Source organism: Marmota marmota, unplaced genomic scaffold (assembly GCF_001458135.2).
Source record: "Marmota marmota marmota unplaced genomic scaffold, marMar, whole genome shotgun sequence".
Lineage (NCBI taxonomy): Eukaryota > Metazoa > Chordata > Mammalia > Rodentia > Sciuridae > Marmota > Marmota marmota.
In genome coordinates, this window is record NW_026000108.1 from 39,226,399 (window position 1) to 39,364,597 (window position 138,199).

Sequence of the window (138,199 nt, forward strand, 5' to 3'; positions counted from 1 at the left end):
TCTCTCTCTCTCTCTCTCTCTCTCTCTCTCTCTCTCCTTCAATTAATCCAAAGCAGCTTCACTTTTTCCTGCTTTAAATTGTGAGTAAGTGGAAGATTGGGCTGTTGGTGTTGTGATCGGCTAGCCCAGCCCTAATAACAAGTCAATACTAACAAAAATAACACCTAATACTTTCTCACCACTTACATTCCAGCACTGAATGTTCAGAGTGACAGGCGTCATCTTATATACTTGACATACTTACCTCATTTCATCCTCATAACACTTAGACATAGGTGCTGTTATTATCCCCATTCTGCAGAAGAGGAAGCTGAGACTGACCAGGTACACACAGCTGGTCAGCGACAGAGGCAACATTTAAATTCATGTTATTTTTATTTCAAACCCTGTGCTCTTAACTTGTGTGTTATTTATGGGGAAAGATCTATTCTTTCCAGTGAACAAAGCTTGGTTCCACACCAACTCATGGTTTGTGTTTAGATTTTGCACCAGGTAGCCAGGGTGGCCACACGACAAAGCTCCCCAGAAGGATTCTCAGAAAGGCCCATTGTTCTTGTTTTCCAATCCTAGGTGGCGGAAGTCATGAAAGAACCTATCTCATGGAATTGTTGCAGGAACCCGACAAGAAAACTCATGCAAAGTGCTTAGCTCACCATCCGGCATCTAATAATTGCTCAGCATATGTGTAATAAGAATAACTAATATCTGCAAAACAGTACCAGTCAACCTATCTGATAGATTAGTTTACCAGCTGTTTTCTCAGCCTTTTTGCCACTCTGACCAGAAGACCTGGCAAGAATTTCACTTGGTGCTCACAGTTTCAGAGGTCTTAGTCCATAGGAAGCCAACTCCACTGCTCTGGGCCCAAGGTGAGGCAGAAAATCATGGCAGAAGGGTGCAGAAGAAGAAAGGAGCTCAGGACAGGGCAACAAAGAAGCAGAGAGTCACATTCACAGGGACAAAATGTAAACCCTAAGTGCACTCTCCTCCAGCCACACCTTACCTGCCTATTGTTACCACCCAGTAGATCCCTACTAGTGGATTAATCCACTAGTTACGTTACAATTCTTATAATCTAATCACTTTGCCTCCTAATGTACTTGCATTGTCCACACATGAGCTTTTGGGGGACCCTCATATCTAAACCATAACACCAGTACAGATTAAAAACAGCCGGTAAGGACTCTGAATGGGGAAGTCTTGATGAAAGATAAGACAGAAGAAAACATCTGGATCATGGCCCCTTGGGAGCTCACTGCCATGAGTTCCTAAAGGAAGAGATGGCAGAAACATTCCAGTTCTAGGACTGGAGAAGCCACGAGAACAAAGTTCTCCTACTTGGTGATTTTTCTTGGTATTGGCTCAGAACCCACCCTCACTATGCCAGGGAATGAAGGGGACAGAAGGGCCACTTTGCCCTCCTTCCCTCCTACCTACAGAGCTATCCTAGTTAAATGAAGTTAAAATGAGCTCAACACCATCTCTCAAGAGAAAAAATAAGCCATTCAAGGGCAGCAGGGGGACCCGAAATGCCACACGGCAGTTGTCAAACTCTGTTCCACGGAACCCTGCCTCAGGAGTTCCACAAATCTTTTCATTAGACTTTCACTGTTTATAAACATTGATGTGGCTGTGTCCCTGTAGTGTGCTGATTTTAAGTCCTTTGGGTATAGACCGAGGAGAGGGATAGCTGGGTCAAATCATTTTCCAGGGAATCTCCACACTGCTTTACAGATTGGCGGCACCAATTTGCAGTCCCACCAGCAATCCCCCACATCCTCGCCGACGCTTATGGTTGCTTGTATTCTTTTTTTTAATTGTTGTTATTTGTATTCTTAATAATTTCCATTCTGACTGGAGTGAGGTGAAATCTTAGAGTAGTTTTGATTTGCATTTCTCTAATTGCTAGAGATGTTGAACATTTTTTTTATATATTTGTTGATCAATTGTATATCTTCTTCTGAGAAGTGTCTGTTCAGTTCCTTAGCCCAGTTATTGATTGGGTTGTTCATTTTTTTTTTTTTTTTTGGTGCTAAGTTTTTGGAGTTCTTTATATATCCTGGAGATTAGTGCTCTATCTGAGGTGCGTATGGCAAAAATTTGCTCCCATACTGTAGGTTCTCGCTTCACCTCATTGATTGTTTCTTTTGCTGAGAAGAAGCTTTTTAGTTTGAATCCATCCCATTTATTGATTCTTTATTTTATTTCTTGCACTTTAGGGGTCTTGTTAAGGAAGTCAGGGCCTAATCCAACATGATGAAGATTTGGGCCTACTTTTTCTTCTATTAGGCATAGGGTCTCTGGTCTAATACAATTCACAATAGCTAAACTGTGGAACCAACTTAGATGCCCTTAAAAAGATGAATGGATAAAGAAACTGTGGTATATATAAACAATGGAATATTACTCAGCAATAAGAAAGAATGAAATTATGGCATTTGCAGGTAAGTGGATGGAGTTGGAGAGCATCATGCTAAGCAATGTAAGCCAATCCCAAAAAACCAAAGATGGAATATTTTCTCTGATTCATGGATGCTGATCTATAAGGGGGAGAGAAGGCTGGGATGAGTGGAGGAACTTTGAATTGAGCAAAGAAGAGGGAGGAGAGGGGGCATGGGTATAGGAAAGATGGTGGAATGAGACAGACATCATTACCCTAGGTACATGTATGATTGCACAAATGGTATGACCCTACTTCGTGTACAACCAGAGAAGTGAAAAATTGTGCTCTATTTTTATATATGAATCGAAAAGCATTCTGCTGTCATGTATAACTGATTAGAACAAATAAATTTTAAAAAAATTAATAATTTCACCATTTAAATATACTTGGCTTAATCATCATGAAACATACTCAAGTGTGTTATAAATCAAATTCTAACTCATTGATAACCTCAACTGAGGTAGACTGGAAGATTAATTTACTTTTATGAAGATCTCAAAAATGAAAGTTCCCCTACTATTTTTGCTTTTTGAAAAGAACTCTGGATATGGCAAAGCAGCTCTTTAACAACAACAAAAGAAATAAAAGAAAAGAAACCCAAGAGAAAGCAGAAAACCATTTGAAACCGTGCTCTCGTGTAAGCTTAAACTTTCTAAATCCCATATTAAGAAAACAAGTTTCCAAATGTAAACTGAATGCTGAGACTGTTACTATGATATAATCCTCGATTTCAAAGTTTCTGGTTCATTGAACAGTCTCAATGTTCTCATTAAGAAACTTTATAAAATCCCATATAAAGGGAATGTACAGTAATAAAATGCCATTAAAATACCATCCACTAAAATAAAATAAATACCATACATATAAGTCCTACTTAAGGTTGCCCTGATCATTTGAATAATGAGGTGTGGAAGGTGAAATTCCAAATATGAGTCCTTTAACCTGAAGGCAACAGAAAGTCATGAAAGTTTGTCAAAGTAGGACTCTAATGCAGTCAGATTTGTGTCTGATTAAGACCATTGTACTGCTCCTGAGTCTGTTCTGGAAGATTAGAGTCCAAGAGATCACTTTGGATCTGTCTCCCCCTTGCCTGCTAAGACCACCTTTCTCTTTCCTGCCCAGATCCCCGCAGCCCAGCCCCATGTGCTTCTCTGAGATGCCGTCTATAGACTCCCAGGAGAGGTGACGATTCAGAGAGCTAAAACAGAGGTCTCATCTCCTTCCCTCTGTGAGAGTCACCACACAGTGACCCTGCTTCAGTGCCAGCACAACTGTCACCTGTCCTCTAGGCAGTACTCACTTAGAAAGCAGCACAAGCAAGTCTTACTAAGATGTCAGGGCGTCTTCCCCTTATCTCAGCTTGGAAAGTTCAGCCCATTATCCCCTTTGCACTCTAGCATTCTTTATTGTAATCCATGGATCAGTGAAACCTGCTGATGACAAGCCAGGAGGGAAAATATCATGGGTAGGGAGGGGTGCAGACAGACAGAACATTGAGCTGGCCCTGCCCTTTTGGGACAATTCTAGAAAAGGAAGGAGTAGATGGTTAGGCGAAAACTTAGAAGAGAAAGACAGCTGTAGAACTTTTCACTTTCACTTAAATGTGTACAAGATTACATTCTATAATTTATCTTAGTTATGAGGAGCCATTATCTTTATTAGAATTTTCAAAATGCCTGTGGTCACTCCCATGCACTGCAGACTCACTATCATTATATTTCATACTACTTGGCCATTATACAAGTTAAAGCCATTTCAAAAATAAAACCTCTGAATCACAAAACACTTCGGCATTTACATGGATGGCATATTATTTCAAGTAAGAGGAAGGACAAAATAAGTGGATAATCCCCCAAAGCTACTTGTCAGTCTGGGCTGTATTAGCACCTCATATGTTATCCTTCATGGGTTTAGGGATCCTGAATAGTTGAAAGAAGAAACCTTGTTATTTGTGTAACTTTCCAATTCTATCTGAAAATCCTATCAGCCTGAAAGAAGATGGGCCGTAGTTAATGCTGAAGCTGAGTCACTCCTCAATATTCTCTCCACGCTGGCACATGTTTTAAAATTCCCTGTAATAAAAAAGATTCTTAAAAAAACAAAATATATCTGCCTTTCCTGAAATCTATTTTTAAAATAAATTCCATCAGGCAGCCTCATCTAAATCTTGGTGTGACAGAAGTCGCTCACTAACAAGTCATGCCGGGGAAGAATAACACGTTATTTCTCCCTGTTCCTTCCAGCTCTGCTTTGCAAATTTTCTTTATTGAATATTCTCACACTTCCATCATTCACTTCTTCACAGCTCCTGTTCTCAGAATGTCACTGTAGATTTTTGGTCCAATACTTAGCTCCCCCACCTATGCAAATGGAGAAGAGAAAAATTCTGAGCTTAATATAAAGTTCTATTATATGGCCTCTAGTATGGAGTTAGCAGAAACAACTTGAAATAAATGTCTTTAGCCAAGATAATGTGGGAGTGCTCCAAAATGCAAAGTAATTTTCCAGAAAATTTAAAACAGTAAATAAGCCCCTGTTCTGTATTACTTTAGGAAATGTCTTCAGAGTTTTTGTTGACAAAAATTAACAGCTTGCAAAGAATTGTAACCAAGACTTGAATAACAGAAACAAAACCAGATATTTGCTCTTGGGTAGGAGTATGAGAACTAAAATTATGCTTTGTCACCTTAGCTGACTTGCTGTGGACTCTCTCTCTATGCCTCCCAGAATAAGAAAGTAGGGTTTTCAGATCTTTGATTTAGACCCTCCCATCAATTTCTCAAAGATGTCATTTTCTTTCCTTCCTTCTTTTTCTTTCTTCCCATCCTACTTTGCAACCTGAAGAAGCTAAATAGAAGCTGGAGTCAGCTGTCTTCTGTTGTATGTTCTTGCACTGTAGCCAATGCCTGTATTGTGTATTTGATTCACTCAACACTTTCTGGGCACAAAGCTTCAGAGGTGAACAGGACACTCTTCATGGGGATAATTTCCTTCACGCCCTTTGAAGATCCATTGTTCCACTGACCCATTTTACAAAAAGATGAAGGACCATTTGACTTCAGCCTTGGCTTGGATTCAAGATAATCATTGGCAAGTTTTGGGTTTTTGTTTTATTTTTACAAAAACCCATGGAATCAACAGATGTCCATTAACAGATGAATGGATTAAGTAATTGTGGTATACATACACAATGGAGTTTTATTCAGCCATAAAGAAAAATGAAATTATGGCATTTGCTGGTAAATGAATGGAAATGGAAAATGTCATGCTAAGTGAAATAAACCAGTCTCAGAAACTTGAGGGTCAAATGTTTTCTCTCATATGTATCAAGAACTAAAGCCAAATAAAGGAAAGAAGGAGGGGGAGGATTGGATATCATAAAGATATAGGAAAGATCAATAGAGTAGAAGGATATTTAGAAGGAGAGAGGAGAGAGAGTAAAGGGGAAGAAATGCAGATTGAATTTTTAAAAAACCATGCTATGTGCACATATAAATATACCACAGGAAATTTCACCTTTATGTATAAGTGGAAAGAACCAATAGAAGAGGGAAAGGAAGGTCAGTGGAAGAGGGAGAAGCGGGGAGGGAGGGGGGAACAGGAAGTGAAACTGAATTCCATGGGTGTACGAATTTGTTGAGGTGAACCCAACTATGTATAACTATAATGCTCTAATTAAAAAAAGAAAAATAGTTTAAAAATACAGTTCTAGTTTTCTCCGACCCCCCAGCTCCCCTTAGAAAAAAACCATGAGTAAATAATGGTATATAAATAAAATAAAAGCAAGATATGCACAACCGTTTTTCCCATTTTTAAAACTTTGTTCTTTTTAGAAATATATGACAATAGGGTATATTTTGACATAATATATATACATGGAGTATAACTTATTCTATTTAGGATCCCATTTTTGTGGTTGTACATGATGTGGAGTTTCACTGGTTGTGTATTCATCTACATACATAGGAAAGTTCTGTCCAATTCATTCTACTGTCTTTCCTATTCCCATTTTCCCTTCATTCCCCTTTGTCTAATCCAATGAACTTCTATTCTTCACCCACCCATACACACCTTTTTGTGTGTTAGCATCCACATATCAGAGAGTACATTTGACTTTTGGTTTTGGGGTGTTGGCTTATTTCACTTAGCACAATAGTCTCAGATCTATCAATGGATCTAGCAAAAGTCATAAAGTCATTCTTTTTATGGCTGAGTGATAATCTATTGCATATACCACAGTTTCTTTATCCATTCATCTGTTGAAGGATACCTAGGTTGGTTCCACAGCTTAGCTATTGTAAGTTGACCTATTAAAACATTGATGTGGCTGGGCATGGTGGTGCATGCCTATAATCCCAGTGGCTAGGGAGGCTGAGACAGGAGAATCATGAGTTCAAAGCCAGACTCAGCAAAAGCAAGGCACTAAGCAACTCAGTGAGACCCTGTCTCTAAATAAAATACAAAATAGGGCTGGGGATGTGGCTCAGTGGCTGAGTGCCCCTGAGTTCAATGCCTGGGACTCCCCCACCCCACCCTCCCCACCCCCAAAATCATTGTGGCTGCATCACTGTAGTATATTGATTTTAAGTCCTTTGAGCATATACCAAGGACTGAGATAACTAGGTCAAATGGTGCTTCCATTCCAAGTTTTGCAGTCCCACCAGCAACGTATGAATGAACCCTCAAGGACCAGCATTTGTTGTTCCTTGTGTTCTTGATAATTGCCATTCTGACTGGAGTGAGATGAAATCTCAGTACAGTTTTAGTTTTCATTTCTCTGATTGCTAGAGATGTTGAACATTTTGTTATATATTTATTGACCGTTCATATTTCTTCTTCTGTGAAGTGCCTGTTCAGTTCCTTTGCTCATTTATTGACTGAGTTATTTGAGGTCTTTTTGGTGTTGCAGGTGGCAGATTTGTACAGGAGAAAAATCGGGGGGTGTTTTTAGGTCATTTCCACTAGAGGGCACCAGACCCTGTACTTGTGTCCTCAGTCACCTCTGCAGCCACCTGTCTTCTCCACCTCTCAGTTTCCCTCTTTCCACCCCTAGCCCGAGGATTCTGAAGTTTTTCAGCACACATAGCAAGATCCAGAAGAACTTGGACTTCCTCAGAATTCTGAAATAGACTGAACTCTCCATATGGATAGAGCTCCAACCTGCCTTGAATGGGAGTCCTAACACCTTGAAGGATTCAAGGGCTCTGGAGACAGACACACTTGAGTCACAGGTTTCCACAGGTAGGTGTGGAGGTACCAGGAATCTACAGCAGTAAACAAAACCTATCATTCTCATCATGCTGCGTCCATGGTTACCACGTGGCCTGCCCATTGTGCTTCCTGACAGCTTCCATACATTACAGACCTTATTTAATTGGTTAGTGGAAACAGAAGTCCAACTTCCCCAAAGTTGGAAGCCTCTCTTGGCTTCCAGACCAACACTACCAACCCCTTGGGTAGGCATTGCTGTCGATCAGTTTTAGGCATCAAGACACTCATTACAAAACGTGTTTTTATGTGTAAGGCCTTTTCCCTTCTACCCAGGAACCACCAGGAACACACCTACAGTGAAGAGACTGTTGAATGTGTTCATTGCAACCAGAGGCCACACATCACCAACAGTGAGGCATCTCAGTGACAGGGTTTTAGAACTTAGAGGACTGGAGCTTTGGTTGGAGGAGGGAGCGGTCCAGGTGCAGGGCCCTGCCCAGGACTAGCTGTCAGGCAGCAGGGATAATTCTGCTTGGGGATCTTCCTGAATTTACCTGCCAGATGAGGGTGAAGCTAAAGTGGCAGTTGGTCAAACAGCAACAGTCACTCAGACTGCAAACTGGGCGGGGTGGGGTGGGGGCATGTTTGGATCTTGTGGTTCATACTGTGACCTTGTTTTTGCCTATGTGTCGATAAGATTATGGAGTGGACATGTTTTTTTGTCTCATTTCATCATGGTCACAGCATGACCTTGTCCGAGGCTGGTGTTTTGTGAGATTATGTCGAGCAAGAAAACCCATGGACCAGCTCTGAGCGCCAGGCGGTTCCTGACAGCATCTAAGTTCCTGACACATAGGCAAAAACAAGGTCACAGCAGCTGGCTCAGGCTGTAGGCAGTTTTTCCTTTTCTCACGCTCTTCAGCCTTGTCTTTCATGCCTGGGAGATGTTATGGGAACAGATAAAGCAGTGCAGTGTGGTACCCCAGGAGTTCTGGATGATTCCAATAACTAGCGATTGCAAGCTTATCTTTGTTTTGCAGTTGTGTCTGAATCTCCCTTGAGGTCCTGGGAAGAAGGGCCCCTTCACCAAATGCCACCTGTACTTGTTAGCATTCTACCCCAGCATTATGTCCACCTATACTGAAGGTGTCTAAAATTCTATCAGAGATCAAGGTCAGGGCAACAACAGAAAGGGCACAGAATCTGCAGGTTGCAAAATAGGAGACCAGTAAAATAGAGGAAGGAAATCAGGGAAGGAGAAGGCAAGGAAAGACAATGGAGACCGGAAATGAAACTGACCAAATTATATTGCACGCACGTAGGCATATATAACAATAAATCCCAACGATATGGATAATTATAATGCACCAATTTAAAAAGTTTTAAAAGAATCTGTAGGTTTCTTATCAGCTGGGGGTATATTTATGGGGTTGGCCTAAGTCCCATCTTGCCCTGAAGGTCAAATGCACAGACAGGACCAGCTGTTGCAACGATACCCAAGGCTAGAAGCTAAGTGGGAAGTCTTCAAGTCATTGTCTTCCACTTGTCCCTCTGAGATTCATGCCCCCCTTTTCTTCTACATTCTGTCCAAGTTCTCATCTGACAGCAGGTTTTATAGCAAATTCAGATTTCATAAACCATTAGATTCTTCAGATGATATGTGGCTTAAAATCCAGGTCAAATAATGAACATCCTGGAACTTATAGCCTTCACCCTTCCTTCCACATAGCCTCCTATGCCCAAGTTGACACAGATAACAATACAGGCTGCTGATATAGCTGTATTGTTCTCTGGACTTTGAGGTACCAGACAGAAAAATATGCAGAAGCAATTTCTTTTTAAGGCATTTCAACAATTTATTCTATGAAAGAGGGCAAGGCCAATAGTCTCTTTTTCACTCAGGTTTCCTAACTCATGAAATAACAAACAAAATCTAATCTCCTCGGATTGGAAAGACAGCAACTCTCAACCTGGAGATGAACTCTGAAGTGCAGAGACCTCGTGTGCTGTGAGGTATCAAGGCTCACTCTGAAATTTTTCTTGTTTATTTTTAGTTGTCTCAGCACACAAAGTTCTCTCTGGCAAGTTCCATTAAGAAAGACTCTGAAATATGATTACAGTTGAATTGGCTCACAGGACTTGGTTACAAAACTTCAACCATCAAATTACTTTGCTTCCAGCCAAGTCAGATCCAAGTCTTAGTTTTCATCCACAAGCCCCCTGTCATGAAGAGGTGGGGACAAAACAGGACTGCAACCTACATTTGCCAACCTCCTTTCTCATGAAGAGCTTCTGTGGAATTCCATGCCACCTTCCATACAGCCTATATGCTCACTGTCGAGAGAGGAAAAAGTGCAAGATGTATCTGTGTAATTTATAACTTGAATATGACATCCCAAAGTTGTGACTAAATACTTTATTATAATCACATGGGAAATGGACACAAAATTAGAAATCATTTTTTTTTTCTTTTTTTACAAAATCCAATGTCATTTCTGACTCCGGTCTCTTATAACCACAAAGAAGTTATCTTTTATTTCCTTGTAAGGTCCTCATGTTTGGTTCAAAGCACCTTAAATCAAATGGGCACTTAAAAATGCAAACACAGGTGGTTAAGCCAGTAAAATCACCAGACACATAGCTTTAAGACTCTCAGGCCCTGATTTATTTTGGAAGTCTGAATATGTTCTAATTACTTGGTAGTAAACAATTTGTTAGAAATGACATATTTGATTCATAAAATCTATGGTTAAGGTCGTTAACATACTGGTTCCTTTATCATATGAATTAAAAAGTAAAGCTCTCAGTCTAGTGCTGCAACCTAATGGATTTATCCCTTGATTTAAAAATTGCATCATCCATAGAAGGGGCTAGAAGGCAGGCTAGCACAGACAAAAAGCAGGCAGGGAACAAAGTGGGGCCCTAAGGAAGAAAGGTAGAGGTTCTGTGTAAGAACACCACTTTTACCTTGGTGCCTTGGGGGTGACAGGCCTTTCTATAAATGCCATTTGACCAGTGGAGAAAATGAAGCCTAAAAAAGTACAGTCCCAAGGTCTTCTCCTTTGGCCTTCCTGGCAGACTTTCCCCAAAGTGTCTGCTACTGCTCAGTCAAGTTCAACTATGTCACCTGTAAAGAGGACAGGCAGGAACCAGGAAACCTACCACTTAACGGCATAGTCCCTGCTCTTGGCCTGTGGGGTTGTACCTCCATAATTGGGTCCAAGCAGGTATCCAGATAACAACCTCCAGTCCACGCATGCACCCCTGGGAATAGAAACCCCCCCGCCCCAGGCTGCACTCTGAGACCACCAGGCAGGGACCTGAACATGCGGCCTTCTGGGTAGGCAGTGGTATGCATGCAGCTCGGGGTTCCCACAGCTCCCAGGCCAAGCAGCCCAGGCCCAGGGCCACACCCTACTCCTGCCTAGAAACCAGAGGTTGATAGAACCCCAGGACCGAAGCTACTTTCTTACCTCAGGAATGGCTCTTTCATTTCATAACATAAAATCTCAAAAAATCCACTGTGATGTCTAATTAGCTACCCCTGAATTCTATACACTGATTTTTCTCCATGTGCCATCCCCCAGATGTCAGTTTCTAGATTAATTCTGTTGATCTTTCTCACTCAAAACACGGTGCATTATTTCCAGAACATTGATTTTTCTCAGCCTTGACAGTAGCACTGCCTTTATCTACCACAGTGACCAGACTCTTCTTTACATTTCCACTGTTTGAAAATCAAGTTTGGAATGAATCCCTGGACGCAAGATATGTCACTGATTCTCACCTGGTAAAAGGGACTTCAGGTCCACGTGTGTAACAGTACCCAGATGTCATTCTCTAGGAAGAGAATTCCTATTTTATTTATTTATTTATTCTTTTGCAAACAGTTTTAGAGGCAGCGTGTTAAACTGATTGAAATCTCACGAGATTGACAGTATTGCTTAAAGTGCTTAAATTGGTTACATAAAAAAAAAAGAAACAAAGGTACAGATTATTTTAAACAAACACGACAAGACTTTCTTTTCTTTTTAAGCAACAAAATCAAGTGAATGCCACACAAATACAGTAACTATTTTGGTTATACAGAAATAGGAGCCAAAAATAAATTAATGTAATACTAGAAAACAGAAATTTAATTAGGCAGAAAAATAGGAAATAGTTTTCTCTGACCCATGCCATTTACATGAGTTAATCACAATAGTGCTGAAAAATGCCTTGACCATATAATAGCAAACGAGGGCAAAACATTTTGTGCACAGTATTTTAATACACATGAATATACAAAGTTGATCAAAATGCAATGTTTAAAGATAAAATCCATCTGTAATAAAGCTACACTCCAATATCTAAAATAAGTCCTAAGTGCCAGTTAGAACACAGTTCTCTGTTAGGCTGTCCATGAAACTAAGGGTATTCATGAAAATAAATGCATAGGACTGTTTCCATCATTTTTTCCATTTCAGCTTAAAAGCAAAATATACCAGGCCACAAAACCAAATGACTGGCTTCCTATTCAACTAACGCCCTGATCATGTTCCTTGCACTCCACGTCAGTCCACTTCTCATTGCCTTGGAACAGAAGACGCAGCAACAAAACGGGACTGGATGTCAGCATTTTACCAAAATTTGCTTTTTAAAAAAAGACTTTAGCATACTGTACCATAATCTACGCACTAAACTAGTAAGTAACCAATAAAACAAATAGTTCTTTTTTTTTTTTTTAAGTGTAAAACACTGTAACTTATGTTTAGACACCCAACAGCTAGAGAAATGCAGCAGGCCTACTCACTCCTGCTGAAAGAGGACACACAAAAACCCTGGCCATGGAGGGAATATTGCTGAGCCTTTGTGCTATCACTGTGACCTTGGAATGGTCTCACGCATCCCACACCATTCTCTGCATTATGCCTGGAATGAGGGGATAAAAAATAACAAAGTGTTTGCATGCTATTGTCTTTACATAAAGAAAAATGATTGGGGTGGTTGGGGGATGTAGCTGCCTAGTTTTTGTTTCGTTTATTGAAGAGGAAGAGGTGAGGAATTACCAGAGAACTCTAAATTTTGAGAAACTGATGGAGTGTTGATAGAAGAGTGTGTTTTGTCTCCTTCCGATCCTCTTTTCTGTATCACACAACCATCCAAATGTCTGTGCAATAGTTTCCATACTTTAATTCCCAAAATGTATTCATGAATACTGAATTATAACTGACTTTGTCTATTCAAAGCAATCACTCCAATTAAATAACTGGGAAAAATTCTTTACAGATTAAAAAAGTGATAAATGTACTGAGCCTATAGTCATACTATTTATTACTCCTGTAGCATTCCAATTGAAACATTTTTGCTTAATAAAGTGGATTCGAGAGTTGTTTCAAAGGTAATTTTAATAGTTTTTTTCTTACAAAATCACTTCCAAATATTAGAGATCAACCATCATTTTCTTAAACTTTGTAACTTGCAATCAAGTATATGGACTATCTATAGTACAAACTTTTCCCTATATCAATCACCTTCAATTGGAAAGAGCCTCTTCTTAACTCACCTCCCAGGTAAGTGATTACCGCATATGTTTCATGGAGGAAAAGAAAAGACAAAATATTTATAAACATGAATTTGCCTCTAATCAAGGCAAGGTACATTTTCGTCACTTGTATAAAACAATAACATGAAGATCACCCTGTTTTGTCTTCTCCAGTGAAGAGTAAAACATTTCACTTCAAGCATGAACAAATGAAGTGTTGGCATGCTTAAGTTTTGAGCAATAAACAGTTCAAGATATTTCAAAAATAAGAAATCCAGTTTTCATCTAGATAAAGTGCTATCCTCTTCATTGTTGCAAAATGGCCACTAACATTTTCAATTTCAGATTTAGTTCACATTATGCCAAGAGTTTGCATGTTTGTTCTCAGACGGATTAGGTAACAAAATAACATGTTCACAGTATATTAAAGTGTATGGAAGTCAACTGACTTCCCAAAGGAAGTCGTGATTTCTGACTCATGGTATTTGTAGGAAACCAAAAACCAGTCCAACAGCAAAAACACCAAATTGACCCTTTTAATAAAAGGTACCAATACTCAAATGCTCTAATAAATACATAACAAGTGAAAAGTAAAAGTAACTATAGTGAGATGAGGTTCTTCCAAAAATCTCTGTCTTGTCAAGCATTCTAGGAGTCTGAGCCAAAGAAACCGCCGCCATCTTGTCCATTCCTCCACCTGCCCACTAACACGTCCGTGGACCCACCTCATACCTCAGCTAACTCCAGCACTCCCTCCAGGAGGATTCTCTGTTTCTGCCCTGGGATTGCCAGTGCCTCAGTAAACAGACAGAATATGTTTTTAAAAAAATTAAGCTGTACAGTGCGGCTCATGGTTGTGAAGGTGTAGTGCTGTTGTTACTCCAGATACGGAAGGACGTTGGTGCTGACCAGCTGGCTGGCTAAGGAGAGATGTGCCAGAAGCAGTCAACGGGGTGTCTCAGCCTTGAGATCACAGACTACGAAACACCAGCAGGGTTGGAAAGAGAGCTTGAAAACCTTAGCAGTGCCAGGTACAGGATAAATACGACTCACAGGACCTTAGAAAAGTGTCACTAAAAATTAACAGCATTGAGTTATTTTCCTGAAACTTGGTTTTGGTAGAAAGATTAAGAAAAGCAACTTTTCACTGTCCACAAAAACTCCTTCCTCTTGGCTTTGCCTGCCCTGAGCTCCAGAACTGCTTAGCCCCTGGAATTCTGACAGCTAGGTCAGCACAGCCCGGTGCAGACACTAGCCACCATGAACAGCTCCTCGTCACCCTGTGCCACGGGGAGGATGATTTTTAGTATCGAGGTTACTCACTTTTAAACATTTAAACAATTCCACTTGTACGAACTTAAAGCTATAGTTGCAGCCCTAAAAGGTGAACATCTACCCAATTCTTCTGTCCTTCTGTCAGAAAAGAGGCAGATAAGCTAGAAAGGGGTAGTAGCAATGCTTCCAGGGACAAGTTAAAGGAATGCATTGGAAGGAAACCCCAGAAGCCATTTAGGAAGTTTAGCAAACACTGAAAATAGACCATGGCATTCATAGGAAATGCCACTGTAACTCAGCAGACATAGCTGAGTGGCTTAGCACTCACCCAAACCTAAAATTAGCAACTGTTATTCATATAAATCTTACTTCAATCTGATTGCAGTTAACTCTACTTCAGACCAAAATAAAACCAAGAGTAGTGCTGCATGTAAAAAAAAAAAAAAAAAAAAAAGGGAGAAAGTTTAACACAGCCAGATCACTGAATGGTGACATTAGTGGGCTGCTGGGGAAGGAGGAGGTCTGCAGGGGAAATGGGTAATAGTGCTTTGAACAGTTTCCCCTGCTTGAATTAGTCCCACAGTTCTTTAAGTTTATTCTCTTGACTGATAGAATAAAATATATCCAGATTCTGAATTTTTTGATATATCTGACGTCAGGCCATAGAATTCTTCAATAGCTTGAGCATCTATTTTCTGCAACAAAGGAAAAATAAAACAATACAATTATTTACCTTGATTTCTGAGCAAAGAAACACTAATGGAACATACAGAAAAATGCAAGAGTCACAAGTTGTTATAAAATCACAATTTGATACTTTTTTGGTACCAGGGATTGAACCCAAAGGTACTTAACTACTGAGCCACATCCCCAGTTCTTTTTATAGTTTTGAGACAAGGTCTTGCCAAGATGCTTAGGGCCTTGCTAAGTTGCTAAGGCTGGCTTTGAACTTGTGATCCAGTGTGGAACTTTTGATAACCAATGGATAATTCCACAGACAGAAGGACATATTCACAAATTAGAAATCACTAAAGAAGAAAGTCACCTATTCATTCATCATCAAATATACACAAACACCCTTTGAAGAAACCAGGGGTTCTGTCTTTCAGCTGGTAAACTGAAGGATCTGAGAATAACTTTATTTCATTCAGACCACCAGAGTTAATTTCTTTCAGTGTAACTTACTCAAAAGTTACCCTAGTGGGTTAAAACAGACCATGTCCTTAAATGTAGAGTTCAAAATCAACAAAATCAATATATGAAATGCTTTGCTGTAATATAGATTTCCAGATCCAACAGACTGAAAAATATCACACATATTTTAAACAATAATCAAAATAAGAAAATTTTTTTATTAAAAAAAAAAAGAATTTTAATAGAACTCTGAAGTCTATTATTTGCTCTGTACCTGAAAGGAATTTAGACATGGTAGGAAACAAGAAGCACACATCCTTGTGACTTATGTTGACACACACAGGGAGAGATGCCATGTCTGTGGCATCAGGTAATAAGAACACAATAGTAACAAGTGCATTGTCCCATATTCCCCTCCCTTTCCATGGAGCATGGGGATCAGCAAAAGTTAGTTTTAAAAGAAATTTAAGTTTTCAAGTCAGATTATGGGAAAACGGGCCTATTTTAGAAAACACCCACACATGCACATCCCCCCCAAAGTCCCATCTGTACCCTTTGCCTACTGGAGAACAATCCGCATACTAACCTCTACAATGTCGTCATCAAACAAAAGCCAGAAGCCATGACTTTTCACAATAGTAATATAATGCCCACGATTAGGTCCACTGGAAAAGAACAAATGAAAGAAAGTCACGAGGTAAACGTTTATTTCTTTATAAAACTCTACTTTGCTCTTTATGAGCAGTGTCTTAGGGGGAAAAAAAAAAAAACAACTAAGGCCATCAGGATAAAGAACTTGGTACAGCCAGGCTCAGTGGCAGGCACCTACAGTCCCAGCTATGCAGGAGGCTGAGACAGGAGGGCTGCTTGGGGCCAGGAAGTTGAGGCTGGCCTGGGTAATATAGCCAGTCCCCACCTTAAATAATAATAGTAGCAAAAAGAACAAAGCATAGCTTTGTCTATACCCACAATTCATAGAGGAGCACCTGGTAGGGAAATACCAAAATGCACAAAGGGAATATGCTCTAAGGACTTAGATTCCAGTGGGGAAACAGGCTTTCAGATCTGCAAGTATTAACAAAGAGTTCCTGTCTACCTGTTGTGTGCCAGGCCCTGTTCTGGCTGTCAGGGAGAAAAACAGTGATCAACACAAAGTCCCACTTTCTTGGGACTTGGTGCTAGGGTTTGAATGTGTCTCCTAAAGGTCCTATTAGACACTTAACCTCCAATGCAACAAGAGTTGAGAGGTGGGATCTTTAAAGGTAACTGGTGCTGCTATCGCGAGAGCAGTTTGCTATGAAAACGAGATCAGCCCCTTCTCTCCCTCTTGCCCTCCTCTCTAGGTGATGTCTTCTGCCATGTAGGATGGCAAGAAGGCCCTCACAGAATGAAGCCCCTGGGCCTTGGACTCCCCAGCCTCCAGAGCCATGAGCCAAATAAACCTCTACTCACTTAAACTCCCCAGTCTGTGATGCTGTTAGAGCAGCACTAAAGGGACTGAGGCACTGGGTGTGGGCTGGGTAGGCAATAAACCAACCAACAGTTAATACATTTCAAGTGGTGACAAGTGCCACGAGGAAGAGTCAGTGGGGTAACAGGACAGTGAGGACTGAGGGGCAGGCGTTACTTGATAAAGAGCAGTGAAAGGAGGTCTCTCTGATAATGTGAGATTTGAGCAGAAGCAAATTTCCTTGAAGGACACGGGGACATGGGGGGAGAGCAGTCATGCAACTAGTGATGGAAGTTTCAAGACTGGGAAATACCAAGTGCAAAGCCCTGGGGCAGAGTTAGCCATGGCGTGTTCAGGAAGAGCCTGGAAACCTAGCAGCTGGAGCCAAGTGAGGCCCAGGAGGACAGAGGGGAGACAACCAGAGAGGGGCAGAAGGGCAGTGGTGCAGAAAGCATGGGGCCTCATGGCTAAGAGTGCAGACTCCGGGCTGCAGGAGTCAGGAAGACACCCAGCAATTCTGAGGAGCAGGATGATCTGATTTAAGTCTTAGAAAGATGCTGAGGAACCATAATACATGATAATGAGTGCTAAGATAGAAAGGTTGGAGTTTTGCACTGTGGAAGGAGTACAAAGAACAACTGCTACTGTGTTGTTACATGAGATTTGCATTCTAAGGGGATTTTCATTCTAAATCTAGAGTTGTTTTTTAATGCACCACTGAAGTTGAAAAGCTGAATCCCTCCACTTCTTGAAACACAAAAATTCTGCAAACAATTCTTCCTGTCTCTCTCGGCCTCCTCAGGACACTCCTTCCCTCTGCCTCTGAGCTGCGGGCACTGGGCTCCTATTCTCCCATCTGGGCCTGCGCAATTGCATTCCTGGCCCATTCCCTCCTTGGCTGTGCTTGAATGTTACCTTCCTAGATCAATGTCACCCACCACCTTACCTAAAGAGGTGCCTTGCAATACCCGCCCTCATCTCCCTACTTACTCCTCAGAGCACCAATCAAAACCATACTTTATCTGGCAGAAGTTTTATTATGGTGGTGTGGGTTTACTTCTGTGTTATCTGTCTTTCCCCCGGACCCTATGCTTCACGAGGGCAGGCTCCTGTGCAGTCTTCAGATCCTGGCATGGAACCCACACGGCAGCAGCTCAAACCCCAGGAAGTCACACACTTCCCATGTGAGGCCAGCCCTGCTCTGTGTGCGGGAAGGAGCTTGCCTCAGGGAAGGAGTTTAAAGCATCCTAGTGGGTAGCATGTGTAACTTGGTACCAACTCCCCTTGCTGCCAGGGCTGCTATGACCTTCGTATCCCCATTACAGACAGGGATGATTCCAGAACCCAACTTCCCACAGGTCCCCCAAGCCCTCCATGGGCCTCTGACTTGCTCTCACCAGTGCTCCCAGGGATCAGCACTGGGTACCCACAGAGATCCAAACTGAACGTGCTCGTGTGCCCTGCACATCTGAATGCTCGTTTCTCCAGCCTCCCTGGCACAACTTGAAGGTCCACACTGTCGTCACCACAATGTCCACCCCCATCATGCTCCACCTGCTCCAAGACCTCCCTCAGCTCTCCACAATGTAGAGTCTTTGTTCTTTAGAAGAACAGATGCTAGAGCTATTCTTCAGGAGAACACAAAGCTGGTTCATAACCGTCAATAAATATAACTTACATAAGACACATAAGACATAAGAAAAAAATATACAGTGACTTGAAGTTAATATACTCAGAAAAAAAAAAAAAAAAAACAGGGCACATCATATGCAACGCTACACTCTCTGAGCCCACTCACCCTAACAGAGTGAAAAATGGACCAGCCCATTCCCCACACTGCAACAGTCTCCTCTTGGAAATGGTTTGCTCACGACTTACTACCTAGGCGGACGGAGAGAAGACTGGCTCTAGGACACTCCCCAAAATAAAGAGATGGCAAACGGGATGGGGGGGGGGCTTTCAATATACTTTTCTGTGCTTATACCAAATTATAAGATAAAAAATATTTGCCTGAAAAAACCTTCATCTAAACACTTTACTTTTCCATTTCTAGAAGCCTTCTCTCTCCGTTCTCTGATTGTACCCTTACTACAGAATGTGGGGAAAGTCTTAACACATTGCCTAAAGAACATTTTTAAGAATAGAATTTTAATCACTCCAAATACCACAAAATTATTAAATCTGTCCTCTTGCTTCCAGTCTTTATTTCTATATCTTAAAAGAACTTTTGAGATCATGCAGCAGATGTAATCTAGCTTCTTAAAAATTAAAATCATAGCATAAATTTTATTTTTCCATTTTATTTTAAATTTATCTTAAGTATCATTGTTACCAATGAAGATTTATTAATTATATTCTTTATAATTGAATTATAACTGAATTATCATTTTTGTGATCCTATTTATGTATACCTATAGGATGTTAATGGAGTCAGGTACCACGTGATATGTCAGCTAGTGACACACCACACATACAACAATAGTCCCTTAAGATTACATTGCCTGAATTATGAAGAATACAAGCAATAATAAGTGTTGGTGAGGATGTGGGGAAAAAGGTACATTCATACATTCCTGGTGGGACTGCAAATTGGTGCAATCACCATGGAAAGCAGTACGGAGATTCATCAGAAAACTTGGAATGAAACCTCCATTTGACCAGCTATCCCACTCCTAAGTTTATACCAAAAGGACTTAAAATCAGCATATTATACTGGTGCAACCACATCAATGATTATAGCAGCTCAATTCACAATAGCTAAACTATGGAACCAAGCTAGATGCCCTTCGACAAGGGAATGGATAAAGAAAACATTGTATATATACACAATGGAATATTAATTGGCCTTAAAGAAGAATGAAATTATGGCACTTGCAGGTAAATGAATGGAACTAGAGAATATCAAGCTAAGTGAAATAAGCCAATCCCAAAACACCAAAAGCCAAATGTTTTCTCTGATCCATAGTGGGACGGTGGGGGGATAGTGAAGAATGAAGATTACATTGCCTATAACAATGTAAAGCAATGTCACAGCCTTAGTTTTAGGAGTACACTCTACGATGTTCACACAATGATGAGCCATTTCTTAGTACACATTCCCACTGTTAAATGACACAAACGTGTATTCTTTTTTTTTTTTGAGGTGATCAATGAGAGTATGGATGACATTCCCAAAAGTGCTGAGTATTACAGCCCAGTCAGAGGTGCCTGGGCCTGTTTTGGTGACAAACCCCTGTGTTATCATGTGTACCCGCTTCCTAGCCCACCTTTACCTGCCGCAGTGAACGACCACGGCCACCAGGTCATACATGCGGTCCAGGTTCACAGCATCGCTGGAGGTGTTAAAGAGCCGGAGTTCCAGAGGGAAGACCACCCGGTAAGACAGCTTGGTGTACCTATGGAGCTGCTCCATGTACTTGAACCGCTTCAGGTGCAGGGCCAGAATCATGGGCAGTTTTTTTACCCTCATCCTAAGAAACAGAAAACCAGTTGCACCCAATAACTGTTTAGGGAACGAGAACACGCTGTCGCCTCACAAACGTGGGTAGGAAGGATTCTAGCACATTTCAAACTGGCCAATAACCAAACAGCTCACAGGAAGAAAAGGATTCCGGCTTATAGAGACTGACTAATGCTGATCCTCGGCTAACTGGAGCAACATCACAACGTGTGTCTCTGTTTGGTCAAAGTAGATGCTTCTGAATTTACGTACTAATAAAAACACACGTGCAATTGCTCCGTCACTGTCCTCTGCCTCCCAGAGTAGAATGTATTTGGACAATCCATCCCTGAGATATGGACAGGAAGGCTGAGAGCTTTTGAGAAAAGGAAGCTGGGAAGAGGACAAGGCGGGAGGATGCAGACCAAACTCCAGAGAACCTGCAGAAGATGCTCGGGCACACACTCCTGGTGTTAGACACGAGGGGGCCTGGGCTTATATCTACCCCTTTCTCCTGTCATCTGGAAAATCAGACCCCTTTTGTGGTTCTCGGTTTCCTCACCTATAACGCAGGCGTTGCCTCAGGGGTACATTTCCCAAACTGGGCTCCAGAGAACAGTGGAGTTTCCTATGGCTATGTTTGGACAGGGATGCTTCCTATTTCAAAGTCTTCCATATGCATTAGCACACTGAAGTTTTGAGTTTTTTACTGCAATAAAGGAACTATTCTGGTTTGTTTGAAGCAGCGTGTCCCACACTCACATAAACACAGAAAGCCTTTTCTCATGGGATGATCATTAGCGTTCCTCAATGATCACAGCAGTAATAGCTTAACAGACAGCACTGCTGGAAGGGAGGAGCTTGGTTACCTCCCAGGTCCCCCATGTCGTGAGTGTGCTGAGTCAGTGTCAGTGCTGCTCAGCGTTGCACATTTTCAATGCATATTGTTTGAAAAGAAGAAATTGAGTCTGAGGAATCAGTTAAGTTAAAACTTGTTCATAAAAAGAAGCAAAATAAAAACATCAGTCAAAGAATTATGGGGAACCCCCTCTTTTATAGGAACATGTGACATTTTAATGCATCAAACCTCCAGGGCTCCTGAGCATGGTGGCACATGCATGTAATCCCAGGAACTCAGGAGGCAGAGGCAATATTGCAAGTTCCAGGCCAGCCTCGGCAACTTAGTGAAGTCCTATGCAACTTAGTGAGGCCCAGTCTCAAAATAAAAAAATTAAGTAAAAAGGGTTAGGGATGTAGCTCAGTGGTAGAGTCCCTGGGTCCAATTACTAGTAAAACAAATAAAGAGGGGCTGGGGTTGTGGCTCAGAGGAAGAGTGCTTGCCTAGCTGGCGTGAGGCACTGGGTTTGATCCTCAGCACCACATAAAAATAAAATAAAGGTCAACCTACAGCTAAAAAAAAAAATAAGTATTAAAAAACAAATTTAAAAAACCCTGCAGGGCTGAACAGCAATCTTCTTCATGCCATCTGCCTTAGAAGACCAAGAAGATGGGAAGCAGAGACAAGCTCCCTGTCCACTAACAGAGATCTGCTTACTACCTCCACTGCTGCCCGAGACACTGATGGGCCTTTTGTAAGTTTTGTTGAAATGAGGAAAGATGTTCATATCTGGGGTGGACGGCTAAGGAGTCTGGTAGAAAAAAATTATTTCAGTCTTGATCCAGACCCTCAAGGGTTTTAAACAGAAGTATTGAGCATGTGTGAGCTACCTTGGAAACTCCAGAACCAGCAGGAAGAAATAATAATAAAATTTAACTTGCAGTAAGGCTTCATGGGATGACTAAAACACTGAGCATCTTGGCTTCTGGGGGCAGATAAGGAGGAACAAACGGTTATCACAGAGTGTCCAGAAACTGTAACTGTCAGGTGCTAGCAAAAAGACAGGGAGCTCTGGGTTCTATATCAATTAAGAACACAATAACTTTCTTACCGCCTAGCTCTGTAACTGATGTGTCCTTGACTCCCTCACAACTTCTTATTAGATGATGGGTTTTTTTTTAAATCCCTGTAAATAAGAAGTCCCAATGTCTAAATAATACTAACAACAATAATATTGGGTGTCTACTACATTATGTACCGTGCTAAATACATTTATCTTTAATGTATTAAGAGGACAAGGATTATATTTGATCCCCACTTGTGTACCCAGCATAATATCTGGCACACCGTGGCGCTCAGTACTGGTTGAATGAGTGACTAAATAAGTGAGCAAACAATTGGACAGACAGCTCTCCACGTTTCTCTGGTGAGGAAGGAACTGAACAGCTCTGTGGGCTGTGTGCCCACCTATGCCACCCGTGTCACAAAGCCACTTTGGAGCCAAATCCTTTACGTACCTTTTCTGGGCCTCCTGTTTGCTGCAACATGTTTCACAATAATATTTTTGTTCGCTGCACAGCGTTTCTGTGTTGCTGAAGTCTCTGCAGAGAAAAATATTTTCATGTTTTAAAAAGTCCAAACGGGTTGGGGATGCAGCTCAGTGGTAGAGTGCTGGCCTAGCGTGTGCAAGGCCTGGGTTCCATGCCCCAGCACCAAGGGGAAAAAAAGTCCAATGTACTTGGCATTCTACGGTTTACACCCCGCTATTACCTGCAGAGTGACTTTCAAGTGGAAGTAGGGAAAACAGTAATCAGAGAAGATCCCTCGTAACAGCAGGGCCATTATGCCATTAGAGCATGTCTACCGGGTTGTGTTAACAAGTTCACCACTTCACCAAGAGACTTTAAAATACAACTTTATTTAATGGAACACAGATATAAACTAGGCTTGCCAACAGATTCAGGGGGGAAAAAACCAAAAAACAAACCAAAAAACCATCAGGACTTAACAGAGAATACCTGTAAGCTGGAAATTGAAAATTGTTAACAGAAAACTACTGTAGTAAAAGCCCTCCTTAATACTCATCAGATCTGAAAAAGGCAATCACATAAAATAGAAGGTGTAGTTAATAAAGACTCGAAGAGGGTCAACATTTTCAAAGACCACAAGAGTAAAGACAGTGGAATTTAAACCACATATAGATGGGGGCAGCAGCTCACACCAATAATCCCAGTGGCTGGGGAGGCTGAGGCAGGAAGATCACCAGCCTCAGCAATTTAACAAGGCTCTGAGCAACTCAGTGAGACCCTGTCTCAAAATAAAATACAAAAAAGGGCTGAGGATGTGGCTCAGCTGTTAAGCACCCCTGAGTTCGAGTTTTGGTACAAATAAATAAATAAATAAAATAAACCACATATAACTTCCCTTACTTTGAACTAAGAAAACCCCCAGTTACCAGGAGGTGACTGAGTCTACCCACCCTGTCCCTCACGGCTCCCCCACCCCCAAGAGGAGAAAAACTTCAGCCTTCCTACTTTTGAGAACAAAAGGCATTGTATCTGTTCTCTGTGTATTCATCTTATCACAAGGTTTTACTCTGCTACTTAAGGTTTTCATTTTTTAAATGTCACGGCCTTTCTTTTCTGGTCAAGATTCTACTTAACATTTTTGTGGTCTGTTTCAAAAGACTGAAAAAGAACATTGAGAATATAATAATACTCTATGGTTTTGAAAATACTTGTGACATTTCCTTATTCAGAGTGTCCTACTACCAGAATGATCAGATTTTATTAAATAGAAAATGGCATTTAAATGGGTGTTAATGGCTCTACACAGAAAAAAAAAAAATCAAAGAAAACACAAATTGCTCATTCCTTATAACCCTAAACAGTCCTCTGGACTAGGTCCTGGGGATTCACAGAGAATAACTGCCCTCATATAACTCATAGACTAACAGAGCCATGTGCAAATGAGCCACTGATCATATGAAATGCTTGGTGTGGCCAAGACATAAAGCAATGGATATGGGCCGGGCATGGTGGCACATGCATGTGATTCCAGTGACGTGGGAGGTTGAGGTAGGGGTATCTCAAGTTCAAGGTCAGCCTCAGTAACGTAACGAGGCCCTAAGCAACCGAGTGAGACCCTTTCTCAAAATAAAAGAATAAAAATGGCTGGGGATGTGGCTCAGTGGTAAAGTGCCCCTGTGTTCAATTCCTAGTACCACCCCCCATAAAAAAAAATCACAATAAGCTATATACATAGTTACTCTGCCCGCAGCACTGAGGAGTAAGTCAAACTCCCTGCCATAGCTGCAGGCTGTGGTCATGAGGGCCCATTACTCCTCTGACCTCTTTGCCTCAGCTGTGGGAGCCTCGGGCTATACTCTTCTAGCCCTGCTACTTCCTCAGCACCCAGAGCTCTTCTCCAAGGCCGGCATGGCTGCTGGGCTGGCTAGCCAGAGCTCAGCCTAACTATGCTCTTTGGAGAGGACCTCCCTGACCACCCAGCCCCTACCATGTGGCTGTCTGGTTTTCTTCAGCACCTGTCTGCCCATCTGAAACCTTCCTTCTGTTCATCTGGTCACTTGCCTCTCCTGTAAGCAGGCAGTGGCTTTGTCTCACTCACTGCCATATGAATGAACAACCAAAGACAGAAAGGGAAACAGTTCAGAAAAAAGAGAGATGAACTTGATCTGGAGAAATTCAGGCTGTTTCCTCAATGGGCAAAATCCAAGTTAGGTTCTCACAGAGGGAATGTGTGCCAGGGGACAACAGCAAAGGAACGCCACAGCGCAGAGGCAGGGACACAAGGCACAAAGGTAAGGTGAGAACATGGGGTGGGGATGTGGCAGGAATGGCCTCTGCAGTGAGTAGCACAGTCCCCAGGACGCTACCATGAGGCTGTCATGGACCCTGTGGCTCTGCAGGCCACCAACAGCTCTCATCAAGGAAAAGCCATCATCAGACAATGCTTTAGAAAAATGCCACTTTGGGCAGCAGAGAAGGACAGAGGGGGTTGCAAGCCAAGGAAACCATTTAGAAGGCAATTATATTCAACTTTCAGATTTCAAGTGCTTAGTGCATAAACAGACTCAAAATTAGCTGAATGAAGAACTTTAATTGAGTCAGCGCTGTGAAATTGTGTTTTAGTTGCACGGGATTGGCTGGAGTGGGATGGCGGAGCTGCGTAGCAGGAGGTGAGGACAGGCCTCAGTGAAGATTCATGTCCATGGAACACCTCCCACAGACAAGCCTCCATATCAGCACAGCCAAGGAAAGCACAGCAAAGATAAGGAATTAAACACTTTCTATCCTCATGTCTCCAAAAATGTTCTCTGTAGGCCCAGATAAGTAGAGGTTAGTACAGGAAAAGCATCCTAATCCCCATATCCTTAACACTTCTGGGCCCAAGCATTTCTGATAAGGGATGCTCAACCTGTACTGATTTAAAGACCCAGTTTACAAGCGATCACCATCATGCCCAGTTCCAGCTGGCTGGAAGCTCATGCCACAAAAGACACGGTGATGCTCTATTGGTATTTGAGTTAAGAAATGGAAAATGAGGGTGGGTCAGGAAAAGGGGCTGAACAGCAGCAAACTAAGGCAGAACAGGTCTATTGGTATAGGCTGATGGTTGCCAGAAGCAAAGGGAGCCACAGAGATGGAAGGTACTTTCAAGAAGAGAGTCAAAGGGGAGGGAGATGGCAGAGCTCTTTGATACATTACAGGAGTACAGGGAGGGGGGTAGGGCACAAAGCCCTTTTCATTTCTTTCAAAAGAGTTATAGTAGCAAACATTATTTAAAGATACACTCTAGGAACAAATCTAATAAGAAATGCCCACCTTAATAAAGGAAACTATAAGACCTTATGGAAACACATACACAAGAATGGATTAAATGGACAAAGACCACGTTCCCACACAGAAAGGCAATTATATATCATACAGACAGCTACCCTGTCCAAGTTTTAATGTCTATATTTAATACATTTTCAATTAAAATCTAAACTAATTCAACATAATAGTTCAAAAACTGATTTGTATAAAAGAAATTCTCCATCAACGCTTTCTGATAATTTTCATGTCAGAATCCACGTGGAAATGGACACAGTTTGAGAAGCACACTGGGTAAACTGATGCAGCTGCTCCCACCATGGGGCTCTGTTGGTGCCAACCTTTGCGCATTCACCCAGGAGTTGAGGGGACCAACATGCCCCGGTTGCCCTGTTCCCTGCCACTAGGAAGCTTTGCTCTAAATTTTAGATCACGTGGGGATTGTTTACAAATCTCATTACTCCATTCCGCCCTCCCTGCCTCTTTCCACGCACGACCCCAAATACACAAGAATTTCTCCAGGTAAACCTAGGCACTGCTGTTCAAACTCCCCCACAGTTTCAGTGTGCTGCCAGGGCTCAGAACGGCGGTCGCCAGGCGGCCCAAATGTTAGTAGGCATCTGAAGCCCCTGGGTAATCTTGTCAAGATGCAGATTCTGATTGAGTCTTAGTGGGGACCTGAGATTCTGCATTTCTAATGAGATGCCAGGTGATATCCAAGGTGCCAGTACTTAGTAGCAAGGAGCTAGAGCAGAGGTTCTGACTTGGTAGTATCAGAATCACCAGAATATTTTTAAAGACAGGCCCAGACTCTCTGAAGTTCTTGAACATGGTCTGGGCCTCTAGTTTTACTAACTTCCCCAGCTGATTCTGATACACACTAACCTTTGAGAAGTACTAATTCAAGTACTATAGCAATTTTAAAGAAAGAAATCCATAAATATTTATGTGTCTGATACTATGAAATACTACATATCAATAATAACCAAATGGACACAGATCAGAGAAACAGAAGGGAGAAACCAATAGATTAGTAATAGGAATGCATGTACACAAACTTAGTATGTGAAAGAAGTTTCTCAAAATAAGTAGAAAAGAAATTTCTTTTAATGAGTATTAATTTTTCAAATAGAAAGGGCTTTGGGACAATTAAAAGGCTGCTTTCCTCTAACACATGGCCCATGTCCTGACGCTGGGGATTTTAAGTGAGGGGAACACAAGAGGAAGTGGAAGGTGATTTGGGGGCACTGAACATTTTGAAGAGAAATGTGAATTTCTGTGAAGGAGCCACAGGGAAAGGAGAAGGCACTCAAGGGGAAGACAAAAGCTACCAAAAAGGCATGGCAAGGACAATTAAGATGAACTGCACATGTTTTAAGTTTTTGCCTGAGGACATCCCTGAACTCTTTCAAAAAGGAAAAAAAAAAAAAAAAACCTCTTTCAGTGTCTTCCTATCATGTCTAAAACACAGACCTGGGATTTGAAATATCAGAATTATAGTTCTGCCACAGTATGGATTTAAAATTTCTTTAGATCTGTATCCTGAATTTAACCACTGTTACACCATTTCTCTGGGACTAAAGTTCAGTGAAAATAACTGTAATCTTCACCTACACCCCTCTGGGAGGAGGTGGCAGGAATCTTTCATTTAGTTCCCAAACTTTTACTTATTTATCTTTTTGGCACTGGAGATTGAACCCAGGAACACTTCATGACTAAACTACATCCCCAGCCCTTTTCTTTTTCTGTTTTTTTTTCCCCCCTTTGAGACAGGGTACAAGTCGCTGAGGCTGGCCTTGGACTTGAGATTCTCATGCCTCAGTCTCCCAAGTTGCTGGGTTTACAGATGTGTACCACCACACCTAGCAAATCCCACAATTTTAGTTTGATTTATTAAAAAAAAAATTAAAATAACTTGAAAGACCAAAATAACACATCATAAGAGATGTGTGGAGATAATGTTCAAGAAAATTCATAGGCTAATTTTAAAAACAAATGAAAAAAAAAAGAATAAAAGCCAAATAAAATCATTAAAGAGGCCAGGAAAGACCAGCATCATTCCTTCTCGTTAGTCTCAGAGATAGAAAAAGTTACTGGGCCAGCTCAAATTGCTCATTCCCTAGTGGGAATTCTTTCTGGTGGGACAGGCTGAAAGCTGCCACAGAACTCAATGATGAATGGCAACAGCAGAGAGCTTCTCTTAAGATGTCCACATGTGGCTAGATAAGGTGAGAAGGTCAAGGTCAAGTGTGCTGTCAGGAATATTGGCCTGAAGGGCCCATTCAGATGTGGATCTAATGATGTTTAAAGGCATTCGGTGGCTATTACACACTCACCCATCCCAACTTTAACCTTTCCAAATGCCTCTACCCTGCTTTCTCCATTGGTCCTGCATACAGACCAATGCATACTTTTCTCCAGGAAAAGAAAGCATGGAAACAAGTCTGGACTAATTTCTTTATAACACAGCTCCCCAAAGGTCAAAGCTACCTAGTTCTTTACCTGGCGGATCTCAGAGTTACAGCCACCGCTTCCTTCCCTTAGGATTTCCCAAAAGGGAAAGGAAAGAGTCAACTTGCCCAACCCCAAACTTCCTCCAAGAAGAGGAATGGGCAGATAATGCCTTTCCTCCATCCCCTCATCTGCTAACATCCATTCAAACTTAACATTTCTCACATCCTGTGATCACGAAACCTTGGGGATATCAAAAGTGTCTTTTCTCCCACAGGAATGCTGGGAATGTGTGCCATGAACAGAACCAGGCAGAAGAAAAAGAGGCTGTCCTAGTCCATAGCACACCACACAAAAGAGACAACAAATTCCTCCTTCTCACCTGTACCTACGAAGACAAGAGCTAAACACCAAACTGACAGGGAACTGTCCACTGGAGGTGAGGAGCCTCTGAGCCCTGGGTAACAGGAAGTGATCAGACCCTGCTCCCATCCCCACAGTTCTTCTCAGCTGGGGGGACAACTCTGCTCTGAAAGATGGTTTTCTACCAGGCAACCAACGCAGCAAGTCCCTTGAATCTATTCTAAAGGTTCCAGGGAACCTAAGTATCTGAAAGAACAATCCTGTCACCTGAGCCTTACTGACACAGATCAATAGTGCCCTGTGACGACACTATAAAAAGCTGTGACACTCTGTGTGGGAGGCCCACCCTGGCCACTCAGTCTACACTAGCATTGTCATCACAGCCACTTCCTGGGCGGGCTATTTCTCCTGTGTGTGCCCACTAGAATGTAAGTGCTGAAGGAGCAGGGGGCTGAGGTGGTAGTCCTTCCTTTGCCCCCAAGCCCACAACAGGGCCTGGGAAAACTGCAAGAACACACGTCCTCTTGTGCAAGAGCTATGGTCTTGTCTACATAACGACTCTAAGCACATTTCAATAGACGCGTCAACACATGTATAGGACAGTACTCCTGGATAGGCATGCCCACACTCTGGGCTCCTTACCTTCTCTCAGGACTAATGAGGAGGAAGTACTCTCCATGAATGAGCTCCACAGAATACTAAAAAGATGGAGGAGAAGGCAATTCCCTCATTGGTTCTCAAAGTGCATAATTTTTTAAATAATAGAAGACATTATCTCAGAAAAAGAAAGAGCAATGATAGGTATCTGTAATATTTATTAACTTATTTACATAAGTGAGCATAAGACAAAGAAAGAGACTGCAGAAAGCCAAAAGTGGTCCTCTGTGTTTTAAAGATCACAATTTTATTTTTTAAATTTAATGACTGATGACTTCTACCCGATCCTCTCACTGCTTGTAAGACTCTTCTCAGAACACATATATTTATTTTGAATCTCTCTTTGGAAAGAAGAAATAGAAAATAATAGGATTATACTGGTTTAAAAGTATGGAAGATTATGTCCTAAAAATACAGGGTCATATTTCTCCATTTTTTTACTAGCCTCAAAACATAGGCAGAAGTCATAAGGTTACCTCAGACAGTGGGTAATGGAAGTGTTCTGCTCCACATCAACAGAAAGGTCAAGAAAATCTTCATCTTTGCTACTAACCTAAAGAAAGAAAAAAGAAAAAATGCATTAGGCACAAAATACATTGTAGACACTGTAGCTTAAAACTCTGAACATGCACAGATAATCCAACACCATCCTTGTGGTACGAGTCCACCCGTGGCTACACACATGCACTGGAAGCAGTTACCTCCAAAACCACCCAATCTAGAGAAAACCTGATTCTCAGGTCAACCTCATCTCTATCACAATTTTGATTCAAAATCTTCAATAATTAAATCTCAATGAGATTTCTTCCTCTCCCGACGTCTGCCCCATTGTTTTAACATAGGAAGTATCAGACAAACATCCGAACAGCCTGCCCGGCAGAATGACGCAAGTGGAAAAAGGACAAAACCTGGAAAATTTACTTCGCAGAGGATCACCCCTTCTTTAAGTTGTTTCACCTTTTGTCAGTCTCTTGAATTCACGCCCTGCCTCCCGTGCCTCACTGTTCAGGTGGTGGAGAGCCACAGTAAACACACACACACACACACACACACACACACACCGAGCTGTCCTCATTGTCTACAGAGCCCTGTGCTGTCTGTGTGAGGCTCAGCCCGGGAGCTGGCCTGGATCCCTGGCTCACGCAGAGTGCCATGCTGAACCCTGCACGGGCTGAGCCAGTTCACAGGCCCCAGCTGCTTCTCGGCCCTGCACAGGTCACACCACACCAGCTCTGGATCTCGTTCTTATTGAAGCTTTAGTGCTTATGTTCCACTCATTTGCCAACAACCCCGGGGTTTTACTGTCCTGTTCTTGGAGTGGGAGGGACAAGTGGGCTCAGCAAAACAACCTTCAAGTGCTCAGTCAACTGGCAACAGAATGGAAATCACACTTCCTCAAAGGCAACTCCACTATTACCACAAATTCTGGAATTTATCTAAGGAAATACTGACATTTGGAGGCACACCCTTTGGTACTTTTGTAAGTATGCACAAAAATGGACATTGAGACAGACTGCCCAGATCCACATCCTACCCCTGCCTCTTATAAAGTGTATATGATTCGGGGCCAGTTATTTAGCCTCTCTGTGCCTCGGCTTCCTCATCTGTAAAGTGGGGACAGTAGCAATATACACCTCATAAGGTCACTGTAAGGATGAAATCAGATAATACATGTAAAGTACTCTAAAAAGTAAGCACTTAAGCCAGGCTTGGTGGGGCATATCTGCAATCCCAGCAACCTGAGAGGCTGAGGCAGGAGGAGCACAAATTCAAGCCCACTTTAGGCAACTTAGTGAGAACCGGTCTCAAAATAAAAAATAAAAAGGGCTGGGGATATAGTTCACGGGTAGAGTGCACTAGGTTCAATCCCCAGTACCAGGGGCAAGGGTTGGGATGGGGAGGTAAGTGCCCAATAAATGGAGGAGGGTAAAAAATTTTACATCACCTAAAATGGTCAAAAGGCTGAAAATGATTTACATGATGGTTACAACATTGAATGAAAAAGTAAGCTATACAAGTACATGTTAGTTCCAATTTTTATATTAAAGAGACATGTGTGGGCTGGGGTTGTGGCTCAGTGGTAGAGGGCTTGCCTAACACGCATGAGGCACTGGGTCTGATTGCCAGCACCACATTTAAAAAAAAGAAAACACACAAAAAACTAAAAACAAAATAAAGGTATTGTGCCCATCTACAATAAAAATAATTTTTTAAAAAGGACCTGTGTGGGGCTGGGATTGTGGCTCAGCAGTGGAGCGTTTGCCTGGCATGGGTAGGACCCGGGTTCGATCCTCAGTACCACATAAAAATAAAATGCATTGTGTTGTGTCCATCTACACCAAAAGAAAAAAAAACCCTTTAAAAAAAATAAAAAGGACCTCTGTATGTTTATACACATACATCTATTCCCTTATGGCTCTCTATCATCCTTTTTCTTAGGCACTTATTCCTGCAGTTGCAGAATTCATGGCCCCAAATCTTCACCACTGCCCATGTTGACTTCATTGCCACATGACTACAGATCTCTCATTGAGAGGCGATTATGTGGCCCCATTCTTGATGCTGAGTGTGGCCATGTGACTTGCTGTGGTCAGTGGGGGTTTCAGAAGACGTGTTATAAGCAGAGACTGAAATAAGCATGTGTGAAACTGCTCTCTTGCACTTACACCATGGCCACAAGATGGACAGAGAAGTCTTGGCTAGCCTGCTGTTCTCAAGGAGATGGAGACCCATGAAGAAGAGAGTCAGCTAAGGCACCCGAGACAAGCCCAACCTAGAGCAAGACCCTGGGGAACCTGCAGAGTCATGAGTGAGCCCACTGACCCTCACACACACAAGTTCAGCCAAGTCCAGCCTAGAGCAGCCCTTAGCCAACCCACAGCTGTATGGGTTATAATAATAAATACAGTTTCATTTAAGCTTCAGAGTTTTGGGGGTGGTTTATAATAAAGCAATAGAGAACTGATTTGATCACTTTATATTATATGTAATTTTTTGTTTGATTACTATCTGTCTCTCCCTTACTTAAATGAAAAGTTCAAAAGACTGGCTTCAGTAATAACAAAGATCTTAGCACACCAAGACTCCTCCAGATAGGACACACTCAGATAACCATAAACTCAAGGCAGGCACCTGAAAGTGTTGGAGAATGAGCTGAAACAGCAGATGGGGACACACGCTCGGAGGAAGAATGATGGCCCGCGTTTGTGGTTTCACACCTGGGACCCGGGATTTGTGGGGAGAAATGTCTTTCTGATCTGGGATCCAGAAGCCTAAATCTGAGAAATAACATCCACTGAAAAGAAGGGAAAGAGTCTGAGATGGTATCACCACCTCTGCCCACATCTGGTTGACCACTGAGCTACCCATCTGCGGCTCAGCATGGAGTACAAAGCAGCTCAGCTGGGGGACAGTCTGATCCAAGATTTGAGCCATCCAATAAGTAGAATTTGTTGTCCATTCGTTGAGTCAAGATGATTTCCGGACTTATTACTAAAGGCACTCAATACTCATTGAAGAAAAATAATAGAATCCACAGTCTCTGTAATTTAAAAGTCTGAATGTTCTAAACAAGATCCAAACTTACAATATGCAAAGAACCAAGAAAACGGAAGAAATTCTTAACAGAAAATCAAGTGAGACCAATCCTAGAATGACCCAGATGTTGAAATTATTAGATTGGGATTGTAAAGAAGCTATTATGACTACCTTTGGTAAAGTAAAAGAAAATACATGCATGATGAATCAAAAACTATAACATCCTGGGAAGAAACACAGAAACAATAAAATAAGAATCAAATGGAAATTCCAGAACTGGAAAACGCAATGGATCAACTTAAGAGCAAATTGGAAATGACAGAGGAAAGAGCAAGTGAACTAAAAGACAGATCAACCGAAATTATCTACTAAAAGAAAGAAAAAAAAAATTGCAGTAAAAATTAGCAAATACTCAGGGCCATTTTTATAATATTGTACATACAAACAGAGTCCTAGAAGAGAAGAAGAGAATAATACAGGAAAACTATTTGAAAAAATAATGGCTATACATTTCCCAAATTTGATGAAATACATATATTACTAGATTCAACATACTCAAGAAAAATACAAAAATATATACAAGATACTTACAAAGAAGGCCACCAGGAAATATTGGAGGTACATTGTTGAAATCCAAAGATAAAAAGCAAATCTTAACCATCAAGATAAAAAGGGCAACTTCACAGAAGAGAATGATTCAATTAGCAGCTGACCTCTCAGAACCATGGCGGCCAGAAGAGTTTGAAGGATATCTTTAATACCATCTTCTATATCCCACTAACAAATTCTTCAAGAATGAAGGCACAAAGAAAGAACTCGTTATTGACAATTTCTGCACTATAAGAAAAATTAAAGGAAGTTCTTCAGCCAAAGAAACTCAGATCCTCAAAAGGAAACAAAGAGGCAAGGGGCAGCGGTGCATACCTATGATCCCAGCAAATCCAGAGGCTAAGGCAGGAGGATTGCAAGTTCAAGGCCAGCTTCAGCAAATTAGCAAGGATCTAAGAAACTTAGAGATCCTGAATCAAAATAAAAAATAGAAAGGGGTGGGGACATGGCTCAGTGGTTAAGCGCCAGAGGTTCAATTCCCAGCAATAGGCGGTAGGGGATGGAGAGGAATGATAAAGAGCATCAAAATGGTAAACACATGTGTGAACACAAAAGATACGAATTTTCTGTTTTTGTTTGTTTGGGGGGGGGGGCGCTGGGGGCTTTTTTCCTCTTATTCCTCTTTTTTAATGAAAATTTTTAAAGAAAAAATTATTGTCCTGTGGGGTTCCTACCATACACAAATATAATACGTATAACTACATAACATAAAGAACAAGGGAAGGTGAGGGCAGAGGGAATTGAACCTACACATTTATAAATCTTCTATATTTATCTGGAATAGTAGCATTATGAACTGCAGACTGTGAAAAATGTGGAATGTAACCTCTAACACAACCACTAAACTTACACATGTGCACACCCACAGGTAATACTGAGAACAAAGGCAAAGAGAAAAATTAATAAGGAATTGTAAAATATATGTATATGTATGTGTACACACACACACACACATATATATTCCAATAATCCAGAAATAAAAAGAGAAAAAAAAAATCCGAGAGAACACACAGAAAACAAATAATAAAATGGTAGCCCCCACACCTAAATATGTCAATAATTATAGCAAATATTAATGAACTAAAAATTCCAAATAAAAGAAATAAACTGATAAATTGATTTAACAAAAAAAGCTAGACTCATTATATGCTGCCTCCTACAAGAGCTAAACTTTAAATATAAAAATATAGATTGAAAATAAATGGTTAGGAAAAAAATACTATGCAAATAATTAGAATAAGTATGGAGAGGGGTTATATAATTATCAAGTAAAACAGATTTTAAGACAAAATTATTATGAGAATAAAACATTTCCTAATGACAAAAGGGTCAATTTATTATCAGAATATACCAATCAAATATGAAGGCTCCTCACAACAGAGCCTAAAAAATACATGAAGCTCAACTGTATTCAACAATAAAAAGGAAAGAACCACTGAAACTTGGTCTTCCAAAAAGTTATGTAGACCAAAGAAGTCAAGGTCCAAAAGACTGATTCCATTCACATGAAACATCCAGAAAAGGCGATTCTCTAAGACAGAAAGGAGATTCATAGTGGGCTGGTGCAGGGAATGGGATTAACAGCCAGGTACAAGAGATCCATCTTATTGGTGGAAATGTTCAGACACTAGGTGAAGCTGACAGTTGCACAATACGCAAATTACTAAAAGATCACTGAGGAGATGAATCTCACGGTATGTAAATTGTCCCGCAACAAAGTCATTTTTTAAAAGTTTAAAAATTCATGAAGCAAGAATTGACAGAATTAGGAGAAATAAGACAATCCCACACAGTTAGGTATTTTAACAGCCCTTTCTTAGCAGCTGATAGAAAAGCTGGGGTGGGGGGTAGTCAAAGACATCAAAGATCTGAATAACTTTATCAACTACCACATCTGACTGACAAAGAATATTACACCCAACAACTACACAATGCACATTTTATTCAACTCAGGGATTCTCAACAGGGGAAATTTTACAGTGGTTCATGCCTGTAATCCTAGCAACTGGAGAGACTAAGGCAGGAGCATCTCAAGTTCATAGCCAGTCTTACCAAATTAGTGAGACCCTCAGCAACTTAGCAAAAACTTGTCTTAAAATAAAAAATAAAAAGGACTGGGGTTGTAACTCAGTGGTAAAATGCCCCTGGGTCCAACCCCCCTTAATGAAAGTGGGGGCAGGGACAGGTGCCAAGGGGAACTGATTTGCCTTCAGGGAACACTTAGCAATGCCTGGAGACGTTTTCCATTGTCACATCTTGGCAGATGCCACTGGCATCTACTGGATAGAAAACAGAGATGCTGCTAAACATCCTATAACGTTTAGGGCAACCCCCCAAGAACAAAGAATTATCTGAGCCAAAATGTCAATAGTTTTGAGGTTGGAAGACCCCATTTTCAAGTGTATATGGTACACCTACCAGGAAAGGCCATGTGTAGAACACAAAATATATCTCAGTAAATTTAAAATGACTGAAATGATACTAAATATATTCATTCTCTAACCACAACAAAATTAGAAATCAACACCATCAGGACATCTAGGAAAATCCACAATGTTTAGACATTAAAAAGCATACTTCTAATTAATGCATGGGTAAATGAAAAAAAAAACACAAGAGAAATTAGAAAATACTTGAACTGATGATAAAGAAAATATAATATCAAAATCTATGGTATTCAGTTAAAACAGTAAAGGAAAAATTACAGTTTTATATATGTATATTAATAAATGAAAGAACAAGAACCATCTTTTCTATTTCAACTGCTATATCTAGTACCTAAATAACTTCCAGTTTTTAGTAAATGCCCAATAAATATTCACTAAGTGAAAAAGTAACTGAACAAACAGAAAGACGTCTAAATATGAGCAGTGGCACCTGAGTGGCAGTAATATGAATGATTTTCTTTTTCATATATTCTTATTTGTTTTTTTCAACAAACCACAAGTTATTCTATTTTTTTATTAGTAATTTATTTGTTTATTTATTTATTTATTTTTACCTAAATGGACCTTCTCTGGGAGAAAACCAAAGGATTACAGCCAACTGGAATCATACAGAAGTTGGATAACTAGCATTACTTTGTAATGAAAAAAAATATCACAAAAATAAAAAATTGTCCTACTAGAAGCCAATCTTTTTCTCTAATAATGATTTCAGGAAGAGGAAGAAAAGGTAAAAATCTCATTACCTAACTGAAGAAAGTTACTGTACCTTTTTCAATTCCAAATTCAAAGTACTTCTAGATTTAGAATGTGAGAAAGTAGTGCTCAGGTCAATCTACCCAGCGGAAACAGCCTTCCTCTATGGACTTTTCCCTTTCCCTGCGCCAGAGTGTCAATCAGAAGCAATGAGTGATCAAGCAAAAATTGGGGGTGAGGGTCCTGGGGTGTCCTTCTCTCTCCTAAAAAAAGCTTCCAGAAAAAAAAAAAAAAACATATTCTTCCTACACACAGAGCTTTGGTCTAAGGTAAAATACAGCTTGTCCCCAAGGAAACATATATCACTAAGAGACCCAATACTCTCAGTAAGAACAAGCTACATCTTATTCTCCTTTCTCCCCTCATTCTGGGCATGGAACCCAAACACTCCAGCTTAAAAGGAACAGAAGAGACCCTACTTGCTCTTCATTTTAAGGTAATTAATTATATATCAGTTAATAGAACAAATGAATGTATAGACCATACATACAAATCATGAGTTTTGCTAAATTCTTGAATAATTGAAGTTATATTCAAATGTGCTTCTAAATCTCCATATTCCTTTCCTGAGTTAGTAGAAAAGGTGACAAGGTTCTGCACTGCTCAACTATGACCTGACACTGTACTGGCTGGAGGTAGTACCAAAGGGTTGGCTGAGAAAAGAGGCCACTTCCACCCATCTGAAACCCTGGGACTGGGACTCTCCACTGGGCGAGAGATGCACCTCCATGCATCAACCTGCCCTACTCTTGCATCTGTGAAGGCCTCAGATGCTCTATAGGATCAATTTGAACCTTTGCAAACAAAGCAATAAGGAGGTGCAAATTGGTACTTGGAACAGCAGTTCCTTAAACAACATTTTGGCTTCAGAAACAAATGTAAATGGGTCTTAAAGCCATGTAAAAGCACTGAAAACCCACAGATATGCAGAGAAAAAAACTCAGCTGAAATAAAAGAGGAAAAATTAAAATTAACAACAAAATAAAACTCCAACTAGCCTAATAAATCTTTGGAAGCAAACAAAGGATAGACCAAGAGAACTCTTAGTTGGAGTGGAAAATCCCCAAGCCCCAATTCTTAAGTGCTTGTATCAAGGTTATCTGGAAAAGTCAGCAATGAATTGCCCCTTAAAATAGTTTGGAAAACTCTATTGCAGAAAGAAACAGTTTGTCTCCATAAATCCCACAGCTGACATTTGCACTACAATCATGAGCAATGCTTACAAAGGGTGAGACCCTAGGGGCAAAATCATTGCTTTCTGAAAACCTGAAGAGTGGTCCAAGGGTTTTCCACAATTGGAGGAACAAGAGGCTGAGGCGGGACAAAAGGCACAGTGTCCCCAGGGGCTAATTTGCTGCTCAGGATCTAGGGCAATTTAATCCCACTGAGAGATTTCACAAGTGTGGGTCCTGGCGATTCTGACTAAAGTTCTGTCTGCAGCTGCCTGCCACAGGCAAGGACTGTCCTCAAAGGGACCTCCCTCAAAGAGGGCTCTAGGTCTCTCATCTCTGAAGGAAAACTTTCACATTGGCTTTTCCTCAACACTAAGTCCTCTGCTTTTTACAACAGGAAGAGCCTGCAGGCAATGTGCTTTCTTAGAAAGCAGAAGGCTTTCGAACAACTAGAGCTTTCTAAAAACGGAATGCATCCCTGGGAGATTGAGTTCCAGCCTCTGGATGGGGTCCATCCAATGCTGGTGACCAACTGGCTAGGACATCATAGAAGGGACTGGGACACTGGCAGAAGAAGGATTAGATGACTCTAGGATCCCATCCAGTTGAAAGATCTAAGAAAATGGAGGGAATTCTACAAGTAACTCCAGGGAGGGAAAAAATCATCTACACATTTCGAGGTGGAAAAAATATATAATTTTTAAAGATTGTCCCATTCTCCAGAAAAACACAGCCACCCACCCTCATCTACTTTCACAAACCAACCACAAACAGTGTAGTTGCCATTATAAAAAATATTATGGTATGATTCAAAGTTTTTGGAGGAATCCTCTGGCAAAAGGCTTCCTGTCCATGGTAACCCTTCAGGAAATAACAAGCCAGGTAATTGCTTTGCAGTACCAACATTTGAGGATACAATATTTGTGTTTGTTGGGATTGGCTCACTTATTCATAGACAAAAAAGAAACTGAGCCAATCATCAGAGTCTTCTTGAAAATCTACATGGAAATATTGCCAAGATGGATTTAACTGCAATTTTAACTTCAAAGACAACCAAAAAGGATTCAACCAGTGTGGTGCAGACTTCCTGGTTACAAATGTAGACGTGTGATACCCCATTGTTCTCATATCTATATCGTATGATCACAGAGTAGACTGTACTTCTCCTTCACAGCATTTTGGGACTGTAACTACATAACCAATTACTCATTTTGTCATTAATATGTCTTCATAATGGAACTTCCAGAAAGACAAGGCTATCATTGTATCTTCAGCATCTCCTACCTTTACATAGCAGATGTGGAAAAAAAAATGTTTTTTGTTGTTTTGTTTTGTTTTTTACTTAATTAAAAACAGTTATAGATTAGCAACAGTGAGGACATCTGAGAATATTAGGAGAAACGAAAATGTTGGAAAATGAGAGTGCTCACACGTTAGGTGTGTAAACTGGTATAACTGCTTTAAGAATCTGATACTCTCAAATGATATAAATGATAAGCATATGATATAAACAAATAAGTCTACTTCCATGTGTACATCCTAAAGAAACTGAGTTTATGTGCACCAGGGTTTATAATATTACAATGTTCATAGAAGCATTGTTCATAATTGACCAAAACTGGAGAGAACCAAATATCCATCAACACTAAAGTGGATTAGTAAACTGTGGTATATGCATTCAACAGAATACTATATGCAATGATAATGAATGAATTACAGCATCATGCAAAACACAAATGAATCTCATGAGGGATACTAAGCAAAAGAAACCAAGAGACAAAGGCTACAGAGGCTGGGAGGGGTTGGTGGGGGGGAACTGGGGGTGTAGCTCAGTGGTAGAGCAATTGCATAGCAGGCATGAGCCCTGAGTTCAATCACTAACACCACAAAAAAAAGGGAGGGAGGCAACATGGCCATTCATAAAAACATCAAAACAGGCCATAACTATATATTTAAAGGATGTAAGGTAGGTAATGAGTTCTAGCAAACATCTGACAGATCAAACTGTATACAAACTTTTCCAAAGAAAAGAAAACTTATTTTATAAGGATGTTGACTCCAAAAATAGACAGTGCACTATGAGAAAGGAAAAATTCAAATCAATCTCACTAATAAAAACTCCACTGCAAAAATCCTAAAAAAGAAAAAAAAATAGATCTCAAAACTAACAATGTATATAAAAACATAAAAACTAAGTTTGGTTTATCAAAAAAAATATAAGGCAGGGCCAACACCAGAAAATCTATTATAGAAACTTACCACCACATTAGAAACAATTTGGCATTACCTAATTAAACTGGAAGGCAAATGGGCTCTATAACTCAGCAATTCTATGCCCCACAGGACTACCCTAGAAACACTTTGCCCATGTGCACCAGAAGACACTTGTATAAGATCTGTAGCATCTCTGTCAATAAGTCAAAGACTAAACATAAAAGAATGGAAAAATAAACTGTGGTATATTCCAAAACAGTATACTGCACAATGATGAAAATGAACGAACCATTCTGCACACAAAAAAATGACTAGATCTTTCAATGATGAAAGCAATTGTAGAAGAATATGACGGCATCTATATAAAAGTCATAAACATGCACAATTAAATTTCTAGCAATAAACATGCATGTGTGGGTAAAACCATCAAGAAAAACAAGTACTAATAACAAAACTGAAAATAATGGGTTAAGAGAATAATTATTTAAGAGAATAATTAAATTGCAATGAAACACTTGGACGGCTTCAGAGTTATTGATAATGTTCCATTTCTTACTCCAGGTGCCAGGTACTCGGATATTTCTTTATTCTTTAAAATGCTGCTACAACCTTCTCATACAAGTCTTCTTATGCACATGGTTAAAAGACTTGCTGGGGTATCCTTTTGGGAATGGATTTCTGGGTAAATGTGGTAGAAAACCCTCATGATGGGATTGGTGCCATTTTATTATACATGTTAAATAACACCACAAGGATGGGTCTATAGTATGGAATATTCTACAGGACAAACAACCTGATTTCGTCACTAAATTAACTATAAGGGGGGGAAAAGAGGAAAGTAAAGGCAAGCTGTAGATTAGAATGCATATTGACCAAATGAAATGTATGGACCATGTTTGAATTGTGATTAGAATTAACCAACCGATAAAAAAAAAATAACATCATCAAAGAAACTTGAATGCTGAATGGACAATGATGGAAAGGGATTCTTTTTAGGTATGGTAACAGTATTGCACATTTTTTTTAAAGAGAGAGAGAGAGAGAGAGAGAGAGAAGAGAGAGAGAGAGAGAGAGGAGAGAGAGAATTTTTAAATATTTATTTTTCAGTTTTTCGGTGGACACAACATCTTTATTTTATTTGGTGCTGAGGATGGAACCCAGCGCCCCGCGCATGCCAGGCAAGCGCGTTACCGCTTGAGCCACATCCCCATCCCCAAGTATTGCACATTTTTAAAAATAAAAACACTTCTTTCCTTTTACAGATACATGCAAATAATAAAAAAAATTACAAATGAAAGATTATTTGCACTTTGGTTAAAAATAAACCAGTTTAATGAGGGAGGAGGCGTGTGGAAGGAGAGAAGATCAACATGGGCCAAAGTGTTAGCAATCACTGATCCTGAATATGTGGGATTTATTAAGCTATTCTACCTTCATATTTATTTGAATTTTACCAGAATAGAAGGTATAAAGGGACAGACGAAAGGGAGAGAAAATGAAAAAAGGGGATGGGAGGATCTCAAGATAAATAATTATGTGCAGAAAATGTTTGGGCAGGATATATTTTTAAATGTGCAAGTGGGGCTAATATGTCAGAATTTTTAGAAAATTCTTACAAATTTATCATCTCTGCATGGGAAGATTACTAGTAATTTTTAGTCTCCATTTGCTTAGCTATGGTTTCTAATTGTTTCCACAATGAAATCAGAACACTGATTCAAACACCATTAAAAAGAACATTAGAAAGATTGCCAAAAACAAAAGGCTTCTCTACTTACACAGATGTAAGTTGATGTTTAAATCCACATTTCTTAACCATTTTGGGGAGGTCACAACTTGCAAAGGACTACATGTTTGTGTCCTCTCTAGATGGATATTGAAATCCTAACCCCTAAAGGGATGGTATCTGGAAGTGGGGTCTTTTGGTCATAAGGGTGTGATGGGATTGGTGTCATTATAAAAAAGAGACACAAGAACTGGCTTCCTCTCTCTCTACTATGTGGGGGCATGGCAAGAAAGCAGCCATCTCCAAGCCAGAGCCAGTATACAAACCCAGGCAGCCTGAATCCAGAGCTGGACTCTAAAATATCAATACATGAGGACACTCACAAAGATTAAATATAATAAGCAAATACGCCATTCTGTATCATGCTCTGGAGAACATGTTTTCAAATTCAATCAGCATTAAGTACCTCTCATGTGCCAGACCCTTCCAAACACATAAGCTCACCCAAACCTCGAAACAGCTCTGTGAGTGACTCGCCTTATCCACTCAGCTCTCTGTGGTAGAAATTTTCTATTTTGGAAAAATAGGAGTCAATCATTTGACTTCAAGTCCACTGAACCACAGCTGACTCACTTTAAGTTGGGGCAACGATCTGTTCCAAATCACACATGACCGAAATTTTTTAAGATAAATGGTTATGATCCAATTCAGTCATGTAATTTTTAGACCCTAAAAGTGTCCATGGCGCGAAGCAATCCAGCATTTCAAAAGATCTGCCTCATCACTGCATTAGCCAGCTGAGACATCTTGGATGGATTCATGCTTCTCAAAGTTTGCACTTCAGTTTCATATTCATGAATAAGCTCCTCCAAATATGCTGAAGGGAACTGCTAGTTCTATAGCAGTATGCTGCACTCATGCACAGCACTGCCCACCTAAATGTGCATAGGCAGGTTTCATGAGAGCGCCCCAATACTTACAGTTTCACAGTTTAAGCATCGGGTTTCATTGGTGAGCGTTCCCTGAAAAATCTCATGGACCCAGGTGAGTTCTGGTTTATTATTCTCTGAAGGTTCATTCATGTTGCCATTTTTTAATTTCCCATTTTGTTTTTCCTGTTTCTTTTCTTCCTGCAGGATGTCCGCAATGGTGTTTAGCAAATAATTTAAAAATTCATGAGCATCCTGCTGCATGTAGTTATCAAAGAGATCTGGAAAAGAGAAGGTCATTATTTCTATCTCTGGTTCTTAAAAGGCAAACAGAGATGCATAGTTTCACATGCCACACTTCCATTTTTATATTGATAGGGTGGACAGTATGGAATACAAATAGATTCATCTCTATCACGTGGCTTCAATGGGTAAGTTTCTAAAGTTTTGTTCATTTCTATTTTCTGCCGCCATAAAGAACCAATTTCCTCTGTCTCCCTATAGTCATGTATGTAAAAAGTGAGCAGAATTTTTATTTGTTCTAGAGAAAAACATAAATTGCCTGGCAATATATCTGATAAAATACCAATTATCAACATGATGTGATCGCAATGACCAATTATTCACTGGGTAATTTCTTCAGGGCCCTGGAGCCTTTTCCCAAAAAGCATATTAAACCCTGGACCAGCCAGGAAGCAGCTTAAATATAATACACAAGGGAGATGAGGAATATGTGTGAGCACATTATCTGATACTATTCTAAAACCAAATTACAAATGACTCCAGAAGCCTCCTGCTGCTCCCTGTTATCAGGACCATTCACTGGGAGACGAATGCAGCTGTGAAACTCCACTATTAATCATGTTCACCACTGGACTGGGAGTGCTTGCTTCCTTCTCTCCCTGAGTGACTTGTATTCTAGTACATAGAAACCACAACAGCTTCAAAAGACAGCAATCAAATTAAATAAGACTTTGTAAAGTAAACATCTGGTTAACCGTGCAAGTCTGTTGGAGGAAAGCAAAATCTAGAATAAACACAAGTTGCCCTGACAAATAATTCCCTGGTCAGAAATATTATCAGTGCAAAATATCCCCCACAAAAGAGAAGACAGAAAAATCAGGTGATGGCAGCACATTCTTATCATATAGATATCGACTTTAATTGTCTTAGGCAAATAAAAATGAGGTATTATCTTCAAAACAGCAGAGACTCTGATTAGGAAATATGCACTTACTTCACCACTTATGACAAGTTTAGAAAATAGTACTATTTTATTCAGTTATTACATCAGCCTATTTAATCTGATGACTGTCCCACTCAGAAGGCTGCCATGGACCATTTTCCTTTTACAAAGATCCCACTCAGAATAGAGTAAAAAAAAAATTTATTCTATCATGAGATGGATCTAAGTTCTTAAGCATATTGTCAAACCAATTTTGTGTTATATATAATGGATAGAGAGGAAGAAATAACTTTTCTTAAAAAATGACACTTGAATAGTTGACCATACTTATTTTCCCTTTAGAAACCAAGTTGGCTTTTCATTGTAAAGATGCACAGAACTTTCAGCGTCCCTTATTCTAGAGCTTTAAATCCAGTATGCACCACCTTGACTCACCATTCTCTTTCCTCAGCCTTGAAATGAACTTCTTTGGTGGGATGACGCCGACCTTCTTCTTCTGCGTGGCAATGCTGTGGAAGAGGTCTGCCAGGCACGTCAGCAGGTTTTCCTTCTTTTTTTGCTGGGCCTTGTATGCCAACACATTCTCACGGAACGGCCGGCAGAAATACAAGGCTTGAAGCACGGAGTTACAGTAGCATGTGTTTCCAAACTGCCAAAGGACAAGAGGGGTGGTTCAAGTCATTGTCTGAGGAAAGCCAGCTCTGGAACAGGAGGAGAGAAGGAGAAGGCCAGGATCCATGAACCTGCCCAGCTCACCACATGAAAAAATTGGTTAGCTAAACACCAGTGACTACCTGATCAAGAGGGAAAGGAATGAAAGGACCTTATCTGTGATTTGCTTTTCATGGTTTCAGTTACTTATAATCAATCACAGACCAAAAATATTAAGTGGAAAATTACCGAAATAAAGGACATGTCAGTTTTCAATGGTGATCCATTCAGGATCATGTAATGAAACCTCATACCGTCCTATGCCATCCTGCCAAGACCATGAATCATCTCTCTGCCCAGTGTATCCATGCTGTATATGCTACCAGTCCATACATCATTTAGTAGCCATCTCAGTTATCAGATTAACTGTCACAGTACCACAGTGTTTGTGTTCAAGTTACCCTTATTTTACTTAATAATGGCTCCAAAGCCATTTTTTTAAAAAAAGCAATGATACCGATGGTTTTATTACAATATATTATTTAACTGTTCTATTTTATTAGGATATTATTATTGTTGTTAACTTTGTGTAATAAATTGAACTTTATCGCAAGTATATATGTATAGAAAAAAACATAGTACATATCCAGTACTATCCATGGTTTCCGGCATCTACTGGGGGTCCTGGAACATAATCCCCACAGAGAAGGAGAGACACACAATTCTGGTGCTTCTCTAACCCATAAAAATCTCTAAAATAATAATAAGCACTCTGCCTATGCTTAGATAGTCTAATGAAACCTTCTGGTGCTTAGAAAAAGAGAAGAAAAAAATCTACATAATATGCAGACCAATAAAAGCAGCTGGCCAGATAAAAGTTGCCACATTTACAACACATCAAAACTCTCATGACAAGGAAACTAAACCCAAATTAAAAAGAAATGAAGGAACTAGGAACCACCTGCCCCAGCTGAATCAGCCTGAAATGAAGGGGGGCTCTTTCTCCTCTTTCAAGAGTCCAGTACCCCTGCCCATTGCCTCAGACCACAATGCCTCACTTCAGAGCAAAGGAGGCAAAAAAAAAAAGTCTCTTTAAGCCAATCTCCCAGCTTCCCACCTCTTACCTTCTAAATTACCCTCCCTCATTTCTTCTAAGGAGGCAGTTGTCCCAGTACAGTATCACCCAAGTCCCGGTCTCCTATAACCAGATTAGGGCCCACACAGTAATATGTTAATACCTCTTGAAATCATGGACACTGAGCTTATGCGTACAGAGGAGACAGTCATTATCTCACTCAGTTCCCAGTGACTAAGTCCGACTCCGTGGGAGGGCACGGCTGAGACCATCACTTCAGAATTGCTCCTACACAGTGAAATAAGCAGGAAGAAAGACCCTAAGGAAGTAACAAGATTAACAGCCCAGATTGCAAACTGCAGTGGAGGACTCACTAGGGCACAGACACCTTCTCGGAACTGGCTCTGGGCTCAGGTCCTCTGCCTGAGGTGGAACACAGGCTCCGCCACACCTTCATGACATCTCCATGGGAGCTGAGATAGAACGTTCCCTATTTTTACATATTTTAATCTGCTTTACCACAATTATGTAACAGAAGATGAACCTTTTACAGAGACGCTGGAACCATCATAAATTACCACTTGAGGGATCATAAATGAAGAAAGTAACAAGTACAGAGGACACAACTCTTCCACAAACTAGAAAGGGGCCTTAATTCTTTTTTTCCTTCATAGTCTGCATTTGTATTTTCCTTAGCCAAGGCAGAGTTCCCATGACTTCAATAATCATCTTCACAGAGCTAAGCAGAGGCCCGGGCACAATGGCTAAAAAAATTGTAGTAAAATTAGAAGTCAGTATTTCACCTACACATGCCCTATATTCTAGTGCTTTATTAATCCTTCCACCTTCTCTTCTTTCCTCTCTATTCAGTGTTTCACTTTTACCCAGACATTCTTTAATGCTTGGCCCTGATCCAGTGAACAACTCCTAGAAAAGAAAAGGGGCAAAACTTTGCCAAGTGTCCACAATGTGCCTTGGTCTCATCTCAGGGTCTTATACTGATCCATCCTTTTCCCAAGTGGGTATAAACTATGATCTCCATTTTACAGATGGGAAAATGCAGGTTCAGATCACACAGCCAGGGAACAGCACAGGCAGGATTCCAACACAGGTCTACACTGCACTGGAACCACTGTTCTTTCCATTATATCCTAGGCTGTATTTACTTGCAGAGAATATTTCCAGCTTACCCTAATACTGACCAGACCTGGGCATTGGCAGTCTAGGCACAGAGCAGTTGTTCCAGGAAACCATGTGTTTATGAGTTAACACTTGAGTTCAAACTTCCATCACAGAGAGAAAGGACCGGGTGAGGAAGGAAACTCACAAGGGGTGGGTAGCTCAGGAGGGGTGGGTGACCTGCCCTGCTCCTTGATTATCATCAACCTACTTAGTAAGCAGAGCCTGGAAGTCCAGCCAGATACAAGGGGCTACTGCAGAGTGCAAAGGTGAGGCCAAGCAATTCTGAGCAACATGTGCTGGTTCTTCCCCACAGCTGTCCCTGTTCCTGGCACGCTACCAGGTTATATTATGAGCCAGTCACTACTGATGAGCCGGTGACAGTGTCAGAACTCTGGCTTTACTGATATATACAGAAACAAAGCCTGCCTGGAGAGCTCACCCCATGATAAAGGAGGACATGCAAAAGCAGATTTGGCTACAAAGGCTAATGAAATCACCATGAGATTATGTGTGCAAAGGAAATCCCTCAAAGCACAGGGAAGGGGGGATGTGAATCTGACCCAATATTGTCGTAATTAAATCCTTTTTTTCTGGGACAATTCATTTAAAACTTTCAAAAAATAGATTAAAATTCCCCCCCATTTCCAACATGTGCCACTTCTATGAACTAATGCACATTGACAATTATTTAAAAATTGGTAATGATGAAGATGGCAGCAGAGGTTGCATCAAATACTCTAAAACGTTTGATAAAAATAGTACATTTTAAATACTTACATTGACCAATCCGAAGTAGTGTTCATTGATTGGAAACTGCTCTGGACCAATGTCTTTTTCCAGAGCAGAGGCATTGGTGCCCTAAAAGAAAAAAAAAATAACAAAAGCTCTGTTGCATGTAAAATAGACAAGAAAACAAGAGGATACTTGAGCCGCCTACTACAGAGACAAGCATCTCCCCTGGTCAACAGGTGTCTGGGGATGTTCGCACTGAAAGGCAAGGTGTCAGAAGAAGTCGATAGATTTGGTAGTGATGCCAGCTCTATCTTCTTCATCCACGCAGCCCTGTTCTTTGTGGTTTCCATCATCCTCCCTCAGGAAACGAAGTGTGAGATAGGCAAATGAGCAAACTATCACTAAGAACTTCTGAATAAAACATCATCATTCTAGACAGCTGCAGAGGCTTTAAAAAAACATGGCACGGAGAAATATATTACCACTTTCAAAGTCAATTTCTTCATTTGACAAGGATTTACTGTGCACCCACTGAGCCAGACCCTGGTCTCCGTCTAGACGTTGATAAGAGAGTGGTGAACAAAAGGGACGCGTTGCCTGATTTCATGGAGTGCCCACTTTAGTAGATGAAGACGGCCTGAGACACAAAGCAAGCAGGTTGGACAGTTTACTAGGAGTGCGGTGCACTGGAGGAGAACATTGGCAAGTGAAATAGGGAAGAAAGTAGGAAGCAGGGATGGGGATGACAGGAAGCAGTGGTGAAGGAGAGGCATACGGCAGCAGGGGGTGGATAGCTGCACCTCTAAGAAGAGAGGTCAGGGAAGGCCTTACCTAGAAGGTAATGCATCCAAAGAATATTGTGAGTAATGGAAAATACACTTTGACACCTAACAGTTCTCAGATGCATCAAACTGGGAAGCCACGAGACACTCCAGCATGGGAATAAACAGCTACCAGTTACTCCTAGCATGTGCCAGGGACTGTGCTAGTCACCCTTACAGTTATCCAACAGATCACATTTAACAGACAAGGAACTTAAAGCTCAGGAGAGCTGACGAATCTGTCCCAAGTCCACGGTCAATAAGTGGTAAAGCCACAGGATAAATCCAGGAGTCAGACTCGGAAGTCCCTGACCTTAAACAAATGCTGCACAGAGTGATCCTGCCTGTTAAAACATTGACTGAGCCCCACTAAGGGACAGTCACTGGCAATGGATAATCATTACTCCCCCAGGCCTGAATGAGTCTGCTGGGATTAGGAAGTGACTAGGTTCACTCCAATAAGGTAAGTGCAGGGGCCCCTCATTATCTGCAGAGGACTGGTCCCAGGACCCCTACATAGATGCTTGGGTACCTTATGTAAAATGATGTAGTATATACAATCCACACACATCCTCCTGTATACTTTAAACCATCTCCACTTATGATATCTAATACACCGTAAATACCATGTAGACAGTTGCTACACTGTATTGCTTAGAGAATAACAGCAAAGAAAAAGGACTGTACATGTCCAGTACAGGTGAAGTTTTCTTTTGGTATTGTTGACTCGTGGCTGACTGAATCCATGCATGAAGAGCCCATGGATGTGAAGGGCTGGATGGAGTCTGAGGAATGGTTTGGATCAAACTCCATTTTTTCTTCCTTAACTCTGTAGCCTTCTCACATTCTCAGGCTATCACTTAAGACTTAACTCACAGAAATTTTGGGATATAGACAGATTGGTAAAAAGACATGTTTTTTGTTGTGGTGGTGGTTGTTTGACATTAGTGATGGAACTCAGGGCGCTTAACCACTGAGCCACATCCCCCGCCCTTTTTATTTTTTATTTTGAGACAGGGTCTCGCTAAGTTGCTTAGGGCCTTGCTAAGTTGCTGAGGCTGGCTTTGAACTTGTGATCTGCCTGCGTCAGCCTCCAGAGTTGTTGGGATTACAGGCCTGCACTACGGCGCCCAGCTAAAAAGCCATGTTTTATTATCAATTTAAAATCTGCTGCTACTACTTAGTCCTAACTCAAAATTAGCACCTCTCACAGGAAGAAATGGCCAAAATGGAGGCTGAGACCTAGTGAAGATGGCCACTAGTCACCAAGAAAACATTAAATGCAAAAAAAAAAAAAAAGAAGAAGAAGAAGAAGAAAAAAAAAAAAGAAAATAGCAGCAGAAATGGCAAACTGCATCCCCCCACCCTAATATCCTGTTTCCACTTGGTTTCTAGGTCCTTAATACTGCCCCACCAATCTAAGTTCCTTCACCCATCATCTGAGACTGAGTGAGGTATGAGTTCAATGTTCATTTGTGGGTAAGGTAGTTTCAATATTTTTTATTTTATTTTTATTTTTATTTATTTGTGTGTGTGTGTGTGTGTGTGTGTGTGTGTGAGAGAGAGAGAGAGAGAGAGAGAGAGAGAGAGAGAGAGACCAATGTAACTCTACTTACAAGGCTAAATTTTTGAAATAACATATCAAATTATGGCAGGATTTTATGGTGCAGACAAAAAAATCACTAAAGTTTCAGTAAAGTTACCTTTCGATCATAATTCAATGTAAATAATGTGCATTAAATATGCCCATAGCCATTTTTCAAGAAAAATTAGAAAATATGGCTTAGAGCCCAGGAGAAACGTCAGATACAAAAATATAGCACAAGGAGATAAATCTAATTAAATCTTTAGGAAAAAAAGCAATATATTCAAGTTAATGTATGATTTTTTTGCTAGCTATTAAGTCTTAGATTGCTTCTGCTCTTTTCTACCTATCTTGGTATTTTCCCATTTGTGAGGATGGTGACTCCTCCTAAGGGAAGAGTCCCAGGGGACAGCTCCTCTGGGATAGTATGCTGGAGCACCACCCACAGCACAGCACAGCACAGCCCAGGAAGAAAGTGAATGACAGTTGGGTGAAGCCTGGTTCTTCCCTAAAGGCAATACTGCCTCACCATCCCGCAAGTCAAGCTCATGGACTCTTGCCTAACATGCAAGGGTGTGGAAAGGTGAGGAGGATAAGCTGGCAGGGCATGACCCTTGATGCTGACTCCAGACCCCCACACCCTCCCCCTCTTGTCAAAACATCCCCTTTTTAGAGATGCATGCCTTCTTGTCCTTGTCTTGACTGTGGAAGACCACCCCCAACTCATGGAGACAGGTCCTAGATGGGTCTTCCAAAGACAAACCTTGGACCCGGCCACCATCCTGAAATCCTCATCTCTAGCCGCCACCGTCCACCTAAGCACAGCTCTGCATGCTGACTTTAAGTCCCATCACGGCCACATTTATACCTCATGGAACTTTCACTCCTCTACTTTCTTATTCAGCTTCTTCCTCTTTGGGTGATGATTTCAACTGCCCTTCTGAATCCCCCGTACCCTACCCTTTGGACACACCACCCAGCAGAAAACCAACCCAGTCTGAATCTAATCATCCGCCCCTCTAAACTGATCAGCCACACCAGAGCGCATAGACCCCATGGTCCCCAGCGCGCCCCAGGCCCCACACTGCCTCCTGCACTCACTCTCCACTCCACAATGACAATTTCCAACTTTCCCCATGGTCCTCAGAACTTCAGCGTCCCCTTGACCCCTCTCATCAGAAAAAAAAAAAAAAAGAAAGAAACAATATATTTTTTAACCAGCAGATAGGGACTCCCTTGAGACTCACCAACCCACACGCTCTCATTGACAGTGGCAATGTCTCTCTTGCCCAAGGATCTCTCCTTTTCATTCAGGTCTATCTCATCAGAATTTAAACGTCCTTCATCATCTCCCACATCAATGCCTTTCGCAGTTACCAACCCATTCTCACTCCTCCTTCAGCACCCAACTTCTTTACACAACTGTCCCTTCTGAAGTACACGCAGATAAACCAGAGGGTTGCTAAGATTTGTGAGTGGGGAGATGACGGGGGTGGGATGGGGATAAAGTCGTGTTGTGATGGGTCTTGGGAGAGTTCACCACTTTTATAGTATAGCCATGCATTGCTTAAACACGGGGACATGACCTCAGTAATACAGCATTTCACAAGTTCCTTGTGGGAACACCAGAGTGCACTCACCCAAGTCTAGATGGTACCACCTATTGCATACCTGGCCGTGTGGTATATACACATGGAATAGCCTATTGCTCCAAGGGCCCTGATGAGCAAAACACCATCAGTGTCAATCAAGCACAAGAGAAAATGGTGCATTCAAGAGACATGGTAACAGGCTAAGGATGTGGCTCAGTGTAAGGAGTGCTTGCCTAGTACGCATGAGGCCCTGGGTCTGATTCCCAGCATGGAGGGTGGGGGGGAAACAGTAAACATGAAACATCTGAGGCTGCTGCCAATGCAACACAGCACACTGTTTAACAGTCAACTTCATTTTTTATATATAAATAGGAGTGCACTTTAAAATAATAAAAAATAATATAGTAAATACATAAACCAGTAATGTAGTTGTTTATTGTCAAATATTTTGTATATAACTGAACGTGCTATACAGTCATATGATTGGCAATAAGTTTGTTTCCATCTGCACCACCACAAACATGAGTGTGTGGCATGCCATCCCACTGTAACAACCACAACATCACCAAGCAGTAGGGATTTTCCAGCTCCACTACAATCTACTACCACTGTCATATCTGTAGCCCACTGTTGACCTAAACAATAGGTAGGACATGTAGTCAAGCAGGACATGGCTGAACAGATACAGGTAAAATAGTGGCCCCCCATAAATGATAAATACATTGCTTTCCATGACAAAGGAAAATTTAGATGGTATTAATGCGCTAATCATCCAACCTTAAAAAGGTAGAATGCCCAAGACAATCCAGGTGGGCTCAGTGTGATCACAACTGTCCTTCAAGGTGGGAAGCCAAGCAGAACAGATCAGTGATATAAAGTGTGAGGGCTCAATTTGCCTTTGCAAGCTTTGGAGATGGAGGAAGGGCCAGAGACAAGGAAGGCAGACAGCTCCTAGAAGAGGTGAGAAAAACAGCCTCCACTAGAGCCTCCAGGGAGAGTGCCGCCCTGCACCCCCTTTCTCTAGCCCACTGAGATCCATTTTGGATTTCTGACCTCCAGAACTATAAGATAGTACATGTGTACTGTTTAAACCACTAAGATCAAGTAATTGGCTACAGTAGCATAGGGAATTAATATGGCAAGTTTGAGTTTTAAAATCTTCTGTAAGACTTGTCTCTATGTCCTCACCTTCAGATTTCCCTCCAAAGACCCTCTTCTCAATTCTACCCCCATTTCATCCCTGATGAGCTCCAAAGGTTGCAGATTCCAACAGGGCACTTTTATATGGCTGGCTCCACCCTAGGACAGTCTGAGGCCCTTTTTCCTTTTGTGCCTCTCTCTCCAGGGCCCAGGCAGTTACTACATACATGAATTCAAACAGCAACTGCACACCACCATTTCCAACTCTCTCTGCATCCTGAAAACTTCATGCTGAGCTCCAGAATGGACAAATACAGGCATTCCCATGTGCCCATAAGGCCTCAACATCCTTCTACCCAACCTGGATTTCTCCTCCTTCTGGTGTTTTCCCACCTAGTAAATGACAGCACTTTCTTCCTCTTGGCTCGTGCCAGAAACCACAGGATCACACTGGGCATAGCTTGCTGCACTCTACACCCCCATCATAGTGCCCAGTGGTTCAATCTACACCAGCTGGACCAAGCTGCCAGGTTCTCTCATCTGAATTACAACCCCTCCTACAAAGCCTCCAATCTCCACCTTACTCATCTCTAACCCCACTATCAAAACTGTGGCAAAAGTGCTCTTTTTAATTGCACATCTGCTTTGGAGTCCTCCAGTGACTTACACTGCAGTCACCAACCTCATCTTGTCACTCATTCTCTGGTATACTTAGGGGGATTTGTTTGTTTGTTCTTGTCCCCCACACCCACACTGGGAATTGAACTCAGGGATGCTCTACCACTGAGCTATATCTCCAGCTCTTTTTTTTAGTTCTTATTTTGAGATGGTGTCTCGCCAAGTTACTGGGGCTAGGCTTGAACTTGCCATCCTCCTGCCTCTGACTCCAAGTTGCTAGGATCACAGGCATGAGCCATCCCCCCCCCCCCCCGCCCCCATATCCACTATCGAGTCCAGTGGCTGCCTTTCAGTTCCTGGATACCTCTAGTTCCTTCCCACATATTACCTAAGTGCCCTTCCCCTGCCTGAATCCTACCATCCTGCAAAATCCTACCAATCTGGTTTGAAGACCAGCTCCTCAGGGAATTCTTCCCAGACCACCCCTACATTGTCAGTCCCTCTGATGCAAACAGAGCAATGATGCTTTCCTCAGACATCCACATCCCATCCCCAGGACCTAGGACAATCCTGCCTTATGTGGCAAGAGGGACTTTACAGATATGATTAAGGATCTTGAGATGGAAATGTTACCCTGGATTTTCCGGTTGGGCCCAGCATAAACCCAAGTACCCTCGTAGGAAGAAGGCAGGAGGAGATGAGGAGTCAGTGAGAAGAGGTAACTGTGGAATCAGAGGTCAGACAGAGACTGAAGATGTTACACTGCTGGCCTCAGAGATGGAAGAAGAGGCCATGAGCCAAGGAATGCAAGCGGCCAGTAGAAACCGGAAAAGAGAAGGAAGCAGATTCTCCCTAGAGCCATCCTAGGAAGATGCATGACCCAGCCATGTCTGATTTTACAACTTCTGACCTCCAGAAATCTAAGATAACCAAGTTGTGTCTTTTTAAGCTACTAAGTTTATGTAATTAATAGAAAATTAATCATCTCCTCCCCAATCTCTACTCACTCTTCAAAGCATCCTATGTGACTACCTTACACATTCCAGTTGTTATTTGTATAATTATTAACATCTGCCCTGTCCTCTAAGCTATACCTCAAAAAAGCAAAGACCGTCTCTGACCTGCCCAATACTGCATTCCCAGCGGCAAGCACATAGTAGGCCCACAATAAGAGCAGATGAGCTGTTGGATGAACACACCGGTGGGGATGGTTGAGGCTAAGCAGCTACCATGAGCATGACAACTTGGACATAGGTGTGTGTGCTCTCCCTCTGCACCATTCCATGAGGCATCAGTGGTATGAATATGACTGATACTGACATTTGGAATCAAACTCTTACCTTACTTGCTAGTATTTTTCTTTGGTAAATTAAACCTTTTTACATTTTTAACATATTGAGAAGTTAAATGTGAATGTCTTCATGATAAGATGACTGGATGGGGAATGTCTCAGGAGATGATGATGGTGGTCAGTGCTTAAAGAGTAATTAGGCAGTATCCATTAGTTTTAACTGACCATGGCCACTTCCTTTTGAGCTCTCCCGCCATCTTGATGGCTGCTCTTGGTTGGGGGCGGGAAGATGGTGGCCGCAAAAAAGATGAAAAAGTCTCTGGAGTCAATCAACTCTCGGCTCCAGCTTGTTATGAAAAGTGGAAAGTATGTACTGGGGTACAAGCAAACTCTGAAGATGATCAGACAGGGCAAAGCAAAATTGGTCATCCTCGCCAACATCTGTCCAGCTTTGAGGTTATCTGACATAGAGTACTATGCCATGTTGGCCAAAACTAGTGTCCATCACTACAGTGGCAATAATATTGAATTGGGCACAGCATGTGGAAAATACTACAGAGTGTGCACACTATCTATCATTGATCCAGGTGATTCTGATATCATTAGAAGCATGCCAGAACAGATTGGTGAAAAGTAAAACATGTAAATTTTTTCTTTAATAAAACTTGGCAGAGCGTGTTTTAAAAACACTGCATTCACTTTGGTTAAAAAAATAAATACATAAATGACCATGTCCTTCAACTCTTCAATTCTACTTCTATTTATTCTGCATATACACTCACAGAGGTGGGAAGAGTCACAGACTGTAACAAAGACCCAAATAATGTAAGGGTGGCTTCAATGAGACAGGTATCTGTCTCTTTCATGCAAATGTTTAAGAGAATGTGGTGCCGGGGACCTGGGTTCCTCTTATCTTGTTGCTCTGACATCCTCCGGAGTCAGCTTCTAGCTTTGGAACCAAGAAGGCTGCTCCAACCTCTACCACCAGACGACCTCTGCCAGGAGGGAGCAGACCTCTCCTTCCCTTTCAAGGATGCTCATGGGCGCTGCACACATCACCTTTGCTCACACCTCGCTGGCCAGAATCTAATCTAGTCGCATGGCCGCACCTAGGGCAAGGGAACCTGGCAAAGGTGGTCTGTACTTAAGACCTATGACCAGTTAAAATGTCTGTTACACCAAGCTGGGGTTGTGTTCGGTGGTAGAGTGCTTGCCTAGCATGTGTGAGGCACTGGCTTCGATTCTCAGCACCACATATAAATAAATGAACAAAATAAAGGCCCACCAATGTCTAAAAAAAATTTTTTTTTAAATCTCTGTTATACTAGAAATGAAAAATGGATGTTGAGGGGACGATCAGCAGTCAACATGTCAGACAGTCCTTGTAGAAAGGTCTGTAACAGAAAGAATGAGAAGTAATTTGAACTGGTTAAATAATTACAGTAATTCATGTGATGGAATCCCATGTAGGTATTTTGAAAAGTTAAGTGGCTCTCTATGTACTGCTGTGAAAATTTGTCCAAGATGCAGTGATGACCATGGTATAGAGTAACAATGTACATAGGACAATCCTGAAAATGTCATTCATTCAATCAGCAGTGCTCTGAGCCCACTTTGTGCCAGTACTATTCTATAAGTGGAACACAGGTGAACACAACAGACCAGACCACTGTATTCAACACCTGCATCTAATGACAATTCCCCCAAAGAACACTTGAGAAACTGTTCGTTTTGTTTGTGATTCTTTTTGTGCGTGAGAGGTATTTTTTGTTTTCGTGTTTTGAAGACAGGGTCTTCCTATTGCCCAGGCTGCCTTAAAACTCCTGATCTCAAGTGATCCTCCTCCCTCAGCCTCCTAAGCAAATGGGACTACAGATGGGACTACACTTGAGACAGGATTACCAATAGCCTTCAGTGTCAGAGAGTGAGGCAGGGAGATGAGCAGGTCACAAAGGGGCTTTCCTTTTTATCATCTCAATGTTTTATACTTTTTACTGTGAGCATGTATTATTTTTGTACCAATTTTTTTTTTAATTTAGTAAACCAATGCCCTGTAGACCAGTTACCTAAGGCTCACAGCCCGTGTCTAGGGTTGCATTTGCTCTTCGGTTTCTTGCTGGTATTTATTTGCCTTTGACTTCACTCACCTCACTGCTCTTTGGAGTTAGTTTCCTGGCTGACAGCTCAAGTTGCTGATATCCAGCCTGCCTGTTCCAAAGGGCAGCAGAAGGAATCAGGCGAAACTGGGAATATCATCCCACTACACAAACTGCACAGTGCATTAGGAACCCAGAAGCTGCATCCTATTGCCGCTCCTAGCACAATGGCACCGAAGGCCAATGGGAGGCCCTGTGATCAGATGTTGAACAAAGAACAGACCTGTGGGGGTAAATCATAGGGTCTGGGATTACAAGAAGCAAAATTTGTAATTTCCATCAGTTAAAAAAAAAAAAAAAGTGGTGACCTTTGAAAAACAATTGCAGCCAACTTTATTAAAAATAGAATCTGAGCTGGGACAAGTTCCAACAAGACGACTATAATGTTAGCTTTTCAAAGCACCTCTGAAATCGATTCTGTGTGCCAAGGGTGCTACGAACACACAAAAGAAACAACAACAAAGACCCAGGAAGGATGAGTCACAATGCACCTGGTGGAGACTCAAAGCAATTTCTTCGTAAAACAATTTTTAAAAGCAACTTATAAGGAAAACAAGTTAGAATTTTTTTTTTCCTTGGGGGGGCAAAATGAAGAAAGAGTCTTGCCCAGGAGAAGAAAATAATAGGAACAATGGCATGTCAAGGTCTGTAAAAACCAGAGAGATCACAGCCACAGCACAAGGGGGCCTACAATACAACAAAGAAGTACTAAGATCCCTGGAGATCAGCTGGTTCACCTCGCAGGTAATAACACCGAGGCCCAGACAGGTAAACTTTCCTGCCCAAGATCTCCCCAAGGCACCTCCTGCATCTGCTTCTCAAGGCATTAAATCTCTTGGTCACATTTACATCAAGTAGAGAGGAGACCTAAGAAAGGCCAAAGACAACATGTAAAGATGACACCTATGTACAGAGAACAAGTCATTAGTTACACAGCAGGAATCAAACAAATGATGTGAATGGTGAAGGCTGATGCAAAAACCACGTTTTTAGGTCTATGTTCAAAAAACTCCTCATTAACTACATTTTCAAAGTACAATAATACATAAAGGACTAGTGCAAAAGGACATGTGTTCCTGGACTTGTCATGGCAAAAGTCTCTCTACAGCCTCATGGAGAACGTGAAGCACAAAGGAAGCGATGCAGCTCAAGGTATGGGGATGAGCAAGGAGCCACCTGCCGGGGCTCAAGGATGGGAAGGAGGAAAGAGCCCTGGAGCCTCAGATGTAATTAATAACAACAGAGGACTCGTAAACAGCAGGCGCTGTGTCCCATCACTTTTCTAAGTAATTTCTGCATATTTTACTCATTTTAATCCTCACACCAATCCTCTGAGGTACATGCCATTATTGTCCCTATTTTAAAGGTAAGAACACAGAGGACAGGGAAAATAGGCAACCTTATTCTGGCTTATGTAGCTAATAAATAGTGGAACCACACTGGAACTCATACAGTCTGGCTGCAGAGTGTGCCCCCGACCACCACACAACACTGCCTGTCAAGATGTCAAGTGTCTCCTTGCGACTACAAAACTATGAGAACTAAAGCTGGCAGTAGGTGAGACATTGTATCAGGAGGAGTTGGTTTTTTTTTTTTTTTTCATAATCATTTCAAAGGATGTGAATTTTTATCAAGCAAACAAGAAAAGAAAGTAATGTTAAGTTTTAAGAGTCTTTTGCTAAGAAGCAAAAATAACTCTAAGGAGTAAGCCATTCTACATCTAGAATACAGAGCAGCCTTGATTACCTAACTTCTAAATTCTTGTACAGAAACTGACAATAATAAAATAAAAACAATGGGACAACAGAGAGAGGAAGACATTAGTAGGCAGAAATAAATATGTTATCATTTCGATATAGTTCACCTCTATCACTGGGATCACTGGGGGGTCAGAGGGCAGAGAAGGAAAGAATTGGCATAAGTTATAAGAGGAAAAACATACTGTCTTCTTTTATCCAAAGGAAGCTGCAAAGTATCTGAAATGCCTTCAAAAGATACAAATACAGACTCTAATGCTGAGTCTCTTGGTTCAAACTATCTAGGCCAGGGTCCCTGCCCCTCAGAGCAGTCCCCTATGTGGAGGACTCTCCCTCTCCAGCTGTCTCTTTCTCACCGTGTGGCTTCAATGTCACTTCTTCCCTGACCCTTCCCTCTCACGGAACGTGGCCTGCCCCTTCACAGCACTTATCACAATTGGTAACAGCATAATTGTTTGTGATTATTTAACATCTGTCTTCTCACTCAACCACAGATCTGCAAATTACAGCCCACAGGTCAGATGTGACCCGCTGTTTTTGGACATCAAGTTTCACTGGAACCCAGCCATGATCATTCATTTACCATTGTAACTGCTTTCACAATACAACAGAAGAGTGGCATGGTTGTGACAGAGATGTTATGGCCCACGAAACACAAAATGTTCACTCTCTAGCCCTTTGTAGACAAGCTGGCCACCCCCACAGTAGACCATAGACTCTATAATCCTTACAGAGTCCTCATAGGCTATTATGTCTGACTCAGTTGCCAGCGCCTCCTAAGTGCCTTACGTGCAGAAAAAACTTGATGAAGTTGCTGACTGAAAAAACTCAGGAAACAGGAAAGATAAGCAGTCATTATTCAGAGAACTTCACATCTATATATTCGTTTAATCCCACTAACCCAAGGCAGATTACTCTTAATCTCCCCATTCTACACATGGAAAATGGACAGAAGCTGTGGAGCCCACTCAGCCACTTAAGGCAGGGCTGGGATTCAAACACAGGTGGCCCAGATCCAGACTCTCAGCTTTCCACCACACGTCAGAAGAGAGGATGGCTTCATTCACAATTTTAGCCATTCCTTAGCTGCAGGTGCAGAGCCCCGGGCAGAGAGCCAGGACTGGTTCTGAGCACTTACCCTTTGGCAGCTGGTTGCCACATATTACCTAACCACTGGCACACCCCAGTGTAGTTATGGATGCCCGTCTTGCTGAGTTACCAGACAGATCACTTCAGAGTGTCCTACAGAGCAACCCTGAATATAACCCATCCTGCCTGCCAGGTCACTTATGTGGACTCACCATCCCCACTTCACAGGTGAGGGGAAGGAGGTCAATGGAGTTAAGTAATTTGCCAAGGTCAAGTGTTAGCATGAGACAGAGATTACTAGTCACTGCGACTCTACAACCCCAATTCCTGACTGAATGGCAGTTCTTCTCCAGGCTTTAACAGGGGACCAGTTCCACAAGACGGTAAAGGGTATTTCATTCTGCACCATGACAGCATGCATTTCCACCCTTTATGACACTGGATGGAGAAAAATGACTCAGGAAAAAAACCTCCACATGACTTGATTTGATAACTGTAACATGGAAGGTAAACATCTGCTAATGAAGAAGGCTGACCCAGGGATACTGACGACATAATGGTGCAACATCATTATAGCAAGAAACAGTGTGGACCTGCTACAGGATCTGTCTATTGTGACCCCTCTCCACGCATTTAGAGATAGAACCATGAAGTCCTTAGAGAGGTCAACTTCAACTTAAAAACAGAACAAAGACTCACTCCCCTGGGCCCATGTCTGGTTTCTTTCTTTCTTTCTTTTAATACCAGGGATTGAACCCAGGGACATTTAAACACTGAGCCACATGCCCAGCCTTTTTTATTTTTTATTTTGAGACAGGGTCTGGCAAAATTGCTGAGGCTGGTACTGAACTTGCAATTCTCCCGCCTCAGCCTGACTAGAGTTGCTGGGATTACAGGCATGCGCCACAGCCCCCAGTTCCCATGTCTGCTTTCTAGCTGAGGGTGGAGAGGGAGTAAAGACTCAGTGTGCCAGAAGCAAGAACTCATTCTGTGCCCAATATTTCACAAAGTTACCAAGAAGCCTTCCCTTAAGCTCCTGCTTTACCCAGAGGTTCTCTTCCCTTTACTTTCTAGAAAGGTCATGTGTAGGGCATGGGATCCTGACAAAACCCCAGGTTAAAAAAAAAAAAAAAACAAACAGTGCTGTGCATTTTTCTATAGTGTTTCACCCTCCTCATCTCATACTCCAGGCCCCCATCTAAGCTGAGGTCTTCATCAATAAAAACCCCAAATCCAGCTCCCACTCATACAGCTTCCCCTAATAGAGCTCCCCACTGCCCCCATAGCATAGGGAGAACTAACAGACTCACTGTGCCTGAATGTGTTTGATGGCAACCCTGTCCTGGGAGCCATGCCTGTCTGAATCAGTATCACACCCTCAGAGATATTTTAATCCAATATAACAAAAACATCTTAAAATGTACTGATTGTGAAATAGAAATATAAACTTGTAAGCTTTCTCCCCCTACCCAAATAGGGTGACAATGGGGGAGGAAGCAAGTAGAGACCTTCTCAGGAGCAGGAATGCTACCTAAGCAAAACATTAATACTCTGCCTGGAGCTAAGTTCAGAAACTGCTATGTGTATATAATGAGTGGACAGAGTAATTTTGTCTGTGTCAAGTTTAGTAACAAAAAATTGAGGTTTGTGTTTTATTTATCATTGGATTTTTTAATTCCACTTTGCTACCAATCCTTTTTTATTGCATTTTATAAAAGTATTGGTTGTAGGTTGGAAATAAAAATACAGGTCCTTCCCTATAGACTGAAAATAACTGCCAAGAGCAAAACATTTAAATATTGAGTTTATTTCTTAAGCCTGTGATGGATGCTCAAGCTCACTTTGAATATGAGAAACAAACTGAAAATACACCAGAACACCATCTTTCCCTCAACTGACCAGGCTATGGGCAACACACTGCACATGCTGGCGTTGGTTGGCAATTTGGCACAATCCCTCAAAGTCAGGGGACAGATACACTCCCACATATGCATCATGATGCACAAAATCGTTCCTTGAGGCCTTGTTTATAAAAACCAGACTGGAAAACCAACTACATGTCCGATTCGTGGAGCTGGTTAAGTAAATTCAGTACATTCAAGTATCTGAATATCCTGCAGCTATTAAAAAAGAATGAGATGCTCTTTACAGGCTCACCTCCAAGAAACAAAAACAACGGTCAAATGAGGACAGATTCGTATGTACTATAAATACTATTCGTGTTTTCAAAAACTAGGAGAAAAATATAAACATATTTGCTTGTATATGCATGAGATATCTCTAAATGGAAATGTAAGACACTGTAAATACTGATAGATGCCAGAGACATGAATTAGATGATGGGTCTATTTTCAACACAAATCATTTTGCACATTGTGAAATTTCTGCCATGTGAATGTATATTACCCATTCATCAAAAACTTTAAAAACTTATAAGACGGGTTGCAGTTGTGCCTTGGTGGTACAGCACTTGTTGCCTAGCACGTGTGAGGCACTGGGTTCAGTCCTCAGCACCACATAATAAATAACTAAGTTATTATGTCCACCTACAACTAACAATTTTTAAAAAAAATTAAAAAGAAGCTAAGGTTAGTACTCCATGTATGGAATGTCTGGGTTCACTAAATAACACCAAGAGGAATGGCATAAGCTCTTAGATGTTTCAATGCCTTTCACCACACCATGTGCCCTCACAGATGGGGTAAGGAAAGTCATCACATCTTGACTAATGATTACAAAAGCTCAGCCATGCACCATCTACACTGTGACCTCCAATGATACTTTGGCCAGAAATCACAGCTTCTTCCTTCTTTGCCCTCCCCCAGCCCCTTCCCCAGTCCTCCTTGATTGGAGCCTTCATGTTTCACCACCGTTGACAATTGGAACAGTTCTATTTCATAGGCCTAGAGAGGCCAAGGTGACCTGCTCAATGTCATGGAACCAGAAAGCCACTGGAGCTGGGAGTTTCTAGCTCAGAGCTCTGACCATTGCACTGTTTGGACTTTCAAAGCAAGTGGTAATAAAATGTCTAGGCTGCAAACTGAGCACTAGACATAACTGATTACACTGAGCCCACCCACAACAACCCAGGAAGGAAAGTTCTCTCATCACCCACAGGCATGGATGAGAAGAGAGTCTTTGAGAGGCATCTCACACCCTGCTCACACAGCTGCTCACACCCTGCCACCAGCATGTGGAAACCTCAGCCAGACTCCATCCATGGGCTGACCTGCCTTCCAAAAAGTTCTCCAGCCAGACCTGCAGACTGCAATGTAGCTCAACAGCCAGTTACCTGAACCACCATCAAGAACCTCTTATCCAAGTAAACATCTTATGAACTACAGGCCCTAAATCCTGGTAAGAGGAAGGTAATCTTACGTGGCACAGGGATGAACAGTTTTAACTTAGCACTTTTTTTTTTTTTTGGTACTAGGGATTCAACTCAGGGGCACTTGGCCACTGAGCCACATCCCCAGCCCTATTTTGGAGACAGGGTCTCATTGAGTTGCTTAGAGCCTTGCTTTTGCTGAGGCTGGCTTTGAACTTGCAATCCTCCTGCCTCAGCCTCCTGAGCCGCTGGGCAGGCATGTGCCACCGTGACCCGCAGCACTTATGTTTTTGATCTGTACCAGAAAAGCGCAAATCTAGCTCATTGAACCTATCATGTTATAGTTTTAGCATAGAAGGAGGTCAAATTAAACCAAGATAAACAGATTTAAAGACAACTACTAAGTAAATAAGTTCAGGTGAAACACAGATATAGTGAAAACCTTGAAGCACAAAATTGGTATTTGAGAGACACTGACCTAAGGAATTGGATCCATCCCATGTTCTCTCTCTAGAGAAAAAGAAGCCTGGGAATATAGGTACCCCATCCCCAGCATGCAATGCAACTAGTTCTGAATGTCATTTTATTTATTTTAATAAAAAGGGTTACACTATGTTGCTCAGGCTGGCCTCGAACTCCTGTACTCAAGCAATCCTGCCTCAGTCTCCCAGTAACTTGGACTACACAACACATAACACCTCCTGTGGCTATTTACATTTGCTCTCTCTTCTCCACACTCCATTGCCTCTCTCAGATCAATGATCAGCGTCCCCATTACCAAAGCATCCAGAAAACTTGCATTTATATGACAGTGTCCTATGGTGAATTATTATGGGGACTCTTAGCTCTAGTTTGCCCTGAATAATTCAGATTACATCTAATATCTTATTGTTATTTTGAGCATCCCCCTTTTCTCTTTATGATGTGCCTGACTTAGGGAATAAATTTCATCTCCCTATGATCCTGCTACAGTGTAGTACTGATTAGGAGAGAACCATGGGCCTTTCTAGCCGTAATTCTCTAATACCCCAAAAACAATAAGAAGGAGACCCTCTTCAGCTCTGTAGCATCTACAGTCAGAACCAAAAAACTGGAAGATTTTTGCTTCTGCTTCCCCAAATGCAGATAAAGTGCCCCACTCAATAGAGATAGCAGGTCAAAATGAGATTTCCTTGGATCCTGGAATGACAACAGCTTTATGCTTTTAGCAAAGTGAAGGAAAATATTAATTCACTACAAAAGTGACAATGATTATGAGAAGTAACAAGCCTGATGGCCTCACAGCTCATGGAGTGCTTCCATGAAAAGAGCTCCTTTGATCTCAAAAAACAGTTATGAGGAAGGTACTTCATTTGCTTTTGTTGTAAAGTGATGAAGAGATGAGCTCTGAGATTTACCAAGCAGGATTCCAAATTCCAAACTCCTCTACTTTACAACTATCCAGAAGAAAATAATTGTTTCATTTTGTCTTTGTCCTCCTCCCCTGCCACCATCCTGCTGCTCAAATGTGCTTCCCCAAACAGCAGCATATCCATCAAATGCCAGATCTCAGCCCCATCCCAGGGCTCCTGGTCAGAAAACACAATTTCACGAAATCTTTAAGTAATTCTTATACACAACACAGCTGGAGGAGTGTGGCTTGACTATAAGGCAATTTCCATTATACCAGACTACATCTCTTTATTCACCTATCAGCAATTATTTATTGAGCATCTACCAGATACGTAATAGACACCATGCTGACAGCTGGAAAATCAACAACAAATAAGATGGAGACAGCTCCTGTCTTCATGGAGTTGCCAGTCACATATGGCAGTTTCTCAACCTGATGTGCTCATTTGAATCAACTGTGGCACTAAAACACACAAACACATACACACACACACACACACACACACACACTCAGCTCCCTAAAGCCTACTCCAATTACCTACATCTATGTATCATCAGAAACTGAGACTGTGGCCCTTTAGGTAGTATATATCAAATAAGCCCCACTGACGGATCCACTTTGCAGAGTAACTTGAAAATATCTGATGTATTAGTTCACCTCCCATTGGTATAACAAAATGCCCAGGGCTGGGAAACTTATATAGAAAAGAGGTTTATTTAGCTCACAGTGGTAGATGATGAAAGTCCAAAGAGCATGACACAGGCTCTGTGGAAGGCCACAATGCCTAGTAAAGCTGCAGATGGATAGCCTAAGAGCAGCACTTCCACTTCCAGAGCTATATACTGGAGAAAGGAAGTCACATGAGCAAAAATGTCAGGAACAAGGACACTCACTGCAGTACTGTTTCCAGAAGAGAATGCTTAAGTAGCTAACAAATTATCTCTAAACAGGGGAATAAGTAAACCATGGTCATAAAGGAGTTAGAATGACTAAAGTAGATCTCCGTGTCAATATAATCTCAAACATAGTTGTGGAGCAAAGAAAGAGTTGCAAAAGGCCACAGATTTTTACACACACACAAGCTTTGACTGCTTATCAATTCATAAAGTGTAAGACATGTGTGGTGGACACCACACCAACCTCATGAAAATGGTCCGTTCTGGGAAAAGCAATGAGGAAACAGGGCAGTGAGTGGTATTTGTAAGGTATCACATCTACAAGTTTTAAGAAATCAACCAGCTATGGCTGGGTGCAGTGGCGCATGCCTGTAATCCCAGTGGCTCCAGAGGTTGAGGCAGTAGGATCGTGAGTTCAAAGCCAGCCTCAGCAACTTAACGAGGTCTTAAGCAATTCAGCAAGACCCTGTCTCTAAAAATATAAAAAAAAAAACAGGTTGAGGATGTGGATGGGTGGTTAAGCAGCCTTGAGTTTAATCCTCAGTATCAAAAAAAAAAAAAAAATCAACTAGCTATGGCAAGATTTTAATATCTGTTAAATCTGAAGGGTGAGTATTTGGCCATATAATATATATTACATACCTTTTTTCCCCCATACTTTTGAATGTTGATGTTTTACGATTTAATTACTTTTTAAAGTTGCTTTTAGAAGCTTCTCAGGGGATATGATCTATAGTCAGAGCTTAGACTCTCTGTTCTACAAGCATAAATAAAAACTTTGCTATTTAATATTTAGAAATAAATCTACAGAATGGCCTCAATCTATAGCTCTTGAAGTTAAATTACTACCTTAAACAGTTTTACATTGATTTAAAAAAAAAAAAAAACTTTCAGGTGGCAGGTAGCTTCTATAAGCAATGCTTTCTAAGAGGCCAAGGCAAGCAAAGAAAACAAAATTTCTCAAAGTGTGGTCCTTGCAACCCCTGTAGCAGAGTGTGTGGAAGAAGGAGTGGGAAACAGAAAGAACTAGTTATTTAAAATGCTGATTCCAGGATCCCACTGGACCTACTTAATCAAAATCTCTAGGAATAGAACTCCAGAGTCTGAATTTTTAATAAAAGAATGCACATGTAGGCATCATTCTTTGGTACATCCAAGAACCACTAAACTTTGTGTGTGTGTGTGTGTGTGTGTGTGTGTGTGTGTGGTGTGTGTTGCTAGGAATCAAACCCAGGGCTTCATGCATGCAAGGCAAGAACTGAGCCACACTCCAGCCCAGTATAAAACATTTTTAAAGCTGCCATAAACCATACTTTTAAAACCAAGTATTTCGGGGCTGGGGATGTGGCTCAAGCGGTAGCGCGCTCGCCTGGCATGTGTGCGGCCCGGGTTCGATGCTCAGCACCACATACAAACAAAGATGTTGTGTCTAGCGAAAACTGAAAAATAAATATTAAAATTCTCTCTCTAAAATAAACCAAGTATTTCTGATTCGATAAGGTAGCATTCACCATTCTCTGACAATTAAAATGAAGTGCAGGGAATATTTTCCAAATATTGAAGATAGTAACTCCACCAGGAGTTACTGGTTTCCTGTACAGTGTACTTAACCTAAAGGACAAAGAAAAATATGTTTTAGGAAGAAGAGCATATGTGGATTTTCTAAAAGAACTTCAAAAGGCAACTGCGTAAACAGGAAAATTCCACAAGTCCAGTCTTGATGCTGTGCTCAACGGAAGAGGCCCCTGACATGATTTTTCACCAAAGCCAATTTCAATGAAAGCAATGTGGCTTGAATGCAAGAACCTATCCCAAAATCACTCCCAACACACAGGATGCATTTGCCATCTTTTTGCTACAGGTTTTCAACCCTCCAGGGTGATCTTCTGTCATCCATTATTCCTTCAAACTCTGTCTCCATATTCTTCCCTACCTTTCCTGACTCTTGCTTTGGTCCCCTGTTCTTCTTCTTCATTGTCCCATTACCTGTTTTTGGACAGAACCAACACCGCAATCCTGACTCCCAAGCCCTGGAAAACTGCTCCCCAGGCTTTGGGCTAAAAACAACCCAGCATAATAAACACATGAAAACACATTCCACCTCACTAGTACACAGGAAAGGGCTAGTTTAAATCTTAAAGATGCATTTCACACCTATCAGGTTGGCAAAATGTCTAAAATATCAATTATCTGCAAGCACCTAGGATGACTGCAACCCTCCAAACTGTTGCTGGTTGGAGTGAAAATTGATCCAACTACCGGGGAGAGCAATCTGGTAATCTATTAAAGTGAAAGATGACCATTTCCTTTGACCCAGCAATTCCCTCTACAGAATACAACACAGAGAAATTTTAAACTTTCATACAGGGAGAATGAGTTCACAACCATTCACAACACTAAAAACAGCACAAATGAAAACATGTATGCCTAAGTGATTATCAACAATATAATAAATATACTGTAGCACATTCATATGAAGAAATATTATGTAGCAGTTAAAATAAACTATAATCGTGTATATCTTAATGGATAAATCTCAAGATCATAATTTAAACAACAAAAGCAAACTGAAAAGATTAGTTTAGTACTACAAAGCATACTTAAAACACAAAGAAATAATACTGTATCTGATTTCTGAATGCACACATATCTAGTAAAACATAAAAACACATGATAAACACCAACTTCAGAATAGTGGTCCCTCTGGAAGAAAGGAAATGAAATGGGGAAGGACAGGCAGTTTTAATTATATTTGTAATATTTTATTTCTTCACTGGTTGGGAAATATAGGAGTGTTCACCCTATTAATCTACTTTTCTGGACGCCTCAATTGCACCTCCACCCAGATATGGAATCTCACATTTGAACTACCTTAAAGCATTTGAAGGTTCTGAAAGTGGCATCGGGACTCCTTTGGATATTGGATCCATGTGGGAAGTGGAGTTTTGCGAACCACAGCGTACCCCCAACCCCCATGATCTTAAAACTATGCACAGCAAATAATCATTCTCTGAGCTGTGGTAAAATTCCATGAAGGGAGTTATACTATCCCCAAAACTCTAACCCACAATCCCACAACAGAGACATTCCAGAAAGCCTTTAGTGCTAGTGCTAGAGGCTGATCGAGAATTTATTCATCTCAAGAAAGTTTTTGCTGGTTCACTGTTGGGTGGCCCTGTCTCTCAAAAAGACCAATAAGGGCTCCCAAGCTCGTAGACTAACATTTGGTTACACCACAACTGAAGGTTTATTATAGGAGCTGCATGAAAATATGTAGACCAGAAAAGTTAACTAGACTAAAAGACACCATCTTTTACAACTTTTCCGTCAGTTTGCTTTGGGCTGGCTTTGTGGGTAGGCTATAGATAAAACCACCAAGAGGTACATTTCTGATGATACTACCAAACTTAATAACAACATAAAGCCTCAACCAGCGTTAATAACTAGAAAGACTAAACTGGGGGTGGGGGGAGAAAAATAACACAACCCAAACATACCAAAATGCCACACTGGTGAAAAATAAATAAATAGGTTTTACTGTACGGGTGAACTAAAACACAAAGTTGACATCCACAAAAGGCATTACAATCTTTAATTCTCCCTAAATACTGGCATTCGACTTTGTTTTTTCCCTGGGATTCCAAGAAAAACAAAGAAAAATCTGCAGACTTAACTGTCAGGTCTTGACCTAACATAAACTCTAGCATATTAGGCCTGTGGGGCCACAAGGGCAGAATTTTTTTCTTTAAACATTAACACACCTCACGGCAAGCTGCATTTTTAAAAATCCAACAATTATAACAATTCCTAGTAGATACATTACACTAAACTCATGGTTGCCAGCTACCCTTGAGAATGGAAATGAATAACAAAAGGCAAGCTATCCTTTCTCCAAACTATGAAATCGACACATATTTTATTAAAAACTTTTCTAGCCACTCTAAAAATGCAAAATGCTTGCCTCAGATAAGTAGTTGACTTACTAGGATAAAAACTATATTCATAAAAATCCTCTAGGTTTGTTTCAATTTTTTGCTATTTATTTAACTAGGGATTGAAACCCAGGGGCACTTTACCACTGAGCTGGGTCCCCAGTCATTTTTCTATTTTTCTTTTTGAGATGGGGTCTCATTAAGTTGCTGAAGCTGTCCCTGAACTTGTGATACTCCTGCCTCAGCCTCAGGAGTCACTGAGATGACAGGCATGAGCCACCACACTGGCTCCAAATTTCGTTAATTTTACTTTTCCCTTATTTTAAGGTAACAATTTATTTTTTAAAAAATCAAACCTAACCCACAAATTGGTGTTAATATTATCCCAGGGTTGTTCCATGGATGTTAAAATGCTGACAAGTTCAACAGGTTTTAAGTATGGTAGGTACTCATGAGGTTGCTAACCAATTAAGAGGTGAATTTTTATAAAGACTTTTTGGAAAAAATACTATTAAGATTTTTGTAACCATATATATACTTATATGTATATATATATACATATATATGTATGTGTATATATATATATATATTATATATGTATAATATATATATATACACATATATATTTACCTTTAGAAGATGAGAAAAACAAAGGTCCCCAGAAAAACAATTTACACGGAGCCAATATTAGATTTCATGCTTAACTTGAAAGACAATGTCAGATTCCAGTTCTAACTCACAGTTAGGTAATGTCTTCCTATAAAATAAAATAAAATAAAAGCTACAACTAGAAAGTGTATCAATATTAAAGAAATGCCCCATTATATAAATTGGTCTTTCCATTGTTCTGCTTTGGGGACTTTGTTCAGCTTTATCTGTGTAAATATCATTACTGTATTGAAACTGTTTTATCTTTACCAATATTATGCCCACGAGATAAGGATCAGCTGAGCTCCTTGGAGACAGGGACTCCCCTCGTTCAATTATTAAGCACTTTCACTTAGTATGAGCTAACACTAACACAGCAGGTCCTCAAGAGATGGCTGTTTATAAAGGTACAAAACTTGTGATCTATTTGATACATGGCATTTCCTCCAAAGTACATCTTACAGCACTATTAATGAATGACATAAGGATGAGATGATTTAAGCCAATTTGCATTGGTACAAGTCACATTTGGTTTCTCCTAACAAATGCTTCCTCTTTAAAAAATTCCTCAATTCAAATAGAAAACTCAAAAAAAAAAAAAAAAAAAAAAAAACCACTTCCATTTTAGGGCCATAAAAATACACAGAAAATCAAGTCCATTGGTCTGGACAAAAATCAGAGGATTATCAACAGGGGACATTTCCTCATGCTTGGGAGCAGCTAGAGCATTTTCAAAATTACAACACACCAGCCAAACAAGCTTTACTGTCTCCAAACCAGACACTGCTGTCTGGCCACACTGATTTGCACTAAGCAAGTTGATCAAGAATTACTATGGTGGGAATTCATATGGAAGAAGTAAAGAGAACCAGCACTAAACTCCCAAAGGACAATAAAACTTCAGTGGGGTGGGAGGCAAGAGCAGGAATGAGGACATTTTCCATGTTCTCTATATCTAAAACTGGCAAAAGAAGTGTGGGGACAAGAGGTGATATTCAACTCAGGGAGGATTTGCTACAAATTTTGTTTCTGCTCAGCTGAGCCCCTTCTTCTCTGGTGGAGGAAACAAGTCCACTTTTCAGTGGTCTGTTTGTCTCACCCAGAAGGATGGTATCCCAACACCCTTTTGGGGACACACATATGCCTGTTTAAAATATGCCAAATGACCTGCTTAAAAAAAAAAAAAATTGCAGTCCCACCAACTCTTACTACAACTTCTCAAACCTCAAAATGGCTGGGACCAAGTGCAATTAGGAGTGGAAAGGATCAGTAAGCATCCCCCAGAGAGAAGCCCAATAATGAGGCTAGACCCAGAAAAGACCTACCTGGAAACAATTCATCTCTGAGTGAAGACACGAAAGAGAGGTCCAGTGAACATTTATGTCTGCTTGGGTGAAAAGACAGCAGTCTCATCACCAACCCTTCTGCTCTGGGAATGAGTCTGGGAAGGCCAGACGTGACCTGAACAGCCTATTATAAGGGGCAGGACTAATAATTCCCATCCTGGCCTCTGTGTGCCACTCAGCTTGCAAAAGATAATGTGTGGGTTGTTTATATTAGTGGTTGCTTCCATCCAGTAGGAAGAGGCATAATCTCCATGGTCCCTTTAACAACTGGAAGGTAACACAATGAAAAAGAAGATTATGGACAATGATAGCTAGCACTGAGTACTTGCTGTGTGGACTCCCTCCTGAACCCCAGTAACTCACTTAAAGCAACTGTCCAGTGAGATAATAACCATTATCATCTTCTTTGTATAGATTAAGAAGGCAAGACAGAGAGCAAACTGCTCAAGGACAAGGCAGAGAACAACCTGCTCAAGGACACAAAGCTTTTACAGGACTTGTACCCAGAAGTCTGACTTCTTTGGACACAGCGTCCAAATAGGAAGATAAAATTCCTTGTTTATCAATTACTGGGCCCTCACTTCACCCAGTGATCCTAAACTTAATAGCTTTTTAGGTGGCCACAGGACGGAGGTGTCAACACTCTGACCACAGTACTGGCCTGCTCCTCTCATGTCCTGCCAGGCAGCTTGTCTCAATGGTTGAGTTCCAAGGAAAACAGGTTGTAACATTCTGCCCAGGTGTGCCAAGGAGCCCCAGATACACTGAAAAGGGAAAAAAATCCGGAGGCTGGCTTCCTCTTGGAACATGCTGGCTCTCAAAGTTTCCAGCCTGCTTTAATACAGAGAGGTGTCACCACAAAGGAGCAGGGCAGGAACTACCAAGAGTAGAGACCCTGTAGGCCTGAGGCCACCCCAGCAGGCGTGAAGAACAGCATTCAAGCTGCTGTGGTTTCACAGTCCCCTCAGGTGCTGGTCACAGCAGAGAGACACTGAGAAGAAAAGCATCTCTTCTCACTGCACCAAGCAACATTAATGCCACTCGACAGGAAGAAGCAGGAAGCCTGTCTCCTTGTGGAGAAAGGAAGGAAAAAGAGGAAATGGAAAAAGCCTCCAAGAGCCACCCACATTGTCTAACTCCCCCTGCACCAACCCCAGGCAGCTGTCACTCTGGGAAGCCCCAGCCTTTGCTCTACTGGCTATGGCAGTGGCCTTGCCCAGTGGCCCTGAAAGCTGAAGCCAGAACCAGTGGGTCTCAATTTTCCACCCCTGAGCTAACACATGGTTCCTCAATGATCCTTTGCCATGTGCCGATCTTGTAACAGAATTTGGGATAGAAGATTTAAAAAGCTATGTGATGGAGGAAGAACACTTTACCCCAAGGCTACTCAATCAAGCCTCCTCAGATGCTTTTAGAGGTCAATATTAACCAGCTTCAGGGGAGGTGTCCTTAAACTGCCACTAGTTCCCACTTGAATGGGGCTGGGCAGAATTCTAGAGAGTTGGAGCAAAGCACACACCCTGGGGTTGGGGGTTGGCTCAGTGGCAGAGTGTCTGCCTAGAGTTCAGGAGGCCTTGGATTTCATTCCCAGCACCAAAATAAATAAATAAATAAATAAATAAATAAATAAATAATAAAATAAAATATTCAAACCCTGCACAGGGGAGCAACACCTTATCCCAAGCTGAGCTTCCCAAGGCTCTGACAAGGGAGAGTGTCAAGAGGGTACACCCTGGGTACCCAAACTGGAGGTACCCAAACTGCAGAATCTGAAAAGGAAGGGAAAGCAATGGGAGATTCCCAAATTCCCACTAGGTCATGGATCCAGACCCCATTAGAGCCCAGTGATATCCCTTCACTGTGTCCATGCCCACCAGCTTCCTCTGGATCCACAGTGAATGGGACACAAGAACCATGGAGACCTCCTCCACACCCACAGCCATCCCCACCTTTAGGGCCCATAAATGTTACTGCCAAAGAACCTTGCCCCTCTTTCCCAGGGAGGGAAACTGAGGTACCCAGAATCAATTATCATGCTTTCCTAAACCAGGTTGAATTTCAGCTCTCTAACCACAATTTTGCACTTTTTTTTTACAGCTTTATTACATTTCAAATTTCTCCAGATACACCAACTGTCGTTACAAAATGAACTGTAAATACAATCGAAGGACTAAACTCAAAATGAGATGAGGGCAGTCAGGGAGTCCAACACTAGCTTACTGACTGCAAAGACAGGATGGGTGACCCCTACTCCCAGCTCAGCCCCACTCCCCTCCCCGGGGACCTTCGAGCGCGGCCACCTCCCAGCCAGCGGCTTCCACCGCAACGGGAGGGCGGGGGCACAGCGGGCCCTGGAATCGGCGGGCGGGCACTCGGTGACGGGGCAGGGGGCTCGGGGCGCCTCCCCCGCTGCTCGTGTCGTCGCCGGCCCGCCCAGCCTGGGGCCGGGAACTTCTGACCGCGCTGACCGGACCCACCGCCCCCTCGTCCCCACCCTGCCGCTGCCAGGCGTGTGTGCGGCTCGGGTTTCCCTTTCTTTGCCTCGCAGCGCCTCGGGCGCGACCCCCGAGGCGGCGGCCACTCACCATATTACAGATGGAGGCGATGTTTCGGACAGTCATTAGTCTAAAGGTTGCAGCGATCCCGCACCGCCATCTTTNGATGCCCTGCTCCACTCTGGCTGGAACGCGGGGCCTGGCCGGTGGTCGCACAGCTGTGGCAGCAGCACCACGCTCCCCGCAGGGCGGACCCCAACCCCAACACAGCGGTGGCCCTCTGCTTTCCTCCGGAGCCCGTGGCGTCCTCGGGAAGCCAATGACCGCTCCAGACGTTGGCCACTGACCGACCCGGGCTGAGGAAACGGGGACTCCAGTCTAGGGCACGCGCGCCAAGGAGAGGGCTGTCAGGGACACCCACCGCTTTCAGTCTGAGCCCCGTCTTTAGGTCTCTCTGCCTTATGTCTGAGCCCTCACCACCACCTTGTCCAATTCCCTGGCTTTTATGTTTTTCAGTGCGTGGAGAACATGAGAAGTAGGGGTGATTACGTCCAACTTTTAGTTTTCCCCCAGGGTTCCAGCCAGATGGCACCCGCGGGAATCCAAGAAGTAAAATGGGGTCAGGACATGGGAGTGGCCTGAAAGCCCTGGCCAGCAGCCGGCCGGCAGCTGCCTGGTAAAGGGTGCCGGGAAAGGAAAGGAATCCCAGTCTGGGCAGAGGCCAGATGCAGCAGTGCATTCAGGCAGTTTGTGACATTAGCAGGTATAAAGGGAAAGTCATGCTTCTGGGCAAGTATAAAAATGGAGTGGAAAGAAGAACAAAACTTTTCCTCATCCTCCAAGAAAACATATCCCTCTCAGGGGCACCTAATCTCTAGTTTTTGAGATAGGTGATGTTTCCCCTTATATGCATTTCCCTCATAGAAGGTCATGACTGCAGGCTCCAAGTGCAAATTTGTACATCACTTAGCAGATAAGTTCATGTGAACTTAAAGAAACCTTTTCCAACTGTGAGAAACAATGCTACATGCAAGGTTGTAATTCAGGGCTGTCCATAAAGGAAGTTTGTACAAGTGAAACACATGATAAATTCCTAATATTTAATGACAAACCGAATTAGAAGAGAAATTAATAATAATTGAAGACAGCTTCTGTCTAGCCAAGGGTAATGTTTTGGGTGGGAAGTGGTGTTACACACATAAGATTTAAGAGTTGTTAATTGCTAATACTCCTAGGACCTGTTGTGGAAATAGAAGACAAACACTGCAGACTAGACATCTGGGGAGCCATGTCAGCATTGTATTTTTCAGTGGATATAAGCATTAATATTCCTGCTTAAGCCATACAACCTAAATCTAATTTCTGAATGGGTCCTGATGATAATGATAGCCAACTTTCATTTCTAACCATTGTCAGTCTTGCTGTGCTTGACATTTATGATCGCCTTCAGTTGCCACCATGACTTTATCAGGTGGTATACACTAATACACTATTATTGTGCAGATCACTAACAGAGGTTTAAAGGATCAACTATCCTGCCCCGTTCTGTGTTATTCAAATGTTACAGATGAAGCCGGTGTGCTAACCTAGGTTGGGCACTATTGATTGAGGAGGAGACAGCAAAACACCCAAACTATGATCCATCAGGGTACTGAGGCCCAGAAAAATTTAAAGATTTTAAAAATGTCACATAACAAGTTTAAAAGCAACCTCAAGACTAAAAGTCAGGCCTCAGTTTCACAGGTCCTCTATAAAGGCATTAATTCAAATCTTTAAATGAAATGAAAATTTTACACCATGATAAGAGTTCAGTTTTCTCCCAACATTGGCATATGGATTGCAAAATCCACAGGATTAAAAAGACCACTGACACAATGAAAACTGAACAGCATCTGATTACTGAGTGCTACCTCAGCAAGTTAAAGGGAACTTTTACATGCCTCTCACAGCCTATAGCCTAAACCGAAGTGTTCAATATATACAACAAGATAGAAACTGGGGTAGTAAGTTACATACACAACAAATCAATTGAACATGACAGAGCTTGTCCAACTCATGAATGATTAAATACATCTTACACTTGCACAGGGTTGATATTCATAGGTCTTAACTAGAAAAGGCCTGAGTTGACACCACTTCAAATCTATATACAAACAGAGATATGAAAAAATGTGGTATATGTGTGTATTAAGAATTGTAATGCAAAAAAAAAAGAGTACATGTATAATGGCATAATTTGGTGTGAACATACTTTATATACAGAGTTACGAAAACTTGTGCTGTAAATGGGTAGTAATGAGTATAATACATTCAACTATTGTCATGTATATAAAAATAAATTAAAAAAAAAAAAAAAAGAAAAGGCCTGAGTTGAAGATTTGTAACCGTAGCTTCACTCAGTGAGGAAACATTATTCAGAGGGGATAAGAGGTAAAACCGTGAAAATGTTAACAAACCAATGAGAGAACTTTGAGGAAAACTGTTCCACATATAGTGAGCAGTGGTATGAAGGTGTAGAATTTAAGGCTGGGAAAAGAAGGCAAATGGAAGAACAGGTTTTGGGCTGAAGCTAAGTAGCCTCATTTGAGGGAGGCATTCACTCCAGGTAGTATGCATGCCTCTGCACACACCAAGTGTGGTCCTTGAACCAGCAGCACTGGCATGGGCTGGGATGTTGTTAGATATACAGATTCTGTTCCCATCCCAGACCTAAATAACAAATCAGTTTTTGCTTAAAAGTGTGAGGACCGCTGCTCCAGCCAAGTATTTGTGGTGGAATTCTGCTTCTGCAGGCCCAGCAATCATTACCCTTCTTCTAGGAACTGCTTGGGGATTCTACTCTGGGGAATGTTCCCTCCCTGGTTCTCAGACCTTAGGGTTTAGGTGTTGTCTGACCTGGTCCCTGGCTCCAGAGGAAGGCATATGACTAGACCCAGCCAATGAGAGCATTTCATGATCCATTCACAGTGATTGGTTTGGTAAAGAGGATGTAATAACAAGCTAAGCTAGTAAGAGTCAGCCCTGGGACTTTGGGGGTAAGAATTGCTCCCTTCCTGAGTTCACTGAACTGATCAGATATAAATCTAGAGCTGTCTTCTTTCCATTGCCTGAAAACAAAGCCAACTCAGGAAAAAGGAACTGTGGGATGATAAAGAGATCCTAGTATCATTTACCCACTTGCTGCCAGATCTAACTCCTGAACTTTTCAGTAACTCAAGCTGGTAAAGTCTTTGTTTTCTTTGGCCAACTTCAACTAGGCACCTGCTGTTCACGACTAAAAGAATCCTAACACAACAGTGTCTCCCTGTCCCTGATATTCATTCTGAACTCATGATTTCCCTTTTCCTCTCTTCTCTATCCTCTAAACCAAACTTAGAAATTTTGTCTCCTCTATTAGGTGTTCCCAGATGGCCCCTGCAACTCCTCATGCTTTCCCCACCCCCACCAATGAAGTTCTCCGTCCTGATGACCATTGGTGCCATACATCCCTTTTGTCAACAGTTTTGCATCTGCCTTCCTTCCCTTTGCTATCACCTACTCAGTCTTTAAGTGTCTCCTAAGACACATGAGATGCTTTTGTTTATATTCTTATAGCACCATCCATCCTCCCAAAATGGAACTCATATCTGTAAATATGCTTATGCCATATAGCACAGAATGGAGACAAGGGGTAGTTAAACAGTAGATGCTGATTTCAGGCTGTCTGGATCATCTGTATGACTGGGTAAGTTTCTTACCCTCTCTATGCCTCAGTCTCCTTCCCTATAAAGTGAAGACAATAAGAGTACCCCTCAGAGTCTCATTTCACTGTTTTCTATAAAGTACAGTGGATATGTATGGCATATACTAACAACTATCTGAGAGCTATTAATATCATGCATAGGGTTGTTTGATGAATGTCTGTTTCTGACCCTTCATCAGACATGAAATAAGAAACAGGTCTGGTTTTGCTCCCTATACTACACCTAAAGAACCAGGGCATTGTCCACAACAGGAGCCAATAGACTGAATATTAATATTTGGACAAGTGTCTCTTTTCCAATTGTCTGGAAGCTCCTAGAGGGGCGCAGACTGGTCTTACTCATTTTTTAAAAAAAACCTCATGCAGTCTCAAACACTGTGCCTGGCACAGTAAGCTCTTTCCATTTTCCTTACTGCCAAACAGGCTATTGCAGCTCATTTGATATGCAAATGGTTAGTAAATGGTGGCTTTCTGGTGGAGAAAAAAAAAAAAGTTTTCCTAGCTGTAGACTTGAGTTTAATTACCAAAATGATTTCTGTGAATTGTATCTCAGTTCCATTCAGTCTTTTCCCTTAATCACCATGTATCCAACAGATATTAAAGACATGATTTGAGCTGAACCTGCAAAAGGCATTGGGGAGCCCTGGATAAAAACCAGGCACTTCCAACTCTGCCCTGCTGGATTTTATAATGAAGTTTTCTTCCACATTGTTTATAAGTATTTTTGCTACTTTTTATATGCTATTAATATTAAATAAGAATAAGATGACTTTGGAGTGATGGTCACATTAGGATCTCTCCCATGGAGAAATTACATCTAAAATCATGGTGTAGAATCCTCGTTGTATTTATAAATAGTCGAGATTCCCTAAGCCTTTGGAACAATTGGCTGATTTTGAAGAACTAATTGAAAAGGCCACTGAAGGATTTTTAAACTAGGTTGGGACATGATGAGATTTTTATGTGGTAATACATTTTGATTAGCTGAAAGAACAGTTTACTCTAGTTGGCTACACTATAGGAAAGAAGGTTGAAGGACAGCAGAAGTGCCCTAGGTGAGGCCATTGAGAAACCTTAGAGTCCCAGAGCTGTTGGCCACCTGGATTTACAGGAGTGGCTGTGGAAAAAGAAGCGTACAGACTAAAGACTGGCTTTTGGAGGCAGTCAGCTGAATTTGTGGATGACTGGAGTGAGAGACAAGGATAAGTTCAAGGTTTCTGACTGGAATGAAGACAATGTCTTTTGTTTGTTTTTTGGCTTTATGATATGGAATGCTGTAAGAGGAGGCTTGAGCATACCTGATTAGGGAGAAATGAGATTGGCTTAAAGGTGATGACTTTGAGATAACCATAAAACACCTAAATAGTTATAGCAAATAAACCCTTGGCTGTACACAATTAAACCCTTGGCCTTACAAATCTAGGGCTTAGAAGAAAAGTCTGAACTGAACACATAAATCTAAGAGTAATTAACATATGTAAGATAATGGAGGACAGGCAATTGTGGATGAAATTTCCCAGGGAGAGGGAACAGAGTGAGAATAGAGTGGGAGGAGGTGGTAATAGAGCACTCCCCATGCAAGGATCAGGAAGAAGAGGAGCCAGCAAAAAAATTAAAAGGGCTTCCAAAGTAGTAAGACCCACACACACACCCAAAACAAAACCAAACATTAAAAAGAAAAAAAACACACATAATACCGGGCAAAGAATATTTGAAGATAGAGTAAGTGGTCAAATGTTTGCAGCTACAAAATTGAGGATGGTAAATAATAATAGTAACAATGGTCAGCTCTTGAACCAAGTTTTAAGATGCATTTAATCCTCTTTACAGTTCTGTGAGAGAGGTTATTTTAAATTCCCCTTTTGAAAGGAGAGAAAGCTGAGACTCAGGGTTTACGTAAGTTGCCCAGAGTCCTGTAAGCATCATCTCTGGAGAGAACTTTGAATCCTATTATTGGCAATCTAGGTGGAAGGTTAAGATAGAATGCCTATGGGAGTAGGTCAGTAAGTGAAAAGGAGATGAGATAGACCCTAAAGATGCTTGACTTTCAAGAGTAGACAATGGAAGAGCTCAAAAGAACCTCCAGTGAGGGGCTTTCTGCCCACCTCTTCCACCTTTGAAGTCAAACATCACTCTCACTTCATGCCCCCAGGCCTGTAGGCTCACAACACCCCCACCTCTCCTTCTATTTCAAGTCCACTCGTTCCTCAGAGCTCACTTCCATAGGGAACTCTTCCCAGCCTCATCTTCTCCAGTGAAGTTCTAGTCAAAGGTGTTTTTTTAAAAAAATAATTCTGTAGAAACCTTGAACACTTGGCACTGTGCCAGGCACCTACTGGAAATGTCCCCAGATACTCAGTAAGTCATCACTTTATCTGAAACATTTGATCAAAACCATCCTACTCACCATGTTGCTTTCCTGGTGGTTTTCTCTCTCCTTCAGGCTCTGGTCTGAATTATACACAACTGGCGCCCTTGGAGCGTGAGAGGGTGGAGTTTGGTAAATAAGGCCAATTGTGGAAATGGAAGCAAATGAGCTTCCCTAGCAATGAAATTTTCTAGAGAGATTTGGCCATAAAATAAGAAGAGATCTCAGACAGAAGCTTGAAGGAGGTGAGGAAATCAATGGATTTGTCAATTTATTTGTTCCTTTCAACAAGATTATTAGTGTGGGGGGCTCTGAGTTTGTCATTAAAAAGTGAGGGACCAGTAGTGGTAAAGCTTGATGCGGGGGGGCACTTATTGGGAGACATGAGGAGTCGGACAGATCAAGGGCTCAGAAACTTTGAAAAGATAAAAGTCCTTCTGTTAGGTTGTGGAAATTGACATGAGAGGTCCTCATCTTCTCAGTAGAGCAAGTGGGAATACATCTCCTCCATTACTCCCAAAATATTTGACTGTTCTGTTTACTACAGAACTGTAGGCACACAGTAGGTGCTCAAGAAGTGTTTGTTGAATGAGGGTTTGATTAAAAGAGAGTAAGACCATAGATAAGTGGAATAATTGTTCCAAACCATGAACAGAGTTAGAACGGGCTTTCTTTGGGGGCATTTTATATATTCCTTCCAGGTCCACAAACATTATTTAAAATTTATATATATATATATCACCAGATTATAGCCTATCCTGTATAAGCTTTAAGGATAACCTAGGACTACCTGGGATAACGAGGCCTCCAGGGGCATCTGCAATAAGATTTCTGCCCTCAGAAGGGCAGTACCTATATTTCTCTTTGGTCTACAACTTTTAAAGATTTCTTACAGCTAAGTATGAAAATCATAATTTTTCTGTTTTAATGTTTTTAATTAAAATGTAAGCACTGAAAAATACAGAAAACCTAAGTGATTTATGATAAAGCAAACAAACCTGTGTAATCACCATCCTGATGAAGGCATAGAACATGACCAGCATCACTGGAACCCCTCACCCCCTCTCATCCCCACACACTCCTCCCAATCACTATCCCTTTCACGAGGGGCAACCCCATCCTGACTTTGGTTTGGTTTGGTTTTGCTTTGAAAATTGTTTTGGTTATGGTACTGAGAACTTAACCCAGGGGCAATTTACCACTGAGCAACATCCCCAGCCCTTTTTTATTTTTATTTTGAGATAGGGTCTTGCTAAGTTGCTAAATCTGACCTCAAACTTAGGATCCTCATGCCTCAGTCTCCCAAGTTCCTAGGATTATAGGCATGTGCCACCATGCCCAGTTGATAGTCCTTTTTTCTTTTTTTTTTTAACTTTCTGGGGTTTTATATAAATAAAATCATGCAGCATGTGCTTTTGTGTGTGTGTTCTATTTATCAATATCATGTTTTTGAGATTCAGCTATGTTAGTCGGAAAAGCTACAGTTCTGGGCTGGGAATATGATTCAGTGGTAGAGTGCTTGTCTATCATTCAGTAAACTCTGGGTTGGATCCCCAGCAATGCAAAAAAAGAAAGAAAAGAAAAATGGGCAAAGGAATAGTTAGAAACTATAAGCAATAACAGAGAAACAGCCAGCTTTTAAAAAATTAAATGTAAACTATAATGATTAAATATATCAGTCAGATTCATCTAATTCAATCAACTTAGGGCCAAAAGAGATCACATAATTAAGATCCTAACCAGTTACAGACAGACTTAGAACTAGAAGTCTGGTCTAAATACCCATAATCTTTTACAGCATCCCAGAATTTTATGCCACATACTTTTCTGAAGTCTAAAATTTCTCTTTAAATTCAATTTAACTTCGAAAAGTTCAGATTAATTTTGTAAATGCACTTAGCTAACCATACAAAAGACCCTTCTGTCCTTATGTTGTAGTTATATAGCCACGCTCCTTCTCCCTGACTAATCAGGAGGCAAACTAGACCCTGAAACCCAACCCTAACATGACATGCTATCTGACAACCGCTCTTCAGAAAGACCAAAGCATTTGACTAAATCTCACTATTTTCTTTGCCAGCAAGTCAGGGTTTGAAGTTTTACAGAGCCATCCATGTAAATACTCAAGTCTCTTTCCCACTGAGGACTCAGGAGGAGGGGTAACTCAGTAATGTAATCATTTTCTTGTAGGAAGATGTCACACTGGCCCACAATCAATACAGCATGGAATTTGAGTTATGGCTCTGCACTGATCCATGTACAACCGCCCAGAGCAGCGAGGTGACGAATGGCTCACAACTGCACAAGCTTGGCCTTTGGCTACTTACCAGAATAAGGCTGATTTGTCCCTATAATGTTCATGATTTGAATCTCCACTAACAGCTTCTGCAAACTAGCCATGACTCTGACTTTCATCTCTCATCTTGATTTGGCAAGAATAAGTCCTCTTCTATTTCATATATCCCCTCCATCAAAAGCTCCAAAATAGTGGCCCGCAGACATGTCTAGTTTAACTGTTGCTATGTTTAAAATATGTTTGAAATAATGCCAACATTTGAAATCCAGAAAGTTCACATAAAAATTCAGAGTTATCAACTTCTCTTAACCATCAAAAGCTTTAGCCACTGATTGTCCACATTCCTGGTATGGCCAGGAGTAGCTGAGTTGGAAATGGCCTCCTTCGGTGGGGATGTCTTCCTAGCTGCTGTTCAGACTTCTTCATTCCTCTAAGCTACCTTCCTGGCCACCGTAGTCATTTGAGTTTACAACCTCTGCTCTAATCCAAGAGTCTCAAGTCAGGTTTCTGGCTGGAGACAACAATGCCGACACAGGCACCAACTTGAAGAATCTCACAAGAAGCTGCATACAATTGTCTCCCCTGCAGGGCCGTGCTGGATTGCCCAGTCCTGTCCTTTGTCATGCCTTTTCTGTGAGCTGAATGTTGGCATAACACAAAGCTTCACTGGCATACAACAGGGCTTCATTCATCCAGAGAGATCAGGGATTTCTGTTATGAACCATGAACCTGATTCCCATTCCCCCTTCCCAAGTACATGTGCAGAAAAATGCTGAGAGATGTAGTTTAGCTTTCTCTAATCTGCAAGAAATTCAATTGACAAGGAGATCAAGTTTGAATCTTTTTTTAAAAAAAAAATCTATATTTTCCCCCTGTGAGTCAGTGCATTCAACAATGTTATTTAAAATTCAATAACTAAAGACAAATGAAATTATAAAAATGGATCATCACTTTAGGGAAAACCAACTAAACAAATGTTTTGTTTAAATGTCAAGCATTAGGGAACCTGAATAAAATATGGAAAGTATGTTCCCTAGAGAAGATGAGCAATGCAAAAACAGAGTGGATGACAACATTGATAATTGATATTTCAAATACTGATGGCACTCCATGTCCTGATGGAAGAGGAACTGTGTTACCTGATGACATGACACAGATCAGGGGCCAGGCAGACAGCCGTTGTGCAAAATCTGAGGCTGTGGATATAAGCAACACTTTTTCTGTCAACCCACTGGGGAAATTAGTTCACTGCATATAGAACCATATTTTACGGGATTTGCAGGTAAAAGCTCCTGAGAGTTCAGGATCCAGTGGGCAGTCAGCTCTGCATTGTATTACTCCTGTCTGTTGGGTCTTTCTTGCAGGCCCTAAACTAGACTATCTACCCTGTTTTTTCTGAATCATTGGTGGTTGATCTTTAAGGTCATTTTGGAATAATTATCTTAGTGTGCATCCTCCCAGTCCTTTATATCTGATTTCTGATAAGGTTGCCTCATAAGCTCTCCATTCCACAGTGATTTTAGAAATCCTCAGAGAGTATCAGAAATTCAGATCCCAGCTGGGGGTGGTAGCCCATACCTGTAATCCCAGCAGCTCAAGGAAGCTGAGGCAGGAGGATTGTGAATTCAAAGCCAGCCTCAGCAACTTAGTGAGATCCTAAGCAACTGGAGACCTTGTCTCAAAATCAAAACTAAAAATGGGCTGTGGAGGTGGCTCAGTTGTTAAGTGCCTCCGGGTTCAATCCCTGGTAACACAAGCAAACAAAACAAAAAATCAGATTCCAGGGCTCTGCTTCCAAAGACTCTGACCCTGTTGGTCCTGGTGGGGACCAGGAATTTGCATAGTAATCAGTGCCCCCAGGAGATTCTGATATAGATGGTCTGTGGCTTTATTTTCAGAAACACCATCTCAGGAGGCTGATGCCAACATTTCATGATACCATCTCCAGCATCAATTTTAAAAACAGTTTTTTAAATGACATGCCAAATATATTAAAATTCTGAATTCATAATATAAAACTTTTCCCCTCATTATTGGACAGTGTGTTCTTGTGAAATTTGATAAGAGGGGGAAAAAAAAGAATTTATGGGGACTTCCCCGTATGAACTATTTTCCAGGGTAACCAAATAATATATGAAGGCAATTCTTCCCTATAGAAGCCCAGCTAAGAAATGCAGAGACAATGATGAATTGTCTTTCTAAATTCTGGTCAGAGGTGTAGTCAGTGGTAGAGAACTTGCCTAGCATGTACAAGGTCCCAGTTTTGATACCCAGCAATGAAAACAATAAATAAAAATTTTTAAAAATGCTGTTTTTACAACTACCAATGAAATAAAGGGGGTAGACAATGAACATAAATGGACACTAAAGCCATTGAGTCAAAGGTGATAAGGCTAACTTCATACTGAACGGATTAGATTGACACTACCTGAACCCATTGTTGAAGCCTAGAAAAACAGGGCAAATCAAGAGTCTCATGAACCCTGGTGAGGTACTTGCCATCTGGGGAATCCCAGCTCCTTGGGAGCCTGAGGCAGAAGTTTGCAAGTTTGAGGCCAATCTGGGCAATTTAGCTAGGCCCTGTCTCAAAAATAATATAAAAAGGGCTGGGGATGTAGCTCAGAGGTAGAACATTCCTAGGTTCAATCCTCAGTACCATTTAAAAACAACAAAAAAGAGCCTCACAATGGGATGTACCAGGAAGTACAAAGTTCCTTGATCCAAAAATTCAATCTAAATCTCATCAAGCTAGGAAACAGAAAAATGAAGGTAATAAATACACTAAGAAGAAGCACTAAGGCAAATCCAGACTATGAGTCACCTGACAGGACAATTAATCCATTTTCTACAACAAATCGGTGGTGGTATAAGGGAAGGAGGGTGTTATAAAATACAAGAGACCTAAGAACATAACCAACTCTATGGATCTTCTCTGGATCCTGATTAGAAGAAACTGACTATTAAAGACAACTTTGATACAATTAGGGAAGTCAAGTAATTTTGCAAACACTTGAGTAAAAAGAAAGATAGGTAAATAGATGAAATGAAATTGGCAAAATATTTCTATATTGTTGAATCTTCTTATATATTCTTCTTACATTTAAGTATTGACATTTTCCATCATAAAATACTTTTTAAAATATAGCTTGTTTGGGCATCCACCCCTTCGCCTCATGCTAACAAGGTCAAGAGGACTGAGCAAGTGGAAGCTGTTATGACTCACAATTAAACATTTCCTTTCAGTGATTCCTAATACCCTTCCAGAAAATCAAAATTCACTTTTATTTACCTGAAATCCATTTTTTCCCTTGAAGTCCAAAAAAAAAAAAAAAGCCAATATTTTCCCCTATGCTACATTACCTTCTTCTATTATAGCTTAATAAGGTGCATAGAGTAGGAATTCCATTTTCAGCTTTTAAAAGTATTGCTCATCTATTAAGTGAACACACATGCTTTACATGAAATTAGGGAAAAACAATTCTTCATTCTCAAGAGTTTTTGGTGATACAAAATGCATTACTTAAATAATGAAAATGTGTTGAAACAAGAATGATTGTACTTTGTTTTGGTGTATTTTTAGAGCGAAAGATAGCTGTCTCTGAATATTTGCAAGTTACACCTTATTCTTGCTTACATTAAAGAAAATGGTTTCAGGTTCGGAATTCATATTTCCCTATCAAGAAGTATTTGTTGGCAAAGATGGCGCCCGGAGCACTTCTCTTCCAGGAGCTCAGGTCCATGACGCACTGAATGGCTGCGAACCATCACCTCCAATCCCTCTGAATGGCGCGGACTTTGAATGGCGCACCTCCAATCCCTGAAGGGGCATGAACTCTCAGCCAATGAAGAAGTAACAGCCCACTTGCCTTGTGCCTCCTCATCCTGCATTGAGCCCATAAGTATCAGCACCCTGTTCCCCCTCTGCCCTCCTCTCTTCTCTCTTCCCCTCTCCCCCTCTGTGCACACACGCGCTCTCTCTCTCTCCTCTCCCCCCCTCACCCATTCTCCCCTGTGACTGGCCACTAAGGTCCTGCTAATAAAATCTCGGACAGGAAAACGGTTGTTTTGGCTTGTTGAGTTTACAGAGCTTTTCCCACCGTTCCTACAGTATTCTCATTAATCTAAGTGCATAGGTAAATTTTGAGGTCAATATCTTGGAGCTGTATGCAGTAATCTAATTCTTGGGGCTATTTGGCTTTCATTTCCTTTAAAGCTAAATCTGGCTACTTCACTCAAGCATGGTGGCTGATTTTCATCTACACACAAACATTTTCTTGGCCATCATTTCTTCAAATGTCCATCTTCATCCCACAAGATATTAGCCAGGGGACTAACGTAGGTCCTTTTTAGTATCTCTAAAAGTAGTATCCCCAACCCTACCAGTTGCTCCTCTGGCATTTTCTGTGAAATGCCAAGTGTCATTAAAGTCAATATTTAAGGATACCTAGGCAGTGTTTCTAAAATTGTGTTCTGGTATGCTTCTCTAAACCATGTTCAGAATTTGCATCAGAATCCATTGGTGTGTGTTAAACATGCAGATTCCTAGGCCTGCTCTCATGCCCTTGAAATCAGACTCTGGTGATGTGGCCTGGAACTCTGGACCTTTAGCGAGCATGACAGAGGATTTATTCCATAAAATAAAGTTTCACAGTCAAGTCTTCAAGAACATAAATTTTCATCAGGGCATGGTAGTACACACCTATAAGCCCAGTATCTTGGGAGGCCGAGGCAGGTGGATCACACATTAAGGCAGCTTCAGGATTTTAGTGAGGTCCTAAGCTTCAGCATTTTAGTGAGGTCCAGGCTGGGAATGTGACTCAGTGGTAACCACCACTGGGTTCAATCCCTGATATGTCCTCCCCCACTCCCACCCCCAAAACAAACAAAAACCCTGAAATAGTTCCCAAGTCTATGAAAAAAACAGGGAAGATAAAAACAAGAACAGCAGCAGCTGGTAATTTTTTAAAAAGAGAAAGATTATTCAAACTCCCTCCTTGAGCAATCAGCAAAATCCTCTATGTGGTACACTCTAGGACAACTTACCTGGTTTCTTCAAAGACTGTCTTGTCCATCAACTGATGAATGATTAAACAAAATGCTGCATATCTCTGCAATGTGATGCAATCATAAAATGGACTGGAGTAGGTACATGATACAATGTGGATAACCCTTGAAAATATGAGTCTCAAGTAAAAAAAATCAGACACAATATGCCACATTTTGAGTGATTTCATTGACATGAAAAGCCCAGAATAGGCAAATTCATGGAGACAGAAAGTGTGGCTATCAAGAATTAGGGTCTCTTTTTGGAATAAAATGTTGAATGTGAAAATATTTTGGAATTAGATAACGGTAATGATTATGTGAAACTCGATAACTAATAAAAACCACCAATTTGGGCACTTAAAAAGGTGACTTTTATAGTACCTAGCTTATAAAAGAAATAAAAGACAAACAAAAAAAAAGGAGTACCTGAATTATATCTCAAAAATTATTACTGAAAAAGGTAAAGGGCCAGGTGTGGTACTGCATGCGCTATAGTTCTAGTGACTCAGCAGGATGCAAGTTCAAGGCTAGCTTCAGCAACTTAGCAGACCCTGTCTCAAAATAAAATATAAAAAGAACTGGGGATTTAGCTCAGTGGTAAAGCATTCCTGGGTTCAGTACCCAGTACCAAAAAGAAAAAGAGAACATCATTTTACTGGACTAAAACAGGCTTAAAAGAAACTTAAGAAACATAATTAACTAAATATGAATAGACCTTGTTTGAATCCCAACTGAAACAAACAAAGGTAAAATGACATTTTAAGATAATGGAAGAATTTGAATGTAAACTTGGAATTGTTGTTTATTTTCTTAGTAATCACGCTGGCATTGTTGCCAGGTATAACTGTATCTTTTGTTTTGAAATGAATGCTGAAATATTTAGGAGTGAAGTGACATGACATTTGAGATTTGGTTTAAAATATTTTGAGTGATAGATGGAGCAAATATACAAAAAATAAATGTTTGTAGTTGATGATCATTGGCTGGTAGATAAATACACAAGGACTTGTTGAACTCTATTTTTGTACATGCTTGGAAATTTTCATAATAAAAATGTTAAGAATAAAGGAACTCAGGGTTTCTTAACCAACTTAATTTGTTTTGATTCCAAGAATTTCAGTTGTACCATTGAATTTCAGTAGTGTAAGGATGAGGTTGAAGAGCAAATATTAGAAGCAGGTCTTTACTTTTGAGTTTTCAGCAGAAAAAAGCTCAAGGAGAAAATTTTGAATTCCTCCATTAACTGGGGAAAATTAATGGACAAAATAGGAAAGGCACTGGGCTATAAGTTTCTTGGTCATTTTTTTTTAATATTTAGTTTTTGGTGTAGATGGACAAAACACAATGCATTTTATTTTTTTATGTGGTGCAGAGGATCGAACCCAGGTCCCGCCCATGCTAGGCAAGCGCACTACCGCTGAGCCACAACCCCAGCCCTCTTGGTCATTTTTTAAAAAGAGAAAGATTATTCAAACTCCCTCCTCAAAAGCCACTTGAAATTCTGTGAGAATAAAATTATATTAACCAAATAGTTGATATTCTGAGCAACCAGTTGGTTTCTCATCATCAAGATAAGCAAGTATTTTGATATGTTATATCTAATTGTCTATTGTGAAGGGCTTCCTATGGAGATATGTTATTCCTAGAACCTACTCTAACTCTTGTTTGACTGAACTTAAAATATGTTGCATGCATGTCTATACTCATCTATAATTCAACGTTTAATCTTTGGCCAGGGAGTTAAACTGAATTACATTTTTTTTTTCTTTTTTTTAGTGCTTTGTATTGACCCGGGGCCTTACATATGCTAGGCTTTACCACTGAGCTATACCCCTGGCCCTATACTAATATCTTTCTTATGACATCATCCAATTTATTTTCAGTCACTGGTTTCAGTAGAGTGTGGCCTATCTGCTTCATAATCAGAATCTAGTTCTCTTTCCAAATGTTACCTGACCTGACAGAGAACTGTTTTGCCACATGATAATTAGGAATTCATGTATTATGCTAGTCATATTTCAAGTACTCAAAGTCTCATGTGGCTACCATATTGTACAGCACGGACAGAACATTTCCATACAGACAGTTGTTCTGGACAGTGCTGGAGAGCTGCAAATGATTCTTTTGCCTCAAAGGACAGTAAGCTGTGATTAGCTCAGCATGATTGCATCATAAAGAGGTGTGTGGGAAGGGGGAGATGATAGAAAGACAGATAGGGGAGTTGGTCTTGTTCCTGATGACAGTGAAGAACCATCTAGAATTTCTAATGCAGATAATGACAATGTGGAATAATTATTAGAAGAGGGAAAACTGGAGACAGAAAGACTGAGTGGAGCCTGCTTCAGTGGCCAGAACAAAGATCATGGAGTTAGAACTAAGAAACAGGCAAAGGATAAAGAGGAGAGGAAGATCCAGAATTGGCTGACTAGAACAGGTTGAAGAAGGAGGCCAAGAGATGTGGAAGAGCCTGAAAGAGGAAAATATGGGGACCAAGAATTGTTTTTGTTGGATTTATTTGTTCATTTATTTTGAGACAGCATCTCATTCTGTTGCCCAGAATAGCTTTAAACTCCAGGATGCAAATGATCCTTTTGCCTCAAAGAACAAGTTATTCATCAAGACAGAGGACACAAAAGGGACATGTAGGGTTGGATGAAGACAGTGAATTATATTTGAGGCAAGCTGATTTGAGATATCCAGATTACAATATCTGGAAAGCTTCTAAGTATATGGGACTCTAGTGTGGGGTGGTAGGAGACAGGTGGGCTGAGATACAGGATTGGAATTCCAGAACTGCCCTTGTGTGGTGAAAGAGAGTCACTCAAGGCCTATTAAAATGATGATAATGGAATTTTTATGTAAAGAGTTAAATACTATGAATGGCTCATAAGTGCTCATTCTGTATTGCTAACATTCTTATCTCTCTTGTGTAACTGCTTTAAGAATTAGAGATAATGTGTATAAAATGTCTGGCACTCAGTATATGACTTTTATTACTGTCACACCTGGGAAGTTGGTCTGCCAGAGTATACAGGGTGAAAAGAGAAGGGAATTGAGAAAGAACTCAGCCACAAAAAAAGAAAGGATGGCTGCAGATAAATGTTAGAGGAACACCATGGGGAACAGGGACCTAGCTAGCAACACAGAGGCAAGAGAAGCCAAAGAGGCAGTGGACAGTCGGGTCATATATCAGAAAAGCTGAGTAAGTGAAGGACCATTGGATTTGATCACTAAAGCAATTTCAGGGAAATAGTGAGAAAGAGCGTTGGACTATGCAAGGTTGAGGAGTGAGTAGGGCTGAGGTGATGGGAAAATATATTGTATTTTCTGAAGGTTGGTTAGGAAGAAGAGCATTTGTGGTACCTGGGGACTGGGGACATTTGATGGAGGTAAGAGGTATTCACTTCCAAGACAGAATGTATATAAACAGAAATGCTATCAGCCAGAGAGAAATTAGAGAGGAGACAGAGAGAATAACTCGGGGGAATCTGAAGAGGTTGGCAGGGATGGAGCCCAGAGCCCAGGGGCAGAGATTAATAGTCATCAAGGGGAAATGTACACATTTATTGAACTAAGAGTTTGGGAGAATATGAAGTCAATGCATCCCCAACAGGACTATCAACAGGTCTATGCCTTTCTATCTGGAGTCCTATTCCTCTAGGTCTCTGTTTCATTCATTTAACCTGACAGGTTAAATTTGGACAGACTAAATTCTCTTGAATAATCAGGCCCAATAATAAACTCAATTGATTCAGCTCCCTTTAAACTGTATTATGAGCACTTTTAGTACCAAACACAGACTATCCTGAACTTACCTCAAAAGCCACTATAAATGGATTTTGCTCCATCATTCTTGGTACAATTAACAAACTACCTGGGCCTCCTGCAGGTCTGGCCCCAAGCCACCCTTATCTCAGGCCACACTTCTATATGCTCAAGTATTTTGGGACTCTTAAGCAGATCAAGCACTTTCCTATTCTACCTTAGAGTTCTGGGCAAGCTGTTCTTTCTGCCTGTAGACAGACAACCCCACCACAGTTGCCTATTTTGGTCAGTCAATTAGAAGGCCAGTTTTTTATTTCCCTTCCGGCCCCAACTCCCACAAAAAGTGTGTGTGTGTGGGGGGGGGGGTGTAGTATAGTGTTTGAAGAGTTCTGTGTTCAGACTGCTTGGGTTCAAATCCCACAAAAACAAATTGCTAGCTGCTCTCTGAACTTGGGTAAGTTGCCCAATATATCCATTGCTATCCCTACAATTTGGGGATGATAAAAGATATTTTAAATTTGTTAATTGTTGGCCAAATTTGTATCTGTCATCTTGAGAATGCTTGTAATACTCACCTCACCTCCACCATGCCACCCCCAGCTGATTACAGTCTACTTGGTGAGCATTGTAAATAAATGAACAGAGAGCACGAGGTCTTTCAGGTTTAGGAGAGACCAGGGGTGAGCTTGCTGAACAAGACATGACTGAAGCCCTGAACACACTGTGGGCTGTGCAGTTTTAGGAAAATGAAGCGCTGGGCTGTCCCAGCCCTGAAGTAACAAGGAAGGCCTCCCCAGCCAAGTATTCGGGGAAGACACGTGGGTCCCAGAGAACCAGATCTCCCCATTACCAAGAACTGGTGGGGAAGATGAACACGGCATTCTCGCCAGGGATGCCTGAGACTTAAAGAAGGATACTCTCTCTATTCAGGGTCTGCTCCTTTTACAGCCATAGCAAGAGCTGGAAGAACTCCCCCTCCCCCGACCCCGGCAAGCTGAAGCTCCAAAGCAGCCAATGGCCAGGCCGCCCCTACTCGCTCCGGGCCTAGACTTCCTGGGGATTGGCCGCCCACCTCATGGCCCTCCTCCCCGCCCTCCCCGGCCCAGAGACTTTCTGAGGATTGGTTGTCTGCTCCACCGCCCTCCTTTCCGCCCTCCTTTCCGCCCTCCTTTCCGCCCTCCTTTCCGCCCTCCTTTCCGCCCTCCTTTCCGCCCTCCTTTCCGCCCTCCTTTCCGCCCTCCTTTCCGCCCTCCTTTCCGCCCTCCTTTCCGCCCTCCTTTCCGCCCTCCTTTCCGCCCTCCTTTCCGCCCTCCTTTCCGCCCTCCTTTCCGCCCTCCTTTCCGCCCTCCTTTCCGCCCTCCTTTCCGCCCTCCTTTCCGCCCTCCTTTCCGCCCTCCTTTCCGCCCTCCTTTCCGCCCTCCTTTCCGCCCTCCTTTCCGCCCTCCTTTCCGCCCTCCTTTCCGCCCTCCTTTCCGCCCTCCTTTCCGCCCTCCTTTCCGCCCTCCTTTCCGCCCTCCTTTCCGCCCTCCTTTCCGCCCTCCTTTCCGCCCTCCTTTCCGCCCTCCTTTCCGCCCTCCTTTCCGCCCTCCTTTCCGCCCTCCTTTCCGCCCTCCTTTCCGCCCTCCTTTCCGCCCTCCTTTCCGCCCTCCTTTCCGCCCTCCTTTCCGCCCTCCTTTCCGCCCTCCTTTCCGCCCTCCTTTCCGCCCTCCTTTCCGCCCTCCTTTCCGCCCTCCTTTCCGCCCTCCTTTCCGCCCTCCTTTCCGCCCTCCTTTCCGCCCTCCTTTCCGCCCTCCTTTCCGCCCTCCTTTCCGCCCTCCTTTCCGCCCTCCTTTCCGCCCTCCTTTCCGCCCTCCTTTCCGCCCTCCTTTCCGCCCTCCTTTCCGCCCTCCTTTCCGCCCTCCTTTCCGCCCTCCTTTCCGCCCTCCTTTCCGCCCTCCTTTCCGCCCTCCTTTCCGCCCTCCTTTCCGCCCTCCTTTCCGCCCTCCTTTCCGCCCTCCTTTCCGCCCTCCTTTCCGCCCTCCTTTCCGCCCTCCTTTCCGCCCTCCTTTCCGCCCTCCTTTCCGCCCTCCTTTCCGCCCTCCTTTCCGCCCTCCTTTCCGCCCTCCTTTCCGCCCTCCTTTCCGCCCTCCTTTCCGCCCTCCTTTCCGCCCTCCTTTCCGCCCTCCTTTCCGCCCTCCTTTCCGCCCTCCTTTCCGCCCTCCTTTCCGCCCTCCTTTCCGCCCTCCTTTCCGCCCTCCTTTCCGCCCTCCTTTCCGCCCTCCTTTCCGCCCTCCTTTCCGCCCTCCTTTCCGCCCTCCTTTCCGCCCTCCTTTCCGCCCTCCTTTCCGCCCTCCTTTCCGCCCTCCTTTCCGCCCTCCTTTCCGCCCTCCTTTCCGCCCTCCTTTCCGCCCTCCTTTCCGCCCTCCTTTCCGCCCTCCTTTCCGCCCTCCTTTCCGCCCTCCTTTCCGCCCTCCTTTCCGCCCTCCTTTCCGCCCTCCTTTCCGCCCTCCTTTCCGCCCTCCTTTCCGCCCTCCTTTCCGCCCTCCTTTCCGCCCTCCTTTCCGCCCTCCTTTCCGCCCTCCTTTCCGCCCTCCTTTCCGCCCTCCTTTCCGCCCTCCTTTCCGCCCTCCTTTCCGCCCTCCTTTCCGCCCTCCTTTCCGCCCTCCTTTCCGCCCTCCTTTCCGCCCTCCTTTCCGCCCTCCTTTCCGCCCTCCTTTCCGCCCTCCTTTCCGCCCTCCTTTCCGCCCTCCTTTCCGCCCTCCTTTCCGCCCTCCTTTCCGCCCTCCTTTCCGCCCTCCTTTCCGCCCTCCTTTCCGCCCTCCTTTCCGCCCTCCTTTCCGCCCTCCTTTCCGCCCTCCTTTCCGCCCTCCTTTCCGCCCTCCTTTCCGCCCTCCTTTCCGCCCTCCTTTCCGCCCTCCTTTCCGCCCTCCTTTCCGCCCTCCTTTCCGCCCTCCTTTCCGCCCTCCTTTCCGCCCTCCTTTCCGCCCTCCTTTCCGCCCTCCTTTCCGCCCTCCTTTCCGCCCTCCTTTCCGCCCTCCTTTCCGCCCTCCTTTCCGCCCTCCTTTCCGCCCTCCTTTCCGCCCTCCTTTCCGCCCTCCTTTCCGCCCTCCTTTCCGCCCTCCTTTCCGCCCTCCTTTCCGCCCTCCTTTCCGCCCTCCTTTCCGCCCTCCTTTCCGCCCTCCTTTCCGCCCTCCTTTCCGCCCTCCTTTCCGCCCTCCTTTCCGCCCTCCTTTCCGCCCTCCTTTCCGCCCTCCTTTCCGCCCTCCTTTCCGCCCTCCTTTCCGCCCTCCTTTCCGCCCTCCTTTCCGCCCTCCTTTCCGCCCTCCTTTCCGCCCTCCTTTCCGCCCTCCTTTCCGCCCTCCTTTCCGCCCTCCTTTCCGCCCTCCTTTCCGCCCTCCTTTCCGCCCTCCTTTCCGCCCTCCTTTCCGCCCTCCTTTCCGCCCTCCTTTCCGCCCTCCTTTCCGCCCTCCTTTCCGCCCTCCTTTCCGCCCTCCTTTCCGCCCTCCTTTCCGCCCTCCTTTCCGCCCTCCTTTCCGCCCTCCTTTCCGCCCTCCTTTCCGCCCTCCTTTCCGCCCTCCTTTCCGCCCTCCTTTCCGCCCTCCTTTCCGCCCTCCTTTCCGCCCTCCTTTCCGCCCTCCTTTCCGCCCTCCTTTCCGCCCTCCTTTCCGCCCTCCTTTCCGCCCTCCTTTCCGCCCTCCTTTCCGCCCTCCTTTCCGCCCTCCTTTCCGCCCTCCTTTCCGCCCTCCTTTCCGCCCTCCTTTCCGCCCTCCTTTCCGCCCTCCTTTCCGCCCTCCTTTCCGCCCTCCTTTCCGCCCTCCTTTCCGCCCTCCTTTCCGCCCTCCTTTCCGCCCTCCTTTCCGCCCTCCTTTCCGCCCTCCTTTCCGCCCTCCTTTCCGCCCTCCTTTCCGCCCTCCTTTCCGCCCTCCTTTCCGCCCTCCTTTCCGCCCTCCTTTCCGCCCTCCTTTCCGCCCTCCTTTCCGCCCTCCTTTCCGCCCTCCTTTCCGCCCTCCTTTCCGCCCTCCTTTCCGCCCTCCTTTCCGCCCTCCTTTCCGCCCTCCTTTCCGCCCTCCTTTCCGCCCTCCTTTCCGCCCTCCTTTCCGCCCTCCTTTCCGCCCTCCTTTCCGCCCTCCTTTCCGCCCTCCTTTCCGCCCTCCTTTCCGCCCTCCTTTCCGCCCTCCTTTCCGCCCTCCTTTCCGCCCTCCTTTCCGCCCTCCTTTCCGCCCTCCTTTCCGCCCTCCTTTCCGCCCTCCTTTCCGCCCTCCTTTCCGCCCTCCTTTCCGCCCTCCTTTCCGCCCTCCTTTCCGCCCTCCTTTCCGCCCTCCTTTCCGCCCTCCTTTCCGCCCTCCTTTCCGCCCTCCTTTCCGCCCTCCTTTCCGCCCTCCTTTCCGCCCTCCTTTCCGCCCTCCTTTCCGCCCTCCTTTCCGCCCTCCTTTCCGCCCTCCTTTCCGCCCTCCTTTCCGCCCTCCTTTCCGCCCTCCTTTCCGCCCTCCTTTCCGCCCTCCTTTCCGCCCTCCTTTCCGCCCTCCTTTCCGCCCTCCTTTCCGCCCTCCTTTCCGCCCTCCTTTCCGCCCTCCTTTCCGCCCTCCTTTCCGCCCTCCTTTCCGCCCTCCTTTCCGCCCTCCTTTCCGCCCTCCTTTCCGCCCTCCTTTCCGCCCTCCTTTCCGCCCTCCTTTCCGCCCTCCTTTCCGCCCTCCTTTCCGCCCTCCTTTCCGCCCTCCTTTCCGCCCTCCTTTCCGCCCTCCTTTCCGCCCTCCTTTCCGCCCTCCTTTCCGCCCTCCTTTCCGCCCTCCTTTCCGCCCTCCTTTCCGCCCTCCTTTCCGCCCTCCTTTCCGCCCTCCTTTCCGCCCTCCTTTCCGCCCTCCTTTCCGCCCTCCTTTCCGCCCTCCTTTCCGCCCTCCTTTCCGCCCTCCTTTCCGCCCTCCTTTCCGCCCTCCTTTCCGCCCTCCTTTCCGCCCTCCTTTCCGCCCTCCTTTCCGCCCTCCTTTCCGCCCTCCTTTCCGCCCTCCTTTCCGCCCTCCTTTCCGCCCTCCTTTCCGCCCTCCTTTCCGCCCTCCTTTCCGCCCTCCTTTCCGCCCTCCTTTCCGCCCTCCTTTCCGCCCTCCTTTCCGCCCTCCTTTCCGCCCTCCTTTCCGCCCTCCTTTCCGCCCTCCTTTCCGCCCTCCTTTCCGCCCTCCTTTCCGCCCTCCTTTCCGCCCTCCTTTCCGCCCTCCTTTCCGCCCTCCTTTCCGCCCTCCTTTCCGCCCTCCTTTCCGCCCTCCTTTCCGCCCTCCTTTCCGCCCTCCTTTCCGCCCTCCTTTCCGCCCTCCTTTCCGCCCTCCTTTCCGCCCTCCTTTCCGCCCTCCTTTCCGCCCTCCTTTCCGCCCTCCTTTCCGCCCTCCTTTCCGCCCTCCTTTCCGCCCTCCTTTCCGCCCTCCTTTCCGCCCTCCTTTCCGCCCTCCTTTCCGCCCTCCTTTCCGCCCTCCTTTCCGCCCTCCTTTCCGCCCTCCTTTCCGCCCTCCTTTCCGCCCTCCTTTCCGCCCTCCTTTCCGCCCTCCTTTCCGCCCTCCTTTCCGCCCTCCTTTCCGCCCTCCTTTCCGCCCTCCTTTCCGCCCTCCTTTCCGCCCTCCTTTCCGCCCTCCTTTCCGCCCTCCTTTCCGCCCTCCTTTCCGCCCTCCTTTCCGCCCTCCTTTCCGCCCTCCTTTCCGCCCTCCTTTCCGCCCTCCTTTCCGCCCTCCTTTCCGCCCTCCTTTCCGCCCTCCTTTCCGCCCTCCTTTCCGCCCTCCTTTCCGCCCTCCTTTCCGCCCTCCTTTCCGCCCTCCTTTCCGCCCTCCTTTCCGCCCTCCTTTCCGCCCTCCTTTCCGCCCTCCTTTCCGCCCTCCTTTCCGCCCTCCTTTCCGCCCTCCTTTCCGCCCTCCTTTCCGCCCTCCTTTCCGCCCTCCTTTCCGCCCTCCTTTCCGCCCTCCTTTCCGCCCTCCTTTCCGCCCTCCTTTCCGCCCTCCTTTCCGCCCTCCTTTCCGCCCTCCTTTCCGCCCTCCTTTCCGCCCTCCTTTCCGCCCTCCTTTCCGCCCTCCTTTCCGCCCTCCTTTCCGCCCTCCTTTCCGCCCTCCTTTCCGCCCTCCTTTCCGCCCTCCTTTCCGCCCTCCTTTCCGCCCTCCTTTCCGCCCTCCTTTCCGCCCTCCTTTCCGCCCTCCTTTCCGCCCTCCTTTCCGCCCTCCTTTCCGCCCTCCTTTCCGCCCTCCTTTCCGCCCTCCTTTCCGCCCTCCTTTCCGCCCTCCTTTCCGCCCTCCTTTCCGCCCTCCTTTCCGCCCTCCTTTCCGCCCTCCTTTCCGCCCTCCTTTCCGCCCTCCTTTCCGCCCTCCTTTCCGCCCTCCTTTCCGCCCTCCTTTCCGCCCTCCTTTCCGCCCTCCTTTCCGCCCTCCTTTCCGCCCTCCTTTCCGCCCTCCTTTCCGCCCTCCTTTCCGCCCTCCTTTCCGCCCTCCTTTCCGCCCTCCTTTCCGCCCTCCTTTCCGCCCTCCTTTCCGCCCTCCTTTCCGCCCTCCTTTCCGCCCTCCTTTCCGCCCTCCTTTCCGCCCTCCTTTCCGCCCTCCTTTCCGCCCTCCTTTCCGCCCTCCTTTCCGCCCTCCTTTCCGCCCTCCTTTCCGCCCTCCTTTCCGCCCTCCTTTCCGCCCTCCTTTCCGCCCTCCTTTCCGCCCTCCTTTCCGCCCTCCTTTCCGCCCTCCTTTCCGCCCTCCTTTCCGCCCTCCTTTCCGCCCTCCTTTCCGCCCTCCTTTCCGCCCTCCTTTCCGCCCTCCTTTCCGCCCTCCTTTCCGCCCTCCTTTCCGCCCTCCTTTCCGCCCTCCTTTCCGCCCTCCTTTCCGCCCTCCTTTCCGCCCTCCTTTCCGCCCTCCTTTCCGCCCTCCTTTCCGCCCTCCTTTCCGCCCTCCTTTCCGCCCTCCTTTCCGCCCTCCTTTCCGCCCTCCTTTCCGCCCTCCTTTCCGCCCTCCTTTCCGCCCTCCTTTCCGCCCTCCTTTCCGCCCTCCTTTCCGCCCTCCTTTCCGCCCTCCTTTCCGCCCTCCTTTCCGCCCTCCTTTCCGCCCTCCTTTCCGCCCTCCTTTCCGCCCTCCTTTCCGCCCTCCTTTCCGCCCTCCTTTCCGCCCTCCTTTCCGCCCTCCTTTCCGCCCTCCTTTCCGCCCTCCTTTCCGCCCTCCTTTCCGCCCTCCTTTCCGCCCTCCTTTCCGCCCTCCTTTCCGCCCTCCTTTCCGCCCTCCTTTCCGCCCTCCTTTCCGCCCTCCTTTCCGCCCTCCTTTCCGCCCTCCTTTCCGCCCTCCTTTCCGCCCTCCTTTCCGCCCTCCTTTCCGCCCTCCTTTCCGCCCTCCTTTCCGCCCTCCTTTCCGCCCTCCTTTCCGCCCTCCTTTCCGCCCTCCTTTCCGCCCTCCTTTCCGCCCTCCTTTCCGCCCTCCTTTCCGCCCTCCTTTCCGCCCTCCTTTCCGCCCTCCTTTCCGCCCTCCTTTCCGCCCTCCTTTCCGCCCTCCTTTCCGCCCTCCTTTCCGCCCTCCTTTCCGCCCTCCTTTCCGCCCTCCTTTCCGCCCTCCTTTCCGCCCTCCTTTCCGCCCTCCTTTCCGCCCTCCTTTCCGCCCTCCTTTCCGCCCTCCTTTCCGCCCTCCTTTCCGCCCTCCTTTCCGCCCTCCTTTCCGCCCTCCTTTCCGCCCTCCTTTCCGCCCTCCTTTCCGCCCTCCTTTCCGCCCTCCTTTCCGCCCTCCTTTCCGCCCTCCTTTCCGCCCTCCTTTCCGCCCTCCTTTCCGCCCTCCTTTCCGCCCTCCTTTCCGCCCTCCTTTCCGCCCTCCTTTCCGCCCTCCTTTCCNGGAACAGAAACTGGTCAAGTCAACAACCTTATCTGATTTCCGAGAACAGAAGGAACTATAACCCCCACCTCATTTAAATCCTCCAATAGGGATCCTGTAACTATGCATCTCGCTTCTGTATCCACGCTTCTGCTTGTAAGCTCTATATAAACCCCTCAGGATAAGCCAGAGGCGCGCGAGTCTCATAGAGCTTGTCGCCCCGGGTACCTGTGCACTCGAATAAACCTCTTGCTGTTTGCATCCGAACTTAGTGGTCTCGCTGGTCCTTTGGGTACGGGTCTCTTCAGACGGAAGGCACTCTTGGAGGGTCTTTCAATTCCAATTTAAACTAATCTTCAGGCATGCTTTTCAGACTCCTGGGAATACAAGATAATGTTTTCAAATACAGATGAAATGGGAGTTTTGAGATAAGACTAGTATTGGCATCAATCCCATTTTAGTTCCCAACTATTCCCTTTTGGTTCGCCCTCTCTATGAGGCTGCACGTGGCCCCCTCTCCGAACCCCGTCTGAATCCTATCACACCAAATTTCCACAGGCTTCAACAAGCCCTCCTGCGAGCCCCTGCCCTCTGTCTTCCTGCTCTTACTTGCCCATTCTCTTTGTATATCCTTGAAAAGGATGGATATGCTCTGGGAGTCTTGGAACCATCCAAGGTTGGGCACCCCCCTGCTTGAGAACTTTAGCTTTGGCAGCCCTCCTAGTACAGGAATCAAAGAAGCTAACCTTTGGATCTCTTACCACAGTCCTCTTTCCACATCACTTCTGAACCCCTCACCTACAAAGGCCTTTGGATCCTTCTTCTTTCCAGGATTCTTTCCCTTCAAGTTGCTCATATGGAGGATTTTATACTGACTTTTCAACCCTGTCCATCGACTAATCTGGCTAGTCTTCTCCCTTAAACACTCCCATCCTCCTCCACTCCTGTAGAGAGACCCTAGAAGACCTTCTACCTTACCCTACCCACATTCAAGAGGAGCCCCTGCCACAGGCTGCCTACACATGGTTTACTGATGGGAGCTCTTTTCTTTATCTGCAGATAGCCATAGTATCCCTTAAATAAATCACTGAGGTCAAGCCTCTACCTCCCAACAACTCCAACCAACAGATGGAACTTATTCCTCTCATAAGGGCCTTTACCCTAGCTCAGGTTTACACCCTTAACATTTACATAGACTCCAAATATGCTTTCCACATCCTCTTGTCATGCTCAGCCATTGGGAGGAGAGGGGACTCCTCATCATCAAGGGTACCTCAGTGGTTAATGCTTCCTACATTGTGCCCCTGCTTAGGGCGTCCCACCTCCCCACTGCAACAGGAATAACTCCTTGCAGATCCCATCAAACCGAAACTTCTACCATTTCCAAGGGAAATAACAAAGCTGATGAGGCAGCAAGATAGGCAGCCTTGGATCCCCCAAAAGAGGCCCCGACACTCTTCTTCACCTCAGACCCAAACCCCAGCCACTCAAGACATACTAACTTATCTACATAACCTCTTTCATCCTAATACCTCTGCCCTGCAATAATACATAAAGTCTTATATTACCTCTCTTCCCCTGGACTCAATTTCTGAAGACCCTTTCTGCTTCTTACAATATCTGCCAAAGTTCCAATCACAACTCAAATCTTCACTCAACTGCCTTCCCAGTCCGTCAAGCCTGGTGCCATTTGCCTGCATCTGATTGGCAGATGGACTTCACCCATATGTCCACAGTAAATATCTCCTGGTCCTGGTAGATACCTTCACCAGCTGGACAGAGGCCTTCCCTACAACTAATAAAAGGGCTCAAATGGTGGCTGACACCTTAATAAAAGGAATCCTTCCCTGCTTTGGGTTGCTCTGCTCACTACAGACTAATAATGGCCGGAGTTTACAACTCAAATCTCCCAAATCATTTCAAAGGCCCCAAACATCCCCTGGCACTTTCACATTCCCTACCATCCTCAGTCATCTGGAAAGGTGTTATGAACCAATTGAGCCCTAAAATCAACCTTGACTATCTTTAGAGTTAAAGTTAGACTGTCTTAAACTCCTTCCTCTAGCTCTACTTAGGGTTAGGGCCCTACCAAGAAAGCCCCTAAACATTTTCCCCTTTGAGCTGATGTATGGTCGAGCCATTCCCTCCAACTCTATCTAGCTTACCAACCTCCCACACTCCCGCCTCATCTAATGACCCCTCTCTTACACTACCTCAGAAATAAACTATAGGCCAGTGTTGCCTTTCCTAAGGCCTCATGCTCTCCTCTGACTCTGGGAGACAGTCTCTCCCCAACCCCCTCCTTTACTAATCTCAAAATGAAAGAAACCATTTAGGGTAATCTTAACTACCCCCTCTGCTGCCAAACTCAAGGGCATTCCACACTGGATTCATAATTCCCATCTCAAACTGTTCACATCATCTCGTTACAGGATCTCTGTCTTTGTGCATCTCCAAAACTTCGACTTTCAACTCTATGGAACTCCCATTGATTCCTGAAAGAAGACTCTTCTCTGCCAGAGGAGGCTGCTACAAAGAATGAGTAACCTGAATGTCTATTCCCTTTTTACCTCCATGGCACTAACCTTCATACTTACCCTCTTGCCAAACCCAACCTCTCCTAAACCAAATCTAGCTAATGTCCGGGAGTGTCCTAAGGCCTGCATTTCCCAGGGTTACTTTGTGGCCTATACCCATGTCCCCAAAGAATGCTATGGTCGAGCAACCCTCTGCAAACGGGTCAGACTAGGTATTGGACAGGTCAATCAAATTTCAAAGCTAGACTAAATCAATGTCCCTGGCCAGATCAAGCCACTCTCAAGACTTACTGCTGGACTTTCCAGACCCACATGGGAATGTCGGATGGGGGTGGGGTGCAGGATCAGGCCCGCAAAGAACACATTTTTACTGAGCTGCCCCAAGTACTACCTCCATAATATTTTCTTTCCCACAAGGCGACCCAATCAGATGGGGAACCATACCTAAGGACCCTGTCTTAATTTAGATAATTAATACTACTCACTATCTGCTAAATCTTGCTAATCCTTCTTTGGCTCAAGGATGTTGGATGTGCCTAAAGGCTGGCTTCTCCCATATAATAGCAACTCCTTTAGACCTAAACAACTCATTGGTATTCAATGAGATCTCCCCAGACTCCGCCGACATTTCATCTAAGCTTGTGCTCCAATGTGTTTTAACTCATCAAGGATTACATCAGGTGGGGACTTGCAGGATAGTCAGTGTAGACAGATCATCCCATACACAGTGTCTCAAAACTCCCACTCACCAGTCTCCAAGGCTTCCTCCTTGTGCAGGACAAGTATATATCATTGCCTACCCTCCAGATGGAAGGGTATATGTGCTTTAGTCCTCTTATTTCCACCTACAGAGGTCATCTCAGGGCATGAGGAAGTCCCTCTCTCATGACTCATATGAGCCCTTGACACAAATGGGCAATTCAATTTGTTCCCATACTAGCCACCCTGGGGGCTACAGCAGGCCTAGCCACAGGAATAACCTCATCCATTACTTATTATCATCAGCTCTGCAGATCAGCAGATAGGGGATATCCAACAGGAAGCCACGTCTATACTAACCCTTCAGAATCAACTGGACTCCTTTGCTGCTGTGGTCCTATAAAACTGCTGTGGACTGGACATACTAACAGCAGAACAAAGAGGCCTCTGCCTATACCTACAAGAGGAATGTTTTTAGTCAACCAGTCAGGGGTAGTGAAGGACAAGAAGAGCAGGTAGAAAAGAGGAGAGAACAACTAGGCCAATAGTTCCCCTGGGGAATGCTCAATCTAGTGTGGCCTTGGCTTCCCCGCCCTGCAGGACCCCTATTAGTCCTCTATATGTTTCTCCTAATAGGACCATGCCTGTTAAATTGCCTACAGAAGTTCAGATGCAAGATTAGATACACAAATTCACCAACCAGTCAGTCAACTACTTCTCCTCCAAGACTACCCACCCCTGACACCCAAGACGAGATCTAGAACTCTTTGTCAAATCCTCAGACTCCAGAGACTCTGCCCCCACCTAAAACCTTCCCTGACCCCTGTTACAGGAATAAGACTCTTCGCCTCTAATCAGCAGGAAAAAGCTGCAGAAGAAAGACCTTTATCTCCACTCCTGGTATCTGTAAAAATAAAAAGGGAGGAATGTTGGCATCAGATCTGCCATTTTAGCTCAGGAGCCATTTTATCTAGGAACTCCTAAATTTTAATTCTGAGGCAATGTCGATCAGCTTCTTGTAAAACATGTAACTGCTAAAAGGTCAGCCCCACCCCAGCCCATGTTGCAACCCCTAAGCGTGCATGTGAAATTCCTCTTGCAGCCTATAAAGCCCTCTGAGTGCTGACACTGCTGCTCTCCGTGGAGGGACAGTCTTGCTGGTTTGCTCTGAGACTGACAATAAATCTCGTGTGAGATTTGGTGTGAATGGTGTGGTCTGTGGACTTTGGGAGTGTCCTTTCAACTAGATTCCCCACTTTGCCAAAGTTTTAAGAATAAAATCCTTGGACTTTTGTTGCTGAAATCTCAGTTCTTGTCCAGGATGCCAATCCAATAACACGAAAACAGTTTTGAGAAAAAGGAAAAGAAGTTTTATTGCTTTGCTAGCAAAGGAGAAAAACACTCTTGTCCCAGAGGCTGTGATTCTGCCAGGCATCATGGGGCTTTTAAAGAGGTGATTCAAAGGCTACATTCCTTGTGTTTTCTGGAGTTGAAATTCACTTGTTAATTTGGGAGACAAGTAAGGAGATAATCATTTCTGAGATCTCTGGTACCATCCCTTAAGTTTAGATTATTTCTTCCTATGGTGGGTGTGTACTCGAGGACAGATAACTGCCTAAAATGGGGAAGAAATGTAATCCTGTTTCCTCTGAGATTAGGGAGGAGTAGGGAGAAAGGAAGAGAAACCTGTCCATTTTAAAAATAAGTTGCAATGGCAGAGCATCAAGGGCTACATTCAAAGCATAAAGAAGACCACTTTCACACAATCACAAAAGGGAAGAGTAAATGCATCAAGGGAAGAGATTGAACTCCTGCCATGCAGGAAGGGGCCTGATAGCCCAAAAAACCATTTTGGTGAGCCATTTTAGGAGCTTATTATATATGTCTAGTGGTTAGCCTCCAGATGTGGTTCCTGTGTTTGAAGAAGACTGACCACTGATATTCTTGTTCAGGGTAATTACTTTGGTTTTCTTTGAAGGTGGGGAAAAAAAAATCCAAAAGAGTAAAACACATGTACATAATGCTTGTCCTAGAAATTTACTGAGGAAAAAAATACTAAAAGTTGTTTGATTAAAAGATCATTTAAAAAGTTTCCATTCTTTTTAGAGGTCAAAAACAGAAGTACAAGCCATAGACGCTGGGATGCTCTGATGTTGTTATTTCAATAACTGACAACATCAATTATTCTACAGTTAGGATAGGGAAGTGCCTCTAATGACATGAAATATTCTTACATGTAGAACTGTCTCTGCCCTGCCCCCGGAGTTAGAACAGTAAGACTGTGCCTGTGGTAGCAGGACAATGCAGCAGGTGCTTCATGTACCCCTTTCACTTAATTTTCTCAACTGAGGTGTAGGTACTATTCTCCCATTTTACAGATGAAAAAATGGGTTAGGTGGGCACTTGTCACAAGAGTGGCTCTGAATGAAGAACCTCACATTTGTAACTGCTTTGTAACTAATGAGATCCCTTGAAATTTGGTATTCTAGTTAACAGTAAAAAAATAACATTTAAAGAGATTGTGTCAGTTTTGTGGTGGAAAGGGCCACAAAAGAGCGGTTAAAAATATACGCTTTTTAATAGTATTTAATTGCATTAAACCTAGTTTCCCACAAAGAGAGCACATGTCAGCATGTTATGTGTTTCTAATGTTCGTACCATGATGAGGTATAAAAGAGGGATTTAGGGGCTGTGACTGTGGCTCAGTGGTAGAGTGCCTAGCATGCATGAGGGAGGGTTCAATCCTCAGCACCACATAAAAATAAAGATATTATGTCCACCAAAAGGCTGAGGCAGGAGGATGGTGAGTTCAAAGCCAACCTCAGCAAAAGCGAGGCATAAGCAACTCAGTGAGAACCTGTCTCTAAATAAAATACAAAAACTGGCTGGGGATGTGGCTCATTGGTTGAGTGCCCCCGAGTTCAATCTCCAGTACTCAAAAAAAAAAAAAAAAGTCGGGAGATTTAAAGGACACAGTGGTACTAGATCACTAGAATATATAAACATTAGATGGCTATGGAGAAAGTTTTTTGGGAGGAAATGTGATGGTCTGCAAAGGTGCATGCAGCCCAGAACACATTCACTCCTTGTAACCAATTTACTTGTCTAGCAGTTGACTTTTTTTTTTTTTTTTAATGAGCCTGAATACAAATGAGCTATTTTCCAGAAACTTTAAAATAAAGGTATTTAATATTTACTTTGGAGTCATTCTTACTACTTCTAACATTTCTCTGGCTTTACTAAGATTTATGTTCCATATTATACTCTAAAAGTCTGGTCTTATAAAAAGTCTTAAGAAATTTATTCGACATGTATAGGCAGGTCAAAATTGCTAGGAAGGGCAATAAGTACGGGTGCATGCCTAAGTGGAAGTCTTCCCCGCGGCTGTGCCCCCTACCCCGCAAATATCAGCTTTATTTGTAACAAACATTGGAAGAAATCCAGATGTCCTTCAGTGGGTGAATGGTTAAATAAACAGGTACATCCACAACATAGAGTACTATGTAGCAATGAAAAGGAAAAGACTATTAACAAGCAGCAACATGGATATATCTCCAAAGACTTGTGCTACATAAAGATATCCAATCTCAAAACACCACGTATGGTATGATTTCACTTATGTAACATTATTTAAGTGACAAAATTATAGAAATGAATAACAGACGTGTTTTTCATGGTTAAGGATGGAGGTAAGGGCCTTAAATGGTAAGTATTTCTGTGGAAGGAGTTTTTTATTTCAGATTGGGCTGGCGAATGAAGGGCTCTATGTGGGAGACCTGAAGGAGGAGGGATGAGGGAAATACCATTAGGAGATATATATATATATATATATATATATATATATATATTTGGGGGAAGACCACCTCAAATGGAGGGAAAAGTATAAAGGCTCTGAGGAAGGTCATGTTTTCACCTTTCTCTGACCAAACATTCCTTCCCCCACATAAGTGCACTTGATCTGAATTTCTGTAGCAGCCTATAATAGCCTTACCACATTTGGAACTGTTCATGGTATAGTTAGATCTATACTTGACTCATTGCCCCTTACTTTACAGGCCCTGGACTATTAGAGGTGAGGTTTATCTAAATTCCTACCATATTTGTAGGGTCTAGTTAAGTGCCTGGCATACTCTACATTCTCAAATATTTAACTTGGCTCCTATGCCCAACTTGACAAGTACAAGGAGCAGCATCATTATGAATTCACTTAATTGAATTATATATGGCATTCAGGTGAGTCACCTGCTCATAGGAGCAGCAATGTTAAGAGCCTAGGTTCAAATCCCTATATGTGATCTTGTAAGTTACTTCTTAATCTTCATTTCTAAAAACTAGTCATACATAATATATATAACTGCATTGTCAGCAGTAAATGCTCAGTAAATTTTATTATATTAGTGGTACTCATTTTTATAATATATGGTAATTAAAGAGAACAAAGTCACAATATCGGTATTTAGTATTTATATAATACTAGAATAACTTTGGTCTTTATTTACAAAGTAGACAAAACAGTGGTTGTGACCATATAACTTATTGCCTACATTTCAAGTGCTCTGTAACTGGCTACAGACAGCAAAAGATGGAGTACACTTCTTGTAGAGATTATGTAGTATAGCCATCTTATTTCTCAGAAAATATCAGAACTAGATAGTGTGGTAGGCTGAATTAACAGGTTTCTCTGGAACCTGAAAATGTTAGCTGGTTTGCAGATAGGATTAGATTAAGGGTTTGGGGATGTGGAGATTATCCTGGATAATCCTAGTGGACCCTAAATGCAATCACAAAGCCTGTGTTGGCTTTCATCACTGTAGCCAAAATACACTACTCAACAAGAACAGCTTAAAAAAGAAAGAAGTTACTTTAGACTTACGATTTCATTCATGATCAATCAGTTTCATCACTATGGGCCCAAGGTGAGGCAGAATATCATGGTGATCAGGAAGCAGGAAGGGAAGGGGCTGAAGGGAAGATGTTCCCTTCTGGGGCATGTCCCCAGTGACCCACCTCCTCCAACCATGCCATACCTACCTATAGATAACACCCAGTCAGCCCATTCAAAGTAGGATGGACTGATTAGGTTCTAGGTCTCAATCTATTCATTTTACCTCTGAATACTCCAGGATCAACAGGATGGGGGGTGCCCTCATAAGGGAGATTCCTTACATATAGAGGGCAGTCATGAAGACAAAACACATGTTTGAAGATACTGGTCTTGGAGTGAGGGAGCCACCGGAAGCTAGAAGATGCAAGGAACATTCTCCACTGGACCCTCCTGAGGCAGCATGTACTTGGCTTTCAGACTTTTAATCTTCAGAAAGGAGTGAATAAATTTGTTTCAACCCATCAAGTTTGTGGCAATTTGTTATACCAACCACAGGTAACTAACAAAATGAAAGCTTAAGATTGCAAATGTTTTTGATGGGATTAAAACTACCACACCAGAATACCTCCCAGACTATTTGTATTAGTATCAATGGAAGGGTAGAAGTAGAGCTTATCTATTCATGGGTCAATTTTTGAAAAGCCATATGGGGTGGTGAATTTAAAATTGAGACTAATAATGACATAAGCATGTGGGTAAAATGCAGAATAAGCAACTACATTAAAAAAGTTTTTAGTTTTTTAGAATGTCATTTTATGTATGCTTTTAACAAATTTCATTTAAACAGTATAAAATACTAAGTTAAAAGATTTTAGTAATAGAAACAAGATAATAGGAAAAACATTGTAATTATAATTTTTTCCTTGTGGGCCATATAGCTTTGGTCAGCAGTATCCCAGAGGTGACACAGACAATTAAATTTTTTTCCATAAATCATGATTGCTATGGAAGTTTTGCATTTTAACTAATAAAACTAAACTGGTCAGATACCAGAGGGCTGACTTAAGTCCTTTATATTATAGGTTGCAAGAATACTAATAATGACAGGAGATAACCCTTAAACACCAGCATAGCAGAGACCAAAAAGGAAATTAGGGCAAAGAATATAAATTTCTGAAAGAAATTCATAATTGTTGAACTCAAAAATTTATTCTTATGGGAAGGAAGAGCTCATGAGATTCAACTAGCTCCTTAAAAGTTAAGGGCAAACATATTGAAAATTTTTTTTAATTAAAAAAAAATTTATTATAGGTGGATACGTTTGTTTTTATGTGGTGCTAAGGACTGAACCCAGTGACTCACATGTGCCAGACAAGTGCAAGCAATCTACCACTAAGCTACCCCAGCCCCCTGAAATTTTTTTTGCATTTTTTTCTTGGCTTATCAGAATTCTATCTATCTGAAACCATTTTTCACTTATTTAGTAAAGCTGCCCTTTAATAAATGCATTTAGAGCTGAAGCTTAGGGTATGACCAGGTACACTCAATAATAAAGAAAATGTGAAGGTCAAAACTTAGTCTGTTTTTGTGGATGAAGTGTGTGTATATATGAACTGCAGTAATGCCTTATAAAAACTCAACCTGTGAAATTTCATTCTCATAAATAAAGAAGGTAGGATTCAACATTGACCTCTATTTGCCTACCTTTCATACCAAATTTCATATGTGAACAGTTTATATATTAAAACCTATTTAAACCAAATTTAGAGCTGGGCACAGTGGTGCATGCCTTTATTCCCAGCAGCTCTGCAGGCTCAGGAAAGATCATAATTACCAGGGTGGCCTCAGCAACTTGGTGAGATCCTGTAAAACAAACAAAAAAAAGCACCACTGACTTCCATCCCCAGTACCATTTTAAACAAAAAATTTAAAAAGACATTTCAGATTATATAGAGATTAGAAAGTTTTGAAAAGTGACTAAAATAAGGTCCTGATTTTTTTCAGGGGTGGGATAAGTACAAATGAAGAGCATATTTTTACTTAAACTGTTCACTTTTTTCTTAATAAATTCTTTTTTAAAAAAAAATTATTATTTTTGTAGTTGTAGATGGATAGCATGCCTTTATTTTATTTGTTTGTTTTTATGTGGTGCTAAGGATCAAACTCAGTGCCTCACATGTGCCAGACAAGTGTTTTGCCATTAAGCTACAGCCCCAGCCCTCAATATATTCACTGATGGAATCAAATTCCTGTTTCTACTACCTTGACTTCAAAAAGAAGTTTCATTACAAACCTGAATATTTCTGCTTAAACATGGCTACTCTTACTTCTGAGATGTTTCCATATAGTTTAAGTGCCCAGATTGCAGGTAGCCTAGGATCATTCACATGAGCTTACCTTGAAAAAAAAGTAGCAATGCATGAGGTAGTTTGCTAGGGACTTCCTAATAGATATCTAGGCCAGCTGAGGTGTATTGGCACACCTCTGTAATGTCAGCTACACAGAAGGCTAAGACAGGAGGGTCTCAAATTCAAAACCAACCTGCACAATTTAATAGCAACACTCTGTCTGAAAGAGGGCTGGTGCTACGGATTGAACCCAGTCATAAAGTGCTTACCTGGTATGTGCAAAGCCCTGGGTTACATCCCTAGAACCATAATAAATAAATAAGCATCTAGTCCCATGTTCCACCCTGTTACACCAGTTCTACCGGCTTTGTGTTGTTTAAATCACATATCTATAAAGCTAGTGAAAAACATCTGAAGACACTAGCTTGCTACTCCAAGACCAACAGTTGGACTGTGTCCTGAATATATACCCAAGTGGCAGATCCCTGTGTAGCTGTTTTGGTTAAGCCTCCCAAGATCATCAACCACAACAGCATGAGAAATAATATTCCCAGAAAGTTTCTTCATGTACACGTTTTCTTTCAGAATGAATTTAATTATTTGTTTAACTTTTTGGCCATTTTTATCATTTAGTTGGCTATTTGAGCTAATAAAATTTATGACCCCAGCCAAATTTTTGACCCTCAGTGTTTTTACGGTTTTTGTGGGTGGCTGGGTGACCACTTCATGGGTTATCATGGATATTATCCTTGCAGTTTGTGTGTGTGTGTGTGTGTGTGTGTGTGTGTGTGTGTATGTAACTGGGGATTCAACCCAGGGGTTCTATACCACTAAGTTATATTCCAGCTATTCTTATTTTTTATTTTGAGACAAGGTCCTCCCAGGCTGGCTTCGAACTTGAGATCTTCCTCCTTAGATTCCTGAGCTGCTGGGACTATGCCTGGCTTATGCCTACCTTCTTTATATCTTTTGTGCTAGTCAAAAATACTTGCTCTTGACATCTTTTTGTCACTGCTGACTGCATTTAACATTTTAAGTGTCTCATTTGCAGATATATTTAACTTTACATTATTTAATATGATTTTTTTTTGCTTTAAATTACAAGCACCCATTTTTTTTTTTTTTATGGTGAAGGTAGTTATCTTCACACATACCTCCTAACAAAGTTAGCTTTAAAAGCACTATTGTGGCCAGCTGAAATATTATAATCTATCCTGGCAATAGCTGTTCCTCTAATTTCCCAAGGTACACATGAAAAATTAATAAAATTTCAGAAGAGCACAATTAATCTTTAGCAAAAAAATACAAATAATCTTTTGAGCTGATGAAGGCTTTGGCACCATGCCATTTCAGCTTGAATGCTTTCTATTTTCCCACCTTTAAAAGGATAAATTGGCATTTTCTTGCTTATCAAATGAATAGGAAGTACATTCATTATATGTAGGCAGCATACTCCCCCCTCCCAATAAACTAAGATGACAAAAATACACCTTAAAAACATATAAACTCTCCCTTGTCTGGGCTGTATATTTAGAATGAGCTAAGATGAAATTAGGATTTTTTTCTATTGGTACTGACAGATAGGGAATCTCAAAGGAAAATATCAAAATAATTTATTTCAAAATATATAACAAGAAAATGGACATCGATGTCTCTGGTCTGTATAATATGTATGGTTATGTCCCTAGGAACATAAGTATTGTTCCCCAAATTCATCCTGCAAATACTGCTTAGTGTGGTTGAAAAAACACACATGTTAAAAAATAGCATCTTACAAATTTTGAATAGATATTTCACTTAGAGGCTGTAAAATGCACATGCCACAATCAGTTAAAAATAAGGTTTTAGGGGCTGGGGCTGGGGCTGTAGTTCAGTGGCAGAGTGCTTGCCTAGCATGTGTGAGGTACTGGGTTTGATCCTTAGCACCACACAAGAAAATAAAAAAAATAAAGGCATGATGTCCACCTACAACTACAAAAAAAAAAAAAAAAGCAAAGTTTTACAGTGATTGGATGTGATTTAGAGTGTATCTACTAGGGTTTTATTTATTCATTTATTTATTTTTGGTGTGTATTAATACACAGAAAATAAAATATATCCTTTAACCCTACTTAAGGATACAATTTTTTGGCACTGTGTACACTCACAATTTTGTGCAACCACCACCACGATTCATTTCTAGAAGTTTTTCATCATCCCACCAGAAATTATTTTTAATCATTACAGAATAACTCCTTATTTCTCCCTCCCCCAACTCTAGCCACCACTATTTTGCTGTCTCTATAAATTTTTCTATTCTAAGTTATCTCACATAAGTGGAATCATATTTGAATGGCTTATTTTACTGAGTATGTTCTTAAGGTTTACCCAGGTCACCATGTATCAGAATTTTCCTCTTTTTCATGGCCAAATGATATTCCACTTGTATGTACACCACATTTTGTTTATCCATTCAATTGTTGATAGACATTTGGATCATTTCCCCCTGGCTATTGTGAATGTTACTATGTAATTAGTGTACACGTATCTGTTTGAATCCCTGATTTCAATTCTTTGGGGCATATACCAGGAACTGAAATTGTTGAACTACATAATTCTTTTAATTTTTTGAGGAACTATGAAACTTTTTTCACAGCAGCTACATTTCTTTACTTTTCCACTAGCAATGCACAAAGGTTCCAATTTCTTCCCAGCCTCATTAGCACTTGTTATTTTCTTAGGAACCTTCACAATCTTATATTCGTAGAAATGATTTTGAGTTATTTGCCAAATGTAAGAATTCAGTACATATTGACATACTGTTTCTTTACTGAAGGAATCTGCATTAGGACTACTTTGATTGCACTGGAAAGACACTTCAAAATATAAGTGGCTTTAGCTCACTTGAACATCTTTTAAATTGGCAGAGAAAGCAAGAGCTAGAAAGAGAATGGGAACAGGAGGCCATCAATTAAATAACTTAGGCAGTGAATCCCCATCAGCATGGTAGTATACTGTACTGCAAGCGCTAAAAAGTGCGAACAAGGGCTGTGGCTGTGGCTCAGCGGCAGCGCACTTGCCTGGCATGTGTGAGGCACTGGGTTCGGTTCTCAGCACCGCATATAAATAAAATAAAGGCTTATCAACAACTAAAAAAAAATTGTTTAAAAGTGTTAACAATAGGACCACAAGCTCACCCATAAAATTTCATTCAAATGTTCCTCTCAGCAACTTTTCAGAGCGGAAGTGAGCGTAGTACCTGGTGCAGCCTAATCGGGTGGCTCTACACTACAGGTTCCTTACAGGTTCCTTCCGCCAAGTGGCAGCAGAGTCTCTCGGGACCCCTCGGAGAAGGCAGGTGAACGCCAGGTAAAGCCCGAGCTCGGGCCACGCCTCACCTTGGCCTCAGGCCCAGGTTTTGAGGAGAGGCGGCTTGTCACTGACCCTGGCTGCGCCCACCTCTCCTCGAGGCTCTCGATTCACGGTCTGGAGCCAGAGGACAGGTGTCCAAAGCACCGTAGACAAGGAAACACCTGGAGGAGGAAGACCAAGCGGTCAGGACTGGGACAAGACGTACACCCTCGCGAGAGTTTGACACACTCCTGCAGCTCGCGAGAATCCTGCGCGACGCGTCCACCAATCACCGGTGGAAGTGGTCCTCGGTGCACGTAATTGGTTAAGAACGGGGAAGCTCGCGCTCCATTGGCCACTTTTCCGACTGCGACTCCACCCCTAGGCCTGAGTCCCCGCCCTTCCCGTAAGTCCACGCCTTAGCAGAGCTGGTGAGGAGAGGAAATGTCAACATAGGCCTTTGGTTCGTGCTCCTGGCCACCCGAATGGAGACCTAGTGGAGTCCCTCCTGGTACCTCAGTCCTAATTCACGCCCAGATTCAGACTTGTCCTGACTCCTTCCTAACCTTGGCCTTCCATCCTGCGATCCATGCTGACCAGTCCTAATCAGGGAGGTGGCTTTTACCTGTGCTTGGGGGAAGGCACACTCGCCTAAACTTTGTCGTATTGAAGTATTTCTCTTCAAGCTTTCCATCAATACCTTATATAGTAAACAAGGATCACTACTAAACTCCCTTAATTCGATAAATCATCAAAAGAGGCCCAACAATGTAGAACTGTTATCATTCTCATTTTTCGAGCTAAAAAAAGGGGGGGGGGGGAATTATTTATCTATCCAAATTCTGTTTTTTACTCTCTAAATATCCACTGTACTCAGCCCTTTTCATCCCTATCACTCTTGCTTTAATTCAAGCCTTCGTGATTGCTTGCCTGGGTTACTTCCATAAACAGCTTAGTTACTCCTCTCTGGCCATCCTCTATTAATCTTCCCAATGCAAATCTGATTCCATTTCTCAAATCCTTCTCAAGTCTTTCAAATGCGTAATCCTTCTGTGGCCCCTTTTTGCTTACATATTCTAGCAGAGACTGATTCTTATTAAAATACAACATACCTACACGTAAGTACACCGTCATGAATGCAGTTTGCTGAAATTGTAATCACACTCATGCTAGCTCATGCAACAGAACACAACTATATCCCAGGACTAACCACTCCCCTCCATTCAATGGTGACCACTATCCTGACTTTTAAGAGCATAGGTAGTATCCCTGCATTTGCACAGTAAGTGAGTGAAGCCATTTCAACAAATATACTTTTGTTCTCGGTTTGTTTAATTTATTATGTTCATGAGGTTCATGCTATTTATTTATTTATTTATTTATTTATTTTTAGTATCATCTGTTCATATAAACCCTGTCTTGGATTTCGTTGTGTGAATATACAATTTATCTAGCCAAATTTGATAGTGGTCCTCTTGGAGTAGTCACCTTTTGGAGCTACTAAAAGCATTGCTTTCAGATACAGTGGCACATGCCTGTAATCCCAGCAACTCAGGAGGCTGAGGCAGGAGAATGGCAAGTTCAAAGACAGCCTCAGCAATTTAGGAGGCCCTAAAGCAACTTAGCAAGAATGTATTTCAAAATAAAAAGGGATGGGGGTGTAGCTCAGTTGTAAAAGTACCCCTGGGTTCAATCCCCAGTGCCAAATAAAGTGTAACAAACACTGTAATATATCTTTTGATGAACTTGGTGAATGATGAATGCATTTCTGTTGGGTATAAACCTAGAAATGGAATTCTTGGATCAGAGGTTATATATCATGTTCAAATTTAGTAGATATTTTTAAAGTTTTCCAAAATGTTTGTGTCTATTTGTACTCCTTTCAGCAACATGTTCACCATTTTCATCACCATTTGGTTTTCCATTTTTTTAAAAAAAGAATTTATCTGGAGCTGAGATTGTGGCTCAGCAGTAGAGAACTCGCTTAGCACGGGTGGGATCCGAGTTCGATCCTTAGGACCACATAAAAATAAAGGCATTGTGTTGTTTTCATCTACACCTAAAAAACAATTAAAAAAAAGAATTTATCTATTCTTTTTAGTTATACATGACAGTAGAATATATTTTGACTTATCATACATATGTGGAATATAACTTCCTATTCTTGGGGTTGTACATGATGTGGAGTTTCACTGGTTGTGATTTGGATATGAACATAAGAAAGTTATCTCCGATTCATTATACTGTTTTTCCTATTCCCATCTCTCCTCCCTTCCTATCATTCCCTTTGTCCAATCTAGTGAAACTTCTGTTGGTTTTCAATTTTGATCATTTTGGTGGGTGATAATTGAGTCTCATGTCATTTTAACTTGCTTCTTCCTGATGACTGACAAAGTTGAGCACCTTTTCATTTTATTTATTTGCTATTTAGAAATAACTTTATGAAGTGTCTTTTAAAATCTTTGCCCGTTTTTCAGAACGTCTTTTTTGTATTTTCCTAACATTTGATTATAAAAAAATAGCAAATATTGAGCAAAGTTTAGAAAATTTCATACAGTGAACACATTTAAACATATCACATAGCTGGGTGTGGTGACTTATGCCTGTAATCCCAGCACTTGGGAAGCTGAGGAAGGAGGATTGTGAGTTCAAAGCCAACCTCAGTAATTTAGCAAGGCCCTAAGCAACTTAGCGAGACCCCGTCTCTAAATAAAATATAAAAAGCGACGGGGGATATGGCTCAATGGTTAAGCACCCTGGTTTCAATTCCCAGTACCAAAACAAAAATCACAACAAAAAACACCAAAAAACAAAACCAAAGAACACTACAGAAATTCTTCCATTAATACTTTATAAAACTTGCTTAATGACAGTTCTTTTGTCTATCCATCTTAATGTTGTTGCATTTCAAATTAAAATGTAGATAGCAATACATATTTAACTTTCTAAATATTTTAGCATGTTTTTCACTTCAAATCAGTAGCTAAGGTTTCTTTCAGTGTAAAGTGTACATGAAATAAGGGTACAAATCTTTAGTGAACATTTGCTGAGGTTCAACAAATGCACTTACTTGTGTAACCCAAACTTCTATCAAATATGTACCATACCATCACCCTGGAAGGTCCTTCATGCTGCCCCCTATTTCCACTCTCCCAGGGCGACTGGTATGCTGATCTTTTCCACCACTGTAGGTCAGTTTTGCCTGTTTCAAAATTTCATACAACTGGAGTCATACAGTACATTCTTTTTTTGTAACATTCCTCTCAATTAACACACTGTATTGAGATTTATCCATATCATTAATGCCTTCCTTTTCATTTTTGAGTAGTATTCCACTGGATGAATATATCACAGGTTGTTCATCTGCTGCAAGTGTCTTTTTAAAAGAATCACTTTATTGAGGTGTGATTACTACATTAAATTGTATATACCTAATATAATTGTATATACACAACTTGATGAGTTTGGAGATAATGATACACCCTTGAAACCATCAGCATAATCTCTACCATAAATATATCTATCATCTCCAAGAGTTTCTTCCTGCCTGATTACCCCCTTTCTCTTCTCTCTGTATATATACATATATACACACATATATATTGCATATATCCTCTCTCATTCTGAGTTCCATTTCATTCTTTATTTTTAATTAATTTATTTTTTTAAATATTTATTCTTTTAGTTTTCGGTAGATATAACATCTTTATTTGTATGTGGTGCTGAGGATCGAACCCGGGCCGCAAGCATGCCAGGTGAGCGCACTACCACTTGAGCCACATCCCCAGCCCCTCATTCTTTATTTTTAATTTAGAAATATATTTTATTAGGTTAACAGCTTTTTATCAGCATGAAGAAGGATACAAGCTCTAGAAGATTCTAAACATTCAACAAAGTGATAGGAAATCTAACATAAATGGATACATTTTGATAAATTATAAATGTGATGACTATGGACATGTAGGTTTTAGTGTGTAAAATTATACTAATGTATCATTTCATTCTTTTAATGATGTCTTTTGAGGAAAAACTTTTTTATTTGTCGAGGTAGGTCCAGATACTTTTTTTTCTATGTAGACAGCCAATGGATCTAGCAAGGTTAATTTAAAAAAATCACTTTCCCCTCTCTAGTTGTTATAAGTGTTTTAAGTGACAATTTGTGTGCAGATGTATTTCTCAACTTGATTCTGTTCTATCAGGTGATTTGTGTATCTTCACACCATCACCACACTGTCCCCATTTCTATGGCTTTATTGTAAGCCTTGATAGTGTACCAATGAACTGAATTTTTAATTTAAATTTTAATAGCCACATGGCTATTGGCGACCAGATTGGACAGCACAGATTTATAATATTTCCATCTTCACAGGAAGCTCTATTGGATAACAGCTCTAGATGGTCTGTGGCAGAAAATACCAGAGTTTAATATTATACTGCTCTTCAAAAATATCTATGTAAGTCCTTTTTAAAAGGAATTTGGGACACAATTCCCATAGATTAGTAAGACTTTTAGAATTGAACTTAAACTCTTAGAAATGAAAATACTATTTCCAGTGTGGGAGAATGTAGTGCCTTGGAAAACATTTTTCATGATCAGACAAGATGAAATATGTAGCCCCATATCACAGGAAAAGATTCCTGAGGAAACCAGGCTTAGTTGGCACATGCCTGCAATTTCATAGATTTGGGAGGCTGAGGCAAGAGGATGGTAAATTTGAGGCCAATCTCAGCAGTTTAATGAGACCCTATCTTAAAATAAAAAATAAAAAATACTGAGGATGTAGCTCAGTGTAGAGCACCCCTGGGTTCAATCCCCAGTACTAAAATAATAAAATAAAATAAAATAAAAAATAAAGATTCCTAAGGTAATATAATAGCCACCAGCTGTAGGTCTAATTAAATTTTCAGTTTCTCAGTGCAGTAGACTAAATAATGGTCTCTAAATATGTCAATATCCTAATCCCTGGACTTTATTTAGCAAAAGGGACTTTGCAAATGTAATTAAACTAAGAATCTTGAGATGGGAGATTATCCTGGATTATTTGGGTAGGCCTTAAAAGTAACTGGTAGTGTCCTCACAGAAGGGAGACAGAAGAGATTTGACTACAGAAGAGAAGGAAGCAATGTGGTCACTGAAGCCAGTGGCCATGCCGCTGGCTCTGAAGATGGAAGAAGGGGCCTCTAGCCTAGGAATGCATGGAATGCTGCTCTAGTAGCTGGGAAAGGCAAAGAAACAGACTATCCCCTAGAGCCTCCAGAGGGAGAATGGCCCAGCTTACACCTGATGTTGACCCAGTCAAACTGGTTTTGAATTTCTGGCCTCTAGAGTTATAAAAGAATAAACATGTATTGCTTTGATAAGTTCCAAGCTTTTGATTAATCAATTTAATAAAATGAATTAATTATTCCAAAGTTACCATAAGTGGTGCATGGATTATTCAGTTTACATTTTTAAAGATTTATTTTTTTATTCTAATTTGTTATACATGACAGCAGAATGCACTTTAGGTCATAGTACACATGTAGATCACAATTTTTCATTTCTCTGGTTGTACACAAAGTACAGTCATACCATTCGTGTCTTCATACATGTACTTAGGGTAATGATGTTCAATTTATGTTTTATAGGAGGCCCACATCTGAGAATATGGGACATAATGGGTTAAACCACCTTTGTATTCATTTTCTACAGGAAATTAAAACACTCAGTAGCACTAGCCACATTTGAAGGGCACAATTTCAGACAGTGCAGTTCTACAGTCTTCTGCTTGCCAAAGAACCATTTGTTCCTTGGCAAGATCTCTTGGACTTGACTTTTTTTGGTAATTTAGACATTCTGAATATAAATTTGCTATACTCACCCAATTTGAATTTATCATGTAACTGTTTTCGTGGGACAACAAGCCATGGAAGCTCACCTATCTTCTGCTAAGACAAAACCTCAGGACAATAGTAATGCAAGGCAATTCTTTGACACCATGATCCATCATTTTTCACCAGTCAAAACTAATAAATGGCATCATTTTATTCATGAAAAATAGCATCAAAAAGAGATGTTTCACTTCAGTTCATTCTTTGGAACATCCAAACACTGCCAAGTCAAATGCAAATCATACTATTGATAAATTTGTCAATTAATAAGAAATAATGGCTTTGATGTCTTAACTTTATTTGGTGTGTATGTGTAGGTCTGAAGGTATAGGGTGAACAAAACTCACCTCTAATCTGCTTCAAAAGGTTCCACACAGGGATTGGGGTAGAACACTTGTCAACAGTGCTTAAGGTCCTGGATTCAATCTCTAGCACAGAAAAATACATACATACATACATACATACACACACACACAAAGGCTCCACCCACAAGGGCTTTCAGAGCAGCACACTGCAGATCCAGCTCCACGCCCACCTCTCTGCACTTGTGTAAGGTTTTATAGTGGCTAGTAGTTGTTAGCAAAGTGCATGTGCTGTCTTCCTTGAAAAAAAAGCATGAGGACTGCCCCCTTCCAGCCCCATAAACAAACTGTCATAGTCATTACTACAACACCCTATGATATCAATGCTCTAAATTTAGCTGGGAAAGGAGGTTCATGGACTGCCCGCTGGCATGTTTTTAAAAAATACTTTTCTTGTATTAAAATGCACATAACAGCTGGGGTTGTGGCTCAAGCAGTAGCATGCTTGCCTAGCATGTGTGAGGCACTGGGTTCAATCCTCAGCACCACATAAAAATAAAATAAAGATATTATAAAAAATAAAATAAATACACATAATAAAATTTATCCATTTTTAAGTGTACAATTTTGCAGAACTGAATACATACATGATGTTGTGCAATCACCACTACTATTCATTTCCAGAACTTTTTCATAATCCCAAACTGAAATTCTGTACCCATTGAACCAAGACTACTCATGGCCCCTGCCTTCCATTGTCTCCCCGTCTCTATGAATTTGACTATTCTAGCTAACTCAAATACGGGGGAACATATAGTATTGACTCTTTTGTGTCTGGCTTATTTTACTCAGCATATTTTTCAACATGCTGTGATGAACTTTAATATACACACTGGTATATTTTATTAGTGGGCTACATAAACCTCTAAACTGGAATTTATACAATATGGGAAAAAGGTTTAAAGTTTCTCCTAAATTTATAGTTATAAAATTGGGCCATACATTAAAATTACCTGAATGTTTAAAAAGTTCCTAGTATTCATGCTGTACCCTAGACCAATTATGTTAGAGTACCTGGGAGAGGGACCCAAGCATCAGTATCATTTGTAAATATTACTGATAATTCCCAATGTGTATGTAGCCAAGATCAAGAATTCGTGCCCCAAATAAATGCAGGATAAACACCATTTCATCTAAGGCTCATCAATCACCTTTCCCTATAATCCCTAAATCACACTTAGGTTTCCCATATCTTCAAATCCAATTAAACTGGATCAAATTCATTTTCATATTTTCAAGATCTTCAGCTAAAGCACTTACACTTAAAATTTGAGATTAGAGAGAAAATCTCAGGTCCGCCTATTATTGTTAAGGAAAAGTTTTCTTCTATCAGGTCAGAGTAGTACTATATATTCATGTAAGTCTGGAGGCATCGCTCAATGATAGAGTGCTTGCCTAGCAAGTATAAGGCCCTGTGTTTGATCCCAGCACCAATAATAAAAAAAAAGGTTTCAATCTAATAATTAAACTCTAGTCACACTTTCTTTAATAACAAATTCTAACACAATTAGTATTTAATATTGCTTTGAAAATTCCATGCCAGTGTATTTGTATACAAAAAAAAAAAGAAAATCACCAGTATTTGCAGGTGATGTAACTGATGCACTTAGAAAATTCAAAAAATCAGGTAACATTTTCCTGAATGTAGGTACAAAAATAAGTTAATGACAAAAAACAGATAAAAGTCAATAGGATCCTCATATAACCAGCTTAAAAATATGTGTAATTTGTAACAGTCACAAAAACTTAATTATATGAAAGAATAAAAAGGATGCTGCTAACATCTATTTGTTTAATTGTAAAACATATTGACTGGACTGGGCTTCAGAGAATGGCCTGTAGAACTGGCTGTATCAGGGGTCACACTGGCTTTCACCACTTAGCAACTGTGAGAACTTGAGAGAGTTTTCTACTTGTCTTATTTACCTAGCTCGAAAATGAAGAAATGGTCCTGGAAAGCTTACATGAGTTAAAAGTATAAAGTGCTTAGGACACTCTCTGCTGCATAGCAAATACATTTCAGTGCTAGTTCTTAGGTTTATTACTGGGAGTCTATTGAGAAAGGAATTGTATATAGAGAGAGCTATAGCTTATTCTTGAATAGAGGCATAAAGGATGAAGGAAGGCAAAAAAGAAATAAGCTGTAGATGACTGGATGCATAAGAAGTTAAGTTCTGAAGCTTGAGACTGAATATTTTATATGCCTGTTTTCTCTACTTAATTTACAACTGCACAAATGTATATGAAGTTTTTATATTGATACAATTATGATTATATATAGAGCATTCTGAATGCAATATAAAGAGAAAATATTTACAAATATTCACATGGAAAAATAAATGAATTTGAATATAAAAGGATACCTGAAAAGAGGTCATTATTAGCTTTTATAGCCTATTCTGCTGTGCTACAGAATAATAGCAGTATTGAAATTTTTTATTCCAATGAATAAGAATTCAGAAACATGGCTCCAATTTAAAAAAGAATAAAACAATACACGCTGTACAAGGTTTTTTAAATCAAGGGAATATTGGATAGACATTTGAATAACAATCCAAATATAAGAAATTAAACATAAAAACTAAATTAATATAAAACTATTAGGAAACATTTTTTTAAATAGAGCAATGAAATAAAAGTCAACTTCTCTCTTTTAAAAAATTCAGTGGAAAAAGATCAGAATATCTGAATGAAGGAATGAATGAATATATTACACACACACACATACACACACACACACACACTGCAATTTTAATTATCTGTAAAATGAAAACAAAAGCATCATAAGAGAATAGGAAGTTTTAAAAATCAAGATGATAAAAAAATTAATCCACCCACCTTCTATATATGGATTGTGGTGGTTATGTGAATCTCCATGTGACAAAATGACAGAACCATGGAATACTGCCACACATCTCAATGTTGGTATACTTCCCCTGGGAGAAACTGGATGAAGAGTACATGGAATTTATGATTTTTGCAACTTTCTTTGAAATTTAATTCAGAATAAAAATTCTGTGTTTTTTTGGGGGGGGGGTTGGGGGAGGTTTGAACCCAAGGGCACTTTACCACTGCGCCACATTCCTAGCCCTTTTTAATTTTTAGTTTTGAGATGGTTTCACTAAGTTGCTTAAGTCCTCTAATTTGGGATTCTCCTGCCTCATCGACTTGAGTTCTGGGATTACAGGTTTGTGCTACTGCACTGAGCTCAGAATAAGAAGTTTTTAAATAAGATATTTAAAAGCCTCAAATAAAAAGTGTGTGTGTGTGTGTGTGTGTGTGTATCTGCGTGTGTGTGTGTGTGTATATATATATATATAATTATATATATAAATATACAATCTGATTAGATTATAGATTAGACATAGAGAATTCTATCCAGAACACTATGTGTGTGTGTGTGTGTGTGTGTGTGTACAAAATATATATATATATATGGTGTGTGTATACATATGTAATTGTCTTGGTTCTCCCCACAATGGAGTTGTTTTTTTTTTTACAGTATCAACATTAGAATGAATAAACCTACCTTTAAGAATGTCCCCAGAATATGTTTTTTATGTAACTTGAAACAATTATTGTTATTAAATTTATTAGTTTGTTTATATTCAACTTTTAAAAAGGAGGTGAACATCTCACTGCCCATTCCTTATATATAATCACACTCATTAACTTCTGACTTAATCTTTCAGTTTAAATGCCAATAGATATGTATATAAATTTTTTTCTTACTTCTTCCTCTTTTTATGAACTTACCACAAAACCAGGTAGAATGAAGTGTTTGGTACAATAAATGATTCCTCTACATCATCCCCACTGTTCTAGTCCCATCTGCTGCCCATGGTGGTCAGCTGGTTCCATTCACACCTAATGCCCTGTTAAGATTGTAGACTGCAGTGTCTATGGGAAGTCAGGAAAGCACAGATCCACTTTAACTGGTTTTTAGCTTCCTCCCTAAAGGAAATAAAAAGTTACACTCAGTTCTTAAATGTATAGGATGACTGTCCAAAGTTTACTCTTCAAGACAAGTTCAAAGGGTGAAATCCTTGTGTATATGCAGACATTGGATTTTCCCACCTTCAAACAAAACACAGGCTTCCAAATTACATTATCTACTTGAACACACTCTCTTGTCTATCCAGAAAAATCTAGACAGCGTTGCTGGGAGGAAAAGTTTTCTTCTACTAACTTAGGTTCCAGTGTGGGGTTCTGAAAATTGATTAATAGATTAATAAGAAAGAGAATTAGTATACATGCATGTGAGAGCACTGTGCATAGTATTTTTCTGAATAACCAAGGATAGGGTGTGTGTGTTAAGGCTTCAGAGGGAAAGTATGGAAGGGTCAGATAAGGCTTATTTATACATTTAAATCCCCCCAGAAGTTCCCACATTCAGTTTCCTCACAGGATGCTCCCTTGGAAGGGGCTAGAGCAGGTGAATTCTCAGAGAGGCCTGAAATACACATCAAAGGCAAGCTTAGATAAGGCTTTTTTTTTTTTCCCCTGCAGCTGCTGTTTGTTCAGATGGACTAAGTAGTTGTTTTGCCATTCCCAAGTGTTGTTCACTGTCCCATCTGAAAATGGACATGAAGTTTCATAGACAAGGAGCTGGCTCCATTGCTGTGGAGAGAGGAGTCGGGTTAAAGATTGGGAGTTAAGTGATCTATGAAAGACAAGAACAGATTAGAACAAGGTTGAATAAGCAGAAAAGAATGAAGAGAACACATAGTTCCATGTTCCACAGAGATAGTCTCCCACTCCTGGAACAGATCAGTGCAATTAAATGATTGTGCCTCATTTATTTGATGTAGAATGTTGACTTGTGCTTTTATACACTGTAGATTGGACATTACTTCTCCTGTTTTATTTACATAGAAGCACCACTGTTTGCCAATGATTGAACAAGCTCTTCCCTGTTTTATGATCAGTATTTGTAGGTCACGATTTTGGTACAGAGGTTACTCCAGTAACTTTAGATTGATAGACTTCTAAGGTCTGCATAGTGACATGAACATTTGTTCTATTACTTTGGAATTGCATTTGGAAGATCATAGTTGCCAAACTTGGAAAAAGTGTTCATATTATTGAATCCCTGAGTGGATTGTTTATGACGTCTTGTTGGGTGCAACTAAGTGGTGTTTCTTTATGCACGAAGGATCCCATTTTTGTAACTTGGCTAGCATTGAAAGAGCTAAGTCCATATTGCCCTGACCATTTGGTGGGAGCCCTTCATGCATCTTATTGCAGTGTAAAGAGACCAGGGTTGTTAATGGCTGAGGTCAGAGTGGATACTATGATCCACAAAGTGAATAAGTTTGAATCTATTACTTGTGCTCTAAGTTATGTAAAAATATCACAAAGGTTCTCAAATTGTAAGAAATCTTTTTCTTCTGGTTCAGCTGTGACACCGGCCAGGATCCAAAGAGGAGTTCTGCAATCTCCTCTCTAGGTTTTAACCTATCTGCTGCGTCAACCGTTAAAGTACACAGGAAAAGGCTATTCGGGAGCTTTCTGGTTCTTTATTTATTTATTTTTAGGGCGTGTCTGATTAGCACCACTGCACCAAACTCCGGAGAATACTCTGTCGCCTTTGTCCAAGAGCTGGCAATCTGGGTCAATTCATTTCGCCCAAGGACAGGGACATACCTGCGCTTAGAATTGAGGTTGTTGACCTCCGCAGACGTTAGAAACAAACTCCAGGGGCCCAAGTCATCCCAGGTCGGGTACTTGCGGCGGATCCGCTTGAGGAAGCAAAGCGCAAACTTGTTACTGCGTCAGATTCTTCCAAGGGACCTTCCGTGAGACTGGGCGCAGAGCCGGTGTCTCGCGCGGCCCCGGGAATGCCAGGGCCACCCGCCCCCCGGGCCGCCGGGAGTTGCTCTTCCCTCCATCCTGACGGCTGGAGCAAAGGTCGAGGGGACGTGTGGCGAGCCCAGCCATACCCAGGCCCGGGGCCGACAGGGCACATCGCAGCCGGAGGCCGAAGACTCCGTCAGTTCGGCGAGTGAAAAAAGAGACCCGCGATCCACTCAAAGCGCGGAGCTCGGTGGAGCACTGACCTGGGACTGGGGGCTGAGGACGGGCAACCAATCCCTGGAAGGACTTTGGAAGGGCGTGCCACGTGGGAGGGGCCTCTGGCCGGGCAACCAATCTCGGGAGGTCTCGGGACAGGGGCGGGGCGGGACGGGCCAGGACCTTGGCTGCAGAAAGTCTTGTGCCCGCCGGGATCTTTCTGGCACTTAGTAGCTCTAGAAGAAGTGCACCTTGCTCCAAGAATCCTTCTTGAAACTTCCAGCGTCCCAGCCCAAAGAACCGGATTTATCAGGCTGCTCACCAGTCCTTGGCACTGATGAATCGGTGTGTCTCCAGTCACTGAGCCTTCCTGGCCTGCTCAGTTACTCTCTCCCCACCTCGGAGTCTAGGCTACGGTCTCACAGCTTCTAGAATCCTGAGCTGCTAGTTCTTTGCTATGTTTTTATTCACTTATACGATCAATTAAGTTCAGTGAGTGCTTCTACGTACCCTGCAGCTTCCTAATTCTTAAATGGACGAAATAAAAGGCCTCCCTTAGACTGAGTCAGTAGTAAGAGGATACCTCTAAAGAAGGCAGTCATGGGGAGGAGTTGAGGTCTTCAAATTCTTCAGCTTCTCGGTTCCCAGCCTTGAAATGGGCCTGCTTAGTTCTTCCCACTGTTTTGGCAGCTGGAGGGACCCTACCCCACGAATGCTCCACCCCACTCCTGTGGTCTCTGCTCCCACCTATCTCAGCCCATCCTTGGCCATTATTTTTTGTCTCCTGTCTCTTCATTGATTTCCTCTTTCTGTCTTCTGTTCTTTGTCTGGTTCGTGACATGAGTTTAACTACTATTCATGTTGTACCTTGCTGATGTCGACTCACCACCTCATTATTATTTCTCTTCCAACTCCTCCCCTTTCTCCTCCCTCTCTTCAAGTAGCACACTAAGAACATCTTTTATTAATGTTTCTTTACACAGTTTCACATTCTTTATAGATACATCTTTAAACACCATGCACATGTTTACATGGCATTGTGGCCAATGAAAGTGCAGCAACACTGTTCTCAACTATGAAAGTAATACTCCAGAAATTCTGTATACATGTTTGTGTAAAACCCTGACTACCCAATTTCTCAGTATGCTTACTTAATTGACTTTTCTTTTCCTCCTTCTCCCATTTCCTGACAATTAAATTCATATTTTCTGCAAGCTAATTTTACCTAGTAAAATATGTATGTCTCTTCATAGTATAGTTGAGTAAAGCCAGAGATAAGGGGAACCATGATTGTGAAATAAAGTGAAAGAGAGAAATGCCCATTCTTCAGGAGCACCAGCCTTATGTTGGGATGTTTTTGTTATTTTATAGAATCAATATGTACTGAAAACCTACCACATGCCAAATCACTGTAAATAGACCTGGGAGTAAGTAGACAAAAATCCAAAGCATAGACTTCATTCTTGTGGAACTTTCAATCTAGTAGACAAACATGAATGTAAGACTCACTTAAAATGTAAAATTGCCACTTGACAAGAGCTAAAATGGAGATATCAGGGTTCTTGTGTAAGGCTGGAAGAGATGAAGAAGCAGAACATTGAAGATGCCTTTATGAGAGCATGGCACAGTGATGCACACCCAGAGACGTGGGAGGCTAAGGCAGGAGGATCACAAGGTCAAGTCCAGCCTCTGCAACTTGGGTGGGTGGGGGGCTGCTTTAAAAAATGAAAAGGGCTGAGCATTCAGTGGTAGAATGCTTCTGAGTTCAATCCCTAGTACAAAAAAAAAAAAAATGTATCTGAGGCAAAGAAGAGGAGCTTGGGATCTAGTTCCAGGCAAAGGCAAGAGTGTGTACAGAATGTATGCTCCAGGATGGAGCTCTGTTCATTCCTAGAAGAGCAGGATGTCTGCCATGACTTCAGCAAAAACAGCCAAGAGATTAAGTAGAAAAAAGACGCAGGATGTCATAACATAAACCGGGCTACAGGTGGGATGTGGCTAGAGATGTTGGAGGCTATCAGATCATGGTAGACATTTAGACCATATTAAATGCCCATAGATCAGATACTCAGGAGAATGAAGTAATAGAATTGCAAGATGGAGGTCAGCCTGGCCAACTTATAAAGGACTGAAGATGCATTTCAGTGGTAGAATGCCCTGTGTTAAATCTCCAGTACTTATCCCAACACATACACAAGCCCATAAATGATGCTCATTAATAATGTGTTGTATACATGCATGTTAATAAAAAGTTATGTTTGCCAGACCAGCATGTGTTTGTGTTGGTATATTACATAAAAGTAGCCAATTTTCACTGCTCAATTTTTACATTCTCTGGACTCCTTTAACTGCTCTATATAGTTTTTTTTTAAAAAAATTCAACCCTCTAACTCCCTATCCAGTAGCTAAGATTAAATTCCTCAATTTCCACCTGAGTACCTGCCACGCCCTGTATAGCTGAACCTGAGAAACCAGCAAGGGGCATTAGGAAATTAAGAAATACACACACAGATACTAAGACCAAAGGCTGGGATCAGGTAGAGCACTGCTCTCTGATGAAGAAGCAGTTTCTAAAGAGTTGACCCAGCAAGTTTATTTATATAATGTTTCATAATCAAGAAGTACAGGACTATAGAAGCATTGTTCTTTGTGCACTAGAAAGTTACAAGGCTAGAAACATTCTTGTAGCTATTTCACTGCTGCAATGCTTAGAGATTCCTGCAGCACTCCAGGATGCCCATTGTCTAAAGTTACTGTTAAGTGGTCAGGCTACAAAGTAGGAGCGTTGATGAAACATTGTAGTTGTCTTGTCAAGCTTAGAATTCCTCTCTCCCCAGAGCTATGTGCCTGAGATCAAGGTAGAGACTGATAAGACTCTTGCACAGAACCTTGGTGGGGGTGGGGGTTGGGAGGGTTGGGGGTGTCACCATAACAACTGGGCATCCTGTACCCTTGTCTAGATACATTCCCAGGTAGCAGGTATGCCACAGCTATGAAGCAGTCAGGGACCCCCCAATCTCAGTCACCACACTCCACAAGGACCCATATATTGCTAATATTTTGTGAAAACATTTGATTCCCCAGTCTAATAGGATAGGTGACTGGTGAGCCTATCAGGCATTCTAAGCACATCCAATGAATATAGCACTAGAGATTCCAGTTCTTCTCTGAACATTTGCACACTTGTGTGCAAAAACACACATATTTAGAAAATCTGCAATGGTAAGATGGTGGATAATAATGGCAGCATGGAATCTCAATTTCTGTAATTTTGAAGGTGTTTTTCCTTTTTATTTTTAAATTATAGTTGTAGATGGACAACCATATTATTTTATTTTATTTGTTTATTTTTATGTGGTGCTGAGGATAGAACCAGTGCCTCAAGCAAGCTAGGCAAATGCTCTGCCACTGAGCTGTAGCCCCAGCCCCGAAGGTGCTTTTCTTTAAAACTGACTGTGGGCTCTTCTTCTTCTTCCTCCTCCTCCTCCTCTGTCTGAACTGGAATCTCCTCCTCTGTCTGAACTGGAATCTCCAGGACTGTGAGCTAAACAAACCTTTACTCTTACAAGTTAATTATTTCAGGCATTTCATTTGAGCGACAGCTAACTAACAGAACCCAATTTTTCTTCAACCTGAGGTTCTTTAGCACTGCTTTCTAGCCACTTAAACTGCTCAGCCATGACCAGTCTTATATAATCTTATGTAGATTAGTTAAGGCATTGTTTCTGTGGGTTATGTGGAATCTTGATGTTCAAAGTTGAAGCTCAAACAAAGCAGGAGATGTTTTGTATTTCTTGTTAATAGCTAGGCAGTTGCTTTTTAGTAGAGTCTAAATATTGTGGGGTTTGTGTTATGGACATTTGACATGAAAATCTGTACTGATAGAACTTGAAGTCTGTGTAAGCTGAACCCAGAAGTTTTGATCCCAGTGTTGTATATACCCATTCTTTATGCAGTCAGTACCTTTATGATTACATTGACTGCATAGCAGATTATAGAATGAGAATCTTGAAAATAAGTAGACCTAGTACCACTTCTCATTTGCCTTCTGCTCTTAGACTTACCCAGAAGAATAATTTTTACCTGGGCAAACATCTTTTGTTTTGGAAGGCACATGAAGCTTTTTTTTTTTTTTAACAATCTTTCATCTCCAACTCTTTCCTTGTTTCCCCTTCCCTTTATGTGTCCTAATCCTGCCAATGGTACTCACAGACATTTATTAGCTTTGCTGATTGAGTAGATTTATGTGTTTATTTTTCTTCTGTTAAATCATCAAAAGACATTGAAGATACTCAATGATAAAGAACCTTGCACATGGCATGCACACCTCACATGGAGATGGGTGACTAGAAGTCACCTCCCACACTGGGTGCTCTGGAGGTATAGAAACTCCATAGCTTCCTGTGCAGATGAGCAGCCTCACATCTGAAACTACAGACTGTTGAAAACCATCAGCAAGGGGAACTTTGCAAAAATGACATTGACATGACACATCCTTACAGGCAGAGAGATTGCAACAAAAATAATTAACAGTTGTGGCCCAGTGGTGCACACCTGTAATCCCAGTAGCTTGGGATGCTGAGGCAGGAGGATCACAGGTTCAAAGCCAGCCTTAGCAAAAGCAAGGCACTAAGCAACTTAGTGTCTCTAAATAAAATACAAATTAGGGCTGGGGATGTGGCTCAGTGGTTGAGTACCCCTGAGTTCAATCCCTGGTATAAAAAAAAAATTGACAAAACTCAGTTGAATCCAACAAGTCTTCAAAAGGTCTTCAGAGAATTAAGAGTATGAAGATTTTTAATCATCCAAACATAATGAAGTTGCTTGAAGTCATTGAAACTAAAAAACCACTCTACTTAATCTTGGAATACACAAGTGGATGGGACGTATTTCACTATTTGGTTCCACGTGGATGAATGGCGGGAAAAGAAGCAAGAGCTAAATTTAGACAGACCATGTCCGCAGTACAGTATTGCCACTAAAAGCTGATTGATCACAGGGAACTCTGTGGGATACCAACCTTGCATGTGACTGAGTCACTCCCCAGCTGGGTGACTGAGGCATCAGGCAGCAGATGCTGCTAGACTGCCCCACCCTTCTTGGGTTCAGGGATGGTATCTTCGTGCTTGGGCGTGCCTTCCTACAGCCCCATGGGTGGAGCTATGCTTACCTATTCCTTTGTAATATTACCCCTTGCCCTGTTTGGGATAGAATGTTCCATGAAAGTGCCTTTTGCATGTCCCCTTCTCTTACTGTGCCCTTGGGTGTGGCCTACCTAGATGTTAGTCAACCTGCTGACAGCAGACATCATGAAGCTAGACTCAGTCCCCTGAAACCTGACCCCTTACCTCATTTGAATAGCTTCTCAATAAAAGGGGTCAGCACATTCTCTCCCCCCCCCACCCTTAAGGTAATAGGAGCTGTCACAGCAACCCCAAAGAAAAAAGGTATTTCTGTCTCTTATGTGGTTATTTCACACAGCCCAGTTAGCCCAGTTCCCCTGGAGTGACCCCTAAGTGTTTTAGTCACGAATAAAACCTGGCAAAACTCAAGGCTGAAAATCTGTTGTTAGATCTGGATATGAACATTAAAATAGCAGATTTGGGTTTCAGCAATGAGTTTACTCTTGGCAGTAAACTAGACACGTTTTGTGGTAGTCCTCCATATGCAGCCCCAGACCTCTTCCAGGGCAAGAAGTACGATGGGCATGAAGTCCACGCTTGGCGTCTAGGCCTTCTCCCATACACCCCGGTCAGTGGGTCTCTTCCCTTTGGCAGGCAAAATCTGAAGGAACTTGGAGAGAAAGAGTGTTATGACAGAAATACAGAATCCCTTTCTTCGTGTCCATAGACTTTGAGAACCTTCTCAAATGCTTCCTGATGCCAAATCCAATTACTCTAGGTACTCTAAAGCAAATCATGAAGGACAAGTGGATCAACACAGGGCATGAGGAAGATGAACTTAAACCCTTTGTTGAACCAGAGCTAGACATCTCAGACCAGAAGAGACTAGATGTTATAGTAGGAATGGGATATTCACAAGAGGAAATTCAAGAATCTCTCAGTAAAATGAAACAGAATCAAATCACAGCTACATACTTGCTGAGGAGCAAATCTTCAGAGGTGCGGCCAAGCAGTGACCTCAGCAACAGTCTCCTCACCACAAAGTACCAAGAAGTATTTCTTCAATCCAGGAGCCCAGGGAGTACAGTGACTATGCTGGACCAGCTATTCCTTCAGTTGTGGCATATCCGAAGAGGAGTCGGACTAGCACTGCAGATCCCTCAAAGAAGATGGGATTCCCTCCTGGAAATCAGGAGGCAGTGCCACTTGGATTACAGGAAAGGGAATTGCTCCAGCCAGTCCCATGCTTGGGAAGGCAAGTATTCCTAACAAGATGGACATTCCTGAACGCAAGAAAAGCCTGAGGTCTCCAGCAGTAGCACAGGATCTGGAGGGGATGATACAGAAAAATATTCACATTTGCAGTGAGTAAACCACAGCACACAGATATTTAGTGATCCAGAATGGCAAGGAGAAGAGCACCATTCCAGATCAGAGAACTCCAGCAGCTTCAACGCACAGTGTCAGCAGTGCCACCTCCCCAGACTTCTTCCCTAGAGGCACTGCTGGTGGCAGCACTTCCCACCGCCAGCCCCCAGGAATCGCAAACTGCCAAAGACAACGGCCATCCTGACTAGCGCAGCCTGTCCCACCAAGCCACGCCACTGTCCCAGACTTGAAGCAGAGGTGCCACTAATCTCTTTTGTAAATTAACTTCAAAACTCACAAGAAGCCGCAATGTCTCTGCTGAGCAAAAGGACAAGAACGAAGAAGCAACACTTCGCTCCCTGCGCTTCACCTGGAGCATGAGAACCACTAGTTCCAGGGATTCCAGTGACATGATGAGGGAAATCCGCCAAGTGATGGACGCCAATAGCTGCAACCAAGAGAATGTCTTTGAAGGAAGTCCGGTTCAAGCTGAAACCAGAGACATCCATAACTTTCAAAAATAGTTGCTTCCAAAATTGCCAATGAGCTAAAGCTGTAACCCAGTCATTATGGTGTAAATTGAGTAGCAATTTAAAGTGTTTTCCTGAACACTGATGGAAAGGTATAGAATAATATTTAGGCAATAACATCTGCATCTTCTAAATAATGACAGCAAAGTTTGAGGACAAGCACACACCTGGGAGCAGAAGCTGGCCCTTTCTAGGAATGCACATATGACCCCATGCCTTCATCTCGTTTCCATTGCTCTGGATCAGCATGTGATGCCACTTGCACATATCTCCTTATTGGTGTGAGGGGAAGGTGTGTGTACAAGGAGTGTGTGTGTGAAACATCTCCTTACACTGACAACCAGCGTTGTTACTAGTGGGAGATCATTTGGTGCTAAAATATTACAATTGCAAAGGAAGAAAATACTGAATTACTGCTAAGAGTTAACCTTAAGACTACTTGATAATTAATACAGGTTTACAATTCATGCCTGTGTTTGTTGTTTCGTGGTTTTTTTTTTTTTGTTTTTTTTTTTAGTGCAAAAGGTTTAAATTTATAGTTGTGAACATTGCTTGTATGTGTTTTCCTAAGGAGATTCACAAGATAATTAAAATTATACTTTTTCTCAGTAAAAAAATGATTGTGGGATGGAATTTATAATCCTTTAAAATTCATAATTATTTTAAGGCAGCAATATTAGATGTTGCATATTGACCTACTGAACCTAAATGATAGAGCTTTCTCTCTCACAGCCCTGAATACATTGGATTTTATATATTCCTTTTTCTTTTTTTTTTTTTTTAAGATTTCTTAAAATGATTACATGTTATTCATTTTGCTTAGCATTCAATGTATTCTTTAAGACCACTATCTAAATCATATTTGGTTGGTTCAGTAGCTTTATTAGCATAACACATCCAATTGAGAGTAGAGCTGAAGTGAATTACTTAATTCTATTAAAGAAAATTGAGGAAAGAGATAGACCTGCTTCTTCTGTAACACGATTTTAATGAGACTGCTTAAGTTGAGTTATGTTCTGCATCAAGTAAGGACACAAATCCCTTGAGGTTCTATTTCTGACTCTACCAGAGGCTTTGCTATTATTCCCAGAGCAAGATGGAAACTGTCACTTTTTTTTTTCCATCTGCAAAATACAGGCAGTGCTTTTAGCTTTTTTTCATAGGAGTCGCAGGACTAATGAGCACCACAAATGACCTAGACCTATTTTGTGACTGCTATGTATCCCTATTCCTATATTTTCATAAGAAATGAGAATTTTCTAGTTTTTTCCCCTGATGAGTTAATATAAAGCTAAAACTTTAAAATCTGGAATGTGTAATTGATCAGCTGCACTTTAAAATTCAGTTTCTAAATTTAAACAAGAGGAGAATTAAGACAAATCTTTCAAGTGATAATCAAAACTGTAAGAAGGAAATGAAGGGTTGCCTTACAAATGGAGGTCTATTTCTTTTGCTTTCTTGGGAAGACACTGTTTATTTTCAGTAAAATTAGCAAGACTATCTGAAATGCATTATTAAATCTTAAGTTGAATGAGGCTGGGCTGGGAATGTAGCTCAGTAGTAGAGCATGTGCAAGGCTCTGGGCTCAATCCCCAGCATCTCTCTCTCTCTCTCTCACACACACACATTAAAACAACAACAACAAAAAGTAACTTGCTGTCTTCATGGGAATTTACATGGGAAGATTGTGGCAATGCATTTCAGAATGACTCTTGATCATACAGAGATCTTTCCATCAATCCCAATGCACATTGTGTGTGTGTGTGTGTGTGTGTGTGTGTTGCCAGGGATTGAACCAGGGAAAGGGGTACAAGCAGAAGAGAACATGTACAAGAAAAAAAGACTTAAACTTTCTGAGGGAAGGTGCCAGTCTTGCTTTATAACAATCCACACTTGAGATAACTAATTCAGTCTCTAGAGAGAAAGACATTAATACATTCTTGAGCGCAATGACTAATCATCTCTCAAAGAGCCTACCTCCCAAGACCACTAAATTGGAAATCCAATTTCACATGAGTTTTGGTGGGGACAAACCATAGCAAAACCACAGAACCATCCCAGGTAACTGTTACTGTCCTATATGACCATGAGAGAGCTCAGCTATTACTTCAGCAATTGGGTGAGACAGACATTATGGTTGTACTTGTTTTTGAAAGACAGAGTCCAAGTCAGGATCATAGGGAATAAAATCAACCACTCTAAAATATTGAGCTGGTCAGTGGACAGTGCTTCCTTCCCCAATCATATACTTTCCAAGTGAGCAAGTGTCCAGCAGAACAGCATGCCAGCTCCCTTCCTTCCTGCTTCCCAGAGAAGGAGGAACATTTCTTCCTGGTGAGTTTGAAGAGTGAACTGAACAGGGAGGGCAGTTTCTTGCCATCTGCTATTAATGTTCATTACTTTGGCCCTGGGATAACATTTATGCAAAGAACTAAGGCAACCTCTGTTCATAGAATTCCTCAAGTCAACTCACTTCATTTCAGTAACTCAGAGAAATCACCATTTTCATAGATGCTGATTGTTTCAGTCAGTTTGTTTTTCTGCTGTGACTAAAAGATCTGACAAAAATAATTTTAGAGGAGGTAATGTTTATTTGGGGGCTTAAGATTTCAGAGGTCTTAGTTCATAAAAGGCTGGCTCCATTTCTTGGGGGCTTGAGGTGAGGCAGAATATCATGATGGAAAAGTGTGGTGAAGGGAAGCAGAGAGAGCTCAGCTCAGCTCACAAAATATGTACTCCAAAGGCATGCCCCCAATGACCCACTTCCACCAGCCACACCCTGTAACTGCCTGTAGTTACCACCCAGTTAATCCCACCATCCTTAACAATAGCCAGACCACTCATTGGGTTAAGGCTGTCATAACCCAATCATTTCTCCTCTAAACTTTCTTGCATTGTCTCACACCTCACATCCAAACCATAACACTGATGTTTAGATAAAATTAGAAATAATATCATTCTTTCACTCTTTCTCAGGTTCTTCTGTCCTCTTGATAGCAGTGGCTATAGAATCAGGGTGAGTGGGAAAAGTGAAATGTTTTTACTTTGCATCTTTCCAGCTGATACTTGTATTAAGACTTAGTGGTATGCAGATGTATCCTTAGACCTAGCCCAGGAGCTAATATGTATTTGATACTAAACAAATATTTGTTGATTTATTGAATCATCAAATTCAAAGTTGAATTGAAAATGTTGAAAAGCAATTTTAAGGGGTTTCATAATGCCTTTAATCAGTTTTCTGTAACAGAGTAGGTGACTTAGGATAATCTGATCCAAGAGGTCTTATCAAGCTCCTTTTGGGACAGACCCATCATGGAGGCTACTGTGGTTTAGATAAGTGGCTCCCAAAGTCCATGTATGAAAGACCTGCCCCTTTAGTAGTGCTATTGGGAGGTGGTGGAACCTTTAGAAGGTGAGTCTTAGTAAAAAGTCCTTAGGACATTGGGGGTATACCCTCCAAGGGGACTGTAGGACCCCAGTTTCTTCTTCTTCCTTTCCTTGTCTTCTGGTCATGAAACGAATGGTTTGATCTGTCATGTGCCCATGCCCTATGTGCTGCCTTACTAGAGACCCAAAGAATGGGGCCTCTGGATCATGTCCTAGAACATCCAAAAGCATGAGCTTTAATAGCCTTTTCTCTTTTAAAAAAAATATTTTTTAGTTGTAGTTGGACACAATACCTTTATTTTATTTATTATTTTTATGTGGTGCTGAGGATCAAACCCAGGGCCTCCCATGTGCTAGGTGAGCGCTCTACCACTGAGCCACAACCCCAGCCCCAAGCCTTTTCTCTTTGTAAGGTCTTTGCCTCAGGTATTTTGTTATGACAGAAAACTAATACAGAGGCCATGAGTATTCAGTATTTGAGAAATTTGAAGGTATTTGTCAAACAAAAGAGGCCATTATCACATTAATTTAGATCTCACACACACACACACACACACACACACACACACACACTACATAGAGATTTTGGATGGGATTAGTTTAAAAAGTTAGAGACCATCCTGGGTCTTGATTGTGAAGAAAATGATATCACCATTCCTGGATCAGAAGCTCCAGCCTTTGTCCCATAATGACTGTCATATTATGATCTGTTTGGCTGTTAACCTGTGCTTCATGGGTCCCTTTTAATTAAATATACATTTTCTGATTTTTTTGGAGTTTTCACAACAGAAACTGCAACTGTCCACCTTGCTCCAGCTACGTGCCCCCCTCCTCCAATTGTTCGCCATCTCCTTTCCTGGACTTCTGAGGACTCATGATCAGCCACATGGGTGAAGTGTGGTCTGCACATCCCTTCATGCACTTAATCAGATGACAGGCACTTAGTGAGCACTGACTGTATACTGGGCCCTGAGTTTTGTGTCTGTGGAAACAATAATTAAAACATGGTCCTAACTCTCAGAGAGCTCATGGATGAGACTGCACAGGAAGTGATGTAGTCGTGGCAACTTCAGGCTCTGTGGGAGACAGAAATGGGGCAGGGAACCAGCCTGGGAAGATTCCAGGAGCAAGGCTGCCTTCCTCAGGTTTGTGTGTCCTAGAAACACTCTGTTTATGAGGTGGGATTCAGAGCCATGAGCAAAGTCTATAATCAGACCAAAAGGCTTTGGAAGCTGAGCATGTTCCTGGGAGAGAAGAGTTATATGTGGGCTCTGGAGAGGAAGGAAAGTTCTGAAGACATTATAGAAAACATTAGGAGTATAGGTTTTGGGGCTTGAAAACACAATTCTTACATCTTTACAGTGGGTACTTGTTGGAATTCTTTAAAAATTAGTCTTAGGGAATAAGGATTAAGTCGGGGGGAAAGTCCATTAACTAAAATTCCTTATAACACATCAGGAAAAAAAAAATTGTGTGTGTGTGTGTGTGTGTGTGTGTGTATGCGCGTGCACTGTAGGTGTTTTTACCATCTTTCTGAGAAGGTTTACAGTTTCCCAACAAGCTTCCATCATCATAAAACACACGCTTGTATAGACAAGTTGAGGAAAAAGCCTGATTGACATTAATCTCCAATGTATAGCTGGGAAGGTCTTTTTGTTTGGTTTGTCTTTGAAGTGAAGATCAGAGGTGATTCTTTGTCACCCACAAAACTTTGATGTTTGCCTGCATACCCGCTCACAGCCAGGATGTAAACCCCAGTGTATACCTGTAAATCCACAATCAGTTTATAATTAGGTGGGAAATTTGTTAAGACCATAATTTGTTACTGCTCAGTTGTAACTTTGAAATGTTCCTGGGCATCCTGGATAGAAAGCTCCCTCGAGAACAGAAGCATTAACATCCATTAACAAAGGCAACTTAAAAAACAAACAAACAAACAAACAAACAAAACACAGTTTAACTTCGAACAAATGCTTCAAAGTGGCAGAGTAAGGATTTGCTCTAGCACAGTTGGAGGTAGGGAGTCAGGAGGTGAGTCTTATGGCTGGGCATGCTGGACCAAGCCTGGGGTTTTGGAAGAGGACAAGTTCAGCTTTGAATCCAGCTTCTGCCACTTATTAGAGGTATACCCTTAAGCAAATTACATCCTCCCCAGGGTCTTTAAGAATAAAATTAAGATAATAATTTTATTATTTTTAAAAAATATTTTTTAGTTGTTAATGAGCCTTTATTTTTATTTATATGCAGTGCTGGGGATCAAACCCAGTGCCTCACACATGCTAGGCAAGTGCTCTACTACTGAGCCACCACCCCAGCCCAAGATAATAATATTATTATTAAGATAAAGTGCTATTACACATTTGAGGTGCCTAATTATAAGTAGATGGCTAAAGTGGTAGATGTGGGATTTTGAGCACAATACTCATTCCATAATTTTTTTTATTCTTAATGTGCCATGAGTTTTAAGTGTGTAAAAATGTCCCAAATGCCTTACCTTACCCAGCTCTTCCTGATATGATTTTGGCTTGTGTCCTTCCTGATTTCCATAGAAAGCCAAAGATACCAGAATATGACTCACCAAAGGACATGGATGAGGCCTGGTAGAGAACACAAGGACCAAACCTCAAAGTTCCATACAGCCCTATAATAATTCCTATGTTATATTGACAAATGCACAAATGATTTGTGGTTTTTATTAGCTCTCTCTTACAAATACTATCCTCTCCTGAATTAAGCCTGACATATACAGAAGGAGTGAAAGTAGAATGGTTCTCCAATATAAAAAAAAAAAAAGAAAAGAAAAGTCCTACTGTGCCATGAAGCTTTAAGAGAAAAGAAGAAGGGGGGATTGATGAAGGAGGAAAACCACTGCCCAACAAGCAAACACACACA

At 42.0% G+C, this 138,199-nt stretch overlaps 2 protein-coding genes, 2 long non-coding RNA genes, 1 other non-coding gene and 1 pseudogene across 11 annotated transcripts; 2 read left to right on the forward strand and 4 right to left on the reverse strand.

Moving 5' to 3' along the window:
• Positions 1-11,763: 11,763 nt before the first annotated feature.
• Positions 11,764-74,082, reverse strand: Usp46 (ubiquitin specific peptidase 46). Of its 5 annotated transcripts, XM_048784465.1 has the most exons (10): positions 64,831-64,835; positions 59,504-59,509; positions 47,879-47,959; positions 44,629-44,842; positions 43,059-43,288; positions 30,097-30,173; positions 22,832-22,915; positions 20,310-20,507; positions 16,174-16,252; positions 11,764-15,148 (listed from the first exon to the last, which is right to left on the reverse strand). In XM_048784465.1, exons 2-10 carry the CDS (start codon positions 59,504-59,506, stop codon positions 15,047-15,049), a joined length of 1,068 nt encoding a protein of 355 aa, XP_048640422.1. In that variant the 5' UTR covers positions 59,507-59,509; positions 64,831-64,835; the 3' UTR covers positions 11,764-15,046. The 5 variants fall into 5 exon arrangements, with proteins under 5 accessions (XP_048640422.1, XP_015337585.1, XP_048640421.1 ...); XM_015482099.2 differs by lacking the exons at positions 59,504-59,509; positions 64,831-64,835 and adding an exon at positions 74,011-74,078; XM_048784464.1 differs by lacking the exons at positions 59,504-59,509; positions 64,831-64,835 and adding an exon at positions 71,405-71,977.
• LOC107139231 (60S ribosomal protein L30-like) lies at positions 32,349-55,567 on the forward strand. 2 transcript variants are annotated; one of them, XM_048784467.1, is made up of 2 exons: positions 32,349-32,376; positions 55,165-55,567. In XM_048784467.1, the coding sequence occupies exon 2, from the start codon at positions 55,170-55,172 to the stop codon at positions 55,515-55,517; it is 348 nt and encodes a 115-aa protein (XP_048640424.1). In that variant the 5' UTR covers positions 32,349-32,376; positions 55,165-55,169; the 3' UTR covers positions 55,518-55,567. The 2 variants fall into 2 exon arrangements, with proteins under 2 accessions (XP_048640424.1, XP_015337587.1); XM_015482101.2 differs by lacking the exon at positions 32,349-32,376 and having other exon boundaries at positions 55,131-55,567.
• A 32,225-nt stretch (positions 74,083-106,307) lies between the features above and the next one.
• On the reverse strand, positions 106,308-112,989 carry LOC125610968. Its single transcript, XR_007341077.1, has 2 exons — positions 112,501-112,989; positions 106,308-108,839 (listed from the first exon to the last, which is right to left on the reverse strand). It is a non-coding gene; the product is annotated as an uncharacterized LOC125610968 (long non-coding RNA).
• Positions 112,990-121,605: 8,616 nt separating this feature from the next.
• LOC107139038 lies at positions 121,606-125,043 on the reverse strand. The gene is made up of 3 exons (XR_001503080.2): positions 124,534-125,043; positions 122,644-122,841; positions 121,606-121,833 (listed from the first exon to the last, which is right to left on the reverse strand). It is a non-coding gene; the product is annotated as an uncharacterized LOC107139038 (long non-coding RNA).
• LOC125611021 lies at positions 124,285-124,385 on the reverse strand. The gene has a single exon (XR_007341131.1). It is a non-coding gene; the product is annotated as a small nucleolar RNA SNORA26 (small nucleolar RNA).
• Positions 125,044-130,455: 5,412 nt separating the features above from the next.
• LOC125610967 lies at positions 130,456-132,381 on the forward strand (annotated as a pseudogene). The gene has a single exon (XR_007341076.1). The product of XR_007341076.1 is annotated as an MAP/microtubule affinity-regulating kinase 3-like (transcript).
• The last annotated feature ends 5,818 nt before the right edge of the window (positions 132,382-138,199 follow it).

Excerpts from the sequence above, each read along its gene's own strand:
- LOC107139231 (XM_048784467.1), top strand. The coding sequence starts at position 55,170 with ATGGTGGCCGCAAAAAAGATGAAAAAGTCTCTGGAGTCAATCAACTCT.
- Usp46 (XM_015482099.2), bottom strand. The coding sequence starts at position 74,046 with ATGACTGTCCGAAACATCGCCTCCATCTGTAATATG. Across the intron at positions 47,960-74,010 it reads TCGCCTCCATCTGTAATATG|GGCACCAATGCCTCTGCTCT; the intron begins GTGAGTGGCCGC and ends TTTTTCTTTTAG. Across the intron at positions 43,289-44,628 it reads AAGGCTGAGGAAAGAGAATG|ATCTCTTTGATAACTACATG; the intron begins GTGAGTCAAGGT and ends TCTCTTTTCCAG.